Raw genomic sequence first — 104,226 nt, forward strand, 5'->3', positions numbered from 1 at the left:
TTTGCAGGTAGCTTTGATAGAGCTTTATATCCAGTTTCACCTATATTATTGAGGACATTAATCAGTGGCGGATTTAGGGGGTGTTAGGGGGATACTGACCCCCTTCTCTTTCGATTTCTGAAAAAAATCACAACAATGGTCCCCTCTTAAATTTAACCAAGGGGGGGGGGGGGGTCGCCTTTGCACCCCCTTCAAATAATCCTGGATCCATCCCTGATTATGATGGAAATGATTGAAAACTCATTGATAGCTTCGTTGAATCGAATTATGGAACAGATTCAGGAGCACAAAGGCACTGTAACGTGGGAGTATATGAAGTGATTTGTAGTCATATAGTAGTTGGAATTGTTTTAAAAGAGTATTAATTTCAGTCTTTTTTTTTCAAGGCTATGCTTCACAAGAGTGTCCTTAACAGAAGGAAAATCAGTTTTTCACTGCTTTCTTGGACTTTACTCTGAAAAAAAGATCGCAAGATTGTCTAGATTTCCGTAGGGATAATTCTTGAAGCCGAGTCATAAAAAGAAAACATAATATAATTTACTGCCGTATTTCAAGTTCAGTGTTATTGTTCAGTATGTCAGGTCAGCGTAGCAAGGACTGCATGTACATCGTGTGTACAAAGAAATAATTTTGGGTGACTATATTTAGAGAGAGCACATCGTAACCAACCGCTTATCGCAGGCAATACAAATACTGATATCGATTACCGTCATCACAACGTCAAAGCTGTTTCTGCTGGCAGAAATAGAAATTAAAACTAAGATGTATCTTTGAGAGTTCTGTTGACAACTGAGATATCTCTGTCTGATACACAGTTGCCTAACATATTCTCTTTTGTTGTTCTAAACTAAGGTTTTGACTGTAATGGTATAGGTCCTATACATACATGTATATTCTTCCATAATACACCACCTTACCATTCCACTATAGTTCTGCCTAAGTAACTATAGATGGGAGTCATCTTCAGAGAATCCCATTTATGTAACCATCTATGTTACTCAGTGATTACTGCATGGAGAAACTGTATGCATGTGTCACACTGTCCCGAAATTGACACGGAATGGACACACGATAAATAAAAACTTCAAATAGGGTTCTGATCGTGAAAAAATCAAAGAAAAGAAAAGGCACCACAAGCCGTTGACAAAAACATGTAATTCATTCAATGATAATTATAACATTCTGTTATGTGCATGTATAAAATACAATACAAAATGTTAAACAATAAAAAGATAAAAAAGGAGAATTTGGTCAGATGACCGAATGTAATACAATGGAACATATTTCAAAATATGAAAGCTATGGGGAAAAATATATCACAGTATTTACCTTCAAAATAATAAATAAATAAAATAAATAAATAAATAACCAAATACAAATACGGAAACGACACGTTCAGCTGACGCTGATGTTTCGTGCATATTGTGCATGATAGCAAGTTTTCGTCCAAAAACGGCTCAAATTTTTAAAGAAAAGAAACCTGCTTGTCAGTAGACCAGATAAAGATATGATTCATGATGTTAATGTCACATCACCAGAACACGATAACAGCTGATTATATTGACGTACTGCCAGAAAAATTCCCTCTGTTGTGCTCGACAGATGTATATCGTACCACTTATTACACATGCAGTACTGCGTCCTTGTCACTGGTTACACTAGAGTGCTGATTATATTGACGTACTGTCAGAAAAATCCTCTCTGTTGAGCTCGGCAGCTGTATATAGTATCAGTTATCGTGCACCCTCTACTGCGTCCTTGCCAAACATATTTGATTACATTGCATTTCTTGTGAATATAATATGTAACATTCACAGCGACTGATATCTATTATCCACCCCTTCTGTAAAATGTTGCATCCTGTACGTGTTTTTAGCAAGGAAAAAACGCTTACATTCCGCCCAATAAGTCGTGAAAGACATTGGAAACTTCAACAATTCTGTTTGTCAAAGTTCTCCTTTACCTGAACACCCACGAACACCGTTTTAACACCAATATAATGACACCATTTAGTACTCCAAAACCCTGTCAGCAATATTTCTTAATTTTTCATTTCGGATATTATTGTTGCTAAAGCAAAATAGTGCCTTTGTTTACAGAAGATCTGTAAATAAAGGATCGTAACTCCATAACAAAAGGATTAATCAAAATGTCGGCAAGCAATTGTAGCCCACTGACTCGTGGTCAACTATGCCAACTTTCGTGATACAATCTTATTTATGGATAAAATAACGCCCCAAACCGATTTCTATCCCACAGAATAAAAAAAAAAAAAAAAAGGTGTTTAATTGAAGATAAAAGATTTGAGCTGCCTAGGCTTATACATTGCAACGAATTTTATTGCTTGAAATCAGCAAAATAAACCCAGGAAAACTCATTTTCGGTACCTAGATGATAACAAATGCTTAAAATACCCCTAAGCTTCGTCAGCTTATTTATCCCTAACAACCAGCACACAGCTTATCAGGCCGAGTACTTATTCAGTGAGCTGTGATCCCCGCCTGGCGCAACGTCCGCTCTATTAAAAAAATTCTAACAAATGTTGTGAATTAGGTTTGACTTCCTTTGTCTTTTAAATAGTTTCGATATTTTCCTTTTACACAAAAAAAACAAAAAAAAAAAAAAAAAAACAAAAAACAAACAAAAAAAAAAAAAACAAGGAAAGGTATTGCTACAGGGGGAACACAAGGTCAACGTTCACCATTTGTATGAATAGTAACATTTAAGATAATGAGAGAATTAACTCTTAAATTGTACAGTACATCACTCTAAAACGGCGGATAACGCTGTTACAAATGTGTTTCAAAGTCGTGCCTGTCTACATAAGGTTATGGCTCTGAGCCAAGCACATTAAGTAACAAATATAACAACAGATACATCATATCCATCTATTGCAAATGCTGCGGGTGCATTGTTACAGAAAGGAAACTTGTACTGTAAAACGGAGAAATTGTCTAAGGTAATTTGTCATTGTTTTACTCAAGATCAACCAGATCGTTGCAAAGGCAGCCTTCCAAATATAACTTCTCTTTTAAATAAACTGATCCTGACGCCTGTAAGTAAAGATAAGCAGGGTATGATATCATTCTCTGTTGACCTGTAGAAGGCGATTTCAAGAAAGTTAACCTCTATAACCAAGATAAACTGATCAGGGAATGGGAATTTATTGACATCAGAGCTGGGTGCAGTGAAATTACTTTTTGAAGAGATTAAATCTATCTACTCTTGTGGACGCAGGCTGTGCTGTGACAGCCAACGTATGTTTAAGAGAGAGATAAGACACTGTCACCCGAGCAATATATATTGCATTCAGTTTAACTGGCGTAAATGTCTGCCCCACACTTAACATGAAGTACTTGGATAAAGTCGGGAAAATTTTAGGTCCACGATGTTGCGAGGTTATGGGATCGCAGTCTTAAACGCCTTCCTTCTAATTTTTATTGACCTTTACGTTAAACTTCTCTATACTTTATTGACTTAATTTTTTTACCCCAAAAGACGGTAACTTTTAAACAAACTTCACAACAAGTTGCGGAAATTTTCTAGGATTCAGTTCCTTAAAGAGAGCGTTCACACAAACAATTGCCTTCCATTCTTAAAGGATTTAAAGAAGTGAAATAGTGAGACTAGAACAGACGAAACAAAAGTCTGTCACAGATCAGTATGATCATATATATGTGGAGGATCATGTCAGCTTGATATTTTTACATTTACGAGCTTGTCACAATATTTTTAAAAAGGTAAAACATTCAGCAACGAACGTGGTTAGGTACTATATAGTTGTTAGTTGCGCTCTACTTTCTGGTTTAAGCAAGGTCCTTAAAGAACTCTTAAAAATCGTTACAATTGCATCACTTGCAATTAAACAGTAAACAATATTTGAATATGGGTAAATCAATAATTGCACATGACAACAATTTACAGCCTGGCATGATTTTCCCCGTTACGTTATTTGTTGCTCTGTCGGTCGATACAGAAATTATTAGAAAACAAGTTGACTAAAAATTAGAACAATTTTGCAACTTCAAACTTCGTGACACGTTTTAATATAATACACCCCATATTTCTACAAGTGTTCCCTCCTCAAAATGCCGAAAGACAAAAATATTATTTTACCATGCCGTCAGAAAATCGGCTTCAACTTGGCACTCACGGCTCCAGTCCGGTGTACTTCCAGCTAAAAAAAAAAAAAAAAAAAAAAAAGAGCAGGCAGCTTTACGTCTTACACCACTCGACGTCATATCATGTGCAATTCCGGCACAATCCTTTGTCCTCCGTTTCCTTTATTACAATACAACATATAATTTTTTTCAACGTTTACAGTCACTCGATATTTTCAGATTATCCAATAACAGCGCCTTTTGCTATCAGGGGTCACTAGAACAATGTAATAAATTAGGGAGTATTCAGCTTCAAGTTATCATACCAACAGGATGGATTCATCTCTGTGGGGATTCTCGCTAAATTCCAGTCAATGTAATCAGTTAAATAGTCTTACACCTCGAGAATTTAAAAGGAAAAGCAAAGTGATCACGCCAGCATGATGTAATGTGTATTTGTCTTTAACGTGTGAATGAAGCCGGACAAGGTGAATGCAGCTGAATAGCACCTGCATTACATCACCTATCTCATATGTGTGTAAATAAAGGCCGAGTGCCAGGTTGCCACTTAAAGTTTTGGATTTGAACACAGCAGTCGTGTTTGTCTCTACATGTCATGGTGGAGGGTAACCTTTGTGGATGTGATTTTCTTCAAGTCTTCATTTCGTTTACCTAATTGATATAGAATCAGTGTTTATTATTGCACTTTGTCGCAGTGCATCGCTTACGTTTTTCATTGGAGTTAGTGACAATTGTAGATTGCTAGTGTGCCTTTTTGTGTTTTAGTGACCGTCTTTAATGAAAGAGGAAAGACCCAACAGGAAAAAAACCAATGAAAGTAAAGCTTTCCATTCAGCTTGATGTAATCTGTTTGCAAGATATCCTCTTTCGGTTTGGTAGCTTTATTTCTCCTTGTGTTGGTCTGAAGAAGCGTGGACCAGTTGTGTAACAAATGGACAATGCTATTTTAATTACAAGAAAACAATATCTGAACATTATAGGCCCAAACATATAGACCATACTGTAGGTTTTGTATGTTTTGGTGGTCACTATATAGAATGGGTTGATAAGTATAAATAGCTAGGAGTTAATGTAGAATATTTTTTTGATTTTCAATATACTGCAAAGTTTCTGTCTGAATCTGCTCCTATAACACTGGGTTTATTATGGAAAATGAAAAACAAAGTTGTTCAAATGGGATTCTACACATGCCACAAATTGTTTAACAGCCGTGTGACTCCAATTAATTTTAGAGCATGGGTCGAGATGTTTGGGGATTTTCGGAAAATGAAAACTGTGTAAATGTTATATATGATGACTCAGGTCTGAAAATAATAGTAATAATAATAATTATTATAATAATCATTTATAGTCTAAAATCCATACAATATGTTCAGTAGACTTTACATGGGTAAAATGAACAGAATCTGATGATTAAAATAAGTGAAAAGGTAGTTAAAATTATAAGATATGAACTAAAGATGTGAACTAAAATGTAATTGAATTGATGTTTGGTTTTTTTTTTTTTTTTTGAAAATGAAAACTGTGGAAAGTTCAATATAGGTCGGATACCATTAAAAGTTGGCACATGGCTGAGCATACTCAGATTTGGAACAGTACTCACCCAAAATGAATTAAATTCTTGTGAAAAAATATTGAAGATTATAAATTGGGGGAATGGTGCCTTGAAGTTAGATTCTCAGATTGTGTGATAGGAAATTCATTTTTTTTACAAATCAGTTGCTGATATAGAAAACATTCAACAATTCGTCTCTGAAAAATTCCCAATTAAATGAAAAAAAAAGACATTTTGAAATTCCCTAAACCTCCAAACATATTTCACATTTAGAAAAAGAACTAAAACTGAAAAAAGTGTATACATAGATTTAAACAGGAAAGAAAAAAATATAATTATCTGTATATATTCTGATCGGTATGTTTGTCCGTTTTGTCGCTGTTGCTGTCCAAAACATGACGCTCGCCCCATAACTGAAAAACAGTATTTTTGTTTTATTTTAAATTTACTGATTGTCTCTGTTTGATAAAGCAGCGGATTGCTTTTGAAAATCAGCATTATCGGTTTATATTTACAATAATTATATTTTCGCACCATTTTGGTCACATTTGCCTCATTTTCAGTAATTTTTGCGTGTATTTTGTTCATGTTTCTTCTTTTTGATGTCTGTATATTTGCCAGCTTTTTTGTCTAGTTTATAACTTAATTTTGAATTGTTACTTTACCTTTTCCTAGAAACTGGAAGTTACACAAAAACGACTTTTAATGAAATAATATGCCAACTATGCAAAAAGGAATTACAAGATGACAGTGCTTTCTTACTTCGGTGCCCTGCTTATATTGAGGAAAGAGATAAATTTCATGAAAATTGGGCATCTAAGCAAATGGTATTGAATGAAATATTTAAGGTTTAAGTGTGTGTGTGTGTGGGGGGGGGGGGTGAGGCAATTAGCAACATTTTGTCACGATTTTGATATAAGACAGAAAAAATGTATACAGCAGATGTCTTATAAGCCCGAAGGACTGGGTGTTCAATGCACATTACAAGTAAATAAATGATTATGTTGATATGATAAACGCTAGGGTTCAGTCATAGCTAATAATTAATAATAGCACGATGACCGATAACAGCACTGCTGCATTACTTATTAACTCGCGTCTTCTTCCAGTCATGTTGTACTTTGGACTTATCGCCTGACAAACACGTGATGGGGCTAGAAACAGTGACATGTAGATTTAGCACAATAATTATTCTTCACTTTGATATCATTATTGTACCTTGTATTACTTTATTCTCTCCAGTTAATTATGGAACAAAGCAAAAAAAAAAAAATTACAACATTTCTAACTCCTTCGTTTTCATGTGTTCAAAATGGCTGTGTGAATTACAGCAGATAACTTATTAAGACAAGAGAGAGGGAGAGATATGGAGAGAGGTGAGACGCAGGGATTTGGGTTGCAACATATACCTTACTGGGTAGGCTTTTATCTTCTGACAGTGCTGGCTTTCTATAATGACTTCTCTATACAGCTGATAACAATTACCTCTGACATTGCTGGCTTTCTATAATGACTTCTCTATACAGCTGATAACAATTACCTCTGACATTGCTGGCTTTCTATAATGACTTCTCTATACAGCTGATAACAATTACCTCTGACAGTGCTGGCTTTCTATAATGACTTCTCTATACAGCTGATAACAATTACCTCTGACATCGCTGGCTTTCTATAATGACTTCTCTATACAGCTGATAACAATTACCTCTGACATTGCTGGCCTTCTATAATGACTTCTCTATACAGCTGATAACAATTACCTCTGACAGTGCTGGCTTTCTATAATGACTTCTCTATACAGCTGATAACAATTACCTCTGACAGTGCTGGCTTTCTATAATGACTTCTCTATACAGCTGATAACAATTACCTCTGACATTGCTGGCTTTCTATAATGACTTCTCTATACAGCTGATAACAATTACCTCTGACATTGCTGGCTTTCTATAATGACTTCTCTATACAGCTGATAACAATTACCTCTGACATTGCTGGCTTTCTATAATGACTTCTCTATACAGCTGATAACAATTACCTCTGACATTGCTGGCTTTCTATAATGACTTCTCTATACAGCTGATAACAATTACCTCTGACATTGCTGGCTTTCTATAATGACTTCTCTATACAGCTGATAACAATTACCTCTGACATTGCTGGCTTTCTATAATGACTTCTCTATACAGCTGATAACAATTACCTCTGACATTGCTGGCTTTCTATAATGACTTCTCTATACAGCTGATAGCAATTACCTCTGACAGAAAACGGCGCAATGGGCCAGGAAACTGGCCACCTTTATGGTATTGATTTTTGTGTACACAGGGGCGGATCCAGGATTATTTGAAGGGGGAGGGTCTGCGAATGCAAAGTCGACCCTCCCCCCCCCCCCCCCCCCCCCACACACACACACACACACTTGGCGTGGGGTCCGGAGCCCGATAAAGGGCCCCGAAAAAATGGTATTTGAGAGGGCGAACGGTGTCATTTGGTACGGTTTAGAAGTATGATTCAACTAGTCAAAATTCTAGTTTCAATAGGGGACCGGAAATCGAAGGGGCGGGTCAGGACCCCCCTGACCCCCCCCCCTCAAAATCCGCAACTGTCTACAGTCACAGATGCTGTAAATATAGCCGTCACCTGCGTCTGTCTTCGCCGTCACCGTCGTTGCTGTCGCCGTGCACTTTCACCGATAACACAATTAGTAAACCATTCACCTTTTGGCTCGAAACTTATAGAACTGATGAATATCCAGGCCACGTTCGAAAATCTGCGCGATCAGGCCATTTTTGTGGAAGTTATGCGTTTTTTATTTCAGCATAGGCCTATATGCATGTAAGTTATGAATATTGACATGGAAGCAATTGACTTTTTATACAGTTTTAATATCAACATCACCTGATCATCTGTTGCCACACTATAAAGAGTGTTCACGAGAGATACCTGTACATGTACATTAAATGTTAGTGCTGAATTATTCACTGAGTACTTTCCTTGTTCTCTGATGTGAACATATGGCAAAGACATTGGCAGCAGTCCTCATGGATAATCTTTTGACCTGTGCCATCTGTCTGGGAGAGTATGAGGACCCCCGTGTGCTGCAGAGCTAACATACTTTATGTTATGGTTGCATATGTGACCATACCAGGAAAACAATGACCCCTCCCAAAAAAGCCTTTTTTGTATCCTGTTTGAGCTCATTAACTTGTGGTCAACTATGCCATTTTTTTGTGATACGATCTTGTTCAAGGATACAGGTTCGCCCCAAACCGATTGCTATTTTACCTCAATATGCAAAAGTGTTAAACTGATAATAAAACCTTTGAGTTGCCTATGCTTTTAAATGGTAATTTCCCTTCACATAAAAAAAAAAAACAAAAAAAAAAAAACATAACAAAACAAAAAAGACGTGCTATTACGGGGGAGGGGGGTCACAAGTTAAACATTCCTATTTGTATAATAATAATAATAATCTTTATTGGAGAATGGCAACCCGAAGGTTGAAGTTATACAATTACATATATGAATATTTAAGTCAAGGAAGTCTGGTCATTTTTGCACTGGTGCACTCCCTAGACGGTCTCACCTCCCTGGGGAGCATACAGCTCGGCTGCCACATTAGTCGCTCATAGCTAATATAACATTTCTGCACTGCCTGACCAGGCCCCTGCCTCAACCCCTTAGTGCTGAGTGCCAAGCGGGGAGACAACAGGTACCGTTTATAAAGGACTGGTATGTCCCCGGACGGGATTTGAACCCACGTCCTCCCGCTCCGGAGGCGGACACTCTAACCACAAGGCCATCCGGTCGGTTTTTAAATATGAATAGTGCTCTTGATGATCGGGACCTTGCCGACTTTGTGAAAATTTTAAATAATGAGAGAACTCTTAATTGCACACCTATCTAAAACGCCAATGTACTTTAAAGACGTGCCTGTCTACACAAGTTAAAAAATTTATAACTCCGAGCTACGCAATTTAAGTTGCAAATGTAACAACATTTACATCATTTCCATCATTGTTAATGCTGCAGAGGGACTGCCGTGTTACAGAAAGGAAACTTGAACCAAAAAAACAGGAACTTTCCTTTGAATAATTTGTCATTGTTAACTCAAGGTCAACAAGGTCGTTGCGAAGGCAATATTCTCAAAACAACTTCTCTGCGGAGTATATTCAATGGACACTAAATTTAGTTTTATTTAACTGACCCTGTCACCTGCACGTACATCATTATATTGTTCTCCGTTTACCTGCAGAGGGCCATATCAAGAACGCTAACCCCTATAACCAAGATAAACTGATCAGGGCATGGGAATTTACTGACATCAGAGCTGGGTGCTGAGATATTACTGTTTGAAGAGATTAAATCTGTCTACTCTTGTGGACGCAGGCTGGCACTGTGACAGTAACTGTGTGTTTAAGAGAGAGATAAGACACTGTCACCCGAGCAAAATATACCAGCACACCTTGAGCATCAGAGATGTTTTGGCATTTATCTTGAGAGGGGGGCTGTGCATCATGCCACATACATACAGAAATAATGTAGTTTTAGACGCAGTTAATCTACAAGAAAATGCCGAGTTAATAACAATTGACGTAACTTCTACATACACACACAGAAATGAATAATTTTTTTTTGCAATAGACTCATTGTTTGTTGTGCAGTTAAGCACCTAGTTACTACCAGATATATTCTTAGATGGCATTTTGCAAGGAGAGTCTTCTAAAATAATCGCTGGATTATTCAGCTTACCTTACAAATGCCCAATCATTGAAATAAATCCTGCATTGTTACCTCTCAAAAACTCGTATTAACACGAGTGAAGGGTACTTTTTCAACAAAGATACAAACAATGCCATCCGATTATTTTGTCAGGCCTACCCAACTACCAGACGCGGCACCAAATGATCCAGAATTCACCGAAAAACGGATCGCGCTACCGCTTTAGAAGTTGTGTATCTGTAAGCACTTTGAAGAACATGTATCAGACGCGGCACCCTCCTGTTAGGGGTTAAATAAGGTTTTCATGGCTACCGGAATGGACACATTTGACGGAGCAAGCATATATGATGATAGTTTTCTGCTGGTGTTACAAGATTTTTTCACCGTCTACACCTGTCGCGCACATGACGAAAACGAGGCGCGATACCCGAATGAAAGGTACAGATCGCAGTCGTCGTACAAACTTTGTCCCGGGTTAGGATACTATGGAATGCGTACTGATACACACCTTGAAAACCGGTACCGCGATCCGATCTGATGGTGAAATCTGGATCCTTCGGTGCCGCATCTGGTAGTTAAGTAATAGTAGGCCTGTTGATTAATAACAGAGAAGGAATCTTTAAATGCAATCTGACGCCTATTTGTTGCAGTTACATGTGATCGCTTTTGTTTGTTTCTTGCTACACATCCTTGGTCCCCAAGTTTGTATCATTTGGCGAGGTCTTTGGGCAGAATTGCCGAACAAAATGCTGAACGCTGACAATCCTATCGCGCCATCGGAAATGTTTCCAAAAAACGATTTTTGGCATCTCGTGCTACTCAAAGATAGTAGACGATGAGCAAGGGTTTCATATGATCGTAAAACTGTTCTGTTAACCTGCCTGTGAATTTTTTTTTTTTTTTTTTTTTTTTTTTGTCATTTTAACATCTTTCTAGACTGCTGAGATAAATGAATTTCTCCCCATCTAAAAGATATATTCTCATCGTACTAACTGGATCTAACTTTGCAGGAGTTCTTGCTAATATGACTTCGGTATAATCAGCTCAATTGTCTATATAGTGGCAAGTCCCGTTGGGTAACTAGCAGCTTAATTAGGCGTGCACAAGCACGGCAGAAGAACGCCTTAGCGGATTGGCTCTCTTGCTTGTCCACAGAGGAAGAAACGTTATTCCTGGTCCTGAGACAATCAACGCAATGAAGTCTAATTGGCGTGTTGTGTTGAAAAAATGACTGTACTTATAGCAAAATGAACCCACAATTTCTGACTTCTAATTGAGCAATAAATAACAGTTAAAATGCACCAGAATGCAGTAGGCCTATTAGGGCCTATACATACATTTTTTAAAATTTTTCCACACCGTGTATTATATATACAGTTTTTAAACATTTTTCCACACCGTGCTTCGCCCCCTCGTGTCCGCTTACTGCCCCCCCCCCCCCCTGGCATTTTGCTCAGGCTACGGCCCTGAAGACAGACGCGAATATAACGGAGGCTCATATTGCAGTTGTATTCTTTTTATTCTTCCGTAAATACAAGTCATGATCTCCATTAGATTAACAGTGAAAACGTTGATGTCTACACCCTCTACTGTAATCCTGTAAAACAAATATAGTACTTAGACTTCGTTCGTTATTATTTTACCTTTCGTTGCGTTATAATCTAAGTATACTCATTAACTTGTTATACAGTTTCTTTAATGAGGGCTTTCGCTTACACGCTTTCGCTTACACACTTAAGTTATAAGACTTACTTCTAGGTTTGGACATTATTATTACTTTTGCATTTTAAACTATTAGCCTTTAACTATTGTTATAAAATAAAAAAGAGAGTAAATTACCTTGACTTAAAGAAATATGTTAAATGTGAAGCGCTCTTTTGCATGAAACCACATGGTTCAGACATCTTACATCAAAAAATAGTACCGGAAGAACAAAAATGACTGCGTTTTAACATTGTAAAAAATATATATATGTTAAACTGCAAAAATGTAAATAATGAAAACCAAAAGACAATAATAATTTAAAGAAACACAATCACAAAGTGTAAAAGATAAGTAAAATAAGCTATCTGTGTGCAGGACTTATTTCCCGCGTAGTAAAATAAACGCAAACGAAAAATGCATACTTCCGTCGCAATCTTGTGAGAGCATCTATCACAATCACTACACTATTATCACTGGCTGCAGTTACAGCGAATACTTTTAATCTTATGTCCCCTAGCCAGTTAGTCTGCAATCTCGAGATTATTATTATTATTATTATTATATTTTATTTTTTATGCGATGATTCTTGTGACCTTTAGTAATTACTAAGATGTCGGAGTCATCAGCCCGGGAGCCACTGGTCTGCCGCTAGGTGGCTATTAAACAAACCGGAAGTTCGAGAATTTGAATTGGGCAATATTTTTTGAGATTTATAGGGTGTCATAAACGGTGTATTATCTCGGCTATTAACGTACTTGGGGTTACAATATGTACATTGTCATATTGAGAAATAAATTTCGAATAATGTGAGATGACCCAAAAGTTGATCTACAGCATATTTAATGTTGAAAAATGAGTTTGAAATCGAAATTTTATTAAAGCTATTACGGAAGTTCGTTTTTGATTTTGATTTTTGTACCTATAGAGGCCTCCGCACAACTTGAAATTACTACAAGTTGTGGAAAATTTGTTCAGCTTTCTGTCAATGTAAGCATGTAAAGAACTTTGCCTTAAAGGTATACTGTGATGAAAAAACGGGTTAAAACTATCCATTAGGTGCCCAAAAGTCATTTTTGAGTAATGAAAAAAAGTTCTTACGTTTATTTAGTTTTTAAAGCCGATTTTATGCAGGTGTGAATGTAGTTTACGTTACTCCCGCGTGGTGGCGCTTTGAGGCGAGTGACGCCACTTGCGTCGAGGCTCAGAAAGCCATATTCGATTCAGCTATCCGCTTACTTACATTTACTCGATCACAGCAAACTAAAAGCGATACACGCAATTGATTACTACATGATCATTTATAAATTCAAATTTTTGAAGATAGCTACACAAAAGAAGATGAATTCCCTACGTGGTTATCATTTATTAACCATCAAAATACACCAAAACTATGTTAACAGTAAAGGTTTGGAAGCAGGGCAGCGAACATAGTTTTTCACACATGCCCATCTGTCGTGTCGGCTAAACGTTCTTATCCCGACTGATAAGAGAAAGTTACCTAATACATGCAGGTGTGACAGCTAACATTATTTTTCACACCCGTGCAGTTTACCAGTGTCATTCCGGGAGAGCCAGGTCAGTGGACAAAAGGCCAAAGATATCGGACTGATAGCATCGGACACTACATATCACACCTCTGCAACTTACCTCGCTACTTCCGCCTTACACGTGATCAGTGCAGCAGTATGTCGAGTAAAAATTTGATTCCACTATCATGTTAATATTAAAGTTTTCACTAACATGACCAAAAAATTCGACAACGTACCTCTGCTACGAACTTTTTTGGGGCTCTAGAAGCTGCTGTCTTCTAGCTTCCTTTCGACGGCCGCATCATGCACACATCCTACAGGTAAGACTCTCGTCGGCAGCGCTCTGGCATTTACTGTCGCATTTTGGTACTCCGAAAAATCGAATATACTGGGTACAGCATCATCTTTTAGTTTTCTCCGTGCTTTTCCACCGCACAATTCAGCTCGCAGGTCACGTACGAAGCATTCCGGCTCGAAGTGGTCGCTACAGATCCTCGCGTGTTTTGACACTGTGCTGGGATTTTTTAACTTCAGAGAATTGAGCCAAATTTTACGTTTTGCGGCATCCGCAGGCAGGACATAATAGTAGATGTCTCTCTTATCGTAACCTACATTACGGCACCCGGGAGCAACACAACTTTGCGGCATTTTTTTTTCTGACACCTGGATGTTTAGTCACCTACTGCATAGTATATACTATTACTAGTACAGCTGTGGGAAGCTACTACCCAGGTTACGTCACTAGAAACTGACCAATCAGAATTTTCTCATCTAAATCTCATCTTTTCTCTCTAAAACTTAAAAAGTGAGATTTTTTGACGTCGATTTATAGTTTTTATACTGTAAAAAAAGCAGTGAACGCTCTGTGTTCCTAGAGCACAGTAGGCCTTTAAGCTGTGAATGGCACAAATCAATTCACGGCCATGTCAGCCTGAAAACTCTCACTTACGATATCCGCATATAAGCCTCGCTTTGACTTAGTGCTTTCTCATGAGCTTCAGTCTCGTTTTAGTTTTTCCTTCACACAGTATTACTTATATAGAGCAACTGGGTATTGGGGACAATGAAATAATTTTTTCTTGGCACTTACCACGGTGCTAATACAAATGAATTTTAACATTTTATTCATTGCAGATAAACCTTTTTATTACATGAGGCCAACTGATGAGGGTATTCCTTTCATTAAATATGAAAAATAACAAATGAAAGACAATTTACATTTAATCACATTGCTATATATTTTATTTTAATTTTACATAAAATTCAACTAGCCTGAAATATTTTACCAGTGAGACATGTACATTGCAAAATAGTTATTTTACATTACATTGTACATTAATTACCCAGTAGGTGATAATTCAATGCTACTTTACTTGATTGGTACACATTTATATATATTTAACCATCTAACACACAATTTCCCTTTACACAGTGGACCAGAATTTTTACAAATAATATAATTTCATAAATTTTCCTAAAGATGTCATGTTAATTTTCTTTCAGTGATACCAGGTACCAATCCATATTTGCATTTGAATAAACTTGTTTTACTTGTATTCTGATAAGTAGATATTATCTATAAGCTATACACATATATAAAAAACCTGCACAGTAAAAATAAAACAATGTATTGTTAACTTAGTTGCACATACACTTTTAACAAACTTCATGCGGTTAAAACCTAAATGATTTCACAAACTGCATTTCTATGTACTGATTACCAATAACTATTTATATTAGCAAGAGCACATATATTTCATCCCTTAGAAGTATGGGGGTCTTAGCACTGATAGGAAGATCGCCTCGAATATACAACTCAACACAGAGAGTTACTGGAGAGACCTTTATTGACACAGAAGTAACCTCCTCTAGATGTCCGGAACCGCGCAAATTTAGATATAAACGTAATTTAGAATTGAGCTCGAAATGCGGACACCGTTAGATAATTTTAATTAGGATAACGCGTTAGTGTAATCTACCAGATTCGCGGTCGAAATCTTTACGTCTAAACGCTACAGAGGAAATCCACACTGACAAGAATGACCATTTCCAATCGTTTAATGTGAACTCGTTGCCTGCTCAGGTACATTCTGCTTCTCTATTCAATATTACACACTTTTAGTCCGTACTCCAGCCAATGGCTTCATGCACTTCTTATCACTGGCTTCTTAATGCGACAGGTAAACAAGCCTTACTCAGCCTCTTCAAAATTGACACAATGTATTATGGAGAATAATAAAAGTTATGATTTGAAATTATTGACATCGTCCATGAATTATTAAATGTCTCCGACATATTCCTCCCTTTCTCAAACAAAGAAAAATAGAATATTTATGAAATTTTTCTTTCTTCATATGTACTGCATTAAAAGGGTTATATTATGTACCTTAAGTTTTAATAATAATGGAAGCAGTGTGTTGAAATTATGTGCCATGAAATATTTACACCAGAATGAAATATTTACACCAGAATAGCTATAGTTAGGTAACAATATAAAGAACATTCTAAAATATTATACATTGAGAGATAGGTATTACAATAGGAATGTATCAACCCCGTAAACATATATACCGTGCAAACTTCAATATTTTTAAACATAGGCATTATCGCCAAAAGGTAAATGCATTGAAAGATTCCAGTTTATAGTGATGATGATGTCATCCGCATCATGTTCATAGGTACGCTATATGGTTTAAGGATGTTCAATACTTCTATAATTATAATGAGTAAGAGCAAGCAATCTCGTGAAGCAAATGTAAAACGGTGGTGAGAGCCGGCTGCGCCAGCCTCTCCCTAATTTTTTCATTTTAGGAAGAGGGACATAGGTTTATCCAATGCTTAGACAGCACAAAAAAAATTATCGAGTTGTCTCTCGACCATTTGCTTTTAACAGTTCTTTCTTTCTAGTCTTTTGTAATATAATTAGAGTCTATATATCTTGCGCGTAGCCAATGCGAAATAACGACGTCCAGCCGAACACAAACGAATCGTAGCCCACCATGACGCTCGTAGTACTGATGATAATAGAGACCCGCAGCTGGTATGAAGACCCTCGGAGCGCAGCGTAGAGCACAGACGACACCAATTCACACCCTCTGGCGCTGTCACATCGTAGCCCCCGAATTAAAGTCTGCCCTAACATGGTGGTTGGCCTGTGGAAATGGGAATTTCCTTGCGCACTAAAAGTACACTCAAAACATTGCATGGTGAATTCCATGAAAGTAATGAAGGTTTAATGGAAAGCAATAATTGGAAACCGGCATATGTCATCCTTTTGTTTAGTTCGCTGCAATTTCTAACGGAAATAAGAAAGAAAGTCGTTAGCGTCGTGTACCGGGTCGTTAGCGTCGTGTACCGGAATCGCTCTGTCGCTGGCCCTGCAATTCGTAACGGAAAAAGAATAAAAATTGTTCGCGTCAAGTACACAAATCAGGTTATCTACCCCACAAGTAATTCGTGATAGTTCATAATTTTACGTGACAAACTGCGGGGTGGGTATACCCGCACTTGCTAGATATACACTAAACCCCCTTTTTCATGATTTAATATTAATGAATCTAATTACGAGCTCGCCATGTAAAGAAAAAATACTTTACAAATGAAAAGAAATTATTCAATATCATTATATTTTAAAATCCCCAGTGGATCTCTGGAGTACAAGGCGCGAAATGGTTTCCCCGTTGCAGTCTGCAGTGACACAACATGCTTATCCAACGGTGGTGCGCTAGGCTGAACTACGGTCAACCGACTCGCCGTTGCTTTCTGGCTGGTTTCATCTATCGTCTGCAGTTTTGCCTCGTCCGTTTTCCGCTTTCTCTGAAAAATACTACGTTTACATTTCATTAGCCAATATCGTTTTGTGAAGAAAGCTAACAACCCCAGTACCATAAAAATCAAAGCAAACGTGCCTAAGTAGCCCCAAATATTATCTTGATCGGGTACCCATTTTGTCCATGGGTCCTCCCTTTCCCACAAAACCTTCTGCAATGGGACAGTAGATTCAAGCGCCATATCCTTTAAATCCAATGATTTAAGCAGTTTGATGGCGTCTTGTTCCGCTATGATGTCTTTCAAATTTAACCTTTTAGTCATGTTTATAGAAATAGGGCGAATTTCGACCTTACCGATTTGATGAATTATGCCCGGTAATGTGTAATCATTCCCTTGTATTTCGCAACCGTTATCGACATTAATCAAGTAAGTACCCGCGTCGATTTCTAAGGAATGTTCTTCCGAATTATCACACCTTGTGTATAACGTTTCGCCCCAACTTATTATCACAAAATGACCGGGATTAATTTCTGTTGCTTTTCCTTTATTTAATTTCTTAGATATTTTAATGTTACACGCTTCCCTATGTTTTACGTCTCCCGTTATGATTGCGCGCTCACATTTTAAACCCGTTTTATAAAAGGGACCCGACGCACAAATGACTGGATTTTCACCTATGCACGAATCGGGAAAAAATATTTGACCTGTTTTGGGGTTAAGGCCTACCATTTCGTAAGGTAATTGAACCTGTGCTGACAGCCCACTTGAATTATATGGCACCGGAAAAGTGAGTATGTTGTGAAGCCAAAATTGAGCACTGTGTGTCAATGGTATGTTAACCCTGTAAATTAATGTGTCAACGTCATGAATGGGCGAAACAGTGAGAAAACGGTAATACCAAAATAAATCATTAATAAATCTCAATGCCTTACCTGAAGTTGCCGTTAATAGAATTTCTCTGAGTTTCCTTGGTGGCAATAATAGTTCCGTCAACCTACCTAATTCCAGTGACATCTTTTGTTGATGAAATCTTTCCGAGATTTCCCGCTGGTGATCTATATATTTCTCAAAATTACTTACCGCTCTTTCAATATTGAACGCCACCAATAATTTGGTCAAGTTCTTCTGCGTTGTATTTAATCCCTGGATGAGACTGTTGATACGATTAGCTACGCTTTCTCTTAAGTAATGTTGCACCGAGTTAAGGTGTTGTATGTTTGTGTTTAATGTATTGATTGTTTTATTTACTACCGTCGCCAACATACCCACCGATGGGCTATTTGGCGTCCTTCCTGTCTTGTCTGTTGAACTAACTTACGACATTGGTCAACACTTTTGTCCGTGCTGATGCCAAAAAGGAAACTAGCCGCCGATCCCACAAAGTCAAACAACCCTCTTTTTGTCCGAGACGAATGGCGCCCTTCGCCCGGACCGACCGAACCCGCCCTGGCCAGAGCTGGTACGGCCGCCTGAGAGTCCTCTAACTCGTAGAAAAGGTTAAGGCTATTAGTTATCCTCTGTCGCCACTGTTCCCTGTACCTGGGGTGATATACTCCCCCCTTCGTGCTCTACGCAACTCGGCTTCAATGCTGCCGAACCGATCCATAATCTCCTCCCTCATTACCCGAGGTTTATCTATGGTTACTAATACCGTCCATACGGCTTTCGTTACCCTCAATGGCTGCCTCTGGGTCACTAGGACACCATCAGGTAGCTTCTGTAACTCCCCTTTTATCCCTGGAGTTAAAATCAAAAACAATAAACCTAAAACTATCGTTTTAGAAACCCCTCCTCCTATTTCTGTATGGAGTCGACTTCCATATGCTCCTCCGACCCACTGTCGGTTATCCTTAACATTTTGACTGGCTGGGGACCCCCTGTTTCGTCCCCTTCCACCTGCGACAACAGCGCGTCTCCCTGTTCCGTCGCTTGAAGACATCGCTTCCTAAACCTGGTATTATGTGAATGCGTAGGCGTATGGTGTCGTGTTATGGTGTTGTGCGTGCGTTTTGCATGCAGTGTCGGCCTGCGTGAAGCTGCCTGTGACTCACCTGTAACACTTACCGGTAGCTCGGATTCGTTCTTGTCGGCTATGTGTCTACGCCTGTTGGGCTTACTTACCGCCGCGTGCTGAATGACCTCTGCCCTGGGAGCTTTGACTGGTGTGGTACCAAGTTGCAACTCAGCTCTTACTGGGTTGGGTCGTCTCTTAAATACACGGCGGGCACGTGGTCTTACTTGATCCCACGCCAAACCCCTGTCCACGAGTCTTAATTTGTCCCTGTTAACCACACGTGACTTACCTGTCTGTTGGTGGCTTACCCAGAAGACATTGCCTCTTTGTCTAGTCACTGTCCACACCGGGTCCCACTTAGATCCGAAAGTCACATTATCAGGTGCGAAGATAATAACAGAATCACCTACCTCTATTTTGTTAGCGTTCGCCTTAGCATCGAATCGCCTTTTGTTCTCTAGTCTAGCTGCCTGAAGATTATCTCGGGCTGCTGTTAAAGAATCCGATAGGTCACTAAGCCGACCTTTCAGAGGATGGTGATTGTTTGTTGCACCTACCAATGTTGATAATGGCATCCTTGGATTCCTGCCATAAACTAGGAAAAAAGGTGTGAAACCCGTCACTGAGGAAACGCTATTCCTGTAAGCAAACAAAGCATTAGCTATCTGTTCTTCCCAGGTGCGAGTATTGTTGTTAACAAGGCGGGCCAATAATCCTTTGAAACATTGATTAAATTTTTCAACTTTGCCATTACATTTGGGATTATAAGCTGTAGTCCGCCTATGATCTACACCCATTGTTTGAAGATAGTTGCGAAATTCCCCCGCACTAAATTCGCTACCTCTATCTGTGATGATAATTTCTGGTATGCTATGTCTGGGAAAGAATTCTGAAGCTAAAGCCAATTCGACTGCTTTTGAAGACTTGTCCGGAATGGGATAACTTTCGGCCCAGCCTGTTAAGTGACAAATAACGTTCAAACAATACCTGTTCCCCTTTGGTGACTCTTGAAACGGACCGATCAAATCCATTCCCACTATTTGAAATGGGTAAGCGGGCATTGGCAATTCACCTAAGGTCGTTCTTTGGGGGGTGCTTTTATGGGCTAGACAAGTCGGACATCGTTTTACCCATTTAGAGATGTGTTTCCTCATCCCTTTCCATACATAACATTCCCTGACACGACAAAGGGTTTTATAAACGGACATGTGTCCCACATCTTTATGGCAGCGGTCAGTGATATTGTTTCTGAACTGTTTAGGCAGCAATAAACGCGGATAATCGGGCTCTGTCAGATTAGGTGGTCTGACCGAGTAAAGAATCCCTTGGAGAATTTCGTAATCTGAATCTTCGTTTTGGGCTTCAGCTATCTCCGCCGGAAATTCCGCGATTTGATGTTGTCTTATATCATCAACATTTAACCCATCGGCTTCAACTGGGATGTTATGTAAAGCCATGCTATCCGGAAATGACCTTGGATCCACCCAATCTTCTTCCGTGTCGATGATGGCTATTTCCTCGCGCTCTGATGGGAGTCTACTCAAAAAATCCGCGCACACGTTTTTCGCGCCTTTTATGTATTCAATTTTAGGATTGTATTCCGCTAAGATCGCCGCCCATCTTTGCAACCTTGCATTTTGCAGTTTAGAAGAAAATAGCGCTTTCAAGGGCTTATGATCGGTGTAAATGGTCAAATCCGCGCCCCACAAATACGGTCGCAATTTGTTGACATTGTACATAACCGCGTAGGCTTCTTTTTCGATAGTAGAATACCTTTGTTGACTGGGTGACAGTTTGTGGCTGACATACTGAATCACTCTGTCTTCCCCTTGTTCGTCCGTCTGCACCAAAACGCCGCCTATCGCGTGATTACAAGCGTCCGTGTACAGTTTGTACGGCTCGTTTATTCGCGGGTGTGCCATCACTTTGTTGGACATCAGCAGTTCTTTTAATCTGTCGAAACTTCTCTGATGCTCTTCCCTCCACTCAAATCGCTCGTTTTTCTTCGTTAGTTTGTACAATGGGGCTGCTACTCTCGCAAAATCAGGGACCGTACGCGCATAATAGTTACATGTGCCTAAAAAGGACCTAACATCTTTCGCTTTTCGCGGCGTCGGCATGTTTTTAATTGGTTGTAATTTGTCGGGATTGCTGCGAATCCCGTCTTTGCTTATGATGTAACCGAGAAGATGTACTTCACTTTTGGCAAATTCGCATTTCTTTGGATGGATTTTGAGGTTAGCCTCGCGGAATCTTTCTAACACCTGACGCACATGTTCGACATGTTCCTCCATTGTTTTCGAGAAAATCACGCAGTCGTCAATGTAACAGTACACCGACTTCCCAATAAGGCCGTTTAAAACGCGATCTAACAGTTTCTGGTAGTGATTAGGTCCGTTAACCAAACCAAAGGGGACGCGTTTGTATTCGAATAAACCTTTGTGACAAATGAAAGCGGTTTTGTGCATATCTGCCTCGTCTAACGTGCACTGGTGAAACCCCTGTTTCAGGTCCAGGACGCTAAAATACGCCGCTCCTCCCATGTTGTCAAAAATGTCGCTGATAAGTGGCAACGGGTACCTATCGACCTTTGTTATCTCGTTTATTTTGCGGTAATCGACGCAAAATCTCATGGAACCGTCCGATTTTGGCGTAAGAAGTACCGGGGAACTCCACTGACTCTGACTCGGCCTAATCACGTCATTATCGAGCAAATTTTGTATTTCCTTTTCTATGAGTTCCCTTTTTGCCAGTGGTGCGCGATAAGCTCGTTGTTGAACGGGTCTATTGTCTCCGGTGTCGATTATCATTGGCAACAGGTCGCATTTGCCTAGGGGATTCTCGGTAGAACTAAATACGTCGCGGTATTCGTTGATCATCGCGTCAATATCGTCATTTCCCGATGACGGTGGCAACTGAACTATTTCCGCGATCAGACCTGGCCGTCCGTAGTCGGTCAAAGACCATTCTTTGCCGAAGAAAACCATGGTCTTTTGTACACAATTTATTTCCGCGTTCCCGCTCTTTAAAATATCGATCCCCAATATCATTTCATGCTCGATATTTGCGATCACTACTACCTCGAAAATGCTGGCCCCGTCAATTTTTATTCTTGCTTTGCCTTTGACCTCGAGTTTTTCTCCCGACACACTGTAAATTTCGTTTGTCTTCTCTAAAAAACACGTTCTACCCGTTGCTTTGCAAATCTTTAAAAACATGTCTAAACGCAGGCAACTACAACTGGCACCACTGTCAATCAAACTTTTGCACTGCACGCCGCTAACGGATAGTGAAACGCCCAATCTGTAACTTAGTGGTTTGGTCATAGCGCCTGCCGTAACTAGTTTAAATGGTTCCTCTGTCGTCTGAGTTGGTAACATTCCGCTTTTTTATGACCCGGTTTGTTACAGTGAAAACAACGTATCGTACTCTCCTCACGCCTGCCAGTATTATCTCGGACCCCTCGCGGTAAACTGTAACTTCCCTGCGAACGCGACTGTTGGTGTGGCCTCTGTGTATGTTTGTGCGATTTTGGAGTGGGGTTTGGGGAATTGTATACGCGGGTTTCCACTTTTTCTATGCGTGTTTGCATTTGCTTCTGTGCTTTTAGTGCCTGTTGTATGTGTCTAGAGGTCTCCTGTAGTTGGGATAAAAGCATTGCAGTATCTTTATTGACCGCGTTTACGGAAGATATGTCCATATCTTCCTCTACTCTGGGTGAAAAAACTTTCTCGGCAAATTTGTTTTGTGTGACGGCGTTAGTTTGCGGCGCGTGGTGAACCTGCGTGGTCATTTGCCTAAAAATTTCTCTCTCGCAATTTTCGTTTTCGGTCCACTGAATGGCAGCCTCCAGAGTTTCAGGTCGGCCCCTGACAATTAATTCCTCAGCCAATTGCTGATTCGACAATCCGCGCGTATAGGCTCTCACTATAAATCTTTCCGTATCCGCGCCACGTGGAGCGGTGTACGCGCGGCTTGCCGCCTCCCTAAACCTTCTATTAAATTCCAGCAACGTCTCGAACGATGCTTGACGTAAAACCTCCAATTCCGATTTAAGGCGCTCGGATTCATTCGCAGACAAAAAAGAACGTTGAATGTGTTCTTTAATAACTCTCCACGGGGTTTCCAGCCTTTCTGGCTGCGTTTGCAAAAACCTCTCTATCTCCCTCCTGAGGGCCCCCCTTGACGTTTTCGTTACCAATTTAACTGCTCCCCCGGCAATATCATGTAAAGAAGCATACATTACCTCTAGGTCGTCTAGGTACGACCTTACCTCCGACACCACCGCTCCGTCGCAGACTGTTATACCTTTAGCCGCCTCTTCTATTCTCTTCTCTTTGATAGAGCGCACATGCCCTCCTTGAATGTCCTGTGCAATTATTTGCAGCGTCTCCACGAGTTGCTGCATCCCCTCGGCCATTGTGTAAGCTCAGATGTTCCTCTTGCGAGACGTAAAATTTAACTGGCGAGCGACGCCAAAACGTGTCCGGAACCGCGCAAATTTAGATATAAACGTAATTTAGAATTGAGCTCGAAATGCGGACACCGTTAGATAATTTTAATTAGGATAACGCGTTAGTGTAATCTACCAGATTCGCGGTCAAAATCTTTACGTCTAAACGCTACAGAGGAAATCCACACTGACAAGAATGACCATTTCCAATCGTTTAATGTGAACTCGTTGCCTGCTCAGGTACATTCTGCTTCTCTATTCAATATTACACACTTTTAGTCCGTACTCCAGCCAATGGCTTCATGCACTTCTTATCACTGGCTTCTTAATGCGACAGGTAAACAAGCCTTACTCAGTCTCTTCAAAATTGACACAATGTATTATGGAGAATAATAAAAGTTATGATTTGAAATTATTGACATCGTCCATGAATTATTAAATGTCTCCGACATAGAGTCCACCGCAACTACTGTTGCTGTCAAGATTTAGAGGGGTTTAAGTAGCAAAACATCAAAGAAATTTTTCCACTTCAAAGAGATTCCAGTTAAATTGCACGTTTCCTAATACACCATCTAAATGTCATTAAGAGGGGACAGTGTGTCCAGTGACAGGCTACTTAACCCATGCCTGTCTAGCCAGGTTCTGCCTACCCTCTAATTTGTGATGTCCATGTCACTGATATGGAGTGACTGTAGGTAATATTTTATGTAATGAAAAAAAAGCAAATAAATATATGATATGAAACTATGATAGGACTCTCTTGGCCGTTAAAATTTGTGCCTCAAATTTTTAAGCAATATACTGTAGCTATAGACCTAAAAACAAGGATTTGTACACCCTGATATTGGAGAACAACTCTTCATTTAATGTACATCTAGTGATATTGCAAGAAACGATATAGAAATTTAATGTACATCTAGCAATATTACAAGGAATGATATAAAAATTTACACATCAATATTACAGCAAATGACATAGCAAAATTACATAATATTATATATATAAAAAAAAGCAAATAAACACGTAACTAAGTTTAAGACTAAAATTACAAATATATAAGTCAATCATCCCATAACCTTTGCTATTACATTATCAATTACAAATGAATATTATGATACACTTAAGTAATTAATTAAATTTCATAATTATAAATGCTTAAGATAATAACATTATAGCCAATATGCATGAATCATTTAAACAAAATCACTATCACGCACACAGTCACCCACTGCTATTTGGTGAGTGGACTGTTCATACATATCCAATTCAAGCTTTGCACGTGCTAACTTTCATTTAATAAAATTTCATTGTTCTAGCTTCGAAGTACTTCTTACCCTGAAGCAACTCTTTTTATGTGCGCAATATGACTTGACTCTAATTTTTTTTTTCAAAGGTAGACTAATCTATCATGGTGTAAGATAACAAGGTTGGCCTCAAAAGGTTCCTTAGTCAGTTTCTTACATTTCATATATTCCATCAGTGAAATATTAAGCGTTATCGGTAAGGCGACATTTATTTTTTGTTGGGCATGGCAAGCCGAAATTGTGGTGTTTCCCCATTCAATTATTACTTTGGGCATGAATCCTCTCACTAAAGTTAAATTTTGAATGATAGACGTGCCTTCAACCATAAGCTCCTTGGGACAGGATGGGGTTTTAGCAAGTGGCAGTAGTAATGTGTCCTTTGCATTCGACAATTCCAAGGCTAAACAATTCTTACGATATTTCTTTTTGCATTGAACCAACACAATTACTAAACTGACAAGTACTAAGATGACCAGAAAATGGATAGATGGCGCAATATCTGCTGTGAGAATTTTGTACAAATTGACTTCATCAACCACAGGTGGTGCTGTTGTTGGTGCCACATATACAAATACTGGTGCTGGCGTAGCCTTTACATGACCCATGGTGATCATGGCGGTGGTCAGTATTTTTAGTTTGTAGGTTAAACAAAGAGAAAAGATGACACACAAGCCTGACAAACCTAAAGCTATGTAAGAAGTGATTTCACTTGTAGATGTCTCGACCGGCGGTAACTTAAGATCACCTGTCATCAATGGTCGGCAAGAGACTGAAAAATCATTTCACCTTTTTGGGCAGCCTTCATGACCTCCTTAAGATTTAATTGTATAGCTGAATCTTGATGAATAAATTTAGAAAAGTTACTTTCGTATAACTTTATTTTGGGGATGTCGACTGTTGGGAGACTTGTATACAATGAATGCCCTAAAATAGATGATAAGTTCTGACTATCAAAAAAATGTTGTAAGACAGCTAGATTTATTGGGTGCAAGACTTCCATCATGTTTGATGTTTCACAAAATTGGTGTGGTGGCAGGTAAATGGAAGTATATTGGACTGAGCAGGCACAAGGAATCTTTACTATGCAGAAATCACACCCTGTCATCGTCTTATTTGTTGGACAATCAAGAGAGACATTTTGAATTTTGTTAATTAGTATGTGTGTTTTTCCAACACGTTTGACAGAAGGTTTGACACTGTTGGGGAGTAATTTAAAATCACAGGTTTCTTTTACCTTTAATTTGTTGTTTTTTAGTATGGCCTGAATACAGTCATGATTAGTGGTGGGTTTTAGCATGGTTGCCTCGCAAAGTTTTTCTTTTTCTCCCGTGCACTCATTTAAAAAGGCTTGATTAAAAGTAATGGGTGATTTATTGTTCCTGGATTCTCCAAAATATTCGGGTACATTTGTTAGAAGTGAAGAATGTTCACTTGTGGCATTAACAGGAATTTGGAATGTTTCGGTCTGAAAAATTTGAAACGATTCTGATGAGGAAAGGATAGGAATTTTGAAAGCCACCACTATGGAATCATTCATTTTGTTGGCTGAGAATTTTGCGAACTTGTAGTAATAGTCCAAGTCCTGATGAATTTCATAATTAGCGACCTGCTGCTTTAAAGTCTTTTGAATCTTTTTGAGAGAGTCAACCAAGATATGAGGGGGAAACAGGATAGGTGATAGCTTGCCATGTGCCAAATCATTGACGCCCATTACGGTACGTCCTATTTCATGAGCTAACTTAGTGGATACTGTGCTAAGATGCATCAGTCTAGTTATTAGTCTTAAATTCAGAGCAACTTCGTTTTCTACTTCATGCAAGTCTCCTCCTATAAGGACATTCAGGTGATGATTGGCCTCTATTTGTTTTACCATGTTGTTTAACCTTTCATTTTGCCCATGAAAAATGGACCCATATTGATTGGAAAATTTCGAAAAGGTTTTTAAAGCTTTCTGCTGTCGCGATTGTAATATATTAATATGGTCTATAACCTTGTTCAGCTGACCCTCTGTAGCTACACCAAATAGTGAGTTCGCAATGTTACCAATAAAAGGAAGGACTGACCTCCTATCTCTTACCTTCAGTTCCTTCTTAACACTAAATATTGACTCTACTTGATTGTGGAGGGACCTTAACTCTAAGGCAGTTTGTCTGTACAGCCTTTTCCCTTCCAAAATGGCTTTTTCTACTAACTTGCAGGACTTTTCACTTAGACGTCCTTGACATCTATGTTCATACGCTGACACTGCCGGAATGGCCGGAATATAAATCGTCATTGTATGTAACCAATAATCGTGAACTAACTTCATAGTCCCTGCATCATGAAGCACAATTCCATAATTCATGTTCACCTCATCTGCATTGTCAACCTGCACAGTTGCTATCACTGCCACCAAGATCAAAACCGTGAGCCTGATACCATCCTTGGGGGTCTCTGAAGGGAAACAACATTGAGAATTTGAGAGAGAGTCTTTTGCTTCTTGAGTGACAAGGGGAAAGGCCTCTGGCCAACGGGAAAAAGATTCGACAGCTAGTAAAATGTATTTGTATCCTGTTTTAGTGGTAGTGATGGGACCGAGGATGTCTAAGTGCCATGTACTAAAAACATTTTTAATAGGGAGTGGTTGCAGAGGGGGTGTTTGGATATGGTAACTTCTTTTGGATCTCTGGCACACTTCACACGTTTTTACATACCGCTTGACATCCCTTGACATTTTAGGCCAATAATATTTTAACCTCAACTTCCCTAGGCATTTGTGATATCCAGGATGGCAAGCTCCTACTCTAGAATCGTGATAGGCCTGCAAAACCTTTTTCCTATATTGTTTCGGCACAACAAGCTGTTTCACTGCATGAAAAAACACCTTTTATCGCCTTCCATTCATCTACAAAATGTTATCGAAAGATGATCCCTCAACTTTCATCATCCTTTCCTGACGAAAAGGTCATCTTTCACCTTTCATTTGTAAAAGGTCATCTTTTTATCAACTTTTACCTCTCGGAAAGACCGTCATTCACATTTTCATTAACTTTCAGTTTTCAAAAGTTCAACTATCACCTTTTACAGTGCGAAAGGCCATCTTACATTCCAGCTTTTGTTAACTGGAAAGGTCTCATTTTGTTTATCTTTTATTTTCTGAAAACTTAAGACTAATTTTATAATAATGCGTGGTGATCTTTTGTATGTATACTATTTATTTTATGTACAGGACTTAATTCCGTATCTTACATTAAGCGCATTATGGAAAAAGCGAATACTTTTGCAAATTGTTTGCATGATGTAATGTTTTGCACTTTGATTAAAGTATTTAACTGATAGATTGAATGTGGTGATTTGCATTTCGGAGAAATAATTATGCAATCTTGCATTGGCCTGAGTTTATGTATAAATATACCTATAGCATTCAGTGCAGTGGAAGAAGTGTTCACCGAATTTCACTTGAGGTAGACATATAATTTTGACGGTTTAAACGACAAACAACTTTCAGAATCGAAAGTAACTTATATTTTTATTCCAATATCGTCAGGGTTTAAATACAGCAAATAAAAAATTATATGTCAGAGGTCACATCTCCATATTTGCCTAGATAATTACTTTCACAGGAAATAATCTCCATGCTTCTGGACAGTAGCTAATTATGTCAGGATTATAGCATTGGTTGCACCAAGTCAAAATAGTGTTTGAGGTCACCTCTCCATAATTTGCCTGGCTAGAGGCTCGTCTCTAAACAGAAAAATCACCCCTCCTCGACAAAAAAGGCAATAGGATCTCTCGTCACTAACTTAGTAATTTTCAGTAATGTCAGGATTTTAGCATTGATTGCACCAAGTCCAAAAAGTGTTTGAGGTCACCTCTCCATAATTTGCCTGGCTAGAGGCTCGTCTCTAAACAGAAAACCACCCCTCCTCGACAAAAAAGGTAATAGGATCTCTTACCACTAACTTTGTTATTTTCAGTAATGTCAGGATTTTAGCATTGATTGCACCAAGTCAAAATAGTGTTTGAGGTCACCTCTCCATAATTTGCCTGGCTAGAGGCTCGTCTCTAAACAGAAAACCACCCCTCCTCGACAAAAAAGGCAATAGGATCTCTCGTCACTAACTTAATAATTTTCAGTAATGTCAGGATTTTAGCATTGATTGCACCAAGTCCAAAAAGTGTTTGAGGTCACCTCTCCATAATTTGCCTGGCTAGAGGCTCGTCTCTAAACAGAAAACCACCCCTCCTTGACAAAAAAGGTTATAGGATCTCTCATCACTCACTTTGTTATTTGCAGTTATGTCAGTATTAGCATTGATTGTATCAAGTCAAAAATTATAATTACAATAAATGTCAGATGTCACCTCTCCATAGTTTGCCTAACCAGAGGATCGTTTCTAAGGAGAAAACCACTCTAAAATTGTTATGATGTGTTTTAGACTCCAGAGAGCAAGTTTTACCTTTTACATAATCCCTAATAGTAAGGCCCTGGGCATGATGGAAATATTTAACCGAAGTTAGATAGGTAGTAATCAGCTATGCAATTTGAATTTGTTTATATTGGAACTGGTTATATTACTGACAGACTGTTACTGTTTGCATATCCTTCATTCATCTTGCTTACACTTCTGTAGTTAATCTTAATATCAGAGGAAAATTATCAACCATACATAACTGTTTACTTATTCTCTTGCTCAGAGCGAGTCAGTCTCCCCTTTACCATTTTAGCATGTTTAATTCCATAAATCTGACGGTGAGGAGGTCTGAGGTAAACACAAAGAGGTTATACATGTAGGTTAACAATTTCTATTGTAGCTGCAGACTGGGAATTCATGTATAACAGGAGCACAGGAATGCAGCCTTCTTTTAGATGTTCATCTCTTTTCTTGTGACGACAGGCACTGCTTTTTCATCCTTGTGACGCCCAATTCCTTTATAAAAGAAAAGACATACTGAATAATAGAGACATGACAAAAACACTTGACAATATTTTTCTGAGAACTTAATTCTTTTCTATAATGTGCAGCTGTTTTAAATAGTGTCATTTTCGGTTGTATAAGGCTGTATTCCCAGACCTTTTAGATCGATCTATCCCCGCGGGGAGTCTCACTAGATTACTGTCAGATAATCCGGCTTAAATGTCCGTCCCGCCTACTACAAGCTGTAAGGGGGTAATTAACTTTCATGTCCACTCGGCTGACAGCTATTTAGCGTGAACCCCCAGAGAGTTAGGTAGATCTAAAGTAGATCGATCTAATCTCTGGAAATGGGGTCTAAGTCGAATCCATCCCCTTTCACATTAAAGCACCCCCTTGTAATCCAACACATGGGAATATTCTAACACTTTTAAAAATGACAACCCCTTGTTGTTACCCCGTATCGTGGACGTGCACATATATTTCCAAAATCCACAGTGAGTAACAGGTCAAACGTTAGAACAGACAAAAGCCAAGCCCAATGAAACTCAGTATAACTCGATCCTTTCTCGAGAGACGGCTAAATTACCCTGCAACATGCAGTGCGTCGAGAAAGATTCCCGCTTTAATCCCAGAAGCATGCTTTGCTATAATTTGTGTTAACATACACTGTGCGAACATTACTGAAATCACTATATCGTCTACCTTGTAAAACGATGACCGTCTGCCCCGTGTTTAGTGATCTATATTATTGTCTCTTGCTGTTTTAGTCTTGAGTAAAACACGAAGTAAAAGGTTGCCGTGCGAGCTTTTCTGCCATTAATACTGCGTTATAGGTCAATGCTAGAGAATCGGCGCGAAAGATATCCCATTACATACTATCTGCGCATGCGCAAGGCCAGGCGGTTGAAAATGTGCGGACTGTAAGTCTGTGTCGGCCGGTCACAGTATATAATTTCCAAGCCACCGTCGACTTCTTTGCAAGACGGCATTTGTTGCGGCGATAATTTAACTGATGAGGATGAAGAGAATGAGTAAATGCATCAGGTAGGTCTAATATAACATTTGAATCAATCATAATAAGGGAACAAACAACCGTGTCACGGACGCCCAAGATGGGTTTTATGCACGAAGAACAGACCGTGCTGAAAAAAGATTATCACGATCGTGAAACAATTGTTAATCAAACACTCTGTCCTATTTATTAGAACACTGCAAAAAGTTTACGTCAAAGTACGGCCCCGCGTACAAGTAAAGATTCTGTACATGTATATAACTGGCCTGTATTAATCCCATAGAGTCGACCTACATTCCTTGACCTAAATTCCAGGCAGGGTTATATAATCAATGCACTGGTTCACTCGCAGGGTTCATACAGCACTTTAAGTGCTTGAATCTAGTATATATTGCCCCTTCACTGCATGAAAAAACACCTTTTATCGCCTTTCATTCATCTACAAAATGTTATCGAAAGATGATCCCTCATCTTTCATCATCCTTTCCTGACGAAAAGGTCATCTTTCACCTTTCATTTGTAAAAGGTCATCTTTTTATCAACTTTTACGTCTCGGAAAGACCGTCATTCACATTTTCATTAACTTTCAGTTTTCAAAAGTTCAACTATCACCTTTTACACTGCGAAAGGCCACCTTACATTCCAGCTTTTGTTAACTGGAAAGGTCTCATTTTGTTAACTTTTATTTTCTGAAAGCTTAAGACTAATTTTATAATAATGCGTGGTGATCTTTTGTATGTATACTATTTATTTTATGTACAGGACTTAATTCCGTATCTTACATTAAGCGCATTATGGAAAAAGCGAATACTTTTGCAAATTGTTTGCATGATGAAATGTTTTGCACTTTGATTAAAGTATTTAACTGATAGATTGAATATGGTGATTTGCATTTCGGAGAAAAAATTATGCAATCTTGCATTGGCTGGAGTTTATGTATAAATATATAGCATTCAGAGCAGTAGAAGAAGTGTTCACCGAATTTCACTTGAGGTAGACATATAATTTTGACGCTTTAAACGACAAACAACTTTCAGAATCGAAAGTAACTATATTTTTATTCCAATATTGTCAGGGTTTAAATACAGCAAATAAAAAATTATATGTCAGAGGTCACATCTCCATATTTGCCTAGATAATTACTTTCACAGGAAATGATGTCCATGCTTCTGGACAGTAGCTAATTATGTCAGGATTATAGCATTGATTGCACCAAGTCAAAATAGTGTTTGAGGTCACCTCTCCATAATTTGCCTGGCTAGAGGCTCGTCTCTAAACAGAAAACCACCCCTCCTCGACAAAAAAGGCAATAGGATCTCTCGTCACTAACTTTGTTATTTTCAGTAATGTCAGGATTTTAGCATTGATTGCACCAAGTCAAAATAGTGTTTGAGGTCACCTCTCCATAATTTGCCTGGCTAGAGGCTCGTCTCTAAACAGAAAACCCCCCCTCCTCGACAAAAAAGGCAATAGGATCTCTCGTCACTAACTTTGTTATTTTCAGTAATGTCAGGATTTTAGCATTGATTGCACCAAGTCAAAATAGTGTTTGAGGTCACCTCTCCATAATTTGCCTGGCTAGAGGCTCGTCTCTAAACAGAAAACCCCCCCTCCTCGACAAAAAAGGCAATAGGATCTGTCGTCACTAACTTTGTTATTTTCAGTAATGTCAGGATTTTAGCATTGATTGCACCAAGTCAAAATAGTGTTTGAGGTCACCTCTCCATAATTTGCCTGGCTAGAGGCTCGTCTCTAAACAGAAAACCACCCTTCCTCGACAAAAAAGGCAATAGGATCTCTCGTCACTAACTTTGTTATTTTCAGTAATGTCAGGATTTTAGCATTGATTGCACCAAGTTCAAAAAGTGTTTGAGGTCACCTCTCCATAATTTGCCTGGCTAGAGGCTCGTCTCTTAACAGAAAACCACCCCTCCTTGACAAAAAAGGTTATAGGATCTCTCATCACTAACTTTGTTATTTGCAGTTATGTCAGTACTAGCATTGATTGTATCAAGTCAAAAATTATAATTACAATAAATGTCAGAGGTCACCTCTCCATAGTTTGCCTGACCAGGGGATCGTTTCTAAGGATAAAACCACTCTAAAATTGTTATGATGTGTTTTAGACTCCAGAGAGCAAGTTTTACCTTTTACATAATCCCTAATAGTAAGGCCCTGGGCATGATGGAAATATTTAACCGAAGTTGGATAGGTAGTAATCAGCTATGCAATTGGAATTTGTTTGTATTGGAACTGGTTATATTACTGGCAGACTGTTACAGTTTGCATATCCTTTATTCATCTTGCTTACACTTCTGTAGTTAATCTTAATATCAGAGGAAAATTATCAACCATACATAACTGTTTACTTATTCTCTTGCTCAGAGCGAGTCAGTCTCCCCTTTATCATTTTAGCATGTTTAATTACATAAATCTGATGGAGAGGGGGTCTGAGGTAAACACAATGAGGTTATACACGTAGGTTAACAATTTCTATTGTAGCTGCAGACTGGGAATTCATGTATAACAGGAGCACAGGAATGCAGCCTTCTTTAAGATGTTCATCTATTTTCTTGTGACGACAGGCACTGCTTTTTCATCCTTGTGACGCCCAATTCCTTTATAAAAGAAAAGACATACTGAATAATAGAGACATGACAAAAACACATGACAATATTTTTCTGAGAACTTAATTCTTTTCTATAATGTGCAGCTGTTTTAAATAGTGTCATTTTCGTTTGTATAAGGCTGTATTCCCAGAGCTTTTAGATCGATCTCTCCCCGCAGGGAGTCTCACTAGATTACTGTCAGATAATCCGGCTTAAATGTCCGTCCTGCCTACTACAAGCTGTAAGGGGGTAATTAACTTTCGTGTCCGCTCGGCTGACAGCTATTTAGCGTGAACCCCCAGGGAGTTAGGTCGATCTAAAGTAGATCAATCTAATCTCTGGAAATGGGGTCTAAGTCGAATCCATCCCCTTTCACATTAAAGCACCCCCTTGTAATCCAACACATGGGAATATTCTAACACTTTTAAAAATGACAACCCCTTGTTGTTACCCCGTATCGTGGACGTGCACATATATTTCCAAAATTCACAGTGAGTAACAGGTCAAACGTTAGAACAGAAAAAAGCCAAGCCCAATGAAACTCAGTTTAACTCGATCCTTTCTTGAGAGACGGCCAAATTACCCTGCAACATGCAGTGCGTCGAGAAAGATTCCCGCTTTAATCCCAGAAGTATGCTTTGCTATAATTTGTGTTAACATACATGTACACTGTGCGAAAAAAACTGAAATCACTATATCACCTACCTTGTAAAACGATGACCGTCTGCCCCGTGTCTAGTGATCTATATAATTGTCTCTTGCTGTTTTAGTCTTGAGTAAAACACGAAGTTAAAGGTTGCCGTGCGAGCTTTTCTGCCATTAATACTGCGTTATAGGTCAATGCTAGAGAATCGGCGCGAAAGATATCCCATTACAGACTATCTGCGCATGCGCAAGGCCAGGCGGTTGAAAATGCGCGGACTGTAAGGCTGTGTAGGCCGGTCACAGAAGATAATTTCCAAGCCACCGTATTGATTATGGTCGACTTCTTTGCAAGATGGCATTTGTTGCGGCGATATTTTAACTGATGAGGATGAAGAGAATGAGTAAATGCATCAGGTAGGTCTAATATAACATTTGAATCAGTCATAATAAGGGAACAAACAACCGTGTCACGGACGCCCAAGATGGGTTTTATGCACGGAGAACAGACCGTGCTGAAAAAAGATTATCACGATCGTGAAACAATTGTTAATCGAACACTCTGTCCTATTTATTAGAACACTGCAAAAAGTTTACGTCAAAGTACGGCCCCGCGTACAAGTAAAGATTCTGTACATGTATATAACTGGCCTGTATTAATCCCATAGAGTCGACCTACATTCCTTGACCTAAATTCCAGGCAGGGTTATATAATCAATGCACTGGTTCACTCGCAGGGTTCATACAGCACTTTAAGTGCTTGAATCTAGTATATAGTTTGTGTGAATGATGCACCTCTTTTCTATGCAAACTTAAAAATGACAGTAAGGCGCATTGAGTTATTGTAAAGTTATTGATTTAGAGCCTCAGAAGTCATTCAATTTGCTTTTATGTTGCTGTATGAACCCTAAGCAGTAATCATGAATATCTTCATCATTGCATGTAGTTATTTCAGCATTCATATTTTCATTAATGAAAACTGTTTGTATGATATTACACTAAAAGAATTCACTATCTTAAAATCTCTATTTCTTTTCCAGATGCTATTAAAAGACAGGCTGTCTGAACAGCACATAAAAAAAAACAAGCAAAGTGGATGGACTAAGGCAAAAAAATTGGAAGAGAAGAATGGGGTATGTAATACAGGAGCCTATATAAGTTCTGTACAAAGCCCAATCAAGTTGCCTAGCAGTAATCATGAATGCATATTTTCATCATTACTTGTATACGTAGCTATTTCATTATTCATATTTCCCTAATTGAAAACTTTTTGCATGATATTACACTCAAATAATTCACTCTTTTTATCTATTTACCAGGTGCCATTAAAAGATACTACAGTTCTGAAAAGTAGGAGGATGTTCTAAAACAAGCAAAAGGACTGGATGAGCTGAAACAAAATATATGGAAAAAAAGGAAGGAGGTACTATTATAGAAGCATGTTTAAACCTTGTAAAATCTCTCTTTTAAGACTTTTGATGGCTTTAAGTCCATAGTTTGAAAATATTTCTAACATCATAAAAGTTGCCATTGTTTTCATCATATTTGATTAGCATTAAAATGAACTGTTATCCAAAACAGCATTTATCATTACATGCATCCTATTTTTCAGGAAGCAAAAGACAAAGATTTGGGCAGGCAAAGTGTTCACTTGACAGACGATTCCAGGAAAACTACTCCCAGGAGAGCGGGAGGTTATGCATATATAGTAGGACTAGTGGATCTGTATGAAAGTACATTTAGAGAACATTTCCTGGGCCTTTCTTGGATAATCAAAACAAAAAATCAAATGGATTATCAAAAAACCTTTCAAAAGACAAGCGCAACCTGCACAAAAATGTTATAATGGAATAAATTATTAGAATTTATACCATGTGTTGTTCTGTTTATCAATATATTATTAAATCGCGGCAATAAATATTACATTAAAATACGTAACAAAAGAAGGAAAAATGCAGTCTTTTCTTAAATAAAAAGGTTTGAAAAGGTTATCTTTTGTATCTGAAAAGTTGCACAAAAGGCATCTGAAAGTTGGACTTTTTAGCAGGAAAAGGTAGAGAAAAGTGGGTCTTTCATATGTCTTTTAGCATGCAAAAAGTTGATGAATGATGAACTTGAGAATACCTTTTCTTCAAGCAAAAGATCGTCTTTTTGCAGCAAAAGGTTTATGAAAGTTAAACTTTTGAGTAGAGAAAAGGTGAAGAAAAGTGGGCCATTTGTATACCTTTTCACTTATACAAAAGTCATTTAAAAGATCGTCTTTTACACCTTTCCTAAAAAAACGAAAGGTCTAGGAAAGGTGTGAGAAGGTGAATAAAAGGAGGCCTTTTGATCGCCTTTCAGGATATATAAAAGCTGATTTTTCATGCAGTGCTTGTACATGTATTCAGTCTGTTTATGACATTAAAAGTACTTGAAATTGTTATTAGCCTTACAAAAGGCTTGTATTTATCATTTTTCCCTAAAAATTCTGGGATTTGATCAGTTAGAAATTTGTCGAATGATTATTTCAAACCTTGTTTTTAACCTGAATGTAGACATGCTGGGGGAATGCCCTTTTTAATCTGTCAAATTTTTTCTCATGTTTCTTTATCATTAAAATACAAAGTTTGTGTGAATGATGCACCTCTTTTCTATGCAAACTTAAAAATGACAGTAAGGCGCATTGAGTTATTGTAAAGTTATTGATTTAGAGCCTCAGAAGTCATTCAATTTGCTTTTATGTTGCTGTATGAACCCTAAGCAGTAATCATTAATATCTTCATCATTGCATGTAGTTATTTCAGCATTCATATTTTCATTAATGAAAACTGTTTGTATGATATTACACTAAAATAATTCACTATCTTAAAATATCTATTTCCTTTCCAGATGCTATTAAAAGACAGGCTGTCTGAACAGCACATAAAACAAACAAACAAAGTGGATGGACTAAGGCAAAAAAAAAAAAAAAATTGGAAGAGAAGAATGGGGTATGTAATACAGGAGCTTATATAAGTTCTGTACAAGGCCCAATCAAGTTGCCTAGCAGTAATCATGAATGCATATTTTCATCATTAATTGTAGCTATTTCATTATTCATATTTCCCTAATTGAAAACTTTTTGCATGATATTACACTCAAATAATTCACTCTTTTAATTTATTTACCAGGTGCCATTTAAAGATACTACAGATCTGAAAAGTAGGAGGATGTTCTAAAACAAGCAAAAGGACTGGATGAGCTGAAACAAAAAATATGGAAAAGAAGGAAGGAGGTCCTATTATAGAATCACGTTTAAACCTTGTAAAATCTCTCTTTTAAGCCATTTGATGGCTTTAAGTCCATAGTTTGAAAATACTTCTAACATCATAAAAGTTGCCATTGTTTTTATCATATTTGATTAGCATTAAAATGAACTGTTATCCAAAACAGCATTTATCATTACATGCATTCTATTTTTCAGGAGGCAAAAGGCAAAGATTTGGGCAGGCAAAGTGTTCACTTAACAGACGATTCCAGGAAAACTACTCCCAGGAGAGCGGGAAGTTACGCATATATAGTAGGACTAGTGGATCTGGCTGAAAGTACATTTAGAGAACATTTCCTGGGCCTTTCTTGGATTATCAAAACAAAAAATCAAATTTCCTTGGATTATCAAAAAACTTTCAAAAGACAAGCGCAACCAGCACAAAAATGTTATAATGGAATAAATTATTAAAATTTATACCATGTGTTGTTCTGTTTATCAATATATTATTAAATCGCCGCAATAAATATTACATTAAAATACGTAACAAAAGAAGGAAAAATGCAGTCTTTTCTTAAATAAAAAGGTTTTAAAAGGTTATCTTTTGTATCTGAAAAGTTGCACAAAAGGCATCTGAAAGTTGGACTTTTTAGCAGGAAAAGGTAGAGAAAAGTGGGTCATTCATATGCCTTTTAGCATGCAAAAAGTTGATGAATGATGAACTTGAGAATACCTTTTCTTCAAGCAAAAGATCGTCTTTTTGCAGCAAAAGGTTTATGAAAGTTAAACTTTTGTGTAGAGAAAAGGTGAAGAAAAGTGGGCCATTTGTATACCTTTTCACTTATACAAAAGTCATTCAAAAGATCGTCTTTTACACCTTTCCTAAAAAAACGAAAGGTCTAGGAAAGGTGTGAGAAGGTGAATAAAAGGAGGCCTTTTGATCGCCTTTCAAGATTTATAAAAGCTGATTTTTCATGCAGTGTTTTAACCTCGTATTGTCCCCTGCTTTTTGTCTTCTTGTACATTGATGTGTACGGTATAGTACCTGATTCTCAAGAAAGAAAAATTGGCAAATTTTGGAGTCCTTGTTATCTGAGCTATCTGAAGTGTTTTCTAACATTTCAATGATGGGAGTTAAATCTTTGGAAGACCGTTGCATTTTTGCTAGGTCATCTAACTCTGGTACAGTTGGGGGATTTTGGGAACTAGATTTGCTAATGCTACCTACTGTAACTGTGGCCTCAGGCTGCTTGTAAATAAATTTGGTGACTTCGAATTTTCTTTTATGAACCCTTTTCTCCTTGGACTGAATGACGTTCACCTCTTTCTTAGCTCGACTAATATTATCCACAGCACTGTCTGCTTGTCTGGATAAGCAGTCTGCTGGATTTTGACTACCCTTTTTATACACAACTGTACGGTTTAAACCTTGAATTTCAAGAGCCCATCTGTTTAATTTCTGGTTACCTGACGCCTTGGACTCTAACCACTTTAAGGGCATATGATCAGTTAAAACAGTAAAATGCTTGTTCTGTAGAAATTGCTGATATTCTTTGATACCTTCTACCATAGCTAAACATTCTTTTTCCGTCACACAGTAGTTACGTTCAGCATTACGCAATGTTCTTGACCCATATGCAATGACATGTTCCCTACCATCTTCTGCCAACTGGCTTAGTATATAGCCTCTTGCAAAGTCAGACGCGTCTGTGGTCAGTCTAAATTCCCTAGTCATGTCAGGAAAGGCTAATATCGGGGCTTTTGTCAATTCAGTCTTTAAGTCATTGAATGATTTCTCACATGTGTCCGTCCAAGTGAAGTCATTTCCTTTCTTAGTCAATGCAGACAAGGGGGCTGAAATTTTGGCATAATCTTTCACATAGCGTCTATAGTAGTTACACATTCCTAAAAAGCTACGTACTTGCGTACGTGTTTTTGGCCTTGCAATTTTTTGGACTGCTTCCACTTTAGACATGTCAACTGATATACCATCTTTAGAAATGAAATGTCCCAAAAATGCTACCCTTTTGGTGGCTAATTTACACTTGGTGGTTTTGACAGAAAGGTTGGCATTCTGAAGTCTTTGAAATACTAATTCCAAATGTAGTAAATGGTCCTCAAATGTTTTAGAAAAAATCAGAATGTCATCAATGTAGCAAGCTACCATACGCCAATTTAGATCTTTCAAAACGCGTGCCATGGTCGACTGATAGACGGCCGTGGCATTACGAAGCCCAAAAGCCAAACGTTTGAACTGAAAGTGCCCATGATGGGTAACAAATGCTGTCTTGGGTCGTGTCTGTTCGTCCAAAGGTAATTGCCAGTAACCACTAAACAAATCTAGGGATGAGAAGAACTTTGCTTGAGACTCTGACAGAATATCTAAGACATCAGTAAGACGAGGCAAAGGAAAATGAATTGGGACCGTGACCTTGTTCAGACGCCTATAATCAATTGCAAACCTCATAGATCCATCTTTCTTCTTAACAAGCACAACTGGACTAGCCCATTCACTAGCAGACTCCTCTATAATATCATTCTTCAACATTTCATCCGTTTGCCTTTCTACTTCAGCTTTCTGTTCAGGGGTCTGCCTATAATGTCTCTGCCTTTGGGGAGGGGCATCCTTAGTATCGATAAAATGTCCTTTTACTCTAGCTTCACCCAATTCCGACAAACTTGAGGCAAATATGTCCCTGTATTTCCCTATCAGTATTAAAAGCCGTTTCTTTTGAGATTCATTCAAATCTGTCTCAGCAAGACAAATGCCAGTTTCCTCACCTAGTTTCAAGTACTCATTTTCCTTATCCTTTTCACTGGACTCAGGGTTCTCAACAGTTGATATAGTATTTATGCTAACTGGGTCAGTAAAAGTTACAATGCTTTCATCCTCTACAGGATATGCCTTAGCAAGTACTTTGTCATAGGGTATGAAAAGGGATTTTTCAGTGGGGTTATAAATCCTACATGCTCCACTATGTTTGTCTATTTTAACAACACACCTTGCAATCATGAAATCATTTTCAACAGGTTCTAAAAGTAAGTTATCAGTCTGAATTTTTGATTTGTTGGTTCCTGAAATTTTTATGGGTATGAGTGTTTCTTCCCTGGGATTGATTCTTACTTGCTGACTTGCTCTAACCAAACCTGTATAAGGAGATTTATTGGTTTCAATAGTTTCCATATTTTCAAAGGTAATAATTTCGTTTTTTGCATCAAATTTAGCATCATTTTTCTTTAAAAAATCCAACCCTAAAATTATGTTTCTTGGTAGACGTTGAAAGAGATAAAATTTTTGAGAGAAGGATTTATGCCCAATATTAAAGTATAGGGTAACACATCCAGTCACATTATGTAACTCTCCACCTACACCTGTTACTGCAACCAAATCAGAATTTTCAATTTTGAAATTTTGTTTTTGAAATTGCTGTAAAATATTTTCCGAAATGCATGAAACAGTGGCTCCTGTATCAATCATAGCCTTAACTGGTTTATCGCCTACCTTGATATCTATCAAGTTGTGATCAACCCTGTTAGCCAAAAACACCACACTTAAATCTACAACTTCTGCCAAATTTTGTGAGCTTTTAGTCATATTGCGTGCGCATCCCTATTGTTCAACCTGTCTACAAACAACAGCCAAATGACCTTGGCGTCCACACCTATAACATTTTCTAAACCGTGCAAAGCAAGAAGAGGGAGTATGAGAAGTCCACTTATCGCATGAAGCACACTTGTGTCCGTCCTCATTTTCTCTCGCTCTCACTCGCTCCTGGCTATTCTCCCTGCTTCGTCTCCTGTTTGACTCACTATGATGCTGAAATGAGACTCGTCTATTATTCTCTCTATTCGTGGTAACCACTTGGACACAAGGCCCTTCTAACACTTTGTTAATTAATTGGCTTAGTTGGCCCATCATGTTTTGCTGCATGTCCGCAAACTTGTTCATTACTACCGAAATATCAGGCCCATTTAACTGCGACGATATTGGTGCAACAGTAGTTACTTGTCCTGAATCAAAAGTAGCTTCAGCTAATTTCGCTGCCGCTTCTAAATCTTTTAGGTTTTGGGGGTTTTGCATCATAATGGATGCCCGAACTGACGGTTGCAAGCCATTAATTATGGCGGACATTATGTGTTGATCAGGCAAGTTCACCTGCCTACCCATCCTAATAAGTTTTGACACAAAATCCCTCACCCTATCATCACCCTGCTTGCTCGAAAAAAGGGAGGCAGTGATTGACCTTATAGTACTTGGGCTTGGCCCATACCTTTCTAAAAATGCAAGTTTAATGTTACTAAATGAAGACTTGTTTTTCACTGTTGATAACCAAGTTTTTGCATTATCAGTCAAAAGATAAGTAAAATGTGACAATCGCATGTTTTCATTATATTGCATAAGATTACAGTATTCTTCGAATCTGTTTAACCATTCCGATGCACATTCCTTGTCATCCCCCCTGAAAGGGAAGGGTGCCAAGTGCTGTGGCATCGTAATTACCACTGGAGGTGCTGCAGCTTGTACATGTAGTCCCTGCACTGGTGACACTGCTGTTGGTGGCTGCTGTACTGGAAGCTGTACTGTAGGGGGTGGTGGCTGCTGTTGCACTGGAGGGGGTGGAGTTGGCTGCTGTACTGGAGGTGGAGGCGGCGGCAGTTCTAATGGACGCTGTACTGGAGGGGGCAGGGGCGGCTGCTGGCTGGCGTCTTGCTGCACTGAGGGTGGGGGTGCCTGTTCATCGGTTTCCTGCTGTGCTACAGGGGGTGTTGGTTCACCCGCTAGCTCCACTAGGGGTGGAGGTGCCATTTCTTGCTGTTGGGTGGGTGGTGTACTGGTAGCTGCATCTACCCGCTGCTTAGGAGGTACTGCCGGCTGGCTGGCCTCTCCCTCTCTCTGTGTGGCTGTAGCTGATCTCGGGGATACTCTTCTCATCTTTATGCCCTTGTGGTTCTTCCACCAATATGGGGGTCTTAGCACTGATAGGTAGATCGCCTCGAATATACAACTCAACACAGAGAGTTACTGGAGAGACCTTTATTGACACAGAAGTAACCTCCTCTAGAGTCCACCGCAACTACTGTTGCTGTCAAGATTTAGAGGGGTTTAAGTAGCAAAACATCAAAGAAATTTTTCCACTTCAAAGAGATTCCAGTTAAATTGCACATGTTTCCTAATACACCATCTAAATGTCATTAAGAGGGGACAGTGTGTCCAGTGACAGGCTACTTAACCCATGCCTGTCTAGCCAGGTTCTGCCTACCCTCTAATTTGTGATGTCCATGTCACTGATATGGAGTGACTGTAGGTAATATTTTATGTAATGAAAAAAAAGCAAATAAATATATGATATGAAACTATGATAGAAGTATCCCAGAGGTTGTGGTGTTCATTGCCACACAGCATTTGGAAATGATGGGCGCTTTTGTTATGATAATTGCACGGCAAAAGGAATAATCCTGGTCCCATTCATGCTATTCAAGCCTAGAATAAATAATAGAGTTTTTAAAAGAATATCATAAACAAATTCAAACTACATTTATCAATTGCTCACACACATACACACTGAAATTAATCATAATTTATTGCAATCTTTGTAATAGGTAAACTGTAACAATCAATCTTTACCTTAAACTGCACTATTTATACTTAATTCATAACAGTCATTATTAAAAAAACCTTTGAAACTGAACTTTGGGCAAAGTTGCACACCCATCATAATTCAAAAACCCAATTTGAATCAAGGCATGAAAATATTAGAAAACACATGCAAGTCAGAGCACCACATCACTATCATATGCCCTCATCATTGAAGAGCCTGTTTCATTTAATGTACATACACACATACATATATTATTCACCTTTTTTAAACTTGCATTTTTATGACAAGCTTCTCCTCAAAACCCCCAACCAATGCAATAAAACTTATTTTGTGTTTACGTTTTTTTTTCTAAAAAAATTAACACAATTGATACATTTAACCCCCCCCCCCCCCGCCCCCAGCAAAAAAGACATAATTTACTATTCATATATTTCAAAACATGCCTATGGTTAGTTTACAATACTGTATCTTTCACTACTACTGGTACCAATGCCCCCCCCCCCCCCCTCCCCACCGCATTGCAAACAAGTACTGGTACACCACGATATGCACATACGTGTATGCAGGTTGGATGACAATGTTATTTCGCAATCCACTTCATCCTTTTCACATTAAAACACGAAGAAATTGCATGAGAAGCCAAGATTCAAACATTTCACTTATACGGTGATATTCATTCCATGCATGAGACCAGAAAGCCACTGCCATCACTCGATCAACTAAATGATAGGTACCTGGCACGGTGAATATACAGCTTGTTGGAAATGTTGAAATTCTACAAATTACAGGCCATCGCACATCTTAAAAATTTGATATGTTAAAAAAATATTGCCAAACTATGAAAAAACAGGAACAGATAAAGAAAAAAACCCTTAAGCTGCATTTGGCACAGTTCAAAAGTCAATGTTTACAATGACGTTTTGTGTGCGGCCATTTTGCTAATCGCCAGTAACTTTAGAGAATACTCAGTGAAATCGATACACGAATACTTATTCGGTGTATAAAATGTAACTTAAGCATATACTGTATTGTTCCATCAAATTCATTAGTATTTAAATCTACTGTTCATTCCACAAACACATGTACAACTTACCTGTCTCTATGCCTTCGTCTCCCGCCAAATTTTTTTGGGGTTACCACTCCACGTTTTGAAAACGAGGCCAAATCTAATATTTTCCAAAATAACCGTCAAATCAGCCAGTGGCTCCCGGGCTGCATACCATGATTCTTCCTCTTTTTCTCATTATTATTTTTATAGCACAATCCTTATTCCTTGCAGATACCTGTTTTAAAATTGACATTCTACTGGCACCTGAACTCGCTGTGTCATCTTTTATCCACTGCTCTGTGATGCCGTTTCGTTTCTCGTGGCCTGTGATGCCGTTGCCGCCATTCTGTGTCCTGTCCTGGCCTTTCTCCTAAGCGAGTCAGTGCTGTATGTGATAAATAGGCGCCATTTTCGACCGTCCATACACAAGGATGTATCAGAAAGAGATTGTGAGTTAATTTGACAAAGAAAGAGATATGATCCGACCGACTTGTAGGTATATGGAGCAAGTGTTTATGTTACTGTGATCTCCAAGCTGCAGCACCAGAAGTGAACATAAAGTTTAGCAATCGCTGACAGAAATATTACAGGATCTACTGTCGGAATGGAAGCCATGTTAGGGCAGTCTAGACGAGGTGTAAATCCAAGATCAGGACAGGTGACAGTACAGACACAACCTCCATTAGCTGAACAGGAAACAAATCCAACATCAGCTCCACATCCTCCTGTTTTCTTAGACAAGGCAGAATGTGTGCGTTCCTTCAGTGCTAAACTGGGAGATGATAGAGGAATAATCATATACATAACTGGGTTAGCCATAGATAAGGAACACATGTTTGTTGTGGATAATGAAAACAACAGAACAAAAGTATTCACACATAAAGGACAATTTAAGTTTGATATTAAAGTAAACTATCCATATGATGTGGCTGTGTCACAGACTGGTCACCTGTATATAACATCAGAGGGTGACAGATGTGTCCAAGTGTACTCCACCAGAGGTCAGCAGGTGACAACCATGGGTCAGGGTCTACTGGAGGAACCACATGGTATTACACTGAACAGACAAGGTCATGTGATGGTTTGTGACGGAGGAAAGAAGACCATCTTCACATTCCATGCAGACAGTGGACAGCTCCTGAACACTATTCCACTCAGTATGTGTAGAGACCCATATGACATCACAGTGAACAGTGTGAATGATAACATTGTAATATCAGACTGGGGGGGATACTGTGTACATGTGCTTTCACCTACTGGTGATCATCTGTACCAGTATGACATCAGAGAAGGCAGTGAACTGAGTTCACCATGTGGAGTGTGCACAGACAGCTATGGTCACATCTTCATTGCTGACTATGATAACGACAGGATAGTGGCACTGAGTCCACAGGGACAGTTTATCAGATACATTGTCACTAAGGATGATGGGTTGGAGTCTCCCACTGCAGTAGTCATCAACCCTGCTGGTCAGCTGGTGGTGGGAGAGATGAATGGCAATGTTCAGACATTCCAGTACATTGACCTGAAACAAGGTGAGTAACATGTATTAACTGTGGATAGATATGATTATTATGTAAAATATTAGAAAGTTAATTAGTCTTACAATGTTTTTATCCGTAAATATGTTTGCCTTTATTTCAATAAAAAAACTTTTAAGCATATTTAAATTCCCTGAGCACACAGCTGTGCTTCAGTAAAAATGTATGTACATGTAGAGTGGAGACATTTTCTATACTTAATACTTTACTGTTACTGACCAATTTCTATGAACCCATTAGTGATTAGGATTTTGAATAATGATGAAGAACTCTTTTTAATGGAATTTATAGTATGCTTTATTTGTATTTTTATTAAGTCACAAGAAAAACATCTTACATTGTTTAATCCCGGAACTTCTTGTCCATATGTCAGTGAAGAACAACTCAAATCTCACAACAGAACAGTCCAATTCTTCATATTCTTCATCTTGTAGCTGTTCATGAAAGCTTAGATATACCTAACTTCTCAAATTATGTACTTTGTCAAGTTTCTTGATGTCTTACCACTTCTAGATTCAAAGACATTTCATCACTAGTTTGTTGTTAACACACACAAATAAATTAAATGTTGAAGTACTTTGGATGATACCTTATTTTCCTGACTTTGTGGATTGTTGTTTGCAAATAAAACTAGCAGACGACCATTTTTCATGAAATGGAACTACTTTTCACAGGAAGTAGTGTATTCATACACAACAGTGACCTTGGGTTTGGAATACAAAAAAATAGTACATGCATTCATACTGTCACAGCATGCAAATTATAATGAAATATACAAAACTAAACACATTTTTATGTAACACAAGTTAAATGCATTTTTATTTATTAAAATAATTTATTTATATTATTATTATTATTATTATTATACTGGATAAAAACATTGATGAAATGGTTTTGACCACCTTTTTGGACTTTTTAAACTTCATGCTGATAGACCCACATATTTATGTCAAAGGCCCAGACTAAATCTAGTCCCATGCATAAAAAGCCCAGACCCCAAGTTTATTACGCCCTGGCTGGGCCCATTCTTTATGGTGTTTGTTTTGTTAACAGCATAGTGGGTAAGTTAATTGACCAAGTTAATTGGCCAAGCTGCCAGTTTGTTTGTATGGCATGTGCGGGGGATGTCTTATAGAATAATAAAACCAGACAGAATATGCTGTGATTCCTAAATAAAATAGATGGGGGGGGGGGGGGGGAGACACCAAGGGGCTCATGATTATAAATACCATAGCATTAATAATAATGGTTACATATGCACAACTCCTTCCTTATGTTTAAGTCATAACATGGTAAATTGATCTGATTATCACGTAGGTGTAATATTTGGCCTTATCAAATATGTTTTTCATTGCATTAACAAAAATAAGTAAAATGTGTACAAAAGCCTGTTTCAGCAAAATGGTTTAAAATAATTTTTACTCAGAACATATCTTTGGAAGAACCTGCTAGGGGAGAAGACATATATGTTGTGGGAATTATACACCAATATCATATTCACCATAAATCATTGACATAAAGAGCTAGTGCATCATATTTATGACCTAAGTTGAAAATGACCCATCGTAACAGCTAGAAATAGGCACTTTTTGGACACATAGTTGGCCATATTTTTGTAAATTGTAGTCGGATTATTATAATTCTTTTTTTATTTTGCTCCTATGAACAGTGTCTTTGATATCAGTCTAACAGCAATCTCTAATCACAAATTGTTAATTTATCAGACACTTGTAACATTAACCCCATTTAATTGTTCACCCTGATTGTGAAACAGCCGCCTGCTCCAAATGTACTTGGTCTGCTCCAAATTAAAAAAAAAAATATGGATGTTGATAAAATTTATTCTGAACAGTCTATAAGTCAGGCAGATTCAGTACAATGGCATATGTATTTGTAGGTTGATAAGTTATTAACTAAAGAAAAAAAAAACTTCATGTAATAATCATAATAATTATACATAATACATGTATGATAATACATTTCACCACAATATGATGCAAACACCATCAAATGGAAACAAAAATAAACTTGTTTTTAAACCAACTCAACAAATGTTTGTGCTACAAAACTGATACAACTGCACCAAATATCTTTTGCTATATGAAATACTTGTTGAAATGATGTTTTCAATAGAACTTATTTTTTATTTTATCTTTTTATTTAATCATGAGAAAAACTTTCTAAAATGTTGATTCCCATTTCTTAGTATTATCATTATGCTTCACATGTATATCAAGGCTGTTGCAATGTTTTTTTTAACTAGTAAACAAAATCTCTTACACTGCTACAGCACATTATCTGCTAGCAACAATTTTTACATCTGATGGTTTTTAGAAGCTACTGTCCCTGTGATTCATCGGCCAACATTGTTTTTATCTCAAGGTCAAACAGGCCAAAATCTCCTAAAAATGGGGGTTTAAAAAACATATATATGTTTGTGCCAATTTTTAGAAACTACACTGACCTAAGTGGGGGGATTACATTTTGGGACTTCATCTTCGGGAGTTTGGGGTCAATCGGTGCATTTTCACAGGAGAGGCAGCCGTTAGATGCCAAAGCTGAAAACTCTCTATTATTCCAGAACCCTAAATACAAGAAACCTCTTGTTTTTTGCATTACGTAGAGCTTGTCAAGCTCAATTCATATGTACTGGGGTTGGAATCCATTTTTTTGTTTGTTTTTGATATGTACCCAGACAGCCTCAGTAATCTGGCCCACGTCTGACCCAGATCTGGCAACGTCTGGCAAAACGTATGGCCCACGTATGGCTTGCCAGATCTGGGCCAGATGTGGCAATGTTTGGGCCAGATCTGGCCCAGACATTGCCACATCTGGCCCAGTCCACATTTGCTCATGTGGCCAGATGTCGGCCCAGATCTGGCATTATCTGGCAAAGGTATGGCATGCCGGATGTGGACCAGAAGTGGGCCAGATTAGGGCCGGACATGGACCACATATGGCCCAGATTGTTTTTTTTTTTTTCTTTTTTTTTAAATTATTTTAATTATTCAATTAAGATTACTATAAAAAAAAAGACATACAAGATTCAAGATTCAAGTATTTATTCTGTGCTAAAACCCTAAACAAAATTATTACACATTATATAACCTTGCTGGCAACTAACACGTAACAAATTAAGGGCCACTCCTTGTCTTTTTGTACAAAACAATGTATGTTTGAAAAAAAAAAAAAAACTACACTGCAAAAAGGCAAATATACAGACACTTAACAGGAGGAAATGTCACTTACATACATGTAAAGAAAACAGTTATAACAGCAATTTTTTTTCAACACAAAGCTGCTCATCGAATCTGAATTAACACAAATTACAAAAATTGTAATTAATTATATATGCATATACATGGGGGGGAGGAGTTTGAGGGGGAAATATTTTTTCCTTGACAAGCTTATAATTATTAAAGGAATCAACAATGGAACAAGTAACTCTACCAAGTTAACAACAGTTCATTCAAATGTCAAGTCAAAACACAACATCCCTTCCTTTCTGGGAGAGAAACGGTCCTTTCAAAATATGTTAATTGACAGTTCAGTCTTTAAAATGTCTTTTCAAACATTTGCAGAATAGCATATGAACTCCAACTTTTATTCCTTAAACCACACTGAAAATTCTCAAAACTAATCAACTCATATCAAATCCCATGTCCTTTCACTACTACGTACTGGTCTCTTCCTTTGCTTGCCTTTACGTCACATTCAAATGTTCCCTTCATTTTAAAGGTTTCTCAGACGTGTATGAATAATACTGTTTGTTTTCTGGTCCTCCACAAGAGCCACATTTATTTTTCTTGGATTTCAGAATTCTCCATGTATTTTCATCAATGATATTACAATATGCACCTGAATCTGGTAATACACTGAGATTAACACCTCCTCTATTTCCTCCATGTCTTCTGTGTATATTGCATTGGTTCCCACACCAAATGTATATGCACTCCTGGATTATCATGTTCAAAGCTGTCATTTACATGAATAATAGCTTCAGTTTTGCAGACTTTTGCAAAGTGATCCAACGTTCCATGTTTTCTCAGTCGGGGAGTTTCTACTTCGTTTTTTAATGTCTAAACTCGTAATGTTAAGACTGACCTGGTTTGTCAAATGACTTCGGTTTCATCATACTCACAGTTTCTGGTGTTCCAATTCCATTTAAAGCGTTAACTGTCTTATGTATATTCATGTTTCTAACCTGTGTTTGGGAGAGTCCTGAAAATATCTTGTACACCTGTCCCTGCTGAATACAACATAAGCGCGCATCTCCTCTGTCATGTATTTTTAATTTTCTATCTTTGTTCATTATTTATGCCGTCCGTTGGTTTTGAAAAGATCAATCTTTTCCGTCAGGTTAAAACTGTCTAGCCATCGCGTCGAGCATGACCCTAATGTCTCTGGACTTCTGTACGGTTCGAATTCCATAATTTCACATTTTCCTCCATTTTTTCAAAGAAAGTTGACTCACAGTTTTGCACTAGTGTTAATCCTCGTCGCCAGTGTTGATGCCTTCGAAATAAATCGCATCACGAATCAAATCACTCAACGAATTGTATCAGTTTGATAAGCTTGTGCTTTTTTCATATCCATAACTCTTTAGAAGAAACGCTACATCCGGGTCCCTGACCGGCTTATCATAAAAAGCGGAATCTTAAAACAGCGGAACGAGTAGTTCAAAAAAAGTTTTAGAACAGTGAATTCATTCAAATGTCAAGTCAAATTAAACAAATAGCACACTTATGAGGGGACTTTGAAGAAAAGAGAGAGAGATAAATTAAATCAAAATTTATCAAATGACGTCAGTTCACTGCATTCAGCTCACTATAGTCCATAAAAAATAAATAAATAGAAAAAAAAATTGAAAATGAAAGTACCATATCTGGCCCAAGTCTGGGCAGCATCTTGCAAAATGTGGCATAAATGCCAGACTTTGCCAGACTTGGCCCAGATCTGGCAAGTGTCTGGCAAAATGTGGCATAAATGCCAGACTTTGCCAGACATGGCCCAGATCTGGCAAGTGTCTGGCAAAAACTGGCCCAGATATTGCCAGACGTTGCCAGATCTGGGCCAGACATGGGCCAGATTACTGAGGCTGTCTGGGTAGGTTAGGAGTTGTGCTATATAAAAAAGTACATTTCGATATTCAGTAGTGAAGCAAAATGTGAAATACTCAAAAACTGGCAGAGATACACCCATGGTTACTATTGACCTTGAATAAAAAGTCACATTCTGGCAGCCAAACTGTGACCTTGAAATTGACCTTTGACCTACTTTTCATCATGTACTAAGTCTTGCAAATTTTTTGCCTCTTTTATCTGCAAAAATGGCAGAGATACACTTACAGTTACTATTAACCTTGAATAGGAAGTCATATACTGGCAATCTTACTCTACGCCGCTTTGTAATCTGGAACATAGTCAATCTTACACGTCAGACTTTGTGTGCAAATCGACTTTGTGATTTCTGATAAATGTCTGTATACTTCTCTTTGTTCTTCAGCAGTGATTCAGTATCCAGATTACACACCCTTTTTATCTATCTATTTTACTCAAAGTTTGTTTTACCCTGATATAAATAACACACCATAGTATTTTAGGGAATTTCTCAATTCAATTGAATTCAAAATATTTAATTTAGCTGCGATTTATCGACTTTTGTCATCGTGAAAATATGAGATTTTACATAACACACTAATACCCAATGCATTTTCCATTTGAAAAAAAAAAACATTTCCACCAATTTAGAGTAGGTATGAGGGAGTTTTTGTGCAGGGGCGGAGCGATAAGGGGGAGTATCGGTGCAGGAAAATATAAGTACAGGAAGTATTGGTGCGGGAAATTTAAACTGTGACGTACCTTATACACATGTAGGTACTGGGAATTGTCGGCGCGGGGGTTGTATAGGTATAATAGTATGGAGGAGTATTTGTGCAGGGACTTAAAGCACAGGGGAGTATCTATCAAGGGACATACACAGATAGGTACGGAGAGAATTGGTGCTGGGGTGTATAAGGTATGCTGCCGTTTAGTAGCAGTAGCGAAAGTGTACCAGTATTATGTTAAAAATTTGACGTTGTGACAGGAAAGGTAGTTTTAATGGGTGGATTCAAACATGGTCGTAGGCACGATCTGTATATATTTCTGTAACATACATTGAGCACTCCAATAACCTTTTCCCAGCCTATTTTGTCTTGATATTATCCTCTTCTGTGCTGCTCCTTCATTTAGAGCGCATTCTCAACGAATTAAGCCAGGCTTTACAAAGCCGGTGACCTAAAAATGGCGGACGTACATGAAAGAAAAACCGCCTAATCTTTTAATAGTCTCTCCGCCTCCTCACACGTCTTCCCTGCGGGGTACAGTAATTAAATCGCGTCTCCGTTCGCCATGCGGAAGCTACCTGAGAAATATTAAGTGTGCATGCTCATCAGTTAAACTCGTGGTGAAGAAAGCATGGCGGCTAAGGCGATCGAAGGAAAAAAGCTCTTCTGTTCTATTATCTTTGAAAACAGAGACGAAAAAGGAATAATTTGGCCAGTAGAGCAGCAATGAATCGACTATCTACGGAGATAATATCACCAGAGATATTCACGGAAATATTTATGTTCGGAGCCGAGATTTAATTACTGTACCCCGCAGGGACGACGTGTGGGGAGGCGTGTGAGAGGCGGAGAGACTATTAAAAGATTAGGCGGTTTTTCTTTCATGTACGTCCGTCATTTTTAGGTCACCGGCTTTGTAAAGCCTGGCTTAATTCGTTGAGAATGCGCTCTTACTGTTTAAATTCACTTCCTTTCTTGATTGACACTCCTTCCATCATCTCATCATCATCATTTAGACATAGCTGTTCAGTCTTGCTACTACTCACCTCCATCCTGTTACTCTCAAGCACATATGCAGGCATCCACCTCTCTAGATTTTCTCTCGCTTCCTCTCTGCTATCGCTTCACAATAAATATAACATCTGCAAACATCATCGTTCACCTTATCCATGAGTCCTTTTGTCAATCTGAAGCATAACATTTGTATTACCAGGTGAGTTTAATGAACGGCTTCAACGGTTGTGTGAAAGTGGTAAGATTCCAGTATACCGACAGCGAGTAGCTATTGTTGGACCTTACGGTGTGGGAAAGACTCATCTCGCCAAGCGCCTCATCCATGAGGAATATATCAAAGAAGAAGATGCAAATACAACTGGCGTGAATATATACCGCCATAGGTGTGTTGTCCATAAAGCTGGCCGATCCTGTTGGATCAGAGGAAAAGGTAAGCAGAATATAGGAAAACGTTAGACACATATGGAATTTGTTTATAAAGAATACAAAGAACAGAAGATAAGACATTTTCAATTTTACCACATAATTCACAATAAGGAATTATACATACATGAACGTGTGGGTGTCAAAATGTGTCCTTCCATATCTTAGTATGGTAGACGAGGGGCTGAGTGAAAAAGTACCTAAATAAGTGGTGCCTTTGTATTGTTATCAATCAATTGACATACATGACACTTTACAATCTACTACTACAGCCCACTGATTATTTTTTAACTGGGTACAAACACGATAATTTCATTCTCTGTAAAAACACCATGCTTTATTTTACTCAATATTGAATTAAATTTTTCAACGGTGTAGCCTGATACGTACACTCAGAAAAGGTACATTTAGATACAACGCTTGATCTAACTGTATGATCCTTCCACCTATTCTCAGATGATCCAAAAGACCAGTTTGCACAAAATATGGCAATTGGAGTACAGAATTCAGATACGTTTTGTGAGCCGGACTTAACAGTATTGGACCAAACGCCACTAGAGGAATCCCTACCAGATTCGGAAGTGAATATTAATAACATGCTGACAAATAGAGGTATTGTACATGATTGTCTCGAATAGTTCATCTTGGTGCAATTTAAACAGATATTTGTAGTTATTCTTCTTTTTTGCCAAGAGATTCCACCTTCTATGTGTTTTTTGTTGGCCATTCCACATATATGTGCCTTGAAGACAGCATCCCAAATTTTATTTTATATGTTTAAATTTTGTAAAGAAATTCCTTTCTAAATTCTTTTATCTTAGCCATGTTTTTGTTTACTTTAAAGTTGAGTCATTTTCTGCTAGAATGGTGTTTGATATTATTCTTCTCTTTATTCTCTATTCTATAGTTGCTCCCCCTGATGACAGTGAATTACCTGCCTCTCCTGACAAAACAGCAGGTAAATAGTGCACATGTAGTAAAACAAGATTCTCGTGTATTCTTAGCTTGCCGATTAGGTATGTGAGTATCTACATTCTTATTTTCATCAAACTGGGACTTCGAACTCACATGGGCATCAAGCCCAGTGGTAATCAAATTTTCTTACTGTCCATGTTTTTAATAGAAGATAATTAAAATTTTGTGTTATTTATACAGTTGACCATTATGTTATATTGCATCAAAAACCTACCATAACGTTATAAAAAGAAAACTGTTACCTATTTTTTTCTTTACAAAAATGGTTCTTAGGATTGACAAACAGCTTAAATTAGAAAACCAGCTCTTTTGAATTATTGTTTTAATCGAATTATGCATTTTTTGTGAAATTTTCATTTATCTCATTCTGGTGTGAGCTTGAACTCTCATGGGCCTGTTTTTACTTACATCGTTATATGCTGTTGTGCATAATTAAATTTTGGGGTTGACTGTGCAGTTAAGCATTGTATTACATTAGAACTGACAGCCTCCTATTTTGTGCATTATTATTTTCTGCTTTTTTAAAATTGTGACTTAGACATTTCATGGGCCTGAATACCTTTCCTAGTCACATTTGGGTGACAAGCCTCTAATCTTCCCTTGAGGAACTACTAGCTAAATTCAGAGCTATAAGGTCACTTGCCTAATTAAGTTTCAAGTGGCAATTAAATGAGATTATATAAATCACACCTGTTGAGATTCCCTGTAAACTCCCATAGGTTAAGTTCTCTGCCAGATAACAGTGTCCATAATAGGGAAGCAGTGATAATTATGCAGGTAAATGTTGTTTGATATTGCAAATAAGTTCTCAAAAAATTATTTTGTATAATGCCAACATTAATGCTGTATATGAACAACAGTGCCTTATTATCCTCAAACTCAATGGGGTTATTCATAACATGCTTATACATTAAGACTAAAAGTTTGAAAAGCAGCTTTACTGGAATAATTTTGTTATGTTTTGTTATTAATTTTTTCAAACACTGAGAATTTCAACTGAATTTTTAACTCCCCTCCACCTGAAGCTCTGCACATTTTCTGTTTTTCCACATAAGCATTTGTATTGGTATTTATGTCTTCAAATATTATGTAACATTATATTATTCTATGCACTGCTTTCATTTGTCATATTGTGATTTTCATCATGTGAATTTGAACTCTCGTGGTCCTGAAACTGATCTTATCATAGGGGCAGATTGGGATCGTCTTCAGGGTTTTCCAGAAGACGGTCAGATTTTAAAGTTTACATTGACGGGTATCTATTTTTTCTGTTGGAAGACCATCAAAAACGGAGGATGGATTAACAAAGACATTTTAAAATACTGTCAGAAAATACATTTGGATCCGCTCCTGTTATTGACCATGTTACCTGTTGTGCATGACTTAAATTCAGTGTTGATTGACTGTGCTATTACAAGTATTATTTATTATTGCATCAAAATGAGAAATTAACCTATTTTCTGCATCTTTATTAGTACCACCAGCGTATACGCTGGCGGTACTCATGGTTTTAGTCCCGACTTGTCTCGTACAGCTCCGCCGGCTAATGCGGCTCCACCGGCTCCACAGTCGGGCGTCGGAAACAAGTCACCGTTACCGCTCCTCCTCCTAGACCGCCAGGACCTGTGTCTCCATCTCTTGGATTTAGGTCACATATAATCTCAACTTGAACACCCTGGTTTTTTTGTCTCTGTCGGTGCATTGGCCTGGGCGTGACACTCGTTGAAACGCACCCTTGTCAAAATTTTTGAAATTCAAGGCTAAATATCTCCCAAACCAAAGGAATTATGGGAAAAATTACTACAGAATTAAGTCTGACCGAAAGTCATATGTGGAGATTCCAAATATGCCCTTGGATTTGACTTTAGACCTTTTTTTCAAGGTCAAACAAGGTCTAAAATGGGAATTTTCTGCAAAAAAAAAATTTGTTTGTGCTTTTTTTTTTTGAAAGTACACAGATCAAAGCTCTTCTGTTATAGTGAGGGGTCACAATTGGGGACTCCTTTCATCTTTGGGAGTTTGGAGTCAATCCGTGCATTTTCACGGGAAGCAGCCATTAGATACCGAAACTGAAAACTTGCTTTTATTCTGGAATGGTAAATGCCAGAGACCTTTTGTTCATCTCATTATGTAGAATATGCAAGTGCAATACTGGAGGTGGTGTCCATTTTTTTGTTTTCGATATGGTTTAGGCATTGCGCTATATCAAAAATTACAACATTGCAATATTCAGTGGGGAAAATGTTAAATATTCCAAAATTAGATATGCCCATAGTTACTATTGAACTTGAATAGGAAGTCATATACTGGTAATCTAACTGTGACCTTGAAATTGACTTTTGACCTACTTTTCATGATGAACTGCACTTTGAAGTTTTCTGATCTTTGTATCTCCAAAACTGGCAAAGATACGCCCATAGTTACTATTAAACTTGAATAGGAAGTAATATACAAGTAATCTAACTGTGACCTTTAAATTGATCTCTGACCTACAGTACTTTTCACCATGAACTGAACTTTGCAAATTTTCTAGCCCTTATATCTCTAAAACTGGCAGAGATACACCCATAGTTATTGTTAAACTTGAATAGGAAGTCATATACTGGTAATCTAACTGTGACCTTTAAATTGACCTTTGACCTACTTTTCACCATGAACTGAACTTTGCACATTTTCCAGCCCTTATATCTCCAAAACTGGCAGAGATACACCCATAGTTACTGTTAAACTTGAATAGGAAGTCATATACTGGCATTCTTATTGTGACCTTGAAATTGACCTTGGACCTACCTTTCAACATGAACTGAACTTTGCAAATTTTCTATCCCTTATATCTCGAAAACTGGCAGAGATAGGTCCAAAGTTACTATTGAATTTGAATAGGAAGTCATATACTGGCAATCTTACTGTGACCTTGAAATTGACCTTTGACCTACTATTTATGATGAACTGCACTTTGCATGTTTCCTGGCCTTCGTATGTCTCCAACATTGGCAAAGAAATGCCCATAGCTACTATGGAACTTATATAGGAAGTCGTACAATGTGACCTTGAAATTGACCTTTGACCTATTTTTTTACCACAAACTGAACTCTGCATATTTTCTTGCCCTTCATATCTTCAAAACTAGCAGAGATCTGCCCATTGTTGTCCCTAGGTTTTTCCTTTTGTCAGCATACCGGTATATGCAATACTGATAATGCATTTCAAGGAAAACCAATAGGCCTATTGTCTGGAAAATAACAGGAGTGATCAGTGTAAGGAAAATACAGGTCAATTTGAACATCTCCTTGATTGGACCATTTAAATTGTTTTTTATTTATTTATTTATTTCTTTATTTATTTATTTATTCATTTATTTTATTTTTTTTTTTTTGCATATTTTGAGAACTTTTGTTTATTGCATTTTATAGAGCTTGTCAAGCACAAGACTGGTGGTGATGTCCAATATATATATATATATATTTTTTTTTTTTTGGGGGGGGGGGTCCATGCGAATGTGCTTACTCCAGCTTGTGGTACAATATCCAGAGGCGGCCATTATACTTTTTGTGCCTTGAAGACTGGGCGCTTGATAGCAATTATACTTGATCTTATTAGACACATTTTCAATGTAATTTATTCATTTTTTTTACAATATTTATACAATATCCCGAAGTTAAATTATATGTTAAAATTTTGGAAAGAATTCCTTTATCTTAGCCCTGTTTTTGTTTTCTTTAAAGTTGAGTCATTTTCTGCTAGAATGGTGTTTGATATTATTCTTCTCTTTATTCTACAGCTGCTCCCCCTGATGACAGTGAATCACCTGCCTCTCCTGACAAAACAGCAGGTAAGTAGTGTACATGTACTAGTAAAACAAGATTCTCGTCTATTGCTCAGAATGTTCGAGAGTTGTTCTTAGCTTGTCGATTAAGTATGTGAGTTCCTGCATTCTTATTTTCATCAAACTGTATGAATAATGTTACATTGAAATTGACTATACCTTACAATTTTAATTGATTTTAATTAATGTTAAAACATTCAGTGTTTATCACCCCGTTATGTTTTGAGCTTACCCACTTGTATTCATCAGAGAGGATACATTTTTAAGAAAATTTTTATTTTCGCAAATTGCCGATAAACCTTCAGAAACAGACGAAAGCTTCTAATGTATTTGATAACTGTTATCACAAAGTTAATTGACACTAAACACATTCAAATTTTGTCAATAATTACAATACTTTTTAATGCTAAAAAATTTTAGTTTAACCGCACTGTTTATTGTACAGTCCCTTTCAAAGGTGACAGTGGATCTCATACCTCTGGGGAAGAAAACATGAGTAGTATAAGAATGTTGACGGTATGTCGATGTATGAACAATCCCTGACAGATGAAATAAATTAGATTGAAAGCATGTCTATTAAGATTAAGGTCTAGTATCTCTCTTTCTCAAACCCCCCCTTGAAGAAGGCACATAAGCTGAAAACTCAATCGGGCGCTTGATACCAATTATACTTATTACATGCATTTCAATCTAATTTATCAATTTTTGTACAATATTTATACAATATACTGTGGGATAAATACGATGATTTGGATAAATATGCACGCATTGCAATACATCACAATATGCATTATGCTAAAATCAGTTAGTTTGGACATAGCTTATTGTATTATTTGCAGTGGCAGAAAGGGACCATCTACATGATATTGATAAGGGGCTATTGGAAAAAATCGAGAAAATTGCTCGAGGAGAACATGTGGAGCCAGAGAAACAGGTCACAATTTGGGATTTTGCAGGACAGGATGTCTACTACACCACGCACCAAACGTTCCTCTCAGAGCGGATCATCTACTTGTTGGTATTCCGACTTGACCAGGACCTCGATGATAAAATCCGTGTATACAGGGGAGAGAAGACGCTGAAAGGTATTGTTGAGGTTTATGTATATATCTTTACATGTATAAGCTACTCAGGGCCCTCATGTAAATAATGGCCTGTCAACTGTGTGTAATTTCTTTATTAAAAGACCCACATTTTTAAATCTCTCTATTGCTCTTAATATATATATATATATCATTGAATTTTTAGTAGTGTTAATTTTAAATGGTTCCGATGAGTGTTTTAGATTTTGATATTGTAGTAATTTTAAGGATTTTAGTTATATTATCCATTGTAAGCCGCCCAATAAGAAACATTATTATTATTATTATTATTATTATTATTTTATTATTATATTAATTGGTGCAATTTTTTAGCAATGCTGAGGAGAAAACACTGATTAATATTCATCTTTGCAATAACCTCAAGGTTTTATATGTATTTTTCAGAGTTTATTATGTTTTGGTTAAACTCAATCCATATGCACACTATTGGAAAATTGAGGGAAGAAGACAAAAATGCCATGCCATACGTCTTGATTATTGGAACTCATAAGGACATGTTATGCCCACAGGTGAAAACGCTTTTCTTATCACAATTATTCAATTACTACCATACTTATTCTATGTATAATTTGTATCCCTTTAACCATATCACATTGCGATTCCTGATGAGTGACTTAATTATTGTTACTATTGAAGTTGAATAGGAAGTCATACACTGGCAATCTAAATGTGACCTTGAAATTGACCTTTGACCTACTTTTCACCACGAACTAACCTTTGCAAATTTTGCTTCCCTTTTATCTCCAAAACTGGCAGAGATAGGTCCATAGTTACTATTGAACTTGAATAGGAAGTCATATACTGGCAATCCAAATGTGACCTTGAAATTGACATTTGACCTACTTTTCACCATGAACTGAACTTTGCAAATTTTGCTGCCCTTTTATCTCCAAAACTGGCAGAGATACGTCCAAAGTTACTATTGAAGTTGAATAGGAAGTCATAATCTGGCAATCTAAATGTGACCTTAAAATTGACCTTTGACCTACTTTTCACCATGAACTGAACTCTGCTAATTTCTTTCTCTTTTAACTCCTAACCTGGCAGAGATAGGTCCATAGTTACTATTGAACTTGAATAGGAAGTCATATACTGGCAATCTTACTGTGAAATTGAACTTTGACCTACCTTTGATGAACTTTGATTGTACCATTTTAAGTTATATATATTTTTTTGCATATTTTGAAAATTCTTGTTGATTGCATTTTTACAGCTTGTCAAGCAAAAGTCTGGTGGCTGTGTCCCTTATTTTGTGTATGTGGGGGTCTATACGAATGTGCTTGCTCCAGCTGGTGGTACAATATTCGGAGGCGGTATCGCCTCTCTGATCCTCTAGTTTAGAAACTATTTGTGGATGGCATGATTAAATGTTTGGGGAAAAGGGTGTTCCTTGCCCCCTGTACTCCATCCTAATTTTATAGGTTGACCGTTCATTGCAACATACCCCATTTCTCAACTTGAACAAAGTGGACTATATCATATACACACATACACATACACACACCCCGGTAAATGTTTTCTTTTGCACAGATATTTTAACATTATTATATGGTAATGAACAACAGCTACAAAAATGTCTTAACTAGTTTTTATTCACAGGGCGACGTTGAAAAGATTTTTGATAAACTCAAGAAGTGTCTCGACGACAGGCAGGTACTGAAGGACCACGTCTACCGATATTTTGCCATAAGCAACTTGGCCGAAGATGATGGGGAGTTCACTGAAATAAAAAAAGCGATCGAAGATTTGTGCGGTTATAGCAGCAACAGTATTGCTACCGTTCAACATCTTTCAGTGAATTGGATTAAATTGGAAATGAATTTGGCAGAGAAGAGTGAAGAAACCCCCATCATATCTATTAAAAAACTGAGGGAAATGGCAAAAAGGGTAGGACTCCCCAATGAAGAATTACAAGGAAAATTCATTCCTTACCATCACCGTCAAGGCGACATCCTACACTTCAAAGTTGATGGACTGGAAAATGTCGTCATAATAGATCCACTTTGGTTAGCAGTTGTGTTTTCTGCCATCATGACCAATGCCAGCAGTCAGCCTGAAGGCAGTCACTTTGATCTCCTGAAAGACGATCTGAAAAGAGGAGTGCTCAATGAGGAGGTATTTGATGAATATCTAAAACAAATCAAAATGGCCGAAAAAAAGACTGAAATCATTCAACTTATGCTGCATTTCGACTTGATGTTAGAAATATCCCAAGCAGTTGAAAACCCTCTGCCTGGGTCTGGAAAGAGAAGATTCATCGTGCCCAGTATGCTGGTATCCAATATCAGTGTAAATAACGCCTTGTCTGAGACGGATCCACAGAAATATTTGCTTATCGCATTCCCTCACATTCTATTTCCTATCGGGTTGTTTCATCGTCTGATCATCCGTCTTCTTAGGAAGTATAGAGCTCAGGAATATAAACATAACATTCCAGTTGTTGGGTTTGACTATGCCTCCTTCCGTTTGGGAGACGAACAATCGGTGCTCCATCTCGCCATTGAAGAAAGGGCCATAAGAATGATGATAACAAATGCTACTGGAAACAAACCAAAACCTGACATATACTCCAACGCTCGGGAAACTGTTGAAAAAGAACTGTCAACTCTTAAGGACACGTACTGTCCCAGTATGCAGTTAGGCTTTTCCATTCGGTTAAATGACAAAGGAAAAGATATTCCAATAAAAGCAGAAGACGTTCAAGAAAACGATGAGATATGTAGATCTGTAGAGGGCACTGAAATGCCAATCGATGTGACACCGTATCGTGTTTGGTTTTCAGGTAAGCATTAAAATTTTAGGTAGTTTTGCTGTAAACAGACATTATGTTCCTGAATATAATTAGGGGTAATATAGTCATTGAAATCAGTGATACTTAAACTGATGTAAATGCAACTAATCATATTGGGTGATGTACTATGATGTACATGAAGAGAATTAATATTTCAAATTGTTGCCAATAAACCAAACTTTATATATTTTAAAATAATGTAACTTGATAAATACCCAAAGGTATTTTTTATAATCCCCGAAAATGATATCTTTACAGATCTTATCAGCATTTTTCCCCTTGGCAAATTTTTGCCCATCGCCTTTGTTAGAACAGTATAAATATCGCCCACAAAGTCATGCAATTTATATTTTAATCATTCCAACAAAACGAGTTTTACATGGGCATCAACGTCTGTGTGAGGGTAAGACTGTTGCAGTTCTATGTGCCGAACATTTTTATGTACAGAAACAGATGTGCCTGTACATATAGCCGTCACCTGGGTCTGTCGTCGCAGTTGCCTTAGGCCATCGCCGTAGGCCGTCACCGTCGTCGCCGTTGCCGTGCACTCAGCAATAACATGATAAGTGGAATACCATTTTACATTTTGTATTCAAATTTGCATATATGTAGCACTGATAACACAATATAAAAAAAACAGATGGGCAAATTGCCATTATACTCACAGGACTGGTCAACCTTTCTAAAACGTAGGACGAGTTCGAAAATCAGCATAATCGTGCCATTATTTTATAAGTTATGCTGTTTTTTCACATTTCTTCAGATTCAATTCTTAGGCATGTTAACAGTCTCATTATTTAACTAATAAAATACCTAAAAGTGTTTATTTGACATTTCCTGCATCATTACAACATTGTTAGTTGATTATGTAAAAATGATGGTAAACTTGTTATCATGTATTGTATAATAAAGTGTCAAAAATGGAAATAAACTCATATAATTGCAGTTTGTAAGATTCAATCATTCACTATGTTCAGAAACACAGAATGGAGGAAATTGGACATAAAACACTGTTCTATTGATATTTTTCACATCTCATCAATTTTCTAAGTTGATCATATGAAAATGGCAGTAAACTGTTAATTTTGTTATATGTTAAAAAATTGTTAAAAATGGAAAAAAATGCATTTCAGGACAGTGCTGTCTTGTCTACATTTTGGCATTTTCAAGGTGCGACTTTGAAGTTCCATGGGCCTGAAGACCTTTGCTAGTCACATTTTCTGAATATCCGTGATACTAATATTTTATTATTAAAGATTGATGGTTATTATCCTGTTAAACATTATAATTAATTCCTTACCATCACCAGCAAGGTGACATCCTACACTTTAAAATTGATGGACTGGAAAATGTCGTCATAATAGATCCACTTTAGTTAGCAGTTGTGTTTTCTGCCATCATGACCCTGGCCAGCGTTCACTCTGGATGTAGTCGCGGCCATTTCCTGAAAGATGAGCTTGAAAGAGGAGTCCTAAAAGAGGAGGTATTTGATGAGTATCTAAAAGAATTTAAGATGGCCGAAAAAAAGACTGAAATCATTCGACTTATGCTGCATTTCGACTTGATGTTAGAAATATCCCAATCAGTTGAAAACTCTCTGCCGGGACATGGAAAAAGAAGATTCGTCGTACCCAGTATGCTAGTATCAAATAACAGTGCAAATGAGACAAATCCGCAGAAATATTTGCTTATCGCATTCCCTCATATTCTGTTTCCTACTGGGTTATTAGTACAACCAGCGTGTACGCTGGCGGTACTCATGGTTTTAGTCCTGACCCGTCTCGTACAGCCCCGCCGGCTCCTGCGGCTCCTGCGGCTCCGCAGGATGACGTGGGATACAAGTCACCGTTACCCCTTCTCCTCCTAGACCGCAAGGACCTGTGTCCCCATCTCTTGGATTTAGGTCACATATAATCTCAACTTGAACACCCAGGTTTTTTTGTCTCAGTTGGTGTATTGACCTGGGCGTGACGCTCGTTGAAACGCACCCTTGTCAAAATTTTTGAAAATTCAATGCTAAATATCTCCCTAACCGATGGAATTATGGGAAAAATTTCTTCAGATGGCTGACCAAAAGTCATATGTGAGGATTTCAAATATGCCCTTGGATTTGACCTTTGACCTTTATTTCAAGGTCAAACGGGCCAAAATTTTCTAAAAATTGGAAATTTTTGCGAGAAAATTTTATTTCAGCCAATTTTCAGAAACTAAACAGATCTTACCTATAATATTATGGGCAGGTGTTACCCTTAGGGTCATCTTTCATTTTTGTGAGTTTGGGGTCAATTGGTGCATTTTCATGGTAGCAGCGGCCATTAGATGTCGAAACTGAAAACTCTCTAATTCTGGTACTGTTAATGCTAGAGACCTCTTGTTTGATGCATTTTGTAGAATTTGTCAAGGGCAACACTGGGGGGTGGTGTCTATTTTTTTGTTTTCAATACGGCTTAGGCATTGCACTATATCAAAACGTTCAACATACTAAATTCAGTGGTGAAAATAAAATGTGAAATACTCAAAAATTAGCAGAGATATGCCCATAGTTACTTTTGAACTTAAATAGGAAGTCATATACTGGTAATATAACTGTGACCTTGAAATTGACCTTTGACCTACTTTTCATGATAAACTGCACTTTGCAAGTTTTCTGATCTTTCTATCTCCAAAACTGGCAAAGATCAGCCATAGTTACTATTGAACTTGAATAGGAAGTCATATAATGGCAATCTAACTGTGATCCTGAAATTGGCATTTGACCTAATTTTCACCATGAACTGAACTTTCAAATTTTCCAGCCCTTATATCTCTAAAACTGGCAGAGATACATCCATAGTTACTGTTGAACTTGAGTGGGAAGTCATATACTGGTAATCTAACTGTGACCTTGAAATTGACCTTTGACCTACTTTTCACCATGAACTGAACTTTGAAAAAATTATCTCCCTTATATCTCAAAAACTGGCAGAGATAAGCCCATAGTTACTATTGAACCTAAATAGGAAGTCATATACTGGCAATCTAACTGTGACCTTGAAATTGACCTTTGACCTACTTTTTATGATGAACTGTACTTTGCATGTTTTCAGACCTTAACATTTCCAAAATTGGCAAGGAAATGCCCATAGTTACTATTGAACTTGAATAGAAAGTCATGTACTGTGACCTTGAAATTGACCTACTTTTTCATCATGAACTGAACTTTGCATATTTTCTTGCCCCTCACATCTTTAAAACAAGCAGAGATATGCCCAGTGTTGCCCCTAGGTTTTCTCTTTTCTCAGCATATATGCAACACTGATAACTCATTTCAAGGAAAAGCAATAGGCCTATTGTCCAGAAAATCACAGGAGTGATCAATGTTAGGAAAATACAGGCCAATTGGAAAATCCGCTTGATTAGACCATTTTTATGTTATATTTTTTTTGATTTTTTTTCATATTTTGAGAATTCTTGTTTATTGCATAGAGCTTGTTAAGGACAAGACTGGTTGTGGTGTCCCTTTTTTTGGGGGGTTTTCCATTAGAATGTGCTTACTCCAGCTGGTGGTACAATATCCGGAGGCGGTATCGCCTCTGTGATCCTCTAGTTTCATCGTCTGATCATCCGTCTTCTAAGGAAGTATAAAGCTCAACAATATAAAAATAACATCCCAGTTGTCGGGTTTGACAGCGCCTCCTTCCGCCTGGCTGATAAACAGTCGGTGCTGCATCTCGCCATTGAAAATAAGGCCATGAAGTTGTTTATAACTAACGCCACTGGACTCCCTCCAAAGACTCACGTGTACTCAGAAGCAACAAAAACAGTTGAAAACGAGTTGACAGTCCTTCGGGATACATACTGCCCCAGGATGCATTTTGGCTACAGCATCAGGTTAAAAAATGACGGACCCAATATTCCAATAAATGCGCATGACGTCCAAACGGGCGATTCCATATGTGTGTATGTAGAGAACTCTGAAGTGTTGGTAGATTTAAGGCCATATCGCGTTTGGTTTTCCGGTAAGCAGTTTGAAATATCACGTAGTGTTGTTGTGAATAGACATTAGGCCCAATGCTATTTTAACATAGAACATGCATTCCGTGTTAATTGGTTCACAGATCTTAACATTTTAAAAGATCCCTGATTACACAGCATGTAATATCTGAAACCAGATACCATTAGAAAATTTAGGTTTGATTAGTTTTAATTTTTAAAATAATTTTTCTTGAAAAATATATTAAGGATATTTCTGTTTTGTACATATATTTTTGAAAATATTGATTTTTTACACAAACACTAATGACTTTCAACGTTAGTTATTTCTTATGAATACACAATTGTATATGCAATAGACTAAAAAATGCTCAATTAGAAATTAATGGGAAAATTTATATTAATCTACCCTTCTTAAATGAACTATGTACTTGTTTGTAACATTTTTATTAGAAACAAAAGGCAAGATATCGTATTCAGATTTTACTCAAACATGTTATGAATTAGCAACCTGTGATAACAAGTCATTAGAAACATGTCAGTGAGAAATAAAACCAAAATTAACAATCATTTCGGAATGACACTTGGATTTTGAAAGGAAAAGTACGGCGTATGATAGGACATAAAGTATTTTAATGGGGCCCTAGAGGCCAAGTGCCAATATATAATATATATTAGGCCAATCTTACCATTTTAGCAGCCCCAGAGAATCAAGACCGTCGTGCAGCCAAGTGTCCTGAAAACGAGGCAAGTTATGAGCTTTTAAATACGTTTGTGTCTAAGTACTGCGCAGCAAACACAGAACGTTATTATAACGTTACCATATCATATGTCCAAAAACATTTTGGTAACATTATAGTAACGTGTTTGCTGACCATTATCCTCACTTGCACAAGTTTTAGTAAGACCATGAAATTAAATGTACTTGTATATACACAATCGTAAGAAAAATTGGATACACTTAGGCATAAATGCGCACTTTTCACTCTGTTACACTTGCTATACGACCTCCGATATTTCTAATGATAAATTTCACATAAAGACAGTGTATGTGTGCGTTTCAGTACAAGAACGATTCCGAACCAAGAGGTCGTGCACTCATTATCAACAACAAGACATTTTCCGTGGACTGGCTTCCAGAACGTGATGGTACCGAGGTAGATGTTGTTGCCTTGAGGAAACTATTCCGTTACCTCCATTATGAGACAGACGTTATTAGTAACCTGACTGCACATGTGAGTTCATTAATAAGATCATGGTGTGTTTGTAATAAAACGAACATCGTGAAAGCCAAATGGCTTTTAGGTTTCAAAGACTAACATACTTTTTGGTGATATCTCAATATATTTATCAGTGACACAAAGATGATACAATTGATACTTGAACCTTTTGGTTCAAAACAGGTGTTGTCAAACAAACTTTTCGGTCACATTTTATTATGTTTATCTATTTCACTGCAATATATTTTTCTACTAAAATGAAGCTTTTCACTTGTTTTTGTTCATTGCATGTATTTGTATTTTTATGAGAGATGTACGGTACACTGAATAGTTATACAACATTGGTCAAAAAGGTTGTCCCACCCCTATCTCCATGTACTTTAAAAAACAACCCCATAAAAACCTGTGCCAAATCCCCCATCTTGTTTAAGAAGAATCGGACAAGTCTTTTCAATTTTATAGACATTTCTTTACATCTGTAGAAATCACAGTGAAACAGTTGAATCGAGGGGTACCTCTTATAAATTTAACTAAATGGTATAAAATGTGTATATTTTCACCACTATTTTGTTTTTTTTTTAACCATGAATCATCTTAGACACGGTATCCGTAATAAAAAGCACTATTTCTAACAGTTCACAGCTGTGAGGTGATCATTTGAAAATAAAAGTGCATGGAAATGGGGGTGGGACAACCATTTGACCAATGTTGTATACAAACAGACATGGCGTACAATCTACAAATATAGCACCATATGTCCGTCCTCGGTGGCTACTGCCTTTCACATTCTCTGTTAGCGTCAAGTATGAATTGATGCTTTACGCTGTCGTTGATAACCCAATTCCGTACGTACCACGTCTCTGCAGTCATTGCATGCTATTCCGTTTGAAGTACACTATGTTTTTATGTTACTTCTTCTTTTATTTTAATGTGTAAAGGAAATGAAGGAAGAAATAGAACAAGAAAGTCAAAGAGACGATCACAAGATCTACGATTCTTTCATCTTGTTTCTACTGAGCCATGGTAACGAGGGTGCTGTTTATGGAACGGATGGCTATCCTTTACCCTTCAAATATATCAAAGCCATTTTGAATAACAGGAACTGTCTTGGCCTGTCGGGCAAACCGAAAATGATATTTATTCAGGCTTGCCAGGGAAGTAAGTTATGGAATGTATTACACAAGCTTGAATACCTGCGATGAAAATAACATGCAAAATTATTAAACAAATGTATTGAGATATTAAACTGTATTAACAGTTTGTCTCCTTTAAATTATATTCAGCCACAAGAAATGAATGACGCTTAGTATTATGTAATTGTTTAATTAGTTAATACTGATATCAATTCTAACTTATATGTAAACATGTAATCCACATAAGGGTGTATGGGGTATTTCATTTTTTTTTCCATATTCACCCAGAGATATTGGACAGTGGGACACTGCTGGACGGACAAACAGTTCAACAACCACAGCAAGCACCACCTGCAGCAAACCTTGGCGATGAGGTATCCGATGCGCCACACGAGATTCCAAAGCCATCCAATGATCCGACGATGTCCGATTTTCTCGAAGTCCATGCGACTTCACCAGGTACTTTAACCGTGTTTCTTTGTATGCCATTTTACTTAGGCCTTACAAATGTGTTTTTCGTCAGAAAAAAAAAATCAAAATGATAAGGTGCACGTGGTGATGCTGGGATTATGGCATTTTGCCTCAGGTAGAAGATGGTGTGCATTTCGACATATTGTGGAGAACTGTATTGTACGTGTATACTTTAAAATGCTCACTACATTACTGCACCAGTAAATACTGAAAATGGTGCATGTATTTTTATACAGTGTCAAATAAAATATATGTGCCAAATTTAATTAAAATTTACGTACATTTTTGCCATAATGCTTTTAAAAATGCGTTCAAGATCACTACGAAAAACGAAAGTGTGTCGAGACGTTACCTAATTGTATTTGGGAAGCTGTCAGACGATTTCTTTCGAAAAAAGACTTTGTAGCTTATGCAGATGTTGAGAAAAAAACATGCCGATTATGGAAAATTCAATTATCAAAATTTAAACTACGTAATTTGACAGATTTTAATTTAATTTAATTTAAAAATCGCTATCGTGTATTTCTGACATTGAATTCTCAGTGTGCACAAAGTGTAGGCATCGAAGGCATTCATGAATGTCGACACGTTTGATTCTTTGAATCAGACGCTTCATGTTACTTGATAGCGCAGAGGCATGCCAGGGAAAACAGAGGAAGAAAAACAAGTTCTGGTTTTTCTTGATTGAAGGCTTCGATTTGTTGAAGGGCAATTCTGTATAGCCTGGTTTCCAAAGATCGTGTGGCAGGCATTTCAGCAAAACAAAATGCATCGCCAAGGACCCGAATGCCATGGCAAAATGTTTTAAGTTTACTTTGTTATTTTGATACAAATAAGCTTCCGGTTGACATAGATTTGACTGGTCTCCAACTTTCCATGCTGCACTGTGCCTGACCGAAAAAAAAAAGCCTTAAAATGAGTAGTGATTCAGTGTTCCAATGATGCCTGCGATGGCTAGAAACGTGACCCGTATTATTGGCCTTTTGGAGATCATTTCAGGTCGGTTCACTGTAACACTATCGGCAAATATACTTTACTAATAGTTCCTCGATCTATGCGATTTATGAAATTTGCTTTTCCGCACTCTCAGTGAGACTAAGTACTGTTATATTAACAAAATAAAAATAAACAGTACCGTTGCATCTACGAGTAAATAATACGTTAAGGCTTCAGTATTTTCTGTTTCAGATTACGTATCTTGGCGACACACGGGAAAGGGAACATGGTTTGTTCAATCCATTGTCGATACATTTTATCGTGAAGCACACAAATATGACGTTTTACAAATGTTGGTGAATGTAAGTACTGAAATAACATGAACTATATTATTTTACATTGAAAGTGTGTTAAATTCATTAGAACACCAATCAAATATAAAACATAGCTGCCAGAAGAAGTGACTTGACGTAAGAGGTGACTTATGTAAATACAGTCCAACATGCACAGACTTTTTAAGAACCAGCGAAATGCTCTTCTGTATATTTTGACAGTTTAATCAGAACTGTTCACTTTATGTAATATTTTATTTCACCAGGTCAATCACGCGATCTCTCAAAAGCAAACAATAGAGGGCAACAAACAGGCACCAGAGATAGTTACCAGCTTACGAAAGAAAGTTTTCTTCAACATAACTCCAGGTAAGCAAAAAGAGTCGCATCTTCCCGAGGTGTATTCGGCCGAATAATAAAGACTCGAGATCAAAAGTAAGCAAAAACAACGAACCTGGAACGTGTTAAGGTACAAACAATGCTGCCAGTCCTGCTGAAGATCTCATCCTTTTATCAAATGTCTCAAATCTCCCACCCAGTTGCAGACCCCACCTACAAAATTGTTTCCCAACTTCAATAAATCATTCCCAACTAAAGCTGGAACTTCAAGGTTATGATCTTCATAAGGTTATTTTTCTCATCAATGTTATTTCTATGTGTTTCCACCACAACTCCTAGCATTCACGCACCTCACATTCATTTATCAGTACTTACTCCTCCTGAAGTGATTTGGGACTACATTGAATCAGGTTATCCTTTGGGCAGATTGCTGGCACAATTTAGTCTCCTTCTTACAGATTTCAAATATTCAATGTTACATGTTGTCCCGAAATCTGATCTTCACAAAACTCGTGTAATTTACAATCTTTTTTTTTATCCCAACCTGGTCTCGGTTGATTCTAACATTCCAAGAGAGTTCTCTGTGGCACAGTACGAGATCATTGATGCTGTTATCGCACATGTCCAACATTTTGTTCGTGGTGCTCTTTTAGGTATATCTTATATTCAAGATGTTTTCCACATTTTACCGATTATCAACTGCGTCCATCCCTTAAAGGCCCAGTGGGTCACCTGTGACCCACACATTTGACACGTCCCCACCCACACCACACAAAATGAATCCACTTCATTTTGCCATTTCCTATTCCTTATGTACTAGTTTATCCTTGTTGACCAATTAAAAACTAGTTCATTATCCTTCACTTCACTCAAATATGTCTGCCTCCATAAGAAGGAGTTAATGCTATTGTCTAGTGGGTTTTTATGTGTCTGTATTGTCATCTCAAGGTAAATAATAATGTCAATATTCTGCCTTTTCATTATAAATACAATAGTCTTAAACCACACAGAAATGTTTTATACAGTTGTTAGCTACGCTTCCAGGTTTAAATTAATTTTTTTATGTTGTTATTGTAATAAAAAGAAGTTTGTGATATCTTGAAACTTAGTTATTTGTTTACCTCTAAAGCCCAGTGGGTCACCGGTGGAACATAACCAAAAACTAGGTCAATGTTGCCCAAAACATTTTTTTCAACATTTATTGATAAATATGCTTATTACAACCCTATTACCTAGGCATTAAACTTTTCATGCAAGAAAAACATGTCCTGGAGTGATCTGTTTTATTATGAGAAATGTTTCCCAATAGGTGCAAGTTGTTTGTGCCAGATTTTTTAATCTATGAGTAAAGCTATGCAATGGATTATGTTGGAGAGATTTCATGATTTGGCCATGTCCCATATACTAGATGATATCTGTTTCATTGGACCTCAAAATTCCAAGAAGTGTCAGGTTGATTTTTCTTGTGTTATGCACATGGATAAACGTTTCCATTAACGCAGTAAAAACCTTTACTCTGACCACTTGTTTAACGTAAACAACCTTTACTCTGACCACTTTTGTTTATTTTATCTCATCGAAATAGATTCAATACAAATGAAACCTTGGATAGGCTTTTAGGGTTTAATCTGAAATAAAATTTCAGGCATCGGTCAAACGTGTCTAATTTAGTTCAGTTTTGTCGTGGGATATGGTTGATTGGGCGAGTAATGACCCACCCACTTATTGTCCATGTGGTTCAAGTATGGCGATTTTGATGACCAAGGTAACTACTTACTCCCTTGTTTCATTAAGTTATCTGCTATTCCAGGTTCTCTGTTCGAACCAGTAATCTGTGCAACCTTAAATTACTCCTAATGTGCCCCCTAGTCATGCGATTCCCAGATTATAACTTACTTTGATGTGTTTAGGATCTTATTATTTTTTTACTATTAAAAATGATAATTTTCAGTCATATGCACTTTACCTCATTTGCCTTTGAGCAAAAACAGAGCTGCGTTGTGCTAATGATCATTTGGCTACATAAAACAGCAATTTAGATAATTGTGTTTATGTAGGGAATGTCTACCAGTGAGATTTAAGTCATCCAGCTTTTTAGCTGCTTGATATTTACCCGCATTGTTACGTAGTGCAGTTTAAGCAGCTACACTGGAAGATTACTTGCTTCGTTATTTCATTTTTATTTGGACACATTCCACCTTCCCCCATCACCCGCCTTAGTACTTGTGTTTTTCTCTCTTTTTTGTTTATTTATTTATTTTTTTTTACTAACCAGAGTCTCTATTTCTGCGCCAATAACTATTGTGGTTTCATATATATTTTATTCTGAATTAATCTTGGTTGCACCCATTAAACTATATTATTATTATTTATATTATGACATTTATATAGCATGGGGTGTATGATAATCCCCCATTTTTGTAAGTTTATATCTCATTATTCTTCGTCATTAATAAATGACAATTTTCAGTCATATGGACTTTATGCTATGTACCTTTGAGCAAAAAGCTGAGCTTTGTTGTGTTGTGTGATTATTTGGCTACATGAATAGAATATTTCATCCACAGAGGTGTCTCTTGGCTGTAAGATATATGAAATAATATTCAAATAAATCTGAACTGAAAAAAATTAATTAATTCTATAAAACGCAATATTTTGAAGAAACATGTTGTTGTAAAGAACAGTTTTCTTGCTGCTGTCTTATCAACTGGTAATTGTTTGTGTTCTAGGTGAAGAAGAGCGAGTCCAAGACCAAAACTAAAGACGGCTGTCGACGGTTTCATGCACAGAGAGCCCGCAAACGAAGTACACACACTGGACTATAGAAGTGTCACCCCCTAAATCAGAGTAATAAAAGTAGGCAGATCTTCGGTAGTTATAATGTCTGGACTACTTATAATGTGACTAATGAGTATAAAACCGCTATACCATGGAATTGTATTGTTGGTCTTGTACATGTACAGCAAATATTATTCCTGTCTTCCTCCAATATGGCAAGATACAGGCAATTACATAACGGTTATATGCGTCAAGTTTTTAACCTGAAGAGACGGAATATAGGCAATGTCAGAATATCGACACAATTGAACTGTTCAGTCAGAACCGTGCAGAGGGTCTGGTCTCGGTATGGAAACACTGGATCAAGAGACAAATTGCCTCTGATGGGTTGTCCAAGAAAAACTACTGGCCGTGAAGACCGACGACTGATTTTGATGTCCAGGTTGTCAAAGTTCGACACTGCTTGTCAGTTGACAAGACAGTTGAACAATTTTACACATAAGAATGTGCCTGTGATAATTACTAGGCGTCGGTTAAATGCTCAGAGAGTGTATAATAGGGTAGCAAGACAAAAAAAAAACTCATATATCGTTACAAAACAGGCAAGGTAGAGTGAACTAGGGTCAACAGGATCTGGAACTGGACAGTCCATGGCAATTGGTCCTATATATTTTTTTCTGGTGGGTTTCGCTTTGGTCTGACCTCTGATGACAGATGGGTACGATGCTAGCGAACTGCTGGTAAAGCATTTGAAGCACATGCACTGAATTTTCGAACCCGGAGCAGCATACCCAGACAGCCTCAGTAATCTGGCCCACGTCTGGCCCAGATCTGGCAACGTCTGGCAATGTCTGGCAAAACGTATGGCCCACGTATGGCTTGCCAGATCTGGGCCAGATGTGGCAATGTTTGGGCCAGATCTGGCCCAGACATTGCCACATCTGGCCCAGTCCACATTTGCTCATGTGGCCAGATGTCGGCCCAGATCTGGCAATATCTGGCAAAGGTATGGCATGTCAGATGTGGACCAGATGTGGGCCAGATTAGGGCCGGACATGGACCACATATGGCCCAGATTGTTTTTTTTTTTTCTTTTTTTTTTAAATTATTTTAATTATTCAATTAAGATTACTATAAAAAAAAAAGACATACAAGATTCAAGATTCAAGTATTTATTCTGTGCTAAAACCCTAAACAAAATTATTACACATTATATAACCTTGCTGGCAACTAACATGTAACAAATTAAGCGCAACTCCTTGTCTTTTTTTACAAAACAATGTATGTTTGAAAAAAAAAAAAACTACACTGCAAAAAGGCGAATATACAGACACTTAACAGGAGGATATGTCACTTACATACATGTAAAGAAAACAGTTATAACAGCAATTTTTTTTTTCAACACAAAGCTGCTCATCGAATCTGAATCAACACAAATTACAAAAATTGTAATTAATTATGCATATACATTGGGGGGAGGGAGGAGTTTGAGGGGGAAATATTTTTTCCTTGACAAGCTTATAATTTTTAAAGGAATCAACAATGGAACAAGTAACTCTACCAAGTTAACAACAGTTCATTCAAATGTCAAGTCAAAACACAACATCCCTTCCTTTCTGGGAGAGAAACCGTCCTTTCAAAATATGTTAATTGACAGTTCAGTCTTTAAAATGTCCTTTCAAACATTTGCAGAATAGCATATGAACTCCAACTTTTATTCCTTAAACCACACTGAAAATTATCAAAACTAATCAACTCATATCAAATCCCATGTCCTTTCACTACTATTGGTCTCTTCTTTGCTTGCCTTTACATCACATTCAAATGTTCCCTTCACTTTTAAAGGTTTCTCAGACGTGTATGAATAATACTGTTTGTTTTCTGGTCCTCCACAAATGCCACATTTATTTTTCTTGGATTTCAGAATTCTCCATGTATTTACATCAATGATATTACAATATGCACCTGAATCTGGTAATACACTGAGATTAACACCTCCTCTATTTCCTCCATGTCTTCTGTGTATATTGCATTGGTTCCCACACCAAATGTATATGCACTCCTGGATTATCATGTTCAAAGCTGTCATTTACATGAATAATAGTTTCAGTTTTGCAGACTTTTGCAAAGTGATCCAACGTTCCATGTTTTCTCAGTCGGGGAGTTTCTACTTCGTTTTTCATGTCTTAACTCGTAATGTTAAGACTGGCTTGGTTTGTCAAATGACTTCGGTTTCATCATACTCGCAGTTTCTGGTGTTCCAATTTCATTTAAAACGTTAACTGTCTTATGTATATTCATGTTTCTAACCTGTGTTTGGGAGAGTCCTGAAAATATCTTGTACACCTGTCCCTGCTGAATACAACATAAGCGCGCGTCTCCTCTGTCATGTATTTTTAATTTTCTATCTTTGTTCATTATTCATGCCATCCGTTGGTTCTGAAACGATCAATCCTTCTCCGTCAGCGAAGAGTTCAAAACTGTCTAGCCATCGCGTCGAGCGTGACCCTAATGTCTCCGGACTTCTGTACAGTTCGAATTTCGTAATTTCACATTTTTCCTCCATTTTCTCAAAGAAAGTTGGCTCACATTTTTTCACTAGTGTTAATTCTCGTCGCCAGTGTTAATGCCTTCTAAATAAATCGCATCGCGAATCAAATCACTCAACGAATTGTATCAGTTTGATAAGCTTGTGCTTTTTTCATATCCATAACTCTTTAGAAAAAACGCTACATCCGGGTCTTTGACCGGCTTATCATAAAAAGCGGAATCTTAAAACAGCGGAACGAGTAGTTCAAAAAAGTTTTAGAACAGTGAATTCATTCAAATGTCAAGTCAAATTAAACAAATAGCACACTTATGAGGGGACTTTGAAGAAAAGAGAGAGAGATAAATTAAATCAAAATTTATCAAATGACGTCAGTTCACTGCATTCAGCTCACCATAGGCCATAAAAAATAAATAAATAGAAAAAAAAATTGAAAATGAAAGTACCATATCTGGCCCAAGTCTGGGCAGCATGTGGCAAAATGTGGCATAAATGCCAGACTTTGCCAGACTTGGCCCAGATCTGGCAAGTGTCTGGCAAAATGTGGCATAAATGCCAGACTTTGCCAGACTTGGCCCAGATCTGGCAAGTGTCGGGCAAAATCTGGCCCAGATATTGCCAGATGTTGCCAGATCTGGGCCAGACATGGGCCAGATAACTGAGGCTGTCTGGGTATTTATCATGGTGTGGGGCTGCATCAGCATCCATTGCGTGGGCGAATTGGTAGTGAGTGGTTGATGGAAACATGAATCACTAGAAATATATCGATGTTTTGGAGTCAGGCTTGTTACCATCTATTACTAACATGTTTGGTGACAGGAGTTATCCACCAGGATGTTCACCAGGATGACAATGCTCCTTGTCACAGGCCCAGAGCAGTTGATGATTGGTTTGAACAACAGGACATTCACAGGTGATGTGGCCTGCCCAAAGACCGGATGCAAGACCGGATGCAAACATACCTGTAATAGAAAATGTGTGGAATGATATTTCAAAACTTTTGACAAATGTCCGTCTAACCAGTAGAGAATAATAGTTATATTATATAGAAAATAGTTATATTCAGTGTTTTTTTTTTTTTGTTTTTTTTTTTTTGTGAAATTTGATGTTAATAAAATGATACCAGGAGCATAATATTCCACAGTCATTTATCTACCCCATAGTATTGGTGCAGTAGGGGAGACACTGCTATTGTTCAGTGTGTACTTGCATTTTTTACTAGATTCTATTTTAAAATGGAGATATTAGGCAGTTCTCTATGAACATTTCATTCGCCTTTGGTGTAAATATTACAAAGGATTACGCAGTGCAGAGGTCAAATGCCTGATATTAGGGACATTCTGTCCAGCTCTTAAGGAATTTTGGGGTAACATTTCATTAAACAGACTTGTAATTATTTCTGAATATATGTCTCGCCGTCTACAGGAGACACATGCAGCACTTAGACATTAGCTTCTAAATAACGCAGTCTGATGCGGATAAAATATATGCTCTTGTTGATAATGTACATACTCTGAAGTATCAAATAAACGTACCGGTACGTTAATTAATTTTCCAAATTTCTTCCCGCCGGTACGCTCCATTTTCACCCAGTACGCTTATTAATTTTTCAAAAATCTTCCATCCGGTATGTTTATTAAATACCTATTGTACCGGTGGGAAATTACACAAGTACAAGTCACGCTTTTTATTTTCTTAAATTGAAGTATAATGAGAAGAAAATCGAGATCTCAACTCATTACCGACTGTTCTACAAACAGCACTGGAAAGTAGGTCAAGCGGAAGTCGCTCTTTGAACACAACAGTACATACGTCACCTGATTTCAGTTCCTATAAATAGACGTGCTTTCCCTTCAACAGTGAGAACTACTCATGTATATCGATCGAATGATGCAATGTCGCAAGGTGATAGGATCATATTTATAGCTAAGGAGGTCATTTCAAGTGCAGCAAAGAAGTTGTGTCTGTTTTCAAACGTCAATTATTTCATGCCGATTTATGATTTAAACGATGCTAAATCACATTTCTATGTAAGATAAACCCTAAGGAGTTTACAGGTATGCAAAACGAACCTTATATCTGAGAATAAATTTACTATGAAAAACGTCTCCGTATGGCTCTCGGAGGCGGCTTAGGTGCGATATATCTGGGTCTTCGGCCCCTGACGATTATGAAATTTAACTCATGGCAAATATATATATATATTTTTTTTGAAAAGGTAAATTAGATATCCCGTTTTTAAGATAAATTATAATACTGAGTGAATTTTACCTGGTGAATTTTTTTTTACAATGATCAATAGCTAGCTTTTTTCTTTCTCTTCTTCTTCTTTACTTTTATTTATTTATTTCATTTTTTTTTTTTGGGGGGGGGGAGTGGTGTAAAGTTTTTTTCCACCCAGTACTTTTATTCCTTCCAGTACTTTTATTAAATTTTGAGATTTTTTCCACCCAGTACTTTTATTCCATCAGTACTTTAATTAAATTTTGAGATTTTTTCCACCCAGTACTTTTATTCCATCAGTACTTTTATTCGATACTTCAGAGTAAATTTGGTGATAGTTGGCGGGGTCTTATCACTAAATGAATATTTTTACCTGTCCGGAAATCAATATAGAATATCAGATAAGATGGGCATGAATAATCTAAATCTGCAGTGTGGTATAAGATATGGATTTTCACACTGGTATTTTGTTTTATGTACCTTAGCCCATGTTGATTACAGTGTCTGCAATAAAAATATTAGAGACGGTTAACAGGTCTGATGCGATCATTTGTAAACGAAAGCACATGCAATTGGAGACGTGAAAACCTTTTTGATAAGTGGGTATGTTATAATAGAAATATAAGGCCACACTTTTTTATTTTTATGGATGACATCCTCTGGGAACCCCAAAATCGGTGCGAGCGGGCGAAAAAAAAAAAAACAGTCAAAAAAAAAAAAAAAAAAAAACCTGCTTAAGAAAAGTTATGTGTTCAGTACACAGCTGGAAACACTAATTTACCACAGAAACACGTATCAAACTAACAACATGTCTTTATCCATGCTCTCAAAATATTAAAGCATTGTGAATATGGCCTACTTCGTAGAAAGGTAAAAAGTCATGAATATACCTTCGTAGAAAGGTAAAAAGTCATGAATATATATGCTGCATATTACCAAATCTATTTAAGGTTATTTCATGCATTCTGTTGGTATAGCAATCAATAAAACAAATATAATAAAATATAATAGCGTGTCTTTATTTGTACTCTCAGAAAATTAAAGCATTGTAAACACTTCACAGAATTGTTTAAAAAAATGAAGCAAAGATAGGCCTTTGCTTCCTACTACCAAATCTAAAAAAGGTAATTTCGGTCGATGCCATTTTGTCTACTTCGACTCACACGTAGCAGCCAACTATCGGGTGGCCTGTCCGACCTTCAGTCCACCAAATACCACGACGCTCTTGTCGACCCTTTTTTCGCTACAAAAAAACCTGGTATGTGCTGCTTTGGACAGAATGTCACTGAAATTTTCCGGGCGATGATCGCTGGCCGCGGCCAGCCTTTCGTATAATTGTAAAAGGGTGATATCTCCATGACAATATCAATGGCAAACCAATCCAAAACGATGGCCCCGTTCTCTTTATGACTTTAATTGTCGTGTATTTTGAAATGAATGCTAGAGATGAATTTGACGGCAAAGCTGCCATATTTCCACGTGGTGATAATACGCATGCGCAGAAAGCTCATTTTCCGCACTCGGAACTACTCGGATGTCTCCGCAGTTGACAATGACAGTATGGAGCTTGCGGAATAAGCCGAGGATTGCCGATTGCATTTTCCGGTAAATTCAATAAAGACGTTTGCGACAACCGACTTCACATTAAGCACAACATACCATACAATCTAGCTCGAAGACTATGCACAATTGTCTCAAAGGAAACCACATTAAAACAAAGGCTCAAAGAGCTGGAAGGATTCCTATTAAGGAGACAATACCCAAGACAACTGATACAAACTGGGATTAAAAAGGCAAAACAGATACCGAAGAATGACCTGAGGACCACCAAAGACAAAATTAAAATTAAAAAGGAAGCCATACCGTACATATCAACATATAATCCAAAAAATCCGGAAATACACAAGGTCATAACTGGAAACTTACCTTTGGTAAAACAAGATGACAAAATGAATGAGATACTAACCGAAATGCAGATTATAAAGAGTAAGAGACAAAGTCCATCACTAAAGCAAATTTTAACAAAAGCAAAAATTGAAAACAATTCCAGGACATATGTGGAAACCTCAACAATACGAGTACAGAAATGTGAGGTACCCAGGTGTGGCACCTGTCCACTAAATAAGCCATATAACATTTAAAAATGGACTTACATTCAGAATCAAACACCCATTCACCTGCACTAGCTCAAATTTAATCTATGTATTAGCCTAACTTGCAGTGGATGCGGTGAGAACTATATAGGACAAACTGGAGACACTCTCTGACATAGAATAACCGTTCACAGACAACAAATAACACAACCTAAATATCAGTGCACGTCTGTGAGTGGGCACATTAGGGAATGCTCTATGAAAGAACTATTTAGGACAAACTGGAGACACTCTCCGACATAGAATGACCGTTCACAGACAACAAATAACACAACCTAAATATCAGTGCACGTCTGTGAGTGGGCACATTAGGGAATGCTCTATGAACAAATACAAGGATTTTACGGTATTCCCATTTTATAAATTCACCAGGGAAACAACCCAAACAGAAAGGGAAATAAAAGAAAATCTATTCATTAATAAGTATAAACCTACATTGAATAGATAAAAGCATTGGTAAAAGTAACAATAAACACTCATTGTTAAAGACGTCACACTTAAGCCTTTATGACATCACCTAGTAACAAATAAACAAAACCCCTGAAGAAAGAAAGAAACCGGTCGGGGCAAGAAAGTTGCTGTTCTTCTTTTTCTTTTATTATATATAATATTACTCGTACAGGAAAAACGTTTTCATTTTTAATATATATATATAATTGTTATTTTTATTTTCATTATTTTTATTATTTCAGGTTTACAAATGTAGTTGCAAAATGGCCAGGTTCAACTCATGACAGCTTCATTTTCAACCAATGTGCTATACATGAGATGTACGAAGCAGGAATGCTGCCAAGGAGTTATCTACTCGGAGACAGTGTGTATGCTCTGTCTCCTCTCATGATGACACCAATCCTGCACCCGATCACTGCAGAAGAAGAGGCCTATTCTGAGAGCCAAAGGAAAACCAGGAGTGTTGTTGAACAGGCACTTGGTGTAACTAAAGGCAGATTCAGGTATGTTTACCCTTTATGGTATATAAATCTAATCCCTATTGTGATAACACCCATTAACTAAGTTTGTGTATTTACTTTCATCAATCAGTTCCCAACCTACATTCAATAGGGTGACTCCCCTTTTCACCCACACCCACACATAATTATAAAACCTAGCAAATAATTTTGTTTCAAAAGTCTTGGTTATAAATCATAATAACGTTAACTAGTCAAAAAAAAAAAAAAAAAAGACTTATAAATTTGTGATTTATTGTTTCCTGTAAGAAATATAATCAAATGTTCTGATACAATAATATCTTCTTTATTTTAGGTGTATGCACAAGAATGGTGGCCATCTCTGGTACACCCCAGAGATGTGTGGGAGAATCATCATGGTCTGTTGTATCCTACACAATTTTTGTCAGGAAAACAACGACCCGCACCATAAGGATGAACATCCTGACATTGATGCAAGTGTTCATGACAATGTGTGTTTGTTGGTCCTGTACTTTCCTCTGGTCTCAGGACCAGGGAAGAAATAATCAGGAACTTCTTTACACATTAGTCATGTACACCTGCCTCGATGTCAGGATCTTCAACTCAGCAGCCACATGAATCTGCCTTATGGTACACCAAGAGCCTTTTCAACAACACTTCTGTATTTTGACTCTCAGAAAATACCTCTTCCTCTCAATGATCGGCCCCAGGATTAATGACATCATGATTGGAGACAGTGGAAATACTGCCACTGAGTGGGTAGCCATGTGGCATTTCCTACCTTGTACATCTCTTGTATGGTACAGATATTGAAAATAAAGCTGTCGTGGGTTGTTAGCCAGCCCACCTTGGAACTACATTTCCACACTTCCATATTCTCCTGGTATTTTTCTCTAACTCTCAGTTGGATCATTTATGAATCATTGTGGGATGAATACGGATTATTGTTTCATTAAACAAAATAATGAAAACTGATGTTCTCTTTAAAATGTCATAATTTATTATATTTTGCATATAATACTAAGAACTGAAATTCAAAATAAGTGTACAAAATGACAAAAGTGTACAAATTTGATTAAATATAACAGCTAGTGTTCATGCAGGAAATTTAATAACAAATTCCAGGAATCAAAAAGACTGATACTTTAAGTCAATTACTTTTGAAGTACACTTTCAATGCAAATAGGGCAAAATAAAATCACTTTAAAGTTTATGTAAGAAACAAAACAGACGGTCAAGTTATGTTTTACATAATTTTTTTATTTCATGAAATAATAACATTATGAAAATATAAAAATAATATTATAAACAATTTCCTAAATGTATATTCTTGTCTAAATTAAAGTTAATAAGTACAATATAAAAATAAAGTCCTTTTCAAGGACAAAAGCAAATGAAATCTATCCCTTCTAAAAGATTTGTAACAAATTCCAGTTCTTTGCCGAGGTCATAAACTTAGTTTAAAATACAGCACTGAATGATCAAACTGATTCACATATTTAAAATTTACTGAATGAAAAATACTCAAAATTATCAAAAATAAATTGCATAAATTAAAGGAAAAAAATAATACAGTCAAGTTGGCATGTATATCCTTATAATCATTCTTGTACGTAAAAAAATAAGTAACAAAGTTTTATTTTTCATTATATTTGTGGTGGCAGGGTCCACAACAGGGATTTTGACAATTTTGATTCAATATAACATAATACTCAACAGCATATTCACTACAAAATTAAAATAATATAAGTATATGTGAAAGTTCACAGTACAGGGATGATGACTGCAACAACAGATGCAACTAATGGCTAGTACAGTGATGTACAGTAACATACAGCTAGTATGTGTCTTGGCAAAAACATAAAATATCATGATCCCAATAAGATGCACTCACTGGTAAGTATCTACAAGAGACTCGCTCTTCAGTACATCCAACTTCATTTCACAGTATTCTGTTATTTTTTCAAATAACACTTAGTTACTTTTGTCAATTTCTAATCTCTCCCTTTCTAATTGTAAACGCTCTTTTTCTACTTTCAACCTCTCCTCCTCTAATGCTAAGCGACCCTTCTCTACATTGTAAAGCCTTTCACTTACATCTGAAATTTGAAGATGTAATTAATAATTAAATATAAAAATGATATAATAAGAACTCAATCTTTTCAATATTCTAAATTTTACAGATACTGTACTTTTAAGTCAATGTGATAATTTTTCATAAATGAACATATTCCTGTTGAGTTGCAGCAACAAAAATGAAAAGCCGACCATCTGACAATGTTGAACGCTTTCATAAGCTATATGTTTGAAATTACCAATAAAGTTTCATTTGTTAATAGGTATAGAAATAATTAACTCATATGTTTCAACAAATTTTAGACTGAAAAGCACACCTGGCTGCCCACATATGGTAATGCCTATCACAGCCCTCATTTCCCTGATGAAGTCTGGCTGTAAGCAAACACTATATACATAGGTATATACTCCCCGAACAAATGATTTAAGAGCATTACTTATTCAAACACAAATGTAAATATTAATGTTTATATACCTTGTGATGATGTATGCACCTTCTTCTTTCTACTGGATGAACCGGTTGCTGAAATCGGCATTTACATGTTAAAATTAGCTGATATAAATAATAATAATCAAAATGCATTTTGATCAAGTGATTATGTAATGTCCTAAATTCATGTGTTAAAATGGGTGATGTAATTATACATTAAAATATGCAAGTAATCAGAAGCAGTGAACATTGATTGGAAAACATAAAATAAATACATATATTTTAATAAAATCTAAAATTAAACATAATAAATACCTCTTCTTTTAAATGGTACATGGCAGGAAATGTTCATAGCTAACAAAGAAAATAGCAATACTATATATGAACATATGATGATTACCTTTCCCTGATGTTAACAAATAATATATCTGTATAAGGATGGGTCCCACTCTACAGTGACTCTTGTAAAGTGTAATCTGCATAACTGAATGACATGCCTCCTCCAGCGGCTACAGGGTACTGAACTTGCATGTGTGCTCAGATTAATTACCTCCTAGGTGTTGAAGAAGGCAAGTCACACAGTAAAGGTATAAGGATCTCACACAGAGTTGTACCAACCCAACTTAATGTAATAGGCTGTGTTTCCCTGTATTGGGATCTAAGAGATTGTATTCTTTTAATTTTAATTTCAATGTTTCTCTCAATATGATAATTTATATTGTTTTACTTGCAACTTTAAAACAGATGGATTAGAATATATATGCAATAAGCACCTGTTCTTATGCCCGTTTCATGACTAGAATCTGTAGCTTGCACGTCTTCATGCCTAGTATAGATGGAGGTGGATTCTCCATTACTATCATTCCTAGTATAGATGGAGGTGGATTCTGCATTACTATCATTCCTAGTATAGATGGAGGTGGATTCTGCATTACTATCATTCCTAGTATTCATGGAGGTGGATTCTGCATTACTATCATTCCTAGTATTCATGGAGGTGGATTCTGCATTACTATCATTCCTAGTATTCATGGAGGTGGATTCTGCATTACTATCATTCCTAGTATTCATGGAGGTGGATTCTGCATTACTATCATTCCTAGTATTCATGGAGGTGGATTCTGCATTACTATCAATCCTAGTATAGATGGAGGTGGATTCTGCATTACTATCATTCCTAGTATTCATGGAGGTGGATTCTGCATTACTATCAATCCTAGTATAGATGGAGGTGGATTCTGCATTACTATCATTCCTAGTATAGATGGAGGTGGATTCTGCATTACTATCATTCCTAGTATAGATGGAGGTGGATTCTGCATTACTATCATTCCTAGTATAGATGGAGGTGGATTCTGCATTACTATCATTCCTAGTATAGATGGAGGTGGATTCTGCATTACTATCATTCCTAGTATTCATGGAGGTGGATTCTGCATTACTATCATTCCTAGTATTCATGGAGGTGGATTCTGCATTACTATCATTCCTAGTATTCATGGAGGTGGATTCTGCATTACTATCATTCCTAGTATTCATGGAGGTGGATTCTGCATTACTATCATTCCTAGTATTCATGGAGGTGGATTCTGCATTACTATCATTCCTAGTATTCATGGAGGTGGATTCTGCATTACTATCAATCCTAGTATAGATGGAGGTGGATTCTGCATTACTATCATTCCTAGTATAGATGGAGGTGGATTCTGCATTACTATCATTCCTAGTATAGATGGAGGTGGATTCTGCATTACTATCATTCCTAGTATTCATGGAGGTGGATTCTGCATTACTATCATTCCTAGTATAGATGGAGGTGGATTCTGCATTACTATCATTCCTAGTATAGATGGAGGTGGATTCTGCATTACTATCATTCCTAGTATAGATGGAGGTGGATTCTGCATTACTATCATTCCTAGTATTCATGGAGGTGGATTCTGCATTACTATCATTCCTAGTATAGATGGAGGTGGATTCTGCATTACTATCATTCCTAGTATTCATGGAGGTGGATTCTGCATTACTATCATTCCTAGTATAGATGGAGGTGGATTCTGCATTACTATCATTCCTAGTATTCATGGAGGTGGATTCTGCATTACTATCATTCCTAGTATAGATGGAGGTGGATTCTGCATTACTATCATTCCTAGTATAGATGGAGGTGGATTCTGCATTACTATCATTCCTAGTATAGATAGAGGTGGATTCTGCATTACTATCATTCCTAGTATAGATGGAGGTGGATTCTGCATTACTATCATTCCTAGTATTCATGGAGGTGGATTCTGCATTACTATCATTCCTAGTATAGATGGAGGTGGATTCTGCATTACTATCATTCCTAGTATTCATGGAGGTGGATTCTGCATTACTATCATTCCTAGTATAGATGGAGGTGGATTCTGCATTACTATCATTCCTAGTATAGATGGAGGTGGATTCTGCATTACTATCATTCCTAGTATAGATGGAGGTAGATTCTGCATTACTATCATTCCTAGTATAGATGGAGGTGGATTCTGCATTACTATCATTCCTAGTATAGATGGAGGTGGATTCTGCATTACTATCATTCCTAGTATAGATGGAGGTGGATTCTGCATTACTATCATTCCTAGTATAGATGGAGGTGGATTCTGCATTACTATCATTCCTAGTATTCATGGAGGTGGATTCTGCATTACTATCATTCCTAGTATAGATGGTGGTGGATTCTGCATTACTATCATTCCTAGTATAGATGGTGGTGGATTCTGCATTACTATCATTCCTAGTATAGATGGAGGTGGATTCTGCAATACTATCATTCCTAGTATAGATGGAGGTGGATTCTGCATTACTATCATTCCTAGTATTCATGGAGGTGGATTCTGCATTACTATCATTCCTAGTATTCATGGAGGTGGATTCTGCATTACTATCATTCCTAGTATTCATGGAGGTGGATTCTGCATTACTATCAATCCTAGTATAGATGGAGGTGGATTCTGCATTACTATCATTCCTAGTATTCATGGAGGTGGATTCTGCATTTCTATCAATCCTAGTATAGATGGAGGTGGATTCTGCATTACTATCATTCCTAGTATAGATGGAGGTGGATTCTGCATTACTATCATTCCTAGTATAGATGGAGGTGGATTCTGCATTACTATCATTCCTAGTATAGATGGAGGTGGATTCTGCATTACTATCATTCCTAGTATAGATGGAGGTGGATTCTGCATTACTATCATTCCTAGTATTCATGGAGGTGGATTCTGCATTACTATCATTCCTAGTATTCATGGAGGTGGATTCTGCATTACTATCATTCCTAGTATTCATGGAGGTGGATTCTGCATTACTATCATTCCTAGTATTCATGGAGGTGGATTCTGCATTACTATCATTCCTAGTATTCATGGAGGTGGATTCTGCATTACTATCAATCCTAGTATAGATGGAGGTGGATTCTGCATTACTATCATTCCTAGTATTCATGGAGGTGGATTCTGCATTACTATCAATCCTAGTATAGATGGAGGTGGATTCTGCATTACTATCATTCCTAGTATAGATGGAGGTGGATTCTGCATTACTATCATTCCTAGTATAGATGGAGGTGGATTCTGCATTACTATCATTCCTAGTATTCATGGAGGTGGATTCTGCATTACTATCATTCCTAGTATAGATGGAGGTGGATTCTGCATTACTATCATTCCTAGTATTCATGGAGGTGGATTCTGCATTACTATCATTCCTAGTATAGATGGAGGTGGATTCTGCATTACTATCATTCCTAGTATAGATGGAGGTGGATTCTGCATTACTATCATTCCTAGTATTCATGGAGGTGGATTCTGCATTACTATCATTCCTAGTATAGATGGAGGTGGATTCTGCATTACTATCATTCCTAGTATTCATGGAGGTGGATTCTGCATTACTATCATTCCTAGTATTCATGGAGGTGGATTCTGCATTACTATCATTCCTAGTATAGATGGAGGTGGATTCTGCATTACTATCATTCCTAGTATAGATGGAGGTGGATTCTGCATTACTATCATTCCTAGTATTCATGGAGGTGGATTCTGCATTACTATCATTCCTAGTATAGATGGAGGTGGATTCTGCATTACTATCATTCCTAGTATTCATGGAGGTGGATTCTGCATTACTATCATTCCTAGTATAGATGGAGGTGGATTCTGCATTACTATCATTCCTAGTATAGATGGAGGTGGATTCTGCATTACTATCATTCCTAGTATAGATGGAGGTGGATTCTGCATTACTATCATTCCTAGTATAGATGGAGGTGGATTCTGCATTACTATCATTCCTAGTATAGATGGAGGTGGATTCTGCATTACTATCATTCCTAGTATAGATGGAGGTGGATTCTGCATTACTATCATTCCTAGTATAGATGGAGGTGGATTCTGCATTACTATCATTCCTAGTATTCATGGAGGTGGATTCTGCATTACTATCATTCCTAGTATAGATGGTGGTGGATTCTGCATTACTATCATTCCTAGTATTCATGGAGGTGGATTCTGCATTACTATCAATCCTAGTATAGATGGAGGTGGATTCTGCATTACTATCATTCCTAGTATTCATGGAGGTGGATTCTGCATTACTATCAATCCTAGTATAGATGGAGGTGGATTCTGCATTACTATCATTCCTAGTATAGATGGAGGTGGATTCTGCATTACTATCATTCCTAGTATAGATGGAGGTGGATTCTGCATTACTATCATTCCTAGTATTCATGGAGGTGGATTCTGCATTACTATCATTCCTAGTATAGATGGAGGTGGATTCTGCATTACTATCATTCCTAGTATTCATGGAGGTGGATTCTGCATTACTATCATTCCTAGTATAGATGGAGGTGGATTCTGCATTACTATCATTCCTAGTATAGATGGAGGTGGATTCTGCATTACTATCATTCCTAGTATTCATGGAGGTGGATTCTGCATTACTATCATTCCTAGTATAGATGGAGGTGGATTCTGCATTACTATCATTCCTAGTATTCATGGAGGTGGATTCTGCATTACTATCATTCCTAGTATTCATGGAGGTGGATTCTGCATTACTATCATTCCTAGTATAGATGGAGGTGGATTCTGCATTACTATCATTCCTAGTATTCATGGAGGTGGATTCTGCATTACTATCATTCCTAGTATAGATGGAGGTGGATTCTGCATTACTATCATTCCTAGTATAGATGGAGGTGGATTCTGCATTACTATCATTCCTAGTATAGATGGAGGTGGATTCTGCATTACTATCATTCCTAGTATTCATGGAGGTGGATTCTGCATTACTATCATTCCTAGTATAGATGGAGGTGGATTCTGCATTACTATCATTCCTAGTATTCATGGAGGTGGATTCTGCATTACTATCATTCCTAGTATAGATGGAGGTGGATTCTGCATTACTATCATTCCTAGTATGGATGGAGGTGGATTCTGCATTACTATCATTCCTAGTATAGATGGAGGTGGATTCTGCATTACTATCATTCCTAGTATAGATGGAGGTGGATTCTGCATTACTATCATTCCTAGTATAGATGGAGGTGGATTCTGCATTACTATCATTCCTAGTATAGATGGAGGTGGATTCTGCATTACTATCATTCCTAGTATTCATGGAGGTGGATTCTGCATTACTATCATTCCTAGTATAGATGGTGGTGGATTCTGCATTACTATCATTCCTAGTATAGATGGTGGTGGATTCTGCATTACTATCATTCCTAGTATAGATGGAGGTGGATTCTGCAATACTATCATTCCTAGTATAGATGGAGGTGGATTCTGCATTACTATCATTCCTAGTATTCATGGAGGTGGATTCTGCATTACTATCATTCCTAGTATTCATGGAGGTGGATTCTGCATTACTATCATTCCTAGTATTCATGGAGGTGGATTCTGCATTACTATCATTCCTAGTATAGATGGTGGTGGATTCTGCATTACTATCATTCCTAGTATAGATGGTGGTGGATTCTGCATTACTATCATTCCTAGTATAGATGGAGGTGGATTCTGCAATACTATCATTCCTAGTATAGATGGAGGTGGATTCTGCATTACTATCATTCCTAGTATTCATGGAGGTGGATTCTGCATTACTATCATTCCTAGTATTCATGGAGGTGGATTCTGCATTACTATCATTCCTAGTATTCATGGAGGTGGATTCTGCATTACTATCATTCCTAGTATAGATGGTGGTGGATTCTGCATTACTATCATTCCTAGTATAGATGGAGGTGGATTCTGCAATACTATCATTCCTAGTATAGATGGAGGTGGATTCTGCATTACTATCATTCCTAGTATTCATGGAGGTGGATTCTGCATTACTATCATTCCTAGTATTCATGGAGGTGGATTCTGCATTACTATCATCTACATAAGAACAGATACATGTACTTTATTACCAAACATTACATTTAAACCACTTTCAAGAACCAAGTTGAATAACTTGGTCACATATTTCTTCCAAAGCAGTTATTACAATTTCATACATCAAATTCATACACTGTAGCTACAGTATATCATTTGACCTTTACTAGGCTAATTCATTATAATTAAATTTCATACCTATAAACAACTGGCTGTCATTTCCTGCCAATTCTTTGATACCCTCTACTGCAGTTTCTCCAATTATCTCTATTAGCTGATCAGTATAAAAATATAGAGATATATGTATATATAAAATATGCCTCCTGGTGATTGGACATTCCAATAGGGCATGTCTGTGAACCTCAGTGTTGAAGTATTCATATTCACAGAGTCAGTCTAAGTTAATTACTCTACTTAAAATCATCTTGATGTTCTTAAAGCAATTAAATATAAAACGAAGTTAGCCATTGTGCAATTTAATATACAAATTTCATTTTAAATAATAACAAAATAACACCTTCTCCCACTCTGACAGTGGACTGGGCCTTGCCTCAGTTTTCGGCCTTACAAGCTCACGGTACCCTTACCGCTGGTAAGGCCTCATAGCAGTATGTACAAAAAACTTGAGACACTTAAGTACCTCGAAATGTCCACGTTCTGACAATCTCTGTGGGTCCTCCGTTGTACCTTGTAGTATGTAAATCCAATTAAAAGTGTTTTCGTGTACCTTCAGGCACGAAGTTCATAAAGTTTTGGTCACTTTATTTCAGCTTCCTCCTGCACCGACACAACAGCACGCCATATTGTGGTACACTTGCGGAAAGGACGACCACCTTTTCAAGGTCGACCTCGAAATGGAGTTGACCTGTTTCACGTTTCCAATGTAAACTTTTAGCGCCCTCGGGTGACGAGTTGTGAAAAATGGTGTTTGATCCATGTAGGCAACCTAGCTCCAGTTTATGTTTTACAAGCATTTGGCCATCCATTTGCGCTTCTGACGAATTTGGCCTACCTTTGCCCTAAAACCTACTTGAATAAATATTTGAGAAATTTTATAATTATAGCATTTTATAGCAATAAAAATATATTTAAAAATCACGTATTGTTTTATTTTTTATTTTTAGTAGTATTATATTTTCGCCCTTAATCAAAATACATACATGAATTACATTAAAAGGAAAAAATGTTTTACTTATTTTTTTCTCAATTTATTTATTTTTATTTCTTTTGAGGAAGAGGTTAAGGTGTACAGAGGCCTTGAAGTCGTTTGTGTGATGCAAAAATGAAATAAATGACTGGTAACTGTTTGATGTTCCCAGAGTGAATGACGCCTATTCGTTTTGCGGTTCATTTTTCATTTCCAGTCTTGTATTTTTGACTTGAGCTGCAATTTATTTATTTATTTTTATTTTATCATTTTTTGTCCTCTCCCAGGAGTGTTTGGAACACCAGAGCTCGAGCATGTCATCCATAAAATAATAAATAAACAAAACAAAGAAATAAAAATAAAAAAATAAAAAAATTGATTAAAAAAATAAGTAAAAATAATTTCATTTTAATGTAATTCATGTATGTATTTTGATTAAGGGCGAAAATATAATACTACTAATAATTAAAAAATATAAAACAATACGTGATTTTTAAATATATTTTTATTGCTATAAAATACTATAATTATAAAATTTCTCAAATATTTATTCAAGTAGGTTTTAGGGCAAAGGTAGGCCAAATTCGTCAGAAGCGCAAATGGATGGCCAAATGCTTGTAAAACATAAACTGGAGCTAGGTTGCCTACATGGATCAAACACCATTTTTCACAACTCGTCACCCGAGGGCGCTAAAAGTTTACATTGGAAACGTGAAACAGGTCAACTCCATTTCGAGGTCGACCTTGAAAAGGTGGTCGTCCTTTCCGCAAGTGTACCACAATATGGCGTGCTGTTGTGTCGGTGCAGGAGGAAGCTGAAATAAAGTGACCAAAACTTTATGAACTTCGTGCCTGAAGGTACACGAAAACACTTTTAATTGGATTTACATACTACAAGGTACAACGGAGGACCCACAGAGATTGTCAGAACGTGGACATTTCGAGGTACTTAAGTGTCTCAAGTTTTTTGTACATACTGCTATGAGGCCTTACCAGCGGTAAGGGTACCGTGAGCTTGTAAGGCCGAAAACTGAGGCAAGACTGGGCCCCACACCACCACCTGTCTGCCGCATTGCTGCACCCCGTTTGGTCTCTTTGCGCTTAGTGCGAGACGTGAGGTCATGCCATATTTTCCTGACCTCTCGGAAACTCCTCTTTATATGTGAAACACTGTTAACTCTAGAAGGAAAGCATTCATAATTCATAAAAAAATATAAGAATCACCACTTTATTGCTTCATCATACTGTACATGACCATGTCAAGATGTGTTAATAGAGAGCAATTACAATTACTTTTATTGAATAACTACAACAACATACCAAACATCAATAAGCAATAATTAAATATAATGGATATATTTTTACCATGGCAAAACGGACTACGATTAACAGATGTTGTGTTCGTGCATTTTCCTACCTTCACCCGGTGTGCTCTCCCTGCGCGGAGAGCGCGCAATTACGGTAAGTACTGCGCACACCAGGTGGAGAGTCCAACTTCCCTGCCTGATCCCGGTGAGTACAACTCAACCACAGCTACCGTGCAGACGTGTATGGTACAGACGACAAAAATAATCAGAATTGAGACACAATACACAGTGATCTACAATCTCACTCCGTAAGTAGAACCAGTGAATACTTTATTGGCGACAAGGCATTCGTAACTTGTAATTTTGCGGGCCTAAAGCTTAGTTTTCGCTGCGATCTAGCTGAAAGTAGATTGCGCGGGAAATTCCTTTGTCTAACATCCATTTGAATAATGGGGAATACCAGCCCGCTTGGCGCCAGGTGTCGCTAGTGTGAATTCAGTCCTTCCTAGGTCGCCATGTTGGATATTGTATACGTTGGACTGTGGTACTGGCCTTAATAAACATGCCTCAGTATTGTTGTGTACCTGAATGTCAAAGTCGGCAAGGTGGGCATAATTTTCTTGAGGATTCAGGGCTTCGTTTGAAGTGAAGGGTTGCCCATGTCAACACACCTTCCATGTTAAAGGGTCAGTTACAACTTGGCCCAGGAACAGTAATTAGGCCCCTAAAGATAGACGAGTTGCCTCAAAAAGAATACACGTAAAAAGGTTAATTGATCTTGGCAAAACTTATAAAGTTTTGGAAAGAGAGCTCCATAGCAAGAAAGTGCCCCTAGGAAGTATGATTTATCAAAGTGCGTTTTCTTATGTCCGTAATTTCAGAAGAGTTGTCAGTAAATATATATAAGTCCCGGTAGCCTACTACCCGCATAAGGTTGTGTTATTAAGTAATATCCTTTTTTATTGATGAATTGAGCATGGCCGGTAATGTTCATTAAATAATTATTTTTATTTAAAATCATTATTCAGTACCTTGTAAGAATCATAAAACTAGGTATAGTTAGATAATTTATTTGTTCATGGGGGGCGTCTCGATAGTCCGAAGGTTCATTGGTCCGAAGGTTCATTGGTCCGAAAAGTAGTAACATTTTCATCGATTTTTTAATCAAGGGTTCATTGGTCCGAAGGTTCTATAGTGAACATTCGGACCAATGAACCTTCGGACTATTGAACCTTCGGACTATCGCTACGGCCCCTGTTCATGTATAGATGCAATTTCTCAGCCAATGGAATAATGCATGTTTGGAAATCTTTTTGTAACAGTTTAAGAAATAAAATTTAAAGAAAGAAAACATTTTATAAATGAACAGTTTTTGTTCTTTTTTTACAAAATAGCACTTCTGAATTGTTTTACTTGAGTAGAAACACCATATTATTTCATCGCTCTGAAAATTCATTAAAAAGCAGCAAAACCAAATATTTTATTTAAACAAAATAATTATTCAGTCCATAGTAAAAACCATGAAACCATATAATACCTAGATAATTTATTTGTGCTATAACTTTCCTGAATATATAGCTGCAATTTCTCAGCCAATGCATTACTGTAGGTATGGAAAACTTTTTGTAACAGTTTAAGAAATAAAAATTAAAGAAAGCAAACATTTTACAAATTAACAGTTTTTTGTTCCTTTTTACAAAATAGTACTTATGAATTATTTTACTTGAATAGAACCACCACATTATGTCATCACTTTGAAAATTCTTTAAAAAGCAGAAAAACCAAATTATTTGCTGTAAATACGACTAGCAATTTATTTCATCCCGCTAAAATACTTTACAAAATAGCATCATGGGTTTTTTTTTCATTACAGTTAAACATTAGGCCTATTAAAAACAGCATAAACACATAAGTACTTTTTGTAAAGAATATAGCACCACCAAATTATTTCATTTTAGTGAAAACATTTTTTAAAATTGCACTTCAAAATTATGATTGCAGCTAAAACCATCTCATACAGGGGTACTTTCTATAAACTGGTTGACACATACTTCCTATAGTGTTTTTCATTAAAAAAAGTTATCCTGGGCAAAATACATGTAGAAAAATATCCAGCGTCAGAATGAATCAACCCCACAAACAGATCTTTGAATGTAAACACAGCAAAATAGCAGAATGGGCGATTTGTAATGAACATCTGGCCTTCTAACTTAGTATAGTATTCGCGGGTTTTCTTTAGGCCCAGATTCGTGCACGAGATACACATTCCAAAAAGGGGAAATCGGGTCTGGGTCCAACTGTCATGTGTCTGCAATGGTTTTGGACACAACAATTATTCATACAGTTTGTTCATATACTTCTTCTCTGTAGCTGACATTATCTCTCCAAATCTGGAAGCCATTGTCTCTCCTTGTGTCAGATTGCGCTCTTTCCTTGTTGTAACTTGCTATGCTCAGTGTCCTTCGCTGTTTGTTCCTCAACCTGAAATAGTCATATCCCATTAAAGCATGGTAGATGGTTACAGCATTAAATAGTTAAGATACAATTTTATATTTCGATGATGTCACACATCACCTAGTTTGATAATTCTTTCTCATATTTGGGCCTGATTCTTAATATTAGACCTCTGTTTTCACTTGCATCATTCCCTCTATCCATGCATTATTGTTTTCATGGCACTTGGCAATAGTTGTTGTCCATCATAGCCGCCTGTAAGTCAGCTTTAGGGTAGGCATAACTGGTGGCTACATCAATCTTTGCCGCTGATGTGAAGTGACGGGTAAGATTCCTGAAGTAATCATTTTATCCTGCTCTTGAAGTTGGCTGTCCTGGGGTCCTGAAATCGACAGTTTCAGGCTTTGCCCCCAATATATGGGCCTTCTTTGGGTAACCTTATAAAGAAAAAAAATAAGTACATTTACTAAGTATAAAAAATCTTCGTCTTTCGTGCTACTAAAACAAAATATGAGCGTAGGCCTACTCGTACCTACAGTAGTCTACATGTACATAACATGTCAGATTTGACACACACACCTCGACTAATGTTCGATTTTTTTCAAGGAAAATAGTTAGCATTCTTGTTTTTCAAGCACTAAATGAAAAGAAAACACATACCTTTCAGTCAATTCACATTTTCATCCAGATGTTATGGCACCACATTCAAGTAAATTGCGTTTGAGTTGGTTCACTGTCAGCGACGCGTGCACACGCTCCATGTTAAACTCTGGTGTAAAGCCGTGAGCGAGATTCTGCGAGATTTAAGAAGGACTGCTTTCACCCCCACGCCATCTAGCGGCAGACCCTTAAAGCGGGTATTCCCCATTGGGTGGAGCGGCGGTCAAAATTGTAGTTTCAATTTTGTATCATAAAGGTTACCGCTTCAGGAGACACTGGTATTTGTTGCGTATCTACTGTATTTTCAGTGCTTACGTGTGTGAATTGTGATATAAAGGAGACGTTGGTGTTGTGTTCGTGCATTTTCCTACCTTCACCCGGTGTGCTCTCCCTGCGCGGAGAGCGCGCAATTACAGTAGTGTTGTGTTCGTGCATTTTCCTACCTTCACCCGGTGTGCTCTCCCTGCGCGGAGAGCGCGCAATTATGGTAAGTACTGCGCACACCAGGTGGAGAGTCCAACTTCCCTGCCTGATCCCGGTGAGTACAACTCAACCACAGCTACCGTGCAGACGTGTACGGTACAGCCGACGAAAATAATCAGAATTGAGACACAATACACAGTGATCTACAATCTCACTCCGTAAGTAGAACCAGTGAATACTTTATTGGCGACAAGGCATTCGTAACTTGTAATTTTGCGGGCCTAAAGCTTAGTTTTCGCTGCGATCTAGCTGAAAGTGGATTACGCGGGAAATTCCTTTGTCTAACATCCTTTTGAATAATTGGGTGGAGCGGCGGTCAAAATTGTAGTTTCAATTTTGGATCATAAAGGTTACCGCTTCAGGAGACACTGGTATTTGTTGCGTATCTACTGCATTTTCAGTGCTTACGTGTGTGAATTGTGATATAAAGGAGACGTTGGTCTCATTCCCCTGTGTGTTGTTATCAAAGCTGAATTTACCCCAAGACTGAGGTGCACACGTAATATTTTAGTTTCTTTGTTTCTTTAGTTTATTTGAAAGAATAAAATATTGACTTCAGTGTTGTTGTTGATTATTCTTTTGTATTTTAGATAGGATTCTGAACAGAATTTCTGTCTAAATTCAACTTATTGCGTTGTGTGCCGAAGTCTTCTTTCCCCGAATTTGAATTAACTGTACGTTTTTGGATTCTATTTATAGTGAATTTCGCTATAAGCTTGGTAGTGTATTGTGCTTTGATAGGTGAAATTATTTTGAATCAATTTAATTTTCGCTTACAAATGTACAATGGCGAGTGCATCAAGGTTGCCAATCAATCGTGCGACTTACGATGAGCTCGTTACGCTGCCGGGTATAGGTCCTAAACGTGCAGAAAGGATAATATACGCTAGAGAGCAAGGGATCCCCGTGACCAGATCCAACATTTTGAAAAATTGTGGATCCAATACCGGATCAAATAAAAGCAAATATTTCTCTTTTGGGGGTACTCACAGTAATGAATTAGGATCTGAAGTCAACATAGGTGACCTAGACCCTAGCGTATTATCCACTCAAAAAACTCATTACACAACTTCTAAAGTGACTTCCTACATTCAGCATGAAGGAAGAGCGGCTGCTAAGAGATATAGGGCGGAATTTGAAAAAATTCTCAAACTGGGTGAGAAAATTCAACACCAAGAACAAATTTCTCGCAGTAAAAATATAAAAAACGCTGCTAATTATTCACCATCAACGTATTCTAAATTAAAATCTTCTTCAAAATCCCATTTTCACTCAGCTATTGACCCAAAATCTTTCGCATCGCAGCCAGCCACTTTAGCCTCTGAATACAACATTTTTGCTCTGCCTTTTGAGAGGCTGCGTGCCAATAACAAAGATAAAAAAGTAACATCTTCTGTGCATGCAAAGTCTCCAGGCCGCGTCATGAACCCTGATACTGTTACTTCCTTGCCGAATGGTAAAGACAGTAGTCGGCACTTTGCTCCGTCTGTCCATAAGGGTGATGTGAATTGTGATCTGTATCAGTTTCATGTTCCTAAACCCGGACGGCGGCAACGACATGTTGAGCAAAATTTTGCCGATACAGTTCAACAAAATCATGAATACCGGTCTAGTTCAATAGGAAAACATTATACGCGACCCAGAATCTCGTCTCCCGTTTTCTGTGACGAACCACTAATTTATGAAAGGGATAACAGTGAAAAAGAATACTTTCGGCTACCCAAACCAGAAAAAGTAGGTCCAAAAAGTAAAAAGGACAGAGTAGACCCCAGTGATTTACCTAAACAATTATCATTTGACGGAAACAGTGACGACTGGGAGTCTTTCAGAAAAAGATATGAAAGTTATCGCCAGATAAAAGAGTGGTCAGAAAACGAGTGTCTGGACTACCTTCTGTGGTGTCTTGAAGGCGAGGCTTTGGCACTGTATAATAGCCATCTCAGAGCAAATAAAAATGTGTCGTACACATCTATAATGAAAGAAATGGACTTAGTGTTCGGGATTAAAAAACATCCCGATTCGGCTCGCCTGGCATTTCATACTGCCATTCAATCGCAAAACGAAACGCTAAACCAATGGCTGTGCCGCGTTTTGTTATTGGTCAGAGATGCTTATCCTGATAAATCGGAGTCTTTTAGGACAAAAGAAACAATATCAAAATTTTGTCAAGACTGTATTGATCAGGATGCTGGGCGTTATACTAGTTTAAAGCATCCAGCAAGCATCAGCGACGCAATAACACATATGGTGGACTATCAACATGTTTGTAAACCCACGAATAGTCATAAACAAACGAGAAAAATTCGTGAAAAAATTCAAATATGTTCTCTCAATCTTACAGCTAGAGAAAATCAACAATCTCCATCTGAAAATGTTGAAAAACTAGTTGAGTCCATCATAGAGAAACGCGTCAGCCAGCAGCCAAAATTGAGCACAATTCAATTTAATTCAATGGCTGACTTGAAAAAAACGGTTGAACATTTGGTCAGGAAGTCCACACCTAAAACATCAAGTGTGTGTTTCTTCTGTAAAAGAAAAGACCATTTTAAAAGAAATTGCCAGAAATATAAAGAGTTCTTAAAACGAAAAAATACTGAAAAAGAACTCGAAAAACAAGAGCGAGCTGATAACGCTGAGTCATTTAAACTTAAGGTTCGAGCGTCGAGTACATGTTCAAAAACACCGTCTCAAATGCATGGCACTAAAAAACCTCACCTAGTAGAACACTCATTGCAGCAAAATCAACGTAGGGGTGTAGAGTGGGATTCTGATCCTAGTATAGGTAAAAAAGCTGGGCCTTTAAGAAAGTTTTCGTGGTCTCGGGTGTAGATCAATGGAAAAGTGGACTTGGCTGCGCAGATTTCTGTAATGTCAGGAAGAGTGCATTGCGCGCATTAAGGTTAGCCACCAGTTTTTAGTTATATTGACTTACTATCTCTTGCTGCAGGGAATTGGAAATTTAGAAATACAGGTTTGCGACAAAATTTAGTGGTGAGATTAACTCTTGTACATGTAGCACCAATGACTGTTGAAAATTGAATGCATATGCTCAGTGCAATTTGGGTATTCTGGAAATTGACGGAAAAATGATATAAAAAGAAAACAGATTCACAGATAAAACAGCACCAGTAAGTGTAGCGAAAAGAAAAGGACAGTGGTATCCCCAAAATCGGAACATAATTCCATGCGAAATCAATAAACAGACTGAAAGATAGTCATGGAAAGAAATAAAGAGTAAAAAGGGGTCACTGATTCAGAGAATGGTGCTGTCCGAAAATTCCGATCAATAAAGAAAACTTCGTGTGGTAAAGTCATGTGGTAGCTACAGTAGCAAATGACATTTTGGAAACCTCTAAATTGGATGGGTATTAGCTTAGGGGGGTGGATTATAAAGTTAAAAAAAAAAAAATCTGTGCCTGCATTATCAGTTACAAAGCTGATGAGACAACATGTACCGATGTACCGGTGGGAACACCTGAAATTATTCGTAAAATCAGCTGTTTCTAGAACCGGTATCGAATCTTAAAATACGCTTGTGGGATAAAACATACTAGTGGAGGTTTTCATTCACCCTCCTATAACTGGTAACATCCCTAGAACAAGTGTACACCCGAACAAGACTTAACTTGTGGGATTAAATTCTGCAGGGGTTTCAAGTGTTAATTCCCCTAATTTCGAGAATATCCCTAGAACAAGTAACCGATTGAAAAGGACTAAATGTCACAGACTCTGAAGGTGGGTGGAAGCACTAAGGGCCCTTCAAGTGCCCCATTCACTGGAAGATGTTTGTAAAACTAAAAATTAACACAAAACTACCGGTAGTATAACATCTTTCAAGACTCCAAACATCGGGAGTCCAAACTTAAATAAAACCGCTGGTGACGTTCACTTTGGGCTAGACTCTTCGGGTTGCGTGTCTCTAGTAAAACGGGAAATCCCTGAACATCTGGAAGTGATGTTTAAAGTATCTAAAGGGAATAGTGTAGAATCAAATTTAGAAGGGGTGTTTTCTAAATTGAAAGATGTTTTTAATAGAGACAATTTTGATCTTGGTCGGTCTTAAGTCACTCAACGTGGAAATGAAGCCGGGAATGCCGAATCCCTTAAATCGCGTATGCGGTGGATGCTTGCGTGTGACATGCAGAAAGCATAGGGGGCATTGTTAACGGAATGTTAACAACCGGATTCATGCAAGGCTGACAAGAGTCTCAGTCTGTGTGGATATTAGCACCAGTGTTTAATAATAAAACGTGACGTCACGGTGAAAATTTTCCAATAGGGAAAATTAAATATATTGCTAGCAATATCCTTGAAGAATTAGACTATCACTTTGTGATGTAGTTTATTTTTGTGTTTAAGAAAAATGGCTACAGTCTATTGAGATCAATGGACTATAACTGTTATGTAGCTTATTTCTGTGTTAACACATGACTACAGTCCATAAGACTATCACTCTGTGATGTAGTTTATTTTGTGTTAATAAATCGCTACAGTCTATTGTCATTGATGGACTATAACTGTTATGTAGCTTAATTTTGTGTTAACACGTGACTACAGTCTAATTTGATGAAATTTTTGAAAAACCGGGATCTTATTTTAGCATTCCATTTTTCTTTTCATTTATTTATGAGAATTTTTGGGACGGACTATCACTATATTTTTGGTGATGTGACTGGCTGGTGAATGAACAGCCTATCACAGTCTGTTCTACTGTTTATTTATTTTTTGTATTTTTTTTTTTTCGGCGGACTATCACCTCGGTGATGTTGTTAGCACTAACAGCTAATGACAGTCTGTACGAATATTTCAACTGGAATCCACTTTATTTTATTTATCGAAAGGAATTTTGAGTTTGTACATGGACAAACATGTATTTATAAGTAGCTCCTTTCAAATAAAAGTGGGGGGAATGTTGTGTTCGTGCATTTTCCTACCTTCACCCGGTGTGCTCTCCCTGCGCGGAGAGCGCGCAATTATGGTAAGTACTGCGCACACCAGGTGGAGAGTCCAACTTCCCTGCCTGATCCCGGTGAGTACAACTCAACCACAGCTACCGTGCAGACGTGTACGGTACAGACGACAAAAATAATCAGAATTGAGACACAATACACAGTGATCTACAATCTCACTCCGTAAGTAGAACCAGTGAATACTTTATTGGCGACAAGGCATTCGTAACTTGTAATTTTGCGGGCCTAAAGCTTAGTTTTCGCTGCGATCTAGCTGAAAGTGGATTACGCGGGAAATTCCTTTGTCTAACATCCTTTTGAATAATTAGGTGGAGCGGCGGTCAAAATTGTAGTTTCAGTTTTGGATCATAAAGGTTACCGCTTCAGGAGACACTGGTATTTGTTGCGTATCTACTGTATTTTCAGTGCTTACGTGTGTGAATTGTGATATAAAGGAGACGTTGGTCTCATTCCCCTGTGTGTTGTTATCAAAGCTGAATTTACCCCAAGACTGAGGTGCACACATAATATTTTAGTTTCTTTGTTTCTTTAGTTTATTTGAAAGAATAAAATATTGACTTTAGTGTTGTTGTTGATTATTCTTTTGTATTTTAGATATGATTCTGAACAGAATTTCTGTCTAAATTCAACTTATTGCGTTGTGTGCCGAAGTCTTCTTTCCCCGAATTTGAATTAACTGTACGTTTTTGGATTCTATTTATAGTGAATTTCGCTATAAGCTTGGTAGTGTATTGTGCTTTGATAGGTGAAATTATTTTGAATCAATTTAATTCTCGCTTACAAATGTACAATGGCGAATGCATCAAGGTTGCCAATCAATCGTGCGACTTACGATGAGCTCGTTACGCTGCCGGGTATAGGTCCTAAACGTGCAGAAAGGATAATATACGCTAGAGAGCGAGGGATCCCCGTGACCAGATCCAACATTTTGGAAATTTGTGGATCCAATACCGGATCAAATAAAATCAAAAATTTCTCTTTTGAGGGTACTCACAGCAGCGAGTTAGGATCTGAAGTCAAAATGGGTGACCTAGACCCTAGCGTATTATCCACTCAAAAAGCTAATTGCACAACTTCTAAAGTGACTTCCTACATTCAGCATGAAGGAAGAGCGGCTGCTGAGAGATATAGGGTGGAATTTGAAAAAATTCTCAAACTGGGTGAAAAAATTCAACACCAAGAACAAATTTCTCGCAGTAAAAATATAAAAAACGCTGCTAATTATTCACCATCAACGTATTCTAAATTAAAATCTTCTTCAAAATCCCATTTTCACTCAGCTATTGACCCAAAATCTTTCACATCGCAGCCAGCCACTTTAGCCTCTGAATACGACATTTTTGCTCTGCCTATTGAGAGGCTGCGTGCCAATAACAAAGATAAAAAAGTAACATCTTCTGTGCATGCAAAGTCTCCAGGCCGCGTCATGAACCCTGATACTGTTACTTCCTTGCCGAATGGTAAGGACAGTAGTCGGCACTTTGCTCCGTCTATCCATAAGGGTGATGTGAATTGTGATCTGTATCAGTTTCATGTTCCTAAACCCGGACGGCGGCAACGACATGTTGAGCAAAATTTTGCCGATACAGTTCAACAAAATTATGATTACCGGTCTAGTTCAATAGGAAAACATTATACGCGACCTAGAATCTCGTCTCCCGTTTTCTGTGACGAACCACTAATTTATGAAAGGGATAACAGTGAAAAAGAATACTTTCGGCTACCCAAATCAGAAAAAGTAGGTCCAAAAAGTAAAAAGGACAGAGTAGACCCCAGTGATTTACCTAAACAATTATCGTTTGACGGAAACAGTGGCGACTGGGAGTCTTTCAGAAAAAGATATGAAAGTTATCGCCAGATAAAAGAGTGGTCAGAAAACGAGTGTCTGGACTACCTTCTGTGGTGTCTTGAAGGCGAGGCTTTGGTCCTGTATAATAGCCATCTCAGAGCAAATAAAAATGTGTCGTACACATCTATAATGAAAGAAATGGACTTAGTGTTCGGGATTAAAAAACATCCCGATTCGGCTCGCCTGGCATTTCATACTGCCGTTCAATCGCAAAACGAAACGTTAAACCAATGGCTGTGCCGCGTTTTGTTATTGGTCAGAGATGCTTATCCTGATAAATCGGAGTCTTTTAGGACAAAAGAAACAATATCAAAATTTTGTCAAGACTGTATTGATCAGGATGCTGGGCGTTATACTAGTTTAAAGCACCCAGCAAGCATCAGCGACGCAATGACACATATGGTGGACTATCAACATGTTTGTAAACCCACGAATAGTCAAAAAGAAACAAGAAAAGTTCGTGAAAAAATTCAAATATGTTCTCTTGATCTTACATCTAGAGAAAATCAACAATCTCCATCTGAAAATGTTGAAAAAATAGTTGAGTCCATCATAGAGAAACGCGTCAGCCAGCAGCCAAAATTGAGCACAATTCAATTTAATTCAAGGGCTGTCTTGGAAAAAACGGTTGAACATTTGGTCAGGAAGTCCACACCTAAAACATCAAGTGTGTGTTTCTTCTGTAAAAGAAAAGACCATTTTAAAAGAAATTGCCAGAAATATAAAGAGTTCTTAAAACGAAAAATTACTGAAAAAGAACTCGAAAAACAAAAGCGAGCTGATAACGCTGAGTCATTTAAACTTGAGGTTCGAGCATCGAGTACATGTTCAAATACACCGTCTCAAATGCATGGCACTGAAAAACCTCACCTTGTAGAACAATCATTGCAGCAAAATCAACGTAGGGGCGTCGAGTGGGAGTCTGATCCTAGTATAGATCAAAATCCTGGGCCTTCAGGCAATTTTTCGTCCATTAAGTGGTCTCGGGTGTAGATCAGTGGAAAAGTGGACATGGGCGCGCAGATTTCTGTAATGTCAGGGAGAGTGCATTGCGCGTATTTAATGTTAGCCACCAGTTTTTAGTTGTATTGACCTACTATCTCTTGCTGCAGGGAATTGGAAATTTAGAAATTCAGGTTTGCGACAAAATTTTGTGGTGAGATTAACTCTTGTACATGTAGCACCAATGAAAGTGGAAAATTGAATGCATATGTTCAGTACAACTTAAGTTTTCTGCAAATTGACGGAAAAGATATAGCGGGACGAAGGATTCACAGATCAAAGGAATAATAATAGCACTAGTACATATAGCGAAATGAAAAGAACAGTGGTATTCCCAAAATCGGAACATAATTCCATGCGAAATCTATAAACAGACTGAAAGGTAGTCTGAAAAGAAATAAAGAGTAAATTGGGGTCACTGATTCAGAGAATGGTGCTGTCCAAAAATTCCGATCAATAAAGAAAACTTCATGCGATAAAGTCATGTGGTAGCTACAGTAACAAATGACATTTTGGAAACATCTAAATTTGATTGGTATTAACTTAGGGGGTGGATTGTAAAGTTTAAAAAAAAATAATAATAAAAACCTGTGCCTGCATTATCAGTTACAAAGCTGATGAGACAACATGTACCGATGTATATCGAATCTTAAAATACGCTTGTGG

The 104,226-nt window shown here is 37.5% G+C and overlaps 3 protein-coding genes and 4 long non-coding RNA genes across 10 annotated transcripts; 4 read left to right on the forward strand and 3 right to left on the reverse strand.

Moving 5' to 3' along the window:
- Nucleotides 1–28,662: 28,662 nt before the first annotated feature.
- On the reverse strand, nt 28,663–30,935 carry LOC147760044 (uncharacterized). The gene is made up of 2 exons (XR_015331096.1): nt 30,774–30,935; nt 28,663–30,083 (listed from the first exon to the last, which is right to left on the reverse strand). It is a non-coding gene; the product is annotated as an uncharacterized LOC147760044 (long non-coding RNA).
- A 35-nt stretch (nt 30,936–30,970) lies between these two features.
- Nucleotides 30,971–38,040, forward strand: LOC147760045 (uncharacterized). The gene is made up of 4 exons (XR_015331094.1): nt 30,971–31,115; nt 37,206–37,306; nt 37,487–37,590; nt 37,780–38,040. It is a non-coding gene; the product is annotated as an uncharacterized LOC147760045 (long non-coding RNA).
- LOC147760046 (uncharacterized) lies at nt 32,122–34,551 on the reverse strand. Its single transcript, XR_015331095.1, has 2 exons — nt 34,398–34,551; nt 32,122–33,701 (listed from the first exon to the last, which is right to left on the reverse strand). It is a non-coding gene; the product is annotated as an uncharacterized LOC147760046 (long non-coding RNA).
- On the forward strand, nt 34,584–36,202 carry LOC147760047 (uncharacterized). Its single transcript, XR_015331093.1, has 4 exons — nt 34,584–34,751; nt 35,375–35,467; nt 35,654–35,757; nt 35,947–36,202. It is a non-coding gene; the product is annotated as an uncharacterized LOC147760047 (long non-coding RNA).
- Nucleotides 38,041–41,157: 3,117 nt separating the features above from the next.
- Nucleotides 41,158–42,928, reverse strand: LOC147760048 (uncharacterized). Its single transcript, XM_086995715.1, has 2 exons — nt 42,065–42,928; nt 41,158–41,380 (listed from the first exon to the last, which is right to left on the reverse strand). Exons 1-2 carry the CDS (start codon nt 42,494–42,496, stop codon nt 41,174–41,176), a joined length of 639 nt encoding a protein of 212 aa, XP_086851841.1. The 5' UTR covers nt 42,497–42,928; the 3' UTR covers nt 41,158–41,173.
- A 1,518-nt stretch (nt 42,929–44,446) lies between these two features.
- On the forward strand, nt 44,447–59,255 carry LOC147760049 (uncharacterized). Its single transcript, XM_086996310.1, has 7 exons — nt 44,447–45,746; nt 52,793–53,023; nt 53,473–53,628; nt 53,924–53,974; nt 57,773–57,823; nt 58,657–58,902; nt 59,233–59,255. Exons 1-7 carry the CDS (start codon nt 44,816–44,818, stop codon nt 59,253–59,255), a joined length of 1,689 nt encoding a protein of 562 aa, XP_086852436.1. The 5' UTR covers nt 44,447–44,815.
- A 1,723-nt stretch (nt 59,256–60,978) lies between these two features.
- LOC106169936 (caspase-7) lies at nt 60,979–81,488 on the forward strand. Of its 4 annotated transcripts, XR_015331090.1 has the most exons (10): nt 60,979–61,702; nt 66,381–66,430; nt 66,748–66,918; nt 67,842–68,061; nt 68,325–68,495; nt 69,696–69,805; nt 70,042–70,144; nt 72,844–72,970; nt 80,509–80,769; nt 81,080–81,488. XR_015331090.1 is itself a non-coding variant. In XM_086995712.1 (8 exons), exons 1-7 carry the CDS (start codon nt 61,066–61,068, stop codon nt 70,189–70,191), a joined length of 1,509 nt encoding a protein of 502 aa, XP_086851838.1. In that variant the 5' UTR covers nt 60,979–61,065; the 3' UTR covers nt 70,192–70,210; nt 72,844–73,344. The 4 variants fall into 4 exon arrangements, 2 of the variants coding, with proteins under 2 accessions (XP_086851838.1, XP_086851839.1); XR_015331091.1 differs by lacking the exon at nt 80,509–80,769 and having other exon boundaries at nt 81,339–81,434; XM_086995712.1 differs by lacking the exons at nt 80,509–80,769; nt 81,080–81,488 and having other exon boundaries at nt 70,042–70,210; nt 72,844–73,344.
- Nucleotides 81,489–104,226: the final 22,738 nt, after the last annotated feature.

The sequence above is a fragment of the Lingula anatina genome, chromosome 9 (assembly GCF_051362555.1).
Source record: "Lingula anatina isolate TDL-2025a chromosome 9, LinAna3.0, whole genome shotgun sequence".
Classification (NCBI taxonomy): Eukaryota; Metazoa; Brachiopoda; class Lingulata; order Lingulida; family Lingulidae; genus Lingula; species Lingula anatina.

What these genes read in the sequence shown, in the direction of transcription:
- LOC147760048 (XM_086995715.1), bottom strand. Translation starts at nt 42,496, where the DNA reads ATGAGAAGAGTATCCCCGAGATCAGCTACAGCCACACAGAGAGAGGGA. An exon ending in AAGCTGCAGCACCTCCAGTG is followed by an intron (nt 41,381 to 42,064) that starts GTAATTACGATG and finishes GTCTCATTTCAG; the next exon opens with CATCATAGTGAGTCAAACAG.
- LOC147760049 (XM_086996310.1), top strand. Translation starts at nt 44,816, where the DNA reads ATGGAAGCCATGTTAGGGCAGTCTAGACGAGGTGTAAATCCAAGATCA. An exon ending in CTGTTGGATCAGAGGAAAAG is followed by an intron (nt 53,024 to 53,472) that starts GTAAGCAGAATA and finishes ACCTATTCTCAG; the next exon opens with ATGATCCAAAAGACCAGTTT. An exon ending in CTCTCCTGACAAAACAGCAG is followed by an intron (nt 57,824 to 58,656) that starts GTAAGTAGTGTA and finishes TATTATTTGCAG; the next exon opens with TGGCAGAAAGGGACCATCTA.
- LOC106169936 (XM_086995712.1), top strand. Translation starts at nt 61,066, where the DNA reads ATGGCCGAAAAAAAGACTGAAATCATTCAACTTATGCTGCATTTCGAC. An exon ending in TTAGTAACCTGACTGCACAT is followed by an intron (nt 66,919 to 67,841) that starts GTGAGTTCATTA and finishes TAATGTGTAAAG; the next exon opens with GAAATGAAGGAAGAAATAGA. An exon ending in TATTCAGGCTTGCCAGGGAA is followed by an intron (nt 68,062 to 68,324) that starts GTAAGTTATGGA and finishes ATATTCACCCAG; the next exon opens with AGATATTGGACAGTGGGACA.